The following is a 118,810-nucleotide window of genomic DNA, read 5'->3' as shown; positions in this document are numbered from 1 at the left end:
CTTGATTTATATCGAAGCAACTAGGTTTCTGAAAGTTCAGTGACTTCTCCTATGTAACAACAGTTCAAAAGCTCAGAGGCATTGCAAGCATTTCTCGCAGGTGATATAGAAGCGTGATATGGTGTGCGAAAGGTTATATGCCACCCTGTAACTTATAATGAGCTTTGTTCTGTGGTTGTAGTTGATATTCCCTGTATCAACCTCAGTCGTTTTTATTTTTTTTGGTGAAAACCTCGGTCATCTATTAATATAATAACTTTTTGCTGTGAAAAAAAAAACATGTACATCTCACTTTATGTTTTCTTTCTTGTCATATATTATATTAGTCACTTTCTTGTCATTTTTTCTTCTTTTTTCTCTCTATCCACCCCAATCCAATTCAAAATGGGATGGTCGTTTATAACTTTTCTTCTTAAAAGAAATTAAACACATTCTATTGGTCCCTTGTTTTTAAAAAAGCATTTCTTGTTAATGTTTCAAGATACCTTGTTACTAATAGAGATTCATATGCCCAACTTCCTTAGATGATTCATCTTAGTGTTTGGTGGAAGAGCAATAGTGCATAAATTGCACTTAAAAAAAATCAAATGTGAAATATTTGTCCTCAACAAAAAACTATTACAATGGAAGAACTTATAATAATTTGTTTAGTTGATGCAAATCAGTGTTGCATTATGCAAAATTACACATTCTCAAATAAAATTATATGATCATAAGATGTTATTGACTGAATCTTTTCAATTATAGCCTAAAATGAAATAAGTTTTCATACTAAAAAGAATACAAAGAAAGTTATAAGAATAAAAAATAAGTTATATATTATATCAGTAAAATTATAGATCATACATTATTCATTTGATAGAATCTTAATCTTAATAAAAATCTATCACATAAGATAGATAGAGACTTATATTTAAAAAGAAATATAAAGAGATGTATTCTTTTATTCATATAGAAGATATTTATATAAATAATGAAATAAATATAAAATAATACGGAAAAAATTGTTTATAATATTTTTTTTAATTTTTTTATCAATATATTGTTAGAAAACTCAATAATAATAATAATAATAATAATAATAATAATAATAATAATAGTATAAGATTAGTTAACATAATAAAAATGTTCACTTAGGAAAACATACTAAAAAATTATACTACAAATATATATTTGAATTAAATTGTAATGATGACTTTCTTCTATGATCCTGAGTAAAGTATCAAATTAGTCTTTCACTTTTGGAGATATTGTCAATTTGGTCTCTGAGATTTAAAAAATATTAAAATGGTCATCGACTTTAGTCTCTTAACACTGTTAGTAAATGTGTGATGTGACACATTAAGTGTCACCTAGATGTACACGTGGAACTTCCACATCAGTTTCTTCTACTTGTCACGTAAAGAGAGACTAAATTGACATCAAAATGACTAAAATGACATAATTTAGGTAATCATCTTTTTTCCCAAAATGTTAAAACCCTAATTGTATTCTCAATAACCTCTTAAACCAAATCCCTAATGGTATTCTGAATAACCTCTCAAAAGCTTCACATCTCACACTACACCACTATGTTATTCTCAATAACCTCTTAAACCAAAATCCCAAACCCTTCACTTTCAAAAACTACTCCAACAGTATAAACGCAAACAACAACAGGTTTGAATGATATAGTGCCGGTTCAACTACGCTGGTTCAACACGAGAAGATCAAATGCAGTGAAAAACAAAACCCTTACATCTACTGGAAAGCATCGATTGCGTCAATTAACACTGGAGGGTGACGATGATCAACGTGGAACACACATAAACACTGATTGCGTCAATGAACAGTGAAGGGTGACAAAGAACGACAACCACCACCACTGGAAGAGCGATAATCGACGTGGACCTAGCACAAGAACGCTATCCTTTAACCATAGGAGGGAGAAAATGGTGAGAGAAATTTCATCACGTTTTTAATTAGACTGAAAACTATTAGGGATTAATTTGACACTATATACAAAAATTGACTCTTCATTTTTCAATATAACATTTAAAATTACGTCATATTAGTTCTTATGGTGTGACATTGCTTATTTCCCAATTACGTTTACCACGTGTACATTTAGTTAGCACTTAACGTGTCACATCACACATTTACTAACGGTGCTAGGAGATTACCAACAACAAGAACTAATGTAACAAACGGAATATAAAGTCGATGATCCTTTTAATATTTTTTAAATCTCAAAAACCAAATTAACAAAACCTAAAAAATTAAGGACTAATTTAATAGTTTACTCATGATTCGATCTATAAACAATAAACTATTCTTCGTCAAATGCGAGCTGAGCACCTTTATTTGGCTTTACGTATTTATCTCATGATATCATCACAGCTGAACTGCTGAAGTGTCCTTCAGTCATTGCTTGGTGAAGCTTACAAGTTACAACTGCAAGCACCGCTGATGTCATTCACTTCTAGCAGTTTTTGTTTTTGTTGGATCTTCTCAGTGCTGAATTATCGGAAGTACCGATAAGCCAATTTGGTTTTGATCTCTTGTTTTTTTCCAAACCTTTTTATCTCCTAGTACTGTCCAATTTGACATGGAAGATGGAAGATGGTAAGCTGCCTCCTCAAGCGTGTGACTCATAATTAACCTTTTTTATCCATCTATCTATAAATTTGTTTCTTCCTTTCTACGTAATAGTAATTCCATTTTTCACACATTGTTTTAAACAGAAATTATGGTGTGGACAATGAACTCATAGCTCAGGAAGATAATAAATAAGGTGAAGTCACCGACATTACACTATTTAATTAATCACACATTAAACTTATTTAATAAATTACGAATACTTAATCACTTAGTCAAAAGGAGTTGTAATAATGAATTTAGTGGATCAATATTTAAAGATATAATGTCACTTTTTAGTCTATTATATTTCACATTAATTTATTTTAATATATTAAATTTTAAAGATTTTATTTTGAGACGTTGAAGTCAACACATAATCTCGTTGAAGTCACCAAAAATTCTTATATTATTTCTCATCAAACAGTGCGTTACATTGGAAGATAATTCTGGCTGGTCTTATCGGTCAAACCTCATCCAAAATCGGGCATTGTTGGGGTCTTCTTCTTCGCCTTTTATCAACATGCTTTTTTTGGTAGCGGCAATGAGACGACTTTTGTTGTTAGGTGAGACAACAATTCCGGCTGCGTAGTGTAGTTGTGGCAATGATAAAAGTGGGGTGAGACAACAATTTTTTTGGATCAACGGCGAGAGGCGAAACTACAGAAGGAGAATGGACTCTTACCCATTGTGATTAAGAATAATTGGTGAATAAGATTATTATCGTTATTAAAATAACAACAACAACAACAATAATAATAATGGTGATGATGATGATTTGTTATTTATGGTTTCAAATAAATATTTTCTTCATTTACTTAGTAATTTTTATTTTTAAAATAAAAAATAGTGATAATTTTTAGATGTCATTATGTTAACATAACTTTTTTTAAAATTTAAAACATTAACAAACACTAATGTTTCTAATGAAAAATAAAAAATAATTAAAACGATACATTTTGAAAACATAAAGGATTAGAATGAAACTTTTAAAATATGATGATGTAAAACATAATAGATCAAAAGTGACATTAAATCATTTTAAAATTTAAAAATTAACAAATTACTAATATTTCTAATAAAAAATTAAAAAAATGACCAAAATAATATATTTTAAAAACATAAAAATTATAATAATACTTTTAAAACTTAATATATCAAAATAAAACAATTACGATACGTAATGAATAAAAATGACATTAAGCCATATTTAAATGTAACAGTTTTTTAATGCATTTGATAATTGGTTATTTACTAGTATAGAAAATGTGCATATAAGAAGTCACAACACACAAGTGTTGATTAACTTTTTTTTTTCTTCCTATTATCATAAAGTCGGAGTTAGCGAGTGAGGGTCTCACGGATACGATTGATGCATTCCCATTTTTCCTTTTCTGTCCTACATGTACAATGAACGTAATCAATGCGTTAAATTTTTATCAATCTCGAAGATTGATCATGAAAACAAATTAAAAATAAAATAATATAATAAAAAGTAAAGTGTGCAAATATGAAGATGAAAAAAATTAAAAGATTAATGGATTTTGAGAAGAATTAGGATTGAATGGAGATTTCGGATTTTAAAAAAAGTATAATAAATATAAAAGAAAACTATAAAATTACTTTATTCATATGGTAAAATATTAAGATTGAAATGATTGATAAAATGTTAAAATTGAAATGAGTGAAAACATTGTAAATCAACTGACAGAGAAGAATCAGCATTCTAAGTCTTTCTGTTTAATTTTTACAGAAAATCAAAATACAAATTTTAACTATCAATAACCATTATAAATTTCTGATAAATCTTTACCTCGAGGACCTATATCTTCTGTCTTGATTGTTGATTCTTTCTTATAGTCTTTACCCTTTGAATCTTCAATTTTCAGGGCAATGTAGTGTCAACATATAAACAGTCATCGAAATAATGTAGGCATTAACAATATTTTAATTTTATTAAGAAAATGTGGATTTTGTTAGCAAAAAATGATTTTGGTAGATACAAGTATTTTGGGACTTCACTTTGACAAACCAATGGTACATAAATTAATTTAAAGACAAAAGTTAGAACGTAAGGAGATTGTCTTCTCGCTTTACTGATTTGCATTATCTTCCAACAGCATTCCCATATTAGAATCCTCATCTTATCATTTGTACTCTCCCCCACCCACTTAATTTATCGTATCTCTTTGCAGTGAAGTCTGAGCGTTGCACACAAAGATATTTACCAATATAATATAAGGTACTTCTGGTTTTTTAATTTCACATTTTTAACTCTTATGGTAGCTTTCTCTATATCCTGCTCATCAATAAGATATCTGTGACTTTGCTTATGTATGCATATGATCAATAATGTCTTTCATTTTTTAGGAAACGAAAACAAAAGGATACTGTTATTGTCCTGGTCCGTTTCGTGATTATTCTTATCTGAAACTCGTCTGTTTCAAATTTACTGTTCCTCCACTTGTATATAAAATAAGGAGGCTTACGTACTGAACTAAGTGACTGATCTGGCTCAATTCATTTGTTATGTTTTCAGATAATAACATATATATTGCAAAGTGCTAGTGGTTGTGATGATCTCATGTATAATAGTACCTATAATTGAAATTTTGAATATGGAATTCCAGGAAAGGGCAGAATGACTTCTGCGTCATTTACTTTTCCTTCCTTTTTTTTTTCTTCTTCACTTAGTCTACTGTAACTGTAACTCTCTGCAAGTCTGCATGTTCCCACTCACTTCTATGTTCAAATGGGTGTTTCATTGGCAATTGAAAGAGGGAAAAGTGAAAACACTGCAAGTTTTTTTTTTTTTTTTTAACAATAAGGACAACTAAATTTGAACCTAAAACTTGGTGCAATTTACTTAAATTCTGGCCACTAAGTCGATCTCTTGGTGTCTCAATGCATGCAAAATTTTGTTTGAGCTCAAATAGTATCACACATGCTTCACAGGCTGTAATTTGTAAGCAAAGAAAATGGTGAAGATATGTGGAATTGGAGCCGGGTACGTAGGGGGTCCAACAATGGCTGTGATTGCCCTCAAATGCCCCTCAATTGAAGTGGCTGTGGTTGACATCTCTCACTCTCGCATATCAGCTTGGAACAGCAACAAACTCCCCATTTACGAGCCCGGCCTAGAACAAGTGGTGAATCAGTGCAGAGGAAAGAACCTCCTCTTCAGCACCGATGTGGAAAAGCATGTGCATGAGGCAGACATAGTCTTTCTCTCAGTGAACACCCCAACAAAAACCAGAGGGCTTGGAGCCGGCAAGGCCGCGGACTTGACCTATTGGGAGAGTGCAGCTAGGATGATAGCTGATGTTTCAAAGTCTAACAAAATTGTTGTTGAGAAATCCACTGTCCCAGTTAGAACAGCTGAGGCAATTGAGAAAATTCTAACATACAATACTAATAGCAAGGGCATCAAGTATCAAATTCTGTCAAATCCTGAGTTTCTCTCTGAGGGAACAGCTATTCAAGACCTTCTGAACCCTGACCGGGTTCTGATTGGAGGGAATCAATGCCCTGAAGGTTTACAAGCAATTCAAAAACTGAAGGCTATATATGCACATTGGGTGCCTGAAGACAGAATCATAACAACCAATTTGTGGTCTGCAGAACTGTCCAAGTTAGCTGATAATGCCTTTTTGGCACAAAGGATTTCATCTATTAATTCTATGTCTGCCTTATGTGAGGCCACTGGAGCTGAAGTTTCACAAGTTTCTCATGCTCTAAGCAAAAACACCAAAATTGGACCTAAGTTCCTCAATGCTAGTGTTGGTTTTGGTGGCTCTTGTTTTCAAAAGGACATACTCAACTTGGTGTACATATGTGAGAGCAATGGCCTCAATGAAGTGGCTAATTACTGGAAACAAGTGATCAAGATGAATGACTACCAAAAAAATAGGTTTGTGAGGCGGGTCGTGACATCGATGTTCAACACGGTTTCGGGTAAGAAGATTGCAATTCTGGGGTTTGCCTTCAAGAAAGATACTGGTGACACTAGGAAGACTCCTGCAATTGATGTCTGCAAAGGCCTATTGGGAGATAACGCGTGCTTGAGCATCTACGATCCATGTGTTATCGAGGAGCAGATTCAAAAGGATTTGTCAATGGATGGCGTTGAATTTGACCATCCTGTCCACCTGCAGCCAATGAATTCTACTATGGTGAAACAAGTTAGTATTGTTGGGGATGCTTATGAGGCTACTAAAGATGCTCATGGGATATGCATTCTTACAGAGTGGGATGAGTTCAAGAACATTGATTTTCAAAGAGTGTATGACAGCATGCAGAAACCAGCATTTGTGTTTGATGGAAGAAACATATTGAATGCTGAGAAGTTGAGGGAGATTGGATTCATTGTGTACTCAATTGGGAGGCCATTAGAGCAATGGCTAATAAGCATGGCCTAACAGGCTTGAAGATTATGAATTGAGCAGAGCTATCAATTATGTTATCCTTTGTGACATTTCACCACTTGCTATTTTTCATGATTTCAAGCGTTTTTCTGATATGTAATACGGTGAAATGAAATCTGCCTTCTTCTGTGTTGCAAAATAATTCATGTAAGCATTAGGCGGGCTTTAGTTGTTACCTGTTGCTAGCTCCTATACATACTATTCAAATAAAAATGCAGCTGCCTTGAGGCTGTACTGTAGTATTTGAGATAATTAAATAAGATTTTATCCTCTATAATTTTTTGTTTTGGTCTTCTATTTTTTTCTTCTGCGTGTTTATATTTATATTTATATTATTATTATTTTAGTCTCTATTGTTTGGATTTTCCTATGATGCTAATATAGAGGTTAGAAATTAGACTAAATATTGCTCAAATAATAAGAACAAAAATGAAATTTTTTGAATGAGAGAAGTATATCAAAATATAATTTTATAGAAATTAAGACAATGAGGCGAATGAATTACGTCAAGAATTGGAAAAAAAAAATAAAATAGGAACACCATTTTTTTACCCTTATGTTCAGAAACTCTTAACACTTTCTTTATTCTCCCCTTTCTCACACTTTTATCAAATATAATTTTGAAAGTTACCAAGAATATCAGTATGTGCATCTATCGTTTTCCTCTCTTTTTATTCCTTTTATTACAGTAAGTATTTTGTAGACAAATGTTGTAACATGCCACGCCCAAATCCCTCCCGCCAAATACTTTGCCTCCTTATTTGCTTTTAATAATCTTAGTGATTGTTTTGGTGCATCAATATCAATACTAAATAACTACTCTGATGCTTGAAGTGTGTGGCAATCTTGTTCTTTCTAGCAGGTAATTATGGGGCAGAAGAAGCGTCATTCCAACACCCAAAACAAGTGGGATCCAATAATCAGCTTGTTTCGTTTGCAGAATCTGATTTTCCTCAGGATGCTACGCATATATACCTATACCATCAGGTGTGAACACCGAACACCCCCAAAAGAAAAGAAAAGAAAAGTTAAGATTCAACTGTGATTTGAAGATTAAAGAGTATGCTTCTGAAGTCAGCAATCGATTGAACTTTTGAGGCAATACTATACTTGTGATTCAACTCTGTTTTAGCACTCACCCAACTGTGACCAAAAGTTGGTGCTTCAGACTAGTAGAAAATGTCCTATTCTTTTTTTTTTTTTTTAATATTGTATTCGGTTTAGATTGTTAAAAAAGAATTAAAAAATGTTAACTTGCACTGCTTCTTCTTTAATGTATTGCCTCAATATTCGGTTTATAATTTTCCAAGTTCATATTCTTTAATTTTGATATAAAAAAATATAAAAAATTTCTTTAATTTTACTAGGTTTTTGTTGTGGACCTAGGTGTGCAGCTCTAAACCAGCCCATTGGACTGGCCCAATAAATCTGCTCTTTAACCTTGTTAGTCCCAACACACTAATCACGTTTCATATTATATAGCTAGCTGAACATTTGAAAATGACAACTGAGAATAAGTGTATAAATGCATTTATTTATCACAAATGATAAGGTTAATGATTTAAATTCTCCAATGTATGCGTTTATCCCAATATAAGACCAACAAAATACTCCAACATTTCTTTCATTCAATTTAGCTGTAGTTTAGGTGAAAAGTTTTTTTTGGCGAGTCTTTCTGTTTATTCAGCCTATAATAAAACAATTCTTAAGGGCAGAGAATATAGATGTTTAAAATTACTGGAGACAATAGTTGACTTGAATTAACCTTCTAAATACATGCTTACTGGACCTCTTTTTTTCACTCTACGAATGATTTTTAAGACACTTATTGGAATTCCTTAACTTTTTCTCCTTGTTTTACCAATCTTTTTCTTTTTTATGTCCGGGGCAAGTTCATTTGTCTTGTTATTTTTGTAGAAACAAGGCAACTGAGTGTTTGTATTTCCGTCTCGTCCTTTTTGTCTGGCATTCAATGAACTCTGCTTGTATCTTTCTTTTTCTTTTGCTTTGGCTTGATGGGTTTAGTTAATTAAAGCTTTTGAACAATCACCAGATCAAGATTACCTTCTCACACTCTTCTAGTACTGACTAAAACAGAAAACATGCTTTAAAACGCAGTAACTTGATGACAACTCCTCTAAACAAAAGAATGCATGTGATATAAAGTGTCTTTCGGTCAATGAAATATCAGACTTGCCACTTTTCACTTTTGGTGATTTATTTGTAAAATGTTTGAAACCTATGTAGATCACTACGCAAAAATATTGACTAAAGAAAATTAATCCCGATTCATTGCTAAACACATTTACATTAGACTTGTCCAATACATACAATTAATATGTGTTCAAGAGATGTCAACCACTTGCAAAAGATGATAACGAAAGTGCCAAATTGTCGAGTCCTCTTCTGAGCCATCATCTTTGCCTAACAGAATAAACGTTTATGTTTTTACTCTTTATATTTTGAGGGATACAAATATTTGAATATTAAGGCTATCACAGTTATGAGCTTTGAATTGGGATAAAACTGGACCAAACTAGATATAAAGCCGTGCATAACAGATGTGTCAAAAAGTTATAGAAATTGTATAATTTTTACATTCGTAAAGTATCATTTTTTGAAGTATAAAACTATAAGCAATGAAATGGGAAATATATATATACACTTGATATTAGTAATATGTTATTAGTATACTTGTACAATATAATATTATGCTTTTATATGATCATTGTTGTATGACCTTTTTTCCTATAATGTTCATTTATGCTTGAGTATTTTTTATATTTAAGCAGAGAGAAAAAAATATGTTAATGGTATTGGTGTTTTTTTACAACGGCATTGTTTATTTTTATTTTTAAATACATTATAAATAATATGTTGCAAATGAAAACACATTAAATCATTATAAATTTGGTATATCAAACTAAAAAAATATTTAATAAGATTTTTCAAGAATTAAATGAAAAGGATATTCACTTTTAATATTCTTTTTTGTCAATTTATGTAGACTATTAGGTGCTGTAAATTTAACATGCAACTTTTTAGTTAATTGAATTATTAGGTTTCATGAATTATTGCGTTTAGATCGAACCTTGGGGCCAATTACAAAAAGTAAATCTCACACGTATTAGTATACTACCAATTACCAAATACTAATAGAGAAGAGTAATTACTAAAAAAGAGTAAGGTAAATGATCAATCAAATAATGAAAAAATACATTATTAATATAAAATTAAAGTTGAGTGAAAGTTGGAGGTAGAAGTGTTTAATGAATGTAAACTATGACAAAGAAGTTGAATGTTAAGAAGAATTGGCCTTTAAAAAAGAATGTTAAGAAGAATTAGAAAAGCGTAATTTTGGTAGTGAAGTTCGAATGAAGGAGAAGATTTGCACTTAAGTTTTTAATGCTGATAGGTGTTTGAGGAAACAAAAAAAAATGTTGATTAGAAAACAGGTAAAGTCTTTTAAAGAAATAATTTGATGAAAGAAAGGAGATTAAAAGGGAGAAATATATTTGTGGTTCTATTGGTTGCAAAGAGGCTTCCAAGGATTATTTTATCAAATTTATTAAATGGTGTTTAATATAGAGTTTCAAGTCAAAAGATAAGGTGCATACATGTTGGAAATTAGATTTTTATTATTAAGGTTTAAGTGATTTAAATGTAAAGTGAAATATTACATTTTACTAAATGAATCTTAGTTGAACGGATGTATCGAAAGTTATTTTTGTTTCAACTTTCAAAAGAATTTATTTATTATAGTTGGTAACAATTGTTACTATAAATATAAAAGAGATTTAGTGGATAAACAATACAGAGAGAATGTGTGAGAAGAGAAATTGTGAAACAAAATCACTTTATTGAGAGAAAAGTGTATTTGTATGACGGTGTTATCATTTCTTGTAATCATTGAGTGAGATACTTAGGTTTGTAAAGTGATAAATTATTTGGAGATAAGTTACAATCTTATAATCATTTTTGTGATAGAAAAATACCTTTTGAGACGGTTCCGTGGAGATAGGCAAGGAGTGTCGAACCATGTTAAATTCTTATATTTGTTATTGTTTTTTTTTTACGATATAATTTTTGTTGTATTCTCACAATCCTTTATGGGTGTGAGTAATTTTATTTATAAAAACGTTGATTATCCATCACCTAGCCACAAGAATGAATGCATAAGAGAAGAGTAAAAAAGAATGACTTGAGAAAAGAGTTGAGTATTAAGTAATTGAGATATAATATAACACTCATCACAAATGATTGAGGTAAAGAGTTGAGTATTAAGTAATTAAGATATAACCATTATATCCCACTTGCACATTTTAATTTGAAAGGCATACATATTTAGAGAAGATATAAAGTAAATGGAATGTGAGGAATTTAGGCTTGTAGCAGAGTATGGAAAGAAAGCAAGAGCATCACTCATCTATTTCACTGATTTGGAGACAAGAATTCCTAGTGGAACAGTTTGCCCCTAATATGTTCAAATTGTGCAGTTCTTATTGTCATGTGAACTGACTTTGATTAGGCTGAAATTAACTTAGCAGTTAAACCAAATGCACCAAAATACAAAGGTAGAAACGTGATAATGGTGGTTTACTTTACCAAACCTCACTTTTTATACAAAGGACTGGTATATTATTGGTCCCACATTATCACAAAACTTATTTTATTTCTCAGACAAAACTCCCTTTTCTTACATGAAAATTTAATAATTCTTTTTGAGTATCCCCAAAGCATTTCTGGTGATGACTTCCTCCCTAACACATGCACCATTATTACTTGTATGAAGCAACACATGCACCTTAACCTTTTAGCCACACGTTCTAAATATAGTCTGGGAAAAAGGGGAAAAAACAAAAAAAGTAGATAAATGAAGGCTCCTACAAGTCTATTCTTTGGCCATTATCTACTTATTTATTTTTATTTATCTTAGTGAGGGTAATTACTCATTTTTTAACTGAACTTTTCAGAAAAGGAAGTTGAGATATAAGGCTCCAACTGCCACAAAACACTAGCTTGTGAGTTGCGAGTTGTGACTTGAATAAAGCCTATCCTGCTTATAACAAATTAGTATCTGCTACTATCAAATCACCCACCAAAGGAAAAGAAAGTTCCACTTTCTAATCATTTTATAAAATGAATCACACCAATGTTTCAGCCACATCTAAACTGACCAATAAAAAATTGAAACCTTAACAAAGTGGCTAAGACATCTATTACATCTTCAACTAACCTTTGTCTATTTTTTTACACTTCCCCTTCTGATAATTACATGAATAGGGTGTCTGCAAAAAGCAGCTTAAAATCCCTAGTAAATCTTAAAATGGAAAAAATATATAATGATAAAGAAAGCTTCGAAATCACGTGCTTGTTAGCAATTATGTGCATTGAATTCACCTATATATGTAGGCCATTGAGAATCATTTGAGCTATTATTTTGTACATTATCAAACTTCATCAAGAACAGTACATGAATGAAGGTAATTTCTCCAAAAACAACTTTAGGGTGGTTAGAAATTAAGACTAAGTACAAAAGTGAAACTAGATCTATGATTAAAAAAAAGTAGAGCTTGTGGAAGAGTTAAGCAAAACTAAGCTCTGTCTAAACACTAAAGCACATGTATACCTCACCTCAATCATCCGCCACCGACAGTGTTTCTAGGACTTGATCACGGATAGCTAGCATTTCGAATGGTTAGACTACATAAACTTTAAGAAAGGCATCTCACACCACATATGCTACAATATTTAGAGTGGAACACAAGCAGTTATTAGTGATTAGTGACTAGTGACTAGTGAGTGGTCATTTTTTTTCCAATTTAATATTTGTTAATTCTTTTTGGTTTAAAAATATAAATATTTTTCATGGGAGATAATTCTGTTTTTGAGCTGAATAAAACTAATATGAATTACAAAACTCTTGCTTCAAATATTTAAAACACTTACATATTTAGAACTAAAATTGGAAAATATTTGTTAAGCTAGAACAACCCCACGATGTACAGCTTGTGGTTATAATTGTTAATTCTGTTATCACTCTTGCATAGCCAAAAGTCTTCCCCCACAAGTGAAGTTTCTTGGAGGTGCCATTCAGAGATTGACAGATCCCAAATGCTTTAATGCGGGCCAAAAGAGACAAGTCTGCTCTGTGAATTCTCTGCGTTGTACTCTATTATATACTCCAGTTAGTACAGAGAAGTGTTCAACCACTTCTAAGCAAACTATATGCTCGGCTGTATTCTCTCGTTAAATATTAATTTTGGTCCATCTATTTTTCTTCGGTGGACCCAACAATTTTTCCATTTGCGTCGTGAGTTTGTTAGATTTTGATGCTTGAAATTGCATCTAGTACACCAGCTCATGGTACCTCAATATTTAGTACCATTCAATGCAGCGTTACTTTTAACGACTTATGATCTCTAAATTTAAGTTTTCACGTGCATTACCATCATGATGTAAATTCATAGGCTTCCTTTTTTTATAAAAAAAAAAAAAATAATCGAAGTTCAAATGTATGGTCCTTTTTTTCACCACATTACTCAATTTTAATCTATACTTAGTTTAGTTTCTCAGGCAAGTTCAAAGCGTGTACTTTTTTTGTTCTTCAATCTGGCCATCCAAGAGATAATTGAAGTAATTTCATAGTAATATATATATATATATATATATATATATATATATAAAGGCATAGCATATATATTACATATAGGCTCTAAAAGAATGTGGGGAATGCACATCGAGTGAAGGTGTGCTAGCTACTAGGCACACCGCATACATTGTGTGCATGCACATGTTACCTTAATAGAAAATTAATACGGGGGGATTAAAAGTCCAATCATATAGTATTATTTTTTATTATTTGAAACGTCATATTCTAATGCTTAGCATCTCTAATCCTTTTGCACATGAAGCTTCTCTTTGTGGATCATCCATTACAACAACAAAGAGGGGGGAAAACAAACAAATACAGCTAACCACCGTACTAAGTTGCCGGCAAAAAGAGGCACAAATTAAGTGAAGCAATGACAGTGAAGTTGTTTGAGTCATGACTCGTAACATAATCCGTGGCTGCTAATAAGACATTAATGTTATATGGCCACCGAAATGAACGTGGCCGGCTTGATAAAAATGAAAAAAATGCCGGCACTTACTTTGGTCTATGACCCTTAAAAGCTAGCCATGCTGGCCAATCTGTGAGGATATTATAGTCAGCAAGCAATTGAGCACGAACTAATTAAGATCCAATGCACCCTTGTCTTAAAATAACAAGGCACTCACAAGTCACGATGCTAGACAGCTAGTACTACTTGTTTATTCAGGGGTGTATCAATGGATTAACTATGCCTAATCTAATCAGATACCTTAAAGTAATTAACAAATGTTAATCACACATTGTTGCACCTAGTTTTTATGTATATATAATATAATATTTGATCTACCTTCTCCCTATTGGAATGATTAGGTCAGGTACGGTGTGCATGAAATATACATGAAACATGCATAATGTAGGACAGTCCACACACTGCCACATATTTAAGATTCACTTATAGGTCGTTTTTCAGAATAAAATGGATTGGACTTCATTAATTCAATTTTATTAAATATGTAGATATATAGTTTATGCACATTTTTTTTTTTTAAAAAAAGGAATAAATTATACATCTTTTTCTCATATATAGATGCTTAAAATATATTGCCCTTTCCTTTTATTTTAACAATAATTGTACTTCTCTCTCCCTATACCTTGCACTTCAATTCATTTTATTGTCAAAGAATGCATTAATAGTGAGCAATTATGGACGAAATCGCTAAACATATTTTTCTTTTCTCTTTAACTTATACCAGCAACTAATTAATTTAGTATTGTATTATCAATTTCTGGACTTTAATAGATAAAGTGATGCTTTGAACTTACATTATTAGCTTTAAAACTTCACTTGCAATATTCATTTCATCTTCAATTTAGAAATTACTTGGATATGTTTATTCTTCATTTGTATTGAGAACTTCATTCTTAACTCTTTAATTTCAAAAGTGTCACCATATATAAGATTTAAATTTATGCGATGTTTTAATGCCAGTAAATATATTTGACCTAGCTTTCACAGTTTTCACCTACATCATGGGTTCTCCGTTCTACTGTGACGCGTATGAATATAAACTTCTCAATTAACAGAAAGGAGCATCTCGATATCGCATTTGATAAATTCCATCGGTAGCTAGCTACAATTTATTACAGTGGGTGTGATTCTTAGTTGCGACATAATAGAAAATCACGCATCACTTTTTCTTTTTCTTTCGGGGGGTGGGGGTGGGGGTGGGGGTGGGGGCATATCACAAATTTCATCTATTGAAAATATTTCAAATGACAACGACCCAGAAATTTTAAGATTTTAATTGTTTATGTGTAATGTCAATATTGGAGATTGATTCTCTACCAAATTTTTTTTCCCATACCCTATTTAATAGTTTGTACGAATAATATAAAAAGAAACGAAAAATCAAAAACAGGGAAACAGCCAGACCCAACTTGTTTGCATTCAACTTAATTACTAGACCAAATAACTGAATTAGCATTGCTTTACTAATATAAACTCCAAAGAAATAACGTAAAAAAAAAAACTCCAACGAAATAAATGATTTACAATTTTGATCAACACAGATCAAATACCTTTCACAAATCAATGTATTATTCGTTTTAATGGAATTAAATTTAGATCTTTTAAGTAAGGTTTCATATTCGACACTCTACATAAAAATTAATTATTAACAAAATTGATAATATTTCGCACAAGATAAAAATCCAAAAAGTATTTTTATTTCCAAGGGTTAAGAAAACAAAAGAAGGAAATTAAGTAAAAATTTAGAATGATAATATGATACTTTTGGCAACCGGGGTAACCAAAAAATAATAATTTAAAATGGCCTACTGGCATACTGAGAAGGCATAGTGGATAGCCAACACTTCCCCTCTAATGGGTAGCCTAGCTAGAACTCCCAAGTTCTTATTCTCCATCCAATATGCATTTTTAGAGTCCACCTGAGTACCTAACCAATATAAACAATTCCTGCATGTCATGCCAAGAGAATTTAGCTGTATGCGTTGTGGCCCTTGGAGGAAAGATAACATTTACAATACTCTATATTATTATTATCTAGGATACCAAAAGGATATATTAAAACAAAATAAGAGAGATAAAGAGGCAGAGATATTACGGTAAATGTAATTCACTCTTGACACACATTAATGTGCCAATTTTTAGTTGCATTACTTACTAATCCTATGATGAGCTAGTAGTGCCCGGGTTACACGATTTGGTGATGGTATCAAATATTTCAACTATGTCTGCAACAAAAAAAGGCTTAATATTTAAGACAAGGAGCAACCGAACCAAACCGACTAACAAGAATAATAAGAACTTGAAAAAATAAAACAAGCTAACATAAGCAAACCCCACTTGAGAACGACCCACCAATGTTTGGAGGACTTTTGGTAGCTTGACCAAAATGCCCTCAAATTCTCAATCACCGAAGGAGAGAATCAAGAAACAGTGGGCATGGCAGCAGGCTTTGATTGGGATGTGAAGTGAAGCAACTGGATATAGAGAGGGTAAGCATGGGCCCCACTTCAAAACCATTCACTAATAGAAAGTCCAAAGAATAACGGCCGAAGAGTGGAACCTTTCACTTGAAGAGAGTGAGTGGAAGCAAATAGCAATAGCATTTCCTTGCTTAATAGCAAGACAAAGGAAGGAATAGTTGGCCATGCCATGGAGTTAGTTTAAGTAGGTTCCTCAGCTATAGGGATGCTTTCGTGGCAAAATCTTATACCGTTGGATTAGGAGTGGCGTAGTATCCTCAGTTGAGTACACGTGCTGCTATCCTCCCTCTCCTTAGTCTTTATTACCACTCCCTCTTTTTTATCTTTGCTTCCATGCATGGATTTCTCCTCCAAATATAGTCAAGTGGAGAGAAGAGAGAGATTGAGAGAGAAAGAGAGAAAATCAACGCTCACTATAATTCTTTTTTTCTCCTCTCTTGCCTTCTTCATCACCATCGTTAGCAACAAAGGTAACACAACACACCCACAACTCTTCTCCACCTATTCGAGTTTTGATTTTTTTTTCTTCCAAACTCAACTACCCAATAAGCAACTGGTAGCACTGGTAACCAGAGACAACTTTGCTTTGCTTTGCTTTGTTTACTTCACTACTCATTCTCTCTTCTTTTTTCCTCTTTTTGTGCCTTAGATTTGGAGTTTTGTTGAAACTCATACAAGTGTGTACTGTCCTTTCTTTTTTTCTTTCTCTCAGCAGTCAGTGCAAAAAGGTAGCGTGATGCAGCTTTTTCGCAGTTCCACCTCAATAATCTGATCTGGGTCTCGCTAGTTTTACTTTTCTTCTTTCTCTGATTCGCCTAACGAGATCGATGAATTCAGCATTCTTGGAAACTCTCTGATTCACCCTCCAAAGAACAACTCAACAACCCTTTTGTTTTGCTTCTGTTTCTTCTTCTCTGATCCTTATCGAAATTCAATGGAAGGAGATCACCATCGAATTCAAGAATTGAAACACGCGTGCAAGTTCTGCGGCAAGTGCTTCCCCTGTGGCAGATCCTTGGGGGGTCACATGAGGTCTCACATCACCAACTTGTCGTCTGAGATGATGAATGAAAAAAAAGAAAAGCTTTCATCTTCTCTCAACAATGGTGGAGACAAAGATTCTGAAGCTGCTGCTGCAACTAACGCTGCTGCAAGCTATGGTCTCAGAGAGAACCCAAAGAAGACTTGGAGAATCTCAGATTATTCAAGTGAAGACCCTTTGGTGTTTGACAAGTTCTGCAAAGAGTGTGGCAAAGGGTTTCACTCTTGGAAGGCCTTGTTTGGCCACATGAAATGCCATTCAGAGAAAGAGAGAGTTTCCAACAGCTTGGAAGATCAAGATTCTTGGACTAATAGTGCTAAGATGGTTATGGATAGCCAATCTGATAATGAAGCAACTGCTCCAAATAAGAGAAGAAGGTCCAAGAGAAGAACAAGGTACACGGTGGTTGCTTCTTCTGCAGCAGCAGCAACAACTTCTTCTGTTGTGTCTTTTGCGAATCCTTCATCTTCTTCTCTCTCTGAGGTTGAGCAAGAGCAAGAAGAGGTTGCTATGAGCTTGATGATGCTTAGTAGGGATGTGAGTCCTTGGAGTGGTCGTCATTCTGTGGCTGAGTCCTCTGACAATAACTCTGCTTATTTCGAAGCTCGATCTTCGGTTCGAACTAATTTGGTCACCAAATTTGATTGCAGCAACAAGAACTTCCCTCCTAAAACAGCAAAAGTGACCAAGCAAAGTGACAACAAGTGGGAGGTTGGCAATTCGGAAAATCCCAACTCAATCAGGGGGACGAGTTCACAACTTTTGACTACTATTGCTGCTAGTGATAATATTACTACTGAGATTCCTGAAAATGGATTTAGAGTGAACAAAAGTAGAGTTTCCAATAAAGGGTATGAAAGAGCCAAGTCTGAGCTTGAGTATGTGTCTGCATTGGAGGATTCTGAAGGTGAACATGGGAGGAGCAGAGTCAATGGAACAGAATCAGTTTTATCAAAGTCGGTTACTACTACTGGCAATAAGTACAGTTCAATCAAGACAAAGTTTTCTGGTTCTGAAATGAAGTCAAATAAGAACTTGGTGGACAAGGCTTCAGAAGCTGAATCTAGCAAGAACTCTAACAAGAGAGGCAAGTTTGAGTGTACCACTTGCAACAAAATCTTCCACTCATACCAAGCACTTGGAGGCCATAGAGCTAGCCACAAGAAGATCAAAGGATGCTTTGCTTCAACGAATGAGAGCAGTGAGAACAGCATTGAAACTGATCCCTCTCCTGACCCAATAGCAACTGAAAACAAGCTCATGAAGAACAGTGATAGTGAGTATCTGGTGGAACATCAACATGGTGCTAGTCTACATAATGAGGGGGAAACAGTTAATGAGTCCAAGAAGAGCAAGGGACACCATGAGTGCCCAATTTGCTTCAAGGTTTTTCCTTCTGGCCAAGCCTTGGGTGGCCATAAGAGATCTCATATGGTTGGTGGGTCTGAGAGTAGAAACTTTCAAACAATTGTGCCTCAGGAACCAGTGGCAGAAATTAGGGACTTCCTTGATCTTAATCTTCCTGCTTCTACTGAGGAAGAAAGCTATAGCCATGCTGACTCTAACAGTAACAGACCCTGGTGGATAGTAGAAGACAACCACAAACAGGAGGCACTGGTAGGCCTTATCTCATAGCCAAAGGTGACATGGTTTATTATTCCATTCCATCAGTGTTGCAACTTCAGAGTGAAGATTGAAACTGTATAGAAATGTTTCTGCATTCATTCCATTCATTCTTTACAGGATATGTGTCTTCTTCTTCTTCTTCAGAGTATTTCTGTTTTTGTTCAGACTTTTCAACTAGTTCATAATATACTGTTCAGTGTTCTCTTCCTTTTTTTGTTTTTTTTCTTAATTTTCTTTTTCTGGATGCGATATGTTATTACTTATTACTTTGTTCATAGAATTGTTTTCATTTCTGCAAAGTTAAGCTCACTATTTTGGTTCTCTTAGAAAGTCCAGGAATGAATTCTAACTGATGTGTGTGGTACTGTACCACAGATTGGTACTGTTTGTTTTGCCACACTTCCCATCTTGCATTTTAGAAATGTACTACTAAATTATATAATCATAAACTCCAAAGGTGACATGTATGTGGGGTAATTATTTTTCTTTGCATCAAAGAGAAATGAATGAGGTGTTGAAAAACTGGGATAGGTACCCCCAAGTGATTACATATGAAGGGATAGAAAGGTAGATTTTATAATACACATAAAAGAAGACATGTGAGCACAAGGTGGTTGTTTAGTCACCTACCATAAAACCTGACCACCTCATCCATCTATATGTTGTTTCCTTCTCTTTCTTGGCACACAAGTGGTGTGCTAATAAATCCTTCTCACTAATCACTATGTACTCTCTCAGTAGCAAATATCATAATAATTCATCAAGAGAGTGAGGGGGATGGCAGGACCACTACTATGTAACAAACTGAAAATTACAACGGCACAAACTTGACGCAAAGTGTACCTTACTATAAAATTCAACTCAGTGGTTAAACACCACTCTTTCTCTTTTCTATTATAATGACCTCATTTTTTTACATTTTGATCATAGGATGGGTGTAAGATGCATGAATTGGCACCAATTAATATGGATTACCATTTGAAAGAAATGGAGCATTACATTTGTGCCTTTTTTTAATGTGTCACGCGCAAAACTATTTTGTAAACGGCCTTTGTTGGCAACTTGACATAGCGTTTGGTCACTTGCACTTTATGGAGGAAATCCTACGTTTTACTCGGTTTTAGTAGCTGGCAGATGGTTCTGTTTACTGCTTTGTCGACTATTGCAATTGAAAGGAAAGATATGCAATCTGAACAGTGCATATTTGGTTACTAGTTATAGCAACATCAATGAAGAGTTTCTTAAACTAAAAGAACTGTTTTTATTATCTTTTTCACTAGAGCTAATCTAGCTGGCAGATGAGTTGCTTAAATATAAGTACAGTTCTTTTATAAAGAACGATAGCTAATGAATAAATAAATAATTTATTGTTTACAAATTAATATTTTAATGGTAAAATAAAAATTAAGAGCAAATAAAAAAATATAAAAATGTATATTACTTATAAATCACATTTTTGGATTAAAATCTGGATGAGTTGCTTGAATTTAATGTGACAAGGTAAAAACCACTTTTTGCAGTAAAAAAAGAAGTAAAACCACTTTAAAGTCACTTAAAACTTAAAGTGGGCTACTTAATAAACATCACGGAGATGCTCTTGGGAAGCTATTTCTCCCAAAAGAATTCGGTTTTAAATTCGTATTTACTAATTTAAACGGTGCTATATAAATTACACTCTATAAATATACAAAATGCACACTATTTATATCTATAAATGTACGCACTCTGATATCAAAAGTTTTAAATAAATTTACGACTGTAAAATTTATTTTTTATGTATTTACTTTTGTATATATATTAAAATGTTGTTTAAGTAGTATAAACATCAAAATTCAAAACTCTAATTTTTGGATTTGACTAATGTGAAATGAGTAAAGATAAAATATGTAATCTCAATTTTTTTATAATAAAATTAGCAGTTAAATTTCAATACATTCATGATTTCTAATGCTTGTGCACTAAACATCGATCATTAATTTTTTCATCAACGACTAAGATTTCTTGTTTTTTTTTTCATTTCATAAGAGTTGAATCTTTACTTTTCAGCTAGCTTAGCAATAACTAATTTCATTGAAACTTTGTTTACGATTTTATTAATCATTATCCTTGCAATAATGGTTAAAAAGTAATAGAAAGAAAATTACGTAGTAAAATTGTCCAAAAAGTTTTTTAAACATTAAATATTATATGTTTTAATATTTTTTCCAATTTTAAAGCTATATAAATAATTATCATTTAAGGTTTTACACATATACTAAGGTTGTTAAATATTTTCAATTTTAAAAGAAAATGAGTTATTAAATTATATTTCTCTCTCATTTTATTAATATTATATGTGATGTGTTGAATGTTTTTGTATCGGATCGAACCTAATCCATAAGATCGAATTGTAAAAATAATTATCATCCGGACAGATGATCTCAATTTATAATGTATCTCATTGCACTAAATGAAGATATTGAAGATATTATTCACAAGGATAAAGTTGAACAATATTAATTGATATTTTTTGGATTTTAAAATAATTTATAACGAATCAAAATCTGTAAAGTGAATTATTTTGAAAATGAGGGGATAATATCTGAAGAAAGTTAACTTTCACAAAGTAGCTATATTTATAATTGCTAATTCAATTTTCCTAATTATAAATTTTAAGTATACCATAGTTTATGGTATGTGCATATTGACATAATCAAGTCTGAATGAAAGTTTGACAAGAAACTTATACTGTTTTACTATTAAATTCTTATATCCACTTAGCAGCCTTACATCATACCCAAATTGGCCTACGGGGAAAACTTGAGAAGAAATTTGAAAATAAAAAAAGATAAAGGTCTGTTTTGGATCAAGAATGGCTAAAATACTTGGCAGCCCGTCAACTTAGTTTATAGAGTCAATGGGATTTGTTTGGAAGTTTGATTCCTAAAAATATCATTAGTGGTAATATTTAATAATATCATTATGATTTAAGTAGTTCAAGTAATAAAAATGGAGGTTAAGATCAGATGCACTCTTGATCACATGCAGTGTGCCCCATGAGGTATAAATTGAACATGTGGCTATTAGCTTGTGGCTGGTGTCGTGAAATAAACAACAAATGATTAGTTCAGCTTTTATTGGATCTTGAGTTTTCCATTTCTATTAATTTATTAAGGATCAGTTATTGAGGTCAGAAAAATTGAGAGAGAGAGAGAGAGAGAGGTCTGAGCTAATTAAAAATCTAGGAACTGCAATGTTGATTAAAGATATATACTATTATTTAGCTTGCTTGAGGTTGTATTTGTAAGTCTAAACAATGCTGTTTTATTATGTTAACAATGTCATCATTCGCCAATGAAATTATTGTGCATATCCTGAGTAGTTTATTATCCATAATACAATATGTACTACAGAAAACTGCTTACACTTATGTAGAGAATTTTTTTTTGTATAAGAATTTGTCTTTCCTTGGCTGTACCTTGTTAAATCATTATTAAAGCAGCTTATGTAATTGGTTGTTGTAACTTGTAATGCCATTCCCAAAACAAGTTTGACAAAAACAAACCGGGCTTATTGAAAATGTAGCTGATGATGAATTCCATAGCTACGTTCCGGTCAATGTTTGCATGACATCATATCCACACCTAAGACCAAAACAAAATTTCACATTGTGATCGATTTCCCACTCATGATCAAGTACTTATAAAGTATGATTTATAAGTTCATGGACATGGTAACGCGATGCATGCACCAAAGTCCTTCTATTTGCACCACTCTTACCTTTTTTTTAATGGACTCACTTTTCATTCTAATGTAGGAAACAATATTTCCTCGTTTTTCGTTAAGTGAAAAGCAAAGGTGATTTCAGTTATGACTTATGAAGATTTTTTAGTTACACAAATTAATTTCTTATACTCCATTTCCAACATATATCTTAATCTAATTTCTGAAATTCAAAGTAGTGACAATTGGCTATTATATCTAGTAAATGGTTGGGAGATATAATTAATTATCCATTGAATTTTAAATTAAACCAATGAATAAAATCATCCAAAAAATTTACAGTAATACAGTAATTTTTATTGCCATGTGACTCCCATTTCAAGAATTTATATTTTTGTCCAGCTCCATCACATTACACTAATTCCGAGTGGAGGAAACTTTCAGTTAAAAAGAAAAGCAAAATGCAACCAAGCCACTTACTACATGCTTAGCTTAAACCAGATTTAACTCAGGCCCACTTTTTCTGTTTTTTGTAATTTAAGCCCCGCACGAATTCAATGTTTTTTTTGTTGGAGTGGGTTAAGAAATTGGAACTTGAGTGTGTTTTATTTTAGTTGGGTGGTTGTGACTTGGAAAGGAAAAATTTACTCCCAAATTGAACATTCCTTCAATATCTTTCTAATATTTATTTACCTGCAACATCTTTCTTATAAAAAAAAAGTAGTTATAATTTACCTGCAACATCTTTCTACTTATTTTTTTTTTAATTTACAAAATAAAAAAAAATATTTGTTTTATTTTTAAAGCTAGTTTAAACTATTAGTTTTCATGAAATACTACCTTTTCATCAGTGTTTTTCTTATATTATTTAATCGAGTTAGTTCCAATATAAATATGATTAAATTTAATTTTTTCTGATACATGAGGTAAAGCCGAACAAAACTAAAGAGAAGGAAGACCTTTGCACTCTTATATCGAGATAATTCTATGGATATAAAAGCAGCTCCATGCATGGGGGAAAACATCATAAACTCTGTCAACAGTAGAATGAAAATGGGCTAATCTGGCAAGATCATCAGCCACCAAATTGCCCTCTCTAAAAATGTGGTTCCAACAATTAAACATTAATCTTAAATAGAAGAAGCCAGCTAACTGCCTAATCTGCTTAATTAATAAGAGATGCACATGGATGACTTTTCCCACACCCAAACTCCAAAGATGAATGGCAGTTTAGAATCAGATTCAACCACTTTGGTGGACAACATCTCTAACTTTATTTTTTAATTTATTTTCTATTTTTTTAATCAAATTTTAGAACCTTATTTAGACTAATTTTTTTATATTAAAAAAGATTCTCAAGTTAAACAAAAATAATATACAAAGGGGTATAATGGTTGAAGATATTTATAATAAGTTTCATTATAAAATATGTATACTAAACATATATACATGTTTTTTATATAAATTTATATTCATTAACACGTTGAACAATTTTTTTATTAAATATCTCTAATTTAATAAATTAACTTAATACTTCTCGATTGAAAATTAGCTTTGTTCCCTTTAAGTAATTTATACCAATCATTTTTTTTATCAAGTATAACCTTATTGTGAACAAAGAAATTAAGAAATGAATGAGTTTAATTTTAATACATTTTTAATGTAAAAATATTTACACTTTATTTAATTATAAACATTCTAAATATAATTTGTTATTGTAAATTTAAAATATAATTTATATTTTTTTGGTGAATAAAAAAATATAATTTATATATAAAAATAAGAGTAAATTACAATGACCACCCACTTATTTGTTTTGATTACATTGGGCATTTTTTCTTTTTTCAATCCTAAAAAATCATCTTAATTGTTGATTTTTCGTTTTACTAATCATCCTTTTATGTTTTTTAGTTAATTACAATGACCACTCTTGTGGTTTGTTTTTATTACACTTGTCACCTTTCTTTTTTTTCAGTATTACTTTTAACCTCATTGGTTAACTCCATGAAATTTCTATTAGTAAATTTAATAAAAGAAAAAAAAAACATTCATTTATGAAAAAAAAAACAAAGGTAAAAGAAAATGATGTTTAAATAGTGACATGAAAATTTTAATCGGCAACTATTTTAAAACTCAATTACATGCAATTTTTTTAGCTTACTTAATTGAACTTTAAATCTTAATTCAATCGGTTAAAATTTAATATGAATCATTTTATACCCATGTACTTCTTTTCAATCATTTTAATGTGCAATAATTATCGAATTAAAAGGAACAAATAAAGATATTTTAAACAAAAAAATTCATTAAAAATCATTTATTCATCCCGTGTCTTACATTAAAGTTTATCGAGTTTAAAACATCAACGTATGATTTTCATAATAAATAAATAAATAAAGGGTGGTCAGTAAAACAAAAAATCAATAATTATATTTTTTTAAGATTTAAATTAAGTCATGATCATTATTATAATTTCCTCTAAAAGTAAAACCATAAAAAAAAAGTGACGAGAACAAATTACAAAGGTGATTATTATAATTATAAGAAAAATATCAAAGGGTGGCCAATGAATTGAAAAATCGATAATTAGAATATTTTTTTATAAGATTAAAAAAAATAGGAATGTGGAATGTAATAAAAGAAAACCATATATGGTGATGAGTGTAATTTACTCTCAAAATAAATATTGATACTCCACACATTTTAAAATACTAATCAATCAATAATAAGTGATATGCGTGAGGCAAAAAGATATGGAATAAAAGGACGAGAATGACCTTGTTATTGGTTGAGACGGAAATGCAACTCGGAGGCGCGGCAAGGAACCTATAGTCTCTACCACCGTCATTACTATTCCGATCAGTTCTATTCTAAGCTCTCATTTCTACGTCCTACTTTCTGGTAATTACTCAAATTTCCATTTCATTACTGTCTTCAATTTCGAAATTTCCATTTCATTACTCGCATACTCTTTCCATCAATTCCTCTAACCTCCGTTAATCGCTCTCGTTTTATTTTATTTTAGTTTTTTTTTTAATTCACTTTTTAGGAAATTTTGACATGGTTTTGTGAGTTGGTTAGGCTTTCTCTCTCTGTCTCTCTACTGTTATGAAATTTTAACATGGTTTAAAGGTAATTAAAATTAATCAGGTAACGTTCTTCTTCCTATGCGTATGTGTCGAATTTGCTTACATAAATGTCAAATAGCTGCAGAAGTGATAATCATACTCCCTTAAATGCGGAGCAACTTAGTACAAGACGTAGAAGAGAGGTACTCCCTCTTTCTAAACCTAACCATTTCTTGGTTGAATTCCTAATTTTATGAATGTATAATATTACTAGGTCTAACTAAAATGAAGTATTATTTCTATATCAATGTTGTAAGCTTTTCAAATATTCATTGTTTTATCCATGCTGTTTGCGAGCGAAGTTTATGTACCATCCTGTTTTTTAACCAATATATTCTTTGTCTATGATTTGCAGCATAGAAAAGAGAAGGGTGTTTTACAAAGTTCTCAATCCCAAAGCATTCAATCAGTCCAGGTATGTTTGGTGCTACGTTGTTGCAGTTAGTTTGACAGCGGTGATATGAGGTTATGATGTAATGCTTTTTGATTCAACGCAGAGAGCTCTGGCATTAAATTTTAATGCACATACTCTTCCTGTTGAGCTTAAAATTCTAAATAAAGCATGCTTTAATATTTACATCACTCGGATAGACATTGGTGGTTGAAGGGAGAGGAAAGAAAAAGACATGGTAAAGGAACAATACAGAGTGAAGTTGAACCTTGCATAGATTCCTTTGGACTTAGTTCATAAAATCTTGCCACTACTTGTAATGATATAGATAGACACGTTAAATAAGCAAATGACAAAAGTCTTTTTAAATTGAGTTTTAATTAGCAAACACCTGATGGCTGATACAAAAACTTATCTATGATGTAGATGCAGATACTAGAACAACACAAGATGTCATTTTTAGAAGCTCACGCTGAAGATAAGAAACACATTCAGGGGTTGGAAAAAGAGCTGCTGAACTGTTCTCAAGAAATAGGTAGTTTTTTATTTAAATAAAAAAAAAATATGGCATACATGTGAACTTCCTTGGATAAACAACTTTGGTGACAAATGGTTGTCAATGAAAGAGTAGTTTTTCTTTCCCCCCTTCTTACATGTCTTTTTTACCTCAAAAATACTTTAAACACGGATTATTCAATCAATAGGAACGACAAGGTGTGTACGAAGGGTAGGAACGTAGTCAACGTGAGCTGATAACTTGTGCTTACTAGGAATTCCTCGTTGAAAAACCAACAATTGCAATTATCTATTGTAATAGTTGTAACGCTGCACTAAAAATTTAGAGGTTTTTAGCTCTCTCTCACTGGCTTAATTGTTGGTACTTTATACAGATTATCTTCAGGATCAACTCAGTGCAAGCAATACAGAGGTGAACTACCTGGAAGAGCATATTCGCAGCCTTGAATTGAAATTAGAGGGGATGGAAGATTTACAAGAGGAGGTTTTCAGATTAAGGGAGGAGCTGAAAAGATCCAATTCAAAGCATTTTTTCTTGATCCAGGAACTAGATACTAAAGAAATAGAATTAGAGAAGTCAGCTTTGTCCATAGAGAAACTAGAGGAATCATTTTCATCCATAACATTAGAGTCCCAGTTTGAAGTAGAGAGCATGAAGCTTGATATGATGGCCTTGGAACAGAGTCTTTTTGAGGCCAAGAAAATCCAGGATGAAACTCTAGATGAAAATAATAGAATGAGTAGATCAATTGAGGAGCTCCAGGTTGCATTGCAGGATGCCCAAAAAATCATCATCTCCCTAAATGAAGAAAATAGGAAACTTAAAGAGAAGCTTGATATTGCCAACAAAAACTCTAGAATTTCTTCTCAAAAGGATGAATACTGGCTGGAAAACAATGACAGATTGCAACTCGAGACTCAATCTTCCTTGAATGGACGAGGCAACAACTCTACCATACTGGAGGACATACGGTACATTTTTTGAAGTTTTATTTAGATGCTTGACTAATTAATTTTGAAATGTGGCCAGTTACGTATGCTATTTTAATTGTGTATAGTTGCTGAAGGATGAGAGTGTTTTCATTGTGATTTTGTTATCTCTCATTCTCTCGTATCTAACTGGGCTTGACCTTCAATTTGATAGTGGGGGGAGAACCAAGCCACTTAAGTGTTCCACCAAGCATCCCATACTACTTGATGTGGGACTTAGGCACCCCATAATGCCCAAGTCCCTTCATATACTTTCACTAAACTTTCTGGTAATGTTCTCTTAATATTTTCTCAGCACTTATGGAGTACATGGTCCACATGTTGGAAGATTGGCAATGATCCTATATCTAGCTGCAGATTTAAAAGGGAAGATGGAAATGTCACAACAGATCCAAGAATATGAATGTCTTATCAAGAAACTTAAGGTACAACCATTCATCTAAGCGTAATCATTGAAGTGGTCTATGTGAATTTGTTAATGAGAGTTTGTGTGTTATAACTCCATGGTTCAAATCGTTTTTTTAGCTTTAAGATTTATATGGTATTTTGACCTCTACTAGGAAGAATTAAGAGAGGAAAAGTTGAGGGCCAAAGAAGAAGCAGAGGATTTAGTTCAGGAAATGGCAGAGCTGAGATACCAATTTACTAGTTCACTAGAGGAAGAATGTAAGCGCCGTGCTTGCATTGAACATGCATCCTTGCAAAGAATTGCCGAGTTAGAGGCTCAAGTATGAATTTGGAAGTTAAAAAATCTCCTTTTGTTTTCTTTCGCTCTCTCTCTCTCTTATCCCATTAGAGTTCATTTAAAGTGCAACTTGCTTACTTTTTCCTTCTGTTTTTATTCCAGCTTCAAAGAGAGCATAAAAACCCTTAATTGCTGCCAGGCATCTCCCTGAAACAAAGGCTGGCACTGTTCTGAGTTGTCCAGGTTCAGCAGTAGAGAATGAACTCAAAGGTTTGCATTGATGTATCTCAAAAGTTGCCCTCTTAACATAAAAGTAGATTGCTAAACACTTGGGTCATTACAGTGGAACTTTGAATTCAAAATGCATGTGGGATTTCAATTCCCTTGTGTACTGAAGAGAGAGTTTGGTAGTTCTTAGAGTTGCATACTACACAGTATTATGGCCAGAAATCAGTTAAGTTGAGGAATAGTTTTAATGTCTAGTTTTAGGGAGGAAATGAAATAATGGAAAATATGGTTAGAAAAACAGAATAGAATGAAAATGCAATATGTTCCTTCCCTTTGTCTGAGTTGTTAAAAATTGAAGTTTGCTTCATTTTTCAACCATGAAGTATTGAAATTTGCTTCATGCCATTTTATGTAATACCAGTCTTCCTCAGTCCTTTCTGACCCTTGAAGTGTTTCACAAAATTACTTCCACTAATTTGATTTGCCATTGTTTCTCAGGGTTTATAGATCCTTGCAAGAAAATTGTTATATCCTGGACAACAACATTGTATCCCACGTCTTCTTATGCCTTCTATTAAATATGAAAGAATCAAAGTGGGTATCATAGAAGAAAAGGGAACGACTTAACCGAAGTGGCTAAGGATGTCTGGAGTTTTTTTTTTTTTTTTCGTTTGTGTGTTTTGAGGGCATCGAGCGGAGAGGATTGAAATTGTACTTGATCGACCCATGAATGTAAATCGTACACTTTTCCGGTTTGAATTCATTTTTTTAAAATGAATGATTCTTGACAAACACTTATTTTTTAATCATTCTTTAAAGTGCTTGATAAAAGTGATTGATTATTTTATAAAAAAGCAAATACATGTTAAAATAAGATGACTTCAGCAAGTTTTGCTTACTTTTTTCTCTAATTTCACGAGAATTTGATCTAAAGGAGGATTATTTTCTCCTACCAAATTATGCACGTCTCGAAAATGGAGGGGCAGAGTTTATTGAGCGTGATAAAAAAAATAGAAAAATTGGTGACTTCCTGTTGTAACAAAAATAGTCCTAAAAATAAAATGTCAAGTTGATATTCACAGTATATTAAATTAAATCTAAAACAAACAGCACAATGTCTTAAATGAACTTGTATAATAATTACCTACATTTAATTACACATGAAAAAATATTACCAACAAGCTCTTTTAAACACGTTCTTTTATTATTAGTTAAAAAATATAAATTTCTGTGGATTCAACTTAACATTTGTTGAATTTTTATTTTATTTTATAATTTTCACTAAATTTAAACTAATACTAATACATCATGTGTGTTGTGTTAGAGTTAGAGAGAGTATACCAAGAACCCTTCTTAGTTCTTACATTAATTTAATTGGAAGACGAGAATGAGCAAGACGTTCATTTGGCGCCAAGAAGGTGTAGACACTAAAGAATTCAGTTAGAATGTGGTTTAGGGAAGGAATGGGAGCCATTTAGGTTAAGCTTAGACATCCTTGGCAATGAGTTCTCTGTAGGCAGCAACGGGCCAGCTGAATCCCCTGAAGAGGAACGTCGATGATGATCTCTTTCATGGTGGGTTTCTTCTCGTCCCTGATCACAATAAGGTAGCTCCCTCGCCCCAGTGCCTCTGGTCCCCGCTCACGACATGGTTGGCAGTGTGGCGTGAGAAGAGAAGGGAATGTGGTTAACTAAGGTGAAGAGAATAAAGAAGCTGACTTGGATTCTCGTTATTGGTTGTGCCCTAGTCACGCTTTCTCATCTGTTATCCTTCTTTCTTTGGCTTGGATAAGAGAAACTTCGTGGCTTATATATAATTCTGATGAATCTTTATATATTGATTTTTTTTTTTTTTTTTTTTGTTTCTAAATAGCATGCTTAAATATTGCTTCTGTAATGGTGGATCATAATCCGAATTCTGTGCAAAAACTATGGGATTAGACCAGGCAGAATAGTACCAGTTGGCTCTTCAAAACTCCGAAATTCCGCATTTTCTAAATAGCTAAATTAGGTTGTTACGTATATCATAATATATGGCCAAAAGGCATAAAATATATTTGTTAGCCTTTGATCAGTAAACCATATAACTCAAGGAAGAACAATTAAAAACTATTTGCGTGTCCTCCTGTATAATTTAGGCCAAAACTAAAAGTATATGGTTGCCGGACCTTGTTCTACAAATCAAAAGCAACTAAAACAATAACTTCAGCAATAACAAAATAAAGATTTTTGGTAAACCTTATGGGTAAGAAAAACAACAAAAGCTTTCCTTCCAGTACCAAAAAAACTCTCTAAGCACATTCTTGCTTAGGCAAAAAGACTCACAACTGCCATGCACAATGTTTTAAGTGGCAAAACTTTGTAATGATGTACGAAGGCATTATCATAGAACCTCACAAGCTTGTCACAGAGGCAGAATAGCAGACACACAAACACGAGTGACAAACCAGTACTTGTAATTGTTAACTTACCTACAAAGATAGATCAGCAAAAGGAAAACAAAGTTAGTACTCAGAAAACCACATTGGTCACGACATTTGGACACTCATTTAAAGTGAGAATTGAGACAAAATGATGCCACCATTTCAGGGCATTAATTGAAATTCAAAGTTTGTTTTCTTTCACGGTAGAATTGGGGCCAGTAGCCAGTTAACTATATAAATGTAATCATCCCTATCTTAGTCAACTATATAACGTGAGCACTGAGCACATTACAAGTCAATTCAGAAGCACAACTATTTGAATAGACTATTGTTATTATAACAATACATTTAAGGAGGTTTGTGAGCTACATAACCTTCATATAAAAACTTACAAGTTTTCTTTATCAGATTGAAACCTATTTTTCTTAACAGGAAGGGTCCAGCATTTTGCAAAAAAAAAAAAAAAGCTACATGTATGTGAAATCATTAGAAGCATAGAATTCATCTCCTATTCCCCCACCCCCGCTTCTCTTTTTTTATTTTTTATTTTGGATAAAACTGGCAAATGTAGTCCAAACTAACAGTTTAAATTGTGATGGATATTGCCTTGTGCCTATAACACATTTCAAAATAAAATGAAAGAATTTAAAAGTAATTTGAGGCGATTTACAATTTGAAAACTTACAAAAGATGAATGGAAGAAGGACCAGACACAGCAGCAGCTCTCTGTGCCCGATGTGCTTCACATTTATAAAGCTCTTTCATTTCTTTTTTATTGCGACGTGCCTCACGTCGTTCCTCCTTCACAGCAGCCTACAAAACAATGCAACCAGTCCTGTTAATATAGTAGTAGTAGCAGTAGTAATAAAATGTATAAAAGCCAAACATAAGCATGGGTATTATTCTTGGGAAAACAATGGCTGGTAAATCTCACAAAAAAGTTGATAATGATTCCATGCATAGAATAGATGAAACATCATAGACTCAAATTGATAATACAGATACCTTCCGTTCTTTCTTCTCCTCCTTTGACTCAAGGCCATGTTGTTTTCTCTTGTACTGTTCAGTTTTTGCAATGCTCTGGTCTTTAACCTTTTCAGTGGCAGGTTTCCTGCCACCAGGCAAGAAGTCTACAGGGAGTTTCTCTTTGCCTCTAAGGGATATTATTTGACTAGAGGAACTCAAGGCTGCAGACACAGTTTCAGCCAATTTCTTTTTCCTAGCTACTCCAGGTGCTTCAATCTTTCCAGGGTGGTTATCTAGATTTGAGTAAGTCGAAACAATAGTCTCACAATCCCAAACTTCTGATTCATCACTACTTTCTTCTACGAGTACAACATCCTTGTTATCATCTTCAACTTCATACCCCTCAGCATATTCCTTGCAGCGGCGAATCACATCTGCAGCAAAATCCTCTTGTTCCTCATGTGGGGCCTCTTTATTCTTCAATAAATCTGAAGGAACCTTATACTTGCCATCAAGTTCTAGATCATCCATCACATGGTTTTTAAGAGAGTGTTTGAGCTTCTCAGCAAGGGACTCGTCTTCATCAGCTTGATAATTTTCATAATAATCACCACCATCATCATCATCATCAGTTCCATATTCTTGGTGTTCAAGCTATAGCAGAAATATACAGAGAATGATAATCTTAAAGGTTAAAAAGTGCAGATGCATTCAATAATTGTACTCGCAATTACGATAAAGGACATAATTTGGCAAAGGCAACTTCCTCAGATACCAGAAACAGAGGGGCTCAACATGCTTCATCAAATGATATAATTCGTTAAGAGAAAACATAAAAGAACCAAAATATAGACAGTGAGTAAAGTATTATGAATAGCTGAACTCACCAAATCAAATTGCTCATCCAGCAAACGACGAGCCCCTGGCTTCTCACCAACACAGTCCTCTCCTGGTACACCATCTGTCACCCCATCCAAAGGTCCAGAATCATCTGTGACTCTGGAACAGGAAGAGACTTGCAGTGTGTGTGCATTGTTCCCGTTTCTATGTATCGCAGACTCCTCAGAAAAACTCGTTTCATTACATATAGGATCCTTCTCTTCATCTTCTTCATCTTCCTCTTCAAGGAGATTCGCCTGAACAACAAAGTCTTCTTCCAAATCCTCAACATCAGATCCCAACCGTGACAAATCGTCATCATCAAGCAATGCAGCCACTTCAGGATCAACTGCTTTCTGCACCCTTACGCTGGTAGTTTTGGACGCAACACTGTATATAGTGTTCTCCACAGCCTCTCCATCCGCCTCAGAAATTTGCAATCTCGAAGCATCATATGCCTAAACTCACCAACAAAAAAAACGTAATTAATCAATATTCCCACTTCAACACACAACCAAGTTATTCATTTATCCCTTCAATTCATGCTCATATCAACATCATCGAACCTCACAATTCAAAAATCACTAAACTGGAAAACACTGTTCAATAAGAAAAACACCAAAATTCAATTTAAAGAGTAGGGAGCACCTTAACATCGCGAGGGAGGTGTTGAAGCTTGAACTTGGGGTTGTGAAAGAAAGCAGCACCAGCGCCGGTGTTTTTGATTTCCCTCAAGTGATTCAAGTAGTTATAGCCATCATCCGGAAACCCTAGCTCCAGAATCTCCCTCCTCACGCCCTCCGGCAAGGGACCACCGCTAACTCCGCCGCCGCCGTCGTCGTAGTAGTAGTCGTCGGGGGAGTCATCGAAAGCGGAGTCGTCGGCGACGGGGAAGGAAACGGGGTTGTTGTCGACGCGGACGAAGACACGGTCGGATTGGGAGAAGGAAGGGTCGGAGGTGTCGCGAGCGATGAGTTGGAAAGTAGCAGAGTTCTTCTTGTCGATGAACTTCTTCTTCCTCCCTCCCATTGTGCCTTCCAAGGGTTCGACGAAACGAGAAACAAACTGAGTCAGTGAGTGCTTTCGAAACGGTTGCGTTGCGGCAGCGTTTGTTGTGTTTCTCACAGCGATCTACCTATTAATGATAGTAGCGTAGTGTAGTGCCAGCAGAACGATAACGGGAACCCTAGCTTGGGATATTTTGGTAATAAAATAATTACCAGTATAATTTTTCTTTTATTTTCTAATTTGATTGAACTGAAAACTATAATAAAAAAATTAGGTTAATTAAATTTTTATTCCTTCAACTTTTAATCCCTCAAAAAAAATTTCTCAACTTTTAGTTCCTCGTTATTTTTTCTTCACACAAAATAGTCTCTCACGTTAATTGTTTTGGTTTAAATGATGATATGTTAATTTTTTTCTCAACTTTTACTCATTAATTTTTTAATGAATTATAATTTTTTCTTCACACAAAATAGTTTCTGAATGGATAATGATGTCACGTGACATGTCATCTCATTTGTCACATGTCTTAATATTTTAATATTTTTTATAATTAATTATTTTTTTTAAAAATAATATTTATTTTTTAAAAAAATTACAGCATTTGTTTTTTTATAAATAATTAACATAAATGTGTTGCAATTATGACATTCTATTGAATTGGTGAGTGGTTGAAGTTATTAATTATAGAATTTGAAAACCAATAAATTATTTTAAGAATTTTTTATTGTTGGTCCCTAAGGTTCGACCAAATACACTTTTAATGGACAATAATGTGGTCCATGACATGTCAAATGTAAAAATTCTACCGATGCCTTACATTAGTTAGTCACTAATAAAGTAGCAGCATCTCAAAACAATAACATGTCCTCAACATCTGGAACAACCAAATGCTATCAAAATACATTTCAAACGACCTGCAAAAAAAACCCAGATCTAACATATTGTTAATCCTAAAAAAGACTACTTCATCTTCCTCTTCAAGAGTTCATCAAGCTACAGACAATATCAGTGTCCATGTCTTCTCCTGCTACTGAAATAGTGTTGCTACATTGTGCACTTTGTTCAAACAGGTGAGGTTTCTTCAAGGTCTCTTTTTTCTACAAAAACCAACCAAAATCTGTTCAGTTTTTATGTTGTAACACTATGAATCTGGGTTTTATTAAGTGTAAATTAAAGACACAAGAAATCTTACCTTTTTTGTTGTTGCACAGCTCATTTTCTTTGCAATACCATAATTATTTCTAGGTGCAGATGCGGAACCAGTTTTCTTTGAAACAAGGTTTGATTTTTCTGTGTAAAGGGACCATTAAAGACTGAAAACAAAAGTGAAATGCACAATAGTTTCTAACTCAAAATGGTATAGATTTTACCTTGCTTGGATTTGTTTGGCTAGCTCGTTGTGTTCCATTTGGTTCAACTTGAACATGACTTTGTTGTTCTTCATTGGGTGGTCCCTCACCTTCAACACGAGTCTCTATTGGTTTTGGGTGAATGGGGGAATTTTTGCAAGTCCTCTTGTTCTGTCCAAGCTGAGTGGCATCTCCGACATCTTTTGGTTATATTTGTCTGCCTTAGTTTGTGTTGATTATGATCTTCATCATCTTCTCTTGACCTCAGGATCATTAGTCTTAGGCCATTTTTTCCTATCATCGATTGTTGTAATACTATGACTGTAACATAGCTTGTAAGTATCCCTATGGTAATATTTGTCAACAAAGTCTTCAACATAGTCTTCTGCATGCACCCCTTACAATGCCTAAAGCCTCAAGAAGGACCATTTGTCAGCATCTACATTCTTGTATACATCTTTCCTGCAGCCATTATAATTCAGGTTAGCTGTATTTACAAAATGCCCCATATGGATGAAAACAACAATGAACGACATCCCTATATTCAATACATCAAACACAATAATAATGAGATAAAAGTAACCAACCCCGCTTCCACGTAGATACAACAAATTGCAATTAAAATATTCCCCAATAATTCCTTCATTAACAATTATAGAAAACCCTAAAAAAAAAACCCAACCAACAGTAACCAACACTCAACACACATGTATTGTGACCATCGATTCACACTAACAACAAGTCAAGCAAAAAGGATAAAGCAAGATTGGCCTACCTTCACGTGTTCCTTGCGTCGAGCTTCGTTAACACGTTGCATCGTTTCCTTCGAGTGACTGAATATTCGTAGGGACATCAAAATCCCACTCTCTAAAGATTCCCAAGACTCTCCCTCCTTTGGTCTGTGACTATCAATTCGCACCAACATGTCACTAGTTTGAGAAGATTCTTCTCCCTCCTTTTCTCTTTGGGACCACTCACGGACACTATTTTGGTGCTTTCTAAAATAGTAACCCTAATTTCCAACGTGAATATCTTGAAACCCATTCAGTCAATGTTAACTTTCTCACACACAACATGCCTGTTCATAACCAATAGTTTTGAGACACATGGCAAATTAGTCGGCATGCAACGTGGCACTACTTACCCGTCAATGAGTTCAAAAAATGACACATCATCACCTGAGGAAGTTAACGTTGGAAACCATTGGAGTAAAAGTTAAAAAATATATATATTTTGAAGAACAAAAAATTGGATCCATCAAAAGTTAAAGGAGAAAAACTTAATTATTTTAAGAAAATTTTATATAAAAGAAAAAAATACTGGCTAAAAACTAAACAATATGATAAAACTAAAAAGGAGAGGGATCCAAGAAATTTATATAAATAGGCGAGCTATTCTCTTTTTTTTTTTACCAAATATTATCTTATATTTTAAATAGTAATATATTTTTATTATTGGTTAAAATTTATTTAAAATATAAAATTATAAGTAAAAAATATTAAATAATGAGTCTCGTAATATTTTTGTGATATTTAATAAATTTCAATGATTTGTGTTTGGATAATATATATTAAAAAAATAATTTTTTGAGAGAACATTGTTTGAATATTTTCAATAAAAAATGTTTAGCGCGCGCGCGTATGTATATATATATATATATATATATATATATATATATATATATATATATATATATATATATATATATAATTAAAATTTAGCCAATATGTATAACATTCTAACTTTTGAAATAAAAACACATCTCTTATAAAAAAATTAAAATTAGATAAAAAAAATATTTTTTAATATGATTTGTCACACTATTAAAGGTATGAATATCATGATAAATTAGATAAAATGCATTCAAATTCAAAATTAAATCAATATAACAAGACTTTTTAACTATATTTTTTGAATCAACAAATAAAATATAAACGCATGCAGTGTATTAATGTTAGGTTAAATTAGTTAAAATTCATGTAAAATTGATTTTGGTAGAAGTAAAAACTACTTTTATTTACTTCAATTCTATCATAATTTTTTTTTTGCAGTAGACAATTAGAAGATGTCTTATAAAAAATAACAAATAATAAATTAAAAAATTTCTTATATAAATAAAGAGAAAAGTCCAAAATTCGTGAAAAGGGATTAAAACAATTTATTTGTCATCTATATTGTATTTTAACAAATATTAATTTAACATTATTTGTCATCAATATAAATTATTTTTTGTAAATATTTAAATAAAATTTACTAGCATGTATTTTATAAATTAAAAATTATAACATATAAATTTGTAGATTATAAACTTACGACACAAGTTACTAAACTAGTTAAAAAAAATTGTTTAAATTTTAAAATTAAAAAATGAAAATGAATTCACTTAATAAAATAGTTCGTATGATAATTTAAAAATATGTTATCATATTTATTATTGATAAAAAAAATAATTAAGTATTGATTAAAATAAGTAAGGAAATTAAAATTTCTTTTAAATACATGTCTAGTTGTTAATGATTTTAATTTAATGTATCTACTAATAAAATAAAAAATGCACGTGACTACATAAAAAAGAAAATAAATATCAGTCTACCTTTTGAGAATGAGGATTTAAAAAAAAAAACTCAGAGGTGGACAATAATAATTACAATGGCCCTTTCACTTAATTAATTATAACAAAGTTTGTTGAGTTAATGAGTTTTAGTGACATCTTTGGGATGCCTTTTGTTTTTGGACTGACGCATATTTAATCAACCAATACAATAGTCAATGGCCGGCAAATATTTATTATTTGTTCAGAAGTAAAAATAAATAAAAAAACATATTAGTGCAATATCAATAAGAAAGTACCAAAAATATAACATTTAAAATAATTATTAGAAAATCAATAATACGACAATGTAATTTTTTTATAAAAGTAGATTTAAATATACTAATAGTAAAATAAATATACTTTTATACTATGATTTTTTTTAATTTGGAGAGTGAAATTTTTTTCTTTTTCCATTCTCTTGACTAGATTTTCTTAGAATCTAGACATTTTTTTTTATCTTCTCTCTTTAGGAAATACATTTCACAAGCTATTCTTATTACTAGTAAAAAATAAAATGTTCAATCATCTCAGTTTTTTTTTTTTTGTTTTCTAATTACTGTAATTAAAATTTTTGACTGTTTGTCGAGATCTTGACTCTAAAATATTTCACAAGTTTTGATTATTTTGGTACTTAAACACACTTAAAATCATATTTGCCTATTAAAATATGTATTTTGTAGGAATTAAATTTAAGTTTGTTTTCATAAACTGTTATCAATTAAGTTACATGTATCGAGTTCCATTTTTTTTTTATCTTTACTTGTTTATTTTTATTAACCACTCATATTTTTCTTAAAAAATATTATACTACGACTTAAACTAATCATTATAAATTTAAAATATAATATATTTGTTATAATTTTAATTATAATATATTTTAAAATTTTAAAAATAAATATATAAATTATAGTTATATATAAATAAATATTTTTCCTTTGTACAATACAAATTATAAAATACAAATTAAATTCTTATCTCTCAATAACTTGTGTGATGGTAGTATTATATTATTCACTATAAAATAATCTTTCTGTTTAATTTTATAAAAACCACGTTTAAATGTAAGTGAGAATCCCAAAATTTCTTCTTCTACTATTTTTCCTCTTCATTCACATGAAAGGTAGAATCTTTTTTTCCCCTTTTCATTGGAATACTTAGTTGGTGCCCAAAAATTCCAAAAGAAAATACATTTTCCACATAAAGAAGTTGTCAAAGTCCTTTGTTATTTCGGTTTGAAATGGCTCCCACATAGCACAATCTCAAAAGGTGCCCCTCTTGATCCATTCAACGTCTCAATTCAAACGACGCCTATAATAAATAAACAAACAATTAAAATAATAATTAAATTAAATAAACAAACAGAACAAGAGAGAGGGCATCACCAAAGAACACGTTCACTCTCGATTTTGCCTTGCAAACTGCGATTTCTCTGCAGTTTCTTCTACCCTCCAACTCTGACCTTTCTTTACGCGATTTTGGCTTTCATCAACTTCTTATTGAAATCCTTCCTCAGTCTTCTCCCATTTTCCAGAGTTCTTAAAAATTGATGCTTCCTTACAAGTCTTTCTGAGCATTCCGTTTCCTTCCTCCAGGTACCATCTTGCTTTCTCTTTTACAAGTTTCGATTTTGATGATTCCGCTGTTGAGAGAAGCCCTTTAATCCATCTGGGTGTTCCCAGAATTTTGTTTTCTTGTGATTCCCTCTATCATTGGAAATTTTGTGTTTCTTGATCTTTCTACAGGCTTATGAAAAATGCTACTTCATTTTTTATCGGGAATTTTTGTACTTTTTTTTCCTTTTTAGTTTCTTTCAGGGTCCTTGTCATTGGTTGGTGATTCCGTTTTCTTTAAGTTGCTTTACACTTGATCGCTTTTGTCCCTTTTTCTTGGCCCTTTTTATTAACATGTAGTTTTTGTCAATTTATGATGCATATGGTTTTCTTGATAAAATTAATGCTTTTGTGACAAGTGGATTAAGAATTTGATATTTGGGTTTCTTTTGCTTGTTGTGGTACATTTATAGTGACTGAATAGCACTGGCTTGTCTTTGCAGGGAAAAGTTAGCGTGTCTTTAGGTCACAGGATTTTGAGAGATTTACTTTTTAATCTGCCTCTGAATCAATTCTGCAAGAAGATATATAATGTTTGGTTCAAAGAAATCTCCTTTGAAGGTTGCTAAACCTAGCTCCGTTGAGTCTTGGACGAATCCATTTGATTCTAATGATGAGGGAATGGATACCAAAAAGTATAGTTCCTCTAGAAAGACTTCTTCGGAGCGTGCACTTACTACACTGGGAGTTAACACCAACCCCTTTGATGATGGCACTGATGCCAATAAGAAATCTTCATCAACTTTGTATGGCTTTCAATCTGCCAACTGGAACAAGTATAAGAATGATTTCCGTGATTCTGGTGGACTAGAGAATCAATCGGTTCAAGAATTGGAGAGTTATGCTGTTTACAAGGCTGAAGAAACTACAAATTCAGTCACAAATTGTTTGAAGATAGCAGAGAACATAAGAGAGGAGGCTACCCAGACACTAGTCACCCTTCATCAACAGGGTGAACAAATTACCAGGAGTCACCATGTTGCTGCTGACATCGATCATGATCTAACTCGGGTATCAATCTTGTTAATTGATACACTTTTTCAGTGTTCGTATATGGGTGGCTTCTTCATGTTGTTTTACCTTTGTGAAAATATTATGTTGTTTCAAAACATCGTCATTTTGTCATGAAACCCTTTTGAATTCAAATCAGTATTCTGCTCTAAAACTGACTAAATTTGACTATTGCTTCTTCCAGGGAGAAAAGCTCTTGGGAAGCCTTGGTGGCCTCTTCTCCAAAACTTGGAAACCAAAGAAGACACGTGCAATAACCGGCCCTGTTATTGTTGGAGGTTAATATCTTCTCTGCATATGTTTTCTTTTATAATTTTAATTTTTTTGGGTTGTATCATTGGCATAATCTCATGGCAAATAACATCTCTGAAACTATAGTTTTTAACTTAACTGTATGCCTTTGTGTGATCCATATAGCCGATCCCATCTAGTGGGATAAGGCTTTATTGTTGTTGTTATTGTTGTAATGTTGGCATAATGTGTTTCGTGATATGCAGATGATCCAGTCAGGAGAAAGGGTAATCACTTGGAGCAAAGAGAGAAGTTGGGGCTGACTTCTGCACCCAAAGGGCAGTCCAAGCTACGGTCCCCACCTCAAGAACCAACAAATGCATTTGAAAAAGTTGAGGTTCGTATCAACAACTAGTAGGTGAAAGATTAAATTGTTAGTGTGTCATTTACAATACCAGTTTTGTCACAGTGTCTTCCTGATTTTGATGTGATTAATAAGTGCTAGTGACTTTTTACTATAGTTTCATCTCTAATGACCAGATCACTAATTTACAAGGTTGCAACAAACCTGTTTTTATTTACAATCATTAACAATTTTGCAAACTTTATCTTCATCCTTTTCTCACTATCCAGCAGACTCTAGTCATTGTTTTATTATTAATATTGAATTCAGCTACTAAATAAAATGTCCTGAAACAGGTTGAGAAAAATAAGCAAGATGATGCACTATCAGATTTAAGTGATCTGTTGGGAGAGCTTAAAGGCATGGCTGTTGACATGGGATCCGAGATTGAGAGGTTAGTCAATTGCATTGTATTGTAATCATGTTCGTTGCTTCTCTAGTGATTCATGAATACAAGATTTTAATGTACTTATAATTATAAAACAAGGTTTTATAGTTTATCTATAAATTTGAAGGCCATTATTAATAGTTATTTGTGTAAATGTTGCACTTGCAGGCATAACAAAGCCCTGAATCATCTCTATGATGATGTGGATGAGTTGAATTTCCGAGTGATAGGTGCTAACCAACGTGGACGTCGTTTGCTCGGAAAATAAGATTGATTGATTTCATCGTTGTGTTTTTCTCTTTGTATCCATCATCTGGTTTAATGAAGACAATCTTTTCATTTAGTTTACACTTGTGTTGCATTATATATAAAATATGCAACAGATTAAACTTGTCTTGGTGTCATACTACATAATTCAATTTGTTCATTTATCTTGCTGGTTTTATAAGTAGAGCCTCTATCAAGCAAATTGGGTGTCCATCATTGAACTGTATCTCTGTGATTGCGAAAGTGCTGAATGATTAATACACAGTTTAATTTTTATATATTGACGGGATAAAAATTTATAATGTTAAAAATTTTGAGGACGAATTAGAAATACCTTTAGATATGATTTTTTAATGATTATAATGATGATAGAAGTCAACAATTTTATGTATATAGCAATTAACAATTATGTATACGATAATTCATGATTGATAACAAGTTGTATATATATATTGTATTTTTTTTCTTGAAAATAATTGTCACTTGATATTTTTTTTAAAAAAAGGCGTTGCTTATGCCTTTAAAATATTTTATTGATTAAATTAATTATTTGGTCCTTATAATTTCATGATTTTTCTTTTAGTTTCTATAGTTTACATTTTAATTCTCTTTTAGTCCCTAAAGTTTAAAAATGTTCTTTTTAGTCCCTGGAGTTTAAAAGTGTTCTTTTTAGTCTTTGTATTTTAATTCTCTTTTGGTCTCTATAGTTTGAAAGTGATATTTTTAGTTCTTATAATTTGTATTTTAATTATCTTTTAGTTCTTATTATGAAAATAAAATATAAAAATAATTAGTTACAAATTAGTTATAAATTATCAATTATTTTTTATTATAAATTATCTTATCATATATTAGTTACTAATTACTTGTTAATATTTTTGTAGTTAATTATAATTGATAATATTATTCATATTTTGGTGCTAAGGACTAAAATGGAATTAAAATATAAAGTATAGAAACTAAAAAAATCACTTTCAAACTATAGGAACTTAAATAGAATTAAAATACAGATTATAAAGACTAAAAAAATCACTTTCAAAACTATAGGAATTAAAAAAAAATTTAAAATGTAAACTGTAGGGACTAAAAAAACCACTTTCAAACTATAGAGATCAAATGAGTAATTTAACCTATTTTATTTTTAAATTTTGATTCCTTGAGGACAGAATCAATTGAATAAGGTCATTTATAAAAAATATATATATTTTTTCAATACGTATCATTGAGGTTTTTCCACCACAAAAGCGACAATGCAGTAATTATATCACAACCTTGTTTTGGAATGCAAAATTGACTTTATAATGAAATATTTTACATTCAAAAAAAATTAAAATATTTTCAGAGCCATAGCTCATAACATGGTTCTGAAGGGTTTTCTGTGTTTCCAAACAAGCTATCCATTTAAATTAACTAGAAATGAATTATGGAAAACTATAATTTATTAAATGGATTTAGTTAATGAATTGATATAGGGTTCACAGTAATTAACTAGCCTGTAATGATAAATCTTAACTGTTTTGAAGGCATTTGAATCAAGAGAAATGGTAAGGATATATTTTTTAACATACTCTTTTAATATATTATTTTATTATTAGTTGAAATTATTTGAAAAATCCAATCTATTTAATAAATATCACTTATATTTTGTAACTTTTACAAATTTCAGTCAGTAATAAAAGGCACTATACTTTAATTAATGATTAGAAAGTGCTAAATTATATAAATTTAGCTGTAATTCCATCAATATTATTATTATTTCCCAATAAAAATTAACATTTCATTTCAGGATCATTGCCAATTTTATTTACGGGTATAAAAACAATGGAAAAGAAACATCCATTCTGATTAGTAAAACATTACCAGTGATACTGTATTTAAATCATGTATAATAAAATTAAGTGGTTGCAATTTTGCAAGGACTTCAGGAGAAGTTTTAATCATTTGAGCTAACAAAGTATAATCATGCTTCTAGCAAGTGTCTTTCATATTAAATTATTGCAAAGGTGGTCACAACTTTGCTGTGGATACAAATATATTAGCCAATTAAATACAATTTCAATGGCAGAGCTCACATTCCCTTAAGTCCTAATACCTAGTCTACAAGATTCAAGGAGCCTTTCGGTTAAAGTTTTCTGTGTTCAGCACAAGCCGGAGCATCAAAGTTGGGGAATACAATAAAAGCAATGGATAAAGGAGCCAAGTGTATTGGAGAATGTACATTATTGAGTAGTGGATCCAATGTTGGAATTTCTCCATCATTTGTCAACTCTAGAGGAATACCATTCAGCAACATGGTTTGGCTTCTAAGGTAATCATCTTTTGGAGTTAATTGGTACTCCTCCCTGAATGTGACATCTGATCCTTTTGTTCCAATCCAAGAAAATGCCCTCTTGAGATGACTAAAGAATGAGTTTTCTGTATGGATGCTTTTAGCATTTTCATTTCCTCCATTGCTCACAGGCACCCGGTCATGAACCGTGAGTGTGAAATGAGTCTGATTGCTTAAATTGATCAGCAGTAATGTTATACCATCCTGTATAATGAAATTAAAAGAATTATGGCTGTGTATTTAACCATTTTATGGGTGTAATGCTGTTTGTATTTTATCCTCCCATCTTAATGCATATGTAATGACAACATGCATGCACCTAATTCAAAGATACTAATGAATGGATCAGGTGTGAAACTTCCAACATGGCCCAACAAGTATGGTAATATTCAATTCATTGATGTTTAATATCACCTTGGTTCTCTTTTGAATCAAGCTAGAATTCATTCTAGCATAAACATTTTGCCTAATGATTATGCTTATGATCAAATATATATATATATCAAACGTCACTATGTTTATATGGTGTTGTATCAATTTAAAATTTTAGAAGTTGGTAAGCAAACATCAGATACAGAAGAACGAATCTTAAACTAATGTTCCTTTGCTTGGTTTATCTTATAATAAGATGATAGAGCACTTACTCTGCCTTTTGAACAATGGGCATAAGTGCGTAAAGATGGTGAAAAAACATCACTACTAGCTGCAAGAACAGTCTTCCCCATTAGCTGACGCCACAAAAGTGCACTGCTCAAAAACAACACCAGGACCTAGATTAGAAGATATGTTAAGCAATATATTTATAACCCTTTAGAAAAACAAATATTTTCTTTTTCTCTTCATTTTACATTTTTCAATTGACACTTGCCTGTAGTAGTCAGGATTTGGAATGAAAGTAGTGGTATTGAGAAGACCATAGTTTCCTCCAATTAAAGTCTGCCTGCAATAAACCTTAGTGTTGTATCTAGATGCTATTCCAAGTTGATCTAAGTACCTGAAATGTAAGTCACCTAAATTTTAGAACTTATAGATTACTTTTAATGATATTTTTTGTCAAAACAAAATATTATACTTCTTATTTCATCACTTAAAGAGGAATAGAAAATAATGTAAGGAAGAACCAATATTACCAAAAGCTATTCACAAATGTGTTAGAAATTGAACGACCACCACTGTTGAATGCTCCGCCAGCTTCACCTACCCATGCAGAAGACCAAGGGCCATATTTTTGAATGGTTTCTGAAAGATTGCTAAAAATTGATTCTATCTTGCTCAAGTTCTCAGGATCTAGAATCTTCCTATCAAGATGCTCATCACTACCTGTAAAAGAGAAATTAACTTAATACACTAACCAGAAAGGATAGACAACATCATTTTCCCTACAAGTAAACGCAATATATATCAGTTGGCAGTATGTTTCTCAACTTGTGGAAAAGTTAGAAAATTAGAAAGATAATCACAAATTACATAGAGACCAGACAAAACTACTTAAAAAAAATTAGAAAAGTAACCCAAGAAGGATTAGAATACAACACTTTCCATATGACTGCTTTCTTTCACATTCATTATCTAGTTATGTTAGAATGTAAAATATTCTCTAAGATTGACTATAGTAGAAAGAATTAGGTAAGTGACAGGCAAACCTGGGCCCAAATTATACACGTGATGAGTCAGCACATTGACAATGCCTGGACCTGTAACCTGAAGAAGCTTATCAAACCACTCCTTATTATAGAATCCTCCGGGTGCTACAAGGGAAGGTTTGAACGTGGAGTTTTTGTATAATGTGTGTAAAATTTCTTTAAGCTTTATCAAGTCTTTCCCATACTGTGCAGCACCAACACTAGCCCCAATGCCCTTCCCACTCAACTCATTACCTGTGGCAACACAGGCAAGAATAAGATTCAATGAAACAAAATTGAACATAACAAATAGTTTTGTCTTCAATCCTACCAAATTCCCATGAATCAATTTTGTACCCCTTTGAAATAGTGTAACTGATAAAATCTTTGGCATTGGATGGGTCCCAGTCTCCTCCCCAAACAGTATGACTAATCTGATGCCTCCCACGGAGTGCATTCAAACCAAATGTCACAAGGGCCCTGCAAGTGTCAAACTACAACTAAGTTACTCCACAGATAGAATGTCAAGTCACTCATACACACACGCGCGCACTGAAGCAAAAAAACAAAGCAAAACTACTCATTCAAAAGGCATGTGAACAAAACTCAGATCCTTTAAAATGTTCACGAGAGTTTTTATTGTGCAGGTTAATGAAGTGTAACTCTAATTTTAATTGCAGAACACCAAAAGCACTTATAGTACTAAATTTTTATCCTTATGAAAATCTATAGCAAGCAACTCTTTAGCAAATAAATCTATTGCAGACTTACAGTACCCTAGATAAGAGATATAATTCTATTCTTCTCGTTTTTGCTTCAGAAGGAAGGAAAAGGGGTAGGGAGGTGGTGAAGAAAACAACAATCTCAATGCTAAAGTTCTCACCCTGTCTCATCGAAAAAATGATTCAGCTCATCCCACCTTTTCATTTGTAAACATCCCTTTGAAAATCCAAACAATCCACCTTTCATCTTTTGAAATGGATGACAAGGGGACTTCAAACTTCCAACCTCATACAGCACTTGGTCTTGCAAAGAACCTCCAACTCTTATCCTCAAAGGCTTGAGAGCTATCAAGCAAACCATTTATGGAAAGAATGACATCACGCTTGAAGTAAATATTCCAAAAATGATACTATCATTAAAAAATTATGTAGCATTAGGAAGGCGCAAAACAGTAGAATGCCATCAGAGTGACTGATTTTCTACATCATATACAGACCTTGGATTGCCTTGGCAAAGAAAGGATGAGACAAGTCCTGAAAAACCAATCCACATTGAATAATGACTAAAACTGCTTCAAAGCTTTCTAGTGTTCAAAATGAGAGATAGGGGATGGGAAGAGTAATACATATATTCTCTACTTATTTCACGTTGTATACAAATAAGTGCGAAAATACTCACCAAATTTACAGCAGATGAATCCCCCCAGGGGCAATAGTTGTAATCACACTTATCATGAGGCCACCAATCAATAGTAGCACAGATGAAGTTATCATCAGTTTCAGCAATTGCTTGAATTCCATCTACTAGAACTGAACCATGTTCAACATCTTGAGATAAAGTCATTCGAAGAGAAGCCAGAAAGAGAAACAAGCCGAGGTGGATTCCCATGAGTGAATCAATTACAACAGCATCCAAGTCCAATTAACTACAGTAAAAAAAGGAAAAAAAATGTTAGGTTGCATTTGGTCTTTTTCCATTTCATTTCCAGATAATTTGTATCCACTAATAATTATAAAACCATCACCTTGTTTCCATTTCATTTTTTGTTTTCATGATTGGTGAAAGAAATGATAAAAACAAGTGACATTTTTGTAATTATAAGTCAAACAAATACAAACATTCTCTAACTTATAAACAGATCTTTTTTTTTTGTGAACTTACAGACAGATCTTCTGAAACTACATAATTGCAATTTTCTGTATCTAACAGCTGTTTCAAGATAAGCTTTTTAATTGAAGTACTGGAGCCTAATGATTAGCCCGTGGGTAAAACCACAAAAGCAAACAAACAAATCATTCACCAAAAAAAAAAGAGAGAACAATTTTGTGATTCTCCAATATTCATAAAAAAATAGAACCGGTAAAGATGAATTCAAACTTTAGTCAAGAACCACTAATTCGTTTATTTTAAACTATATAGTATATCCAATATTGTTTATTTTATGACTATTCTTATTTTTATAATAACAAGGAAATCGTAAATCACAATGCAGATCTAAGAACTCTTAAGCAATAGCCTATTAGATCTAAATACAACATCACAACATAACAAACAAGAAAAACTGGTTTCCCCAAGGCAAGACGAGCCCAGAAGAAAAAAATCAAACTTGAAGAACACCCAGATAAAAAGAACAGTGGAATATCACAAAACATAAATTACAAGACCAACCTGAACCTTGTTTTCAATGTTTTGAACTTTCAATACACCACAGCCTTTAAGGAGAAAAGTGAAGCTCAAGTGTGAAGCATGAGGCGTGAAAACTGAAAACAGACAATACTAATAGTAATGTGTCATATAACTGCCAAAAAAGGAGCACTTTCCTTGCCTCGTACTGCCCTCGAGAGGAAAGGAAAGGTTTATGATGGCGAAGGTGCCATGAAGAAGGACAACATTGTCGTGATGTTAGTTAGTTGGATAGGTTTGACTCAGATGGGTGGTGGCACAACTCACATGCACTGCAACATTTAATTATTTTTTTAGCTGTAAGGGTTTTATCATGAGGTAATTGTTGCCTCCAAATTTAGGTGTGGTTGTGGTAGAGTGGTTGTTGAAGGTATGCATCGTTTTTGGAAAGCAAACAACTCAGCTAACGGTGCAAGCAACTATCAATTCTTTCCCTCTTCTTTTAATTTGGACTAGGAAAAAAAATGTACAATTATTATATATGTTTTGTGATAGAAAAAAAAATCAAAAAGAAAATTTGTCCATTTGCTGAAATTGCAAGTAGTCTCTAGCTTCTCTAGCTTCTCTGTCTTTGTCTTGACTTTGTGGAAAAGCTATACCTTCTTCCACCACGTCCATATTCCACCACATCCATATTCCACCACATTACATGGGAAGATTTTTATTTTTATTTTTATTTTTATTTTTGTTTTTTATGTTAATTTATTCATTGTTGGCATTTGGTGCCTGGAAGAATTTGAATTTGTAGGATTGGGTTTAATAGCTGGCAATTGACTGAATGCGTATGAGATGGGATTCGTTTTTTGTTTATTTTTCAAAAGTGAATTGAAGTGTCAATTGGATTTAGATTTTTGGTTGAACTTTGTTCAACAAATATGTGGTTATGTTACTGTTGTAATTTCGTGCAATTGAAGAATATGTATGTCATATATTTACAAGTTTAGGTAAACTAATTGTACACTGTAAAAAAAAGGTAAGCTAATTGTAGAAATTAAAAGGCTTAATTATTATTTTGTTATTAAAATTATTTTAAATTGTTTAATTTGGTTCCAAAATTTTAAAAAGTTTAATTTAATCCTTAAATTCTTAAGAATGAATCAATTTGATTTTCAAATTTTTAAAATGTTCAATTTGATTATCAAATTCTTAAAAATGAATAAATTTAATCTCCAAATTTTAAGAACAAATTAAATCATTTAAAATAATTTTTAGAGATAAATTGATTCACTTTTTAAAAACTTAAAGATTAAATTAAACCTTTAAAAATTTAAGGACCATCTTAATTTATTTTTAAGAACTTGAAGATGAAATTAATTTTTTTAAAAATTTAGAAACCAATTGAACAATATGAAAATGAAATAAAATATACATCTTCACACTCTACTTTAATTAAAAAAATGTTAAAAACAATTAAACAAAAAATACTTTCTTTGCTGTTTGTAGGTCTAGAAGCATGTTCTTTCCATGTGTGATCATATTAGTAAACGTTCATATTTAGAACCGAATTAAGGTCAACATCTTTTTCTTTGATTTAGGACGTCATCGTTTGTCTTGTCAATGACAATAAAATATTTAAATCTGTCAAAATTTCAATAAATATAACTTTGTTTGATTTTTATTGTTTGAGTTTTTCTTCTAGCATCCCCAATAATATCAATTAGCACCCTTTTCCTATGTAAATAAGCCTAATTTAAAATATATTTTTTACATTTTGGATTGGATTTTCCACAGTAGATGGTGTTGGTTGATATTATTGGGATGCAGGAGGCTTTAACATTATTGTTTTTGGTTTTAAAGGCCCAAAAATGTCAACTTTATTTTATTTTATTATTTTTTTAATTTGTAGAAATTAAATATGAATATCAAAAAAATTTTAAAAAATTATATATATTATTTAATCAATTGAATTAGATTTTTTAATTTATTTTATTAATTAGTATTTAAACTTTTATCCGTGTAACGAACAAACTGTACATTTAATTTTACATGATTAACTAACGCATTGTAAATATATAATACTAATGAGGTGTGAATATCTATTCCATAGTTTATTAATGATTAACTAACGCATTGTAAATATATAATACTAATGAGATGTGAATATATAATGCTATATTGGATCAATCCTTAATGCTTGGTAGAATCCATTTCTACCATCCATGATGTTTCTTATAGCAAGTGTTGACAATAAGAGAAGATCCACAAGTAGCTTGACACCATTATAATCTTAACGTGAAATTTGGTAAAGAAGATTAACAAAGGAAGAAAGTGAAGCAAAAACATTATAACTCGATCTAACTTGAGGTCTTCTTAGCAGATTCATGCAATTGACCACGCTAACCTACATAGACCTCAACCTATATAGGTGATTCTCAACCCTTTCAAGTTAAAAAGTTAGAAGAAAATATTACAGACATCTTGTCTGTTAGGATTAGGGTGTCTCCCTATTCTATTATTTTTTTTAATCATATAAAAATTTGTATTAAACTATACTAAAAATATAAAAATAGTTTATGTTTGGTCCTGATAAAAACTTTTCAAATTCATGTTTTTTTTTTTTTTATCATCGTTAATATAACCGGAAAAAGAAATCTATTTCAAGGTAAAGTATCTGCAGTGCACCGACCCAAGCAACCAAAGAAAATAAAAAAGGAAAGAGAAAACGCTCTGCAATGCATGCTGTTCTTCAACACAACTCACCTATAAACCTCCTTCCCTCCTTTTCAACTCTTTCTCTTCACTCTTTTTCCAATTTATCTTCAAAACCCTAACCAACACCGTACAATCCCCCCTCTGATTCCACTCTCTGTTTTCTCTTCCTTTCGTCTTTTCACTCTCATTTCTTTCTAGGAATCGCTTTCCCCACACTCTTGTTTAGATACAGTATTTCAGTTTAGCTTTGAAAATAGTTCCCAATCGACACTCCTCGCTGTGCTTCAATGATTCTCGATTTCAATAGTGTCGTATTGTATCATCCCCATGGGAATTTTGATGGAATATTGTTAACTTCTTACACGTGAATCACTTATTGCATTGGTCGTTTCGTGATGGACGATAATGAAGTAGTTGATGATCAGAACTCAGGATGGTTCCAAGTCAAAAAGGTTTTTATTTTTAACTCCGTTGATGTATTCTATTATGACATGACATTTTGATTTGTACTTGATGAAAGAGATGAGAGATACAATTGAACACACGCCAATGAAGGATGTAGAATTAGTTTATAGTTATTTACTAATTCATTCGTTCACAATGTATGGATCAGTCTTTTAGTATCCAAATATTTGCTTTAATCATTAATCCTGGTCTGTAATTTGGTTGTGCTAATTCTTATATATCATATCCTTCTTTGGTTATGTTTGGGCATTGCATTACAGTTTTTTTTTTCTTTTTCTCCGTGGTTTGTTATACAAGTGTTTCTTACATGCTCTAAATTTGCTGTTTTTTTCTTATCTAGAAGCACAGAAATACTTCGAAATTCTCTTTGCAGAGCTGGGTGGGGGGATTGTCGGGGACAAATGCCTCTAACTCTCTTCACACTCAGCACTCCATGACTAAAACTGTTGACAATTCACATAGCCAGCAGAAAACTCATCTTTCAAGGTCAGGGGAGAATTTTTCACAGAACCCTGTCCCTGGGAGTGTTGCGAGTTCTATTTCTGAATCAAATGAAAATGAGGGCACACACTGTCTTAATACTGGTGTAGTTAGACATAATACTGAAAGTCAGAAATCGTCTACATTACTTACTATGGATTCTCAAGGTAAACATGAAGAAGTTAGGAAATTATACCAAACTGTTAAGCCTGACTTAGCCCAGAAAACAAGATGGGGTGATTTAGAGGAGGGAGGCTTGGCACTGCCCCATGAAAACTTGATTGGAGTTGGAATCAAGTTTGGTAGTATTGGAGATTATAGTTTACTTAGCTGTAGAAAGAATGGGAATATTCCCGATCCTTGTGATTCATATCATCCTCAAGAAAAAAACTTGACAACAACTACTATTGATGCAGAGGCTGTTTCTGATCAGATCCCTTCGATGAGATGTGAAGACAACAAGCTTGGGGAGAATGGTAAAGATGTTAAGAACATATCTTTGGAACATTTGAACATTCAAGAAACAAATGGGGAAATAATTGGTCCAGAAGATGATATATTACATTGTGTTAAGAAAAATGATGAAGTGAATAAAACAACGACTAATAGTGCCATTAACAATGATATTTTGTCTTCTAAAGATGCTACAGTGGTTGCAAATCAAGTGCATGTCTCTATCAATGTGTTAAGTGATATAAAAGTTTCTGAAGTGCCAGAACAAAAGGGCAGCTTAAGTGAAGCAGTTACTGCCCAGGGCACTGAGTCACAAGTGCCTGAAATTGTCAATGGTTCTGTGGCTTCTGCTGACGTGGTTAGGGGTCCACAGGATGGTAATGCCGAAAATGTTGTTCCAACCTCTCATAATACGAGTTCTCTTGAAGAAGGTGATTCCAATGAAAGCAAAGAAAGGTTTAGGCAGAGGCTTTGGTGCTTTCTGTTTGAGAATCTTAATAGGTCTGTAGATGAACTTTATCTTCTTTGTGAACTAGAATGTGATTTGGAGCAGATGAAGGAGGCAATTCTTGTTCTTGAGGAGTCTGCATCTGATTTTAGAGAGCTAATAACTAGAGTTGAGGAATTTGAAAAGGTTAAAAAATCTTCTCAAACAATTGATGGAGGTCCTGTTATCTTGAAGAGTGATCACCGTCGGCCACATGCTCTCTCATGGGAGGTATGCTTGATTACATATTGTTGCTATTAGTCTGCTTTCTTCCATGGTTAGGTTGATATTTTGTGGTTCCAAGATACTGCATCGTGAATTTTATATGTTGTGCCTGACAACCGTGGATCATCTTCCAAAGAAAATAAATTTTATTCACTAATAATGAATTTAACTTTTGGTAAGTGATGTATATATTTTTCCCGTGTCTTGTTAAGAAAATGTATATGATAACTTGATAGGTTGTTCAATCCTTAGAATGGATGAACACCAAAGATAATTACACCTGTTACCATTGAATGCAAGGGACAATGTCAGTGTAATTTGCATGTGCATTTATGCAGAGTGGGGAATCATTATTCACTAAATGACATTTTATATACACCGTCTATTTTCATTTCCTTCTTAGGTTTCTTTGATTGAATGTGATTATGTCATAATTTGATACAGAAGTCTTAATATGTATCTGTTACTCTGCATAAATATGCATCAGTTTGGATGATTGTATGTATATCTGGAGTTTCTGCTTTGTCTGATGAGTATAGAGATGTTAGGATCAAATGAACTAAGTGTAAACTTACTCACCTAACACTGCTACAAGATCTCACCCACCATTGGATATTATTTGTGTATTTTACTTTTATAACTTATGCATGATGAATTTCGTGTCATCCCAACTGGATTCACATAACCATCTGGCATTATTAAGCATCATTTTAGTTTAGACTAACGCTCATTGGTTTATCTTTGTGTCTTGGACTTGGAGAAAGATATAAATGAAACATAACATTTAAGCATGCAATCACTTATGGTCTATACCTGTTTGCTTGCTTGATTTCTGATTTTGAAGATGGTGGTGCATAAACTTCACAAATTAGATTATGAGTGTTACTTGTTAGAGATCTGTACGATCTGGTTTTCTTTTGCTTAAGAGGTTTAGATGCTCTTTATTGATTCTAGGTCCGAAGGATGACAACTTCACCGCATAGGGCAGATATACTATCTTCATCTCTTGAGGCTTTTAGAAAGATTCAACAAGAGCGTGCTAGCTTGCAATCAGGTACCACAGAAAATGCCATGTCTAAATGTGTGACTTCTGAATCTATTGGCAATACGAACAAATCGAGGGTCAATGATGGAACAGATGTTGCCAAATATTCGGTGACAAAGTCAAGAAAGCAAGTTGGATCTTCAGATGCGAAGCAAGGGAACCTGAATGGAAAAAAGCGTAATATTGAAGGGGGGAAACCCTTTGACTCAATCACAGGGCAAAATATATGTAACCCACCAGAAAGCATATTAACTTCAGAAGGTAAGTTATCTAAATTATCTCCATTGGAGAATTCTTCTGCTTCTGCCACCACCAAGGGCAAAAGAGATCAACTTGGACTTGGATCTGACAAGACACTTTATAAGAAAGATAAAGCACCAACAGAAGTTGTTAATGAGAAAAACCCCAGATCCACAGATAATCTTAGGAGGCAAATGCCACTGCCTGAAAAAGATAAGGAGAAAAGGAGTTCTGCTCCAGGAAAGTCTTTGAATGCTTGGAAGGAGAAAAGGAACTGGGAGGACATACTTTCATCTCCATTTCGTATCTCTTCCCGCCTGCCATATTCACCAAGCCTGAGCCGAAAAAGTGCTGAACGTGTACGTACTCTGCATGATAAACTAATGTCTCCTGACAAAAAGAAGAAAACAACTTCAGACTTAAAAAGGGAAGCAGAAGAAAAGCATGCTCGTGCTATGAGAATCAGAAGTGAGTTAGAGAATGAGAGAGTCCAAAAGCTTCAACGTACATCACAAAAGTTAAATCGTGTTAACGAATGGCATGCTGATCGTCATATGAAGTTACGAGAGGGCATGTATGCCCGCCATCAACGCAGTGAATCTCGTCATGAAGCTTTTCTAGCTCAAGTGGCGAAGAGAGCTGGTGATGAAAGTAGCAAGGTAAATGAGGTTCGGTTTATTACTTCCTTAAATGAAGAAAATAAGAAATTGATGTTGCGTCAGAAACTTCACGAATCAGAGTTGAGGAGAGCCGAAAAGCTTCAAGTGCTAAAATCTAAGCAAAAGGAGGATTTGGCAAGAGAAGAAGCTGTTCTAGAGCGTCGAAAACTCATTGAGGCTGAAAAGTTACAGCGTCTTGCTGAGATTCAGCGTAGAAAGGAGGAGGCTCAAGTCAGACGGGAAGAGGAAAGAAAAGCATCAAGTGCGGCACGGGAAGCAAGAGCTATTGAACAGCTTCGAAGAAAGGAAGAAAGAGCCAAAGCACAACAAGAGGAAGCTGAACTTTTGGCCCAAAAATTGGCAGAGAGACTTAATGAAAGTGAACAACGCCGTAAGATTTACCTGGAACAAATTCGGGAGAGAGCAAATTTGAGGGATCAATCATCCCCTTTGCTGCGTCGATCAATAAATAAAGAGGGGCAAGGTAGATCTACACCTACAAACAGCAGTGATGATTCTCAAACAAACATTGTTTCTGGCATTGGTTCTAGTCTTGGAATTGGCAATGTCACATTGCAACACTCAATAAAGAGAAGAATTAAGAGAATTCGACAAAGGCTTATGGCTTTAAAGTATGAGTTTCTTGAGCCCCCTCTTGGTGGTGAAAGTGCTAGCCTGGGATATAGAGTAGCAGTGGGTGCTGCTAGGGCAAAAGTTGGCCGGTGGCTTCAAGAACTTCAAAGACTTAGGCAAGCAAGAAAAGAAGGGGCCACAAGTATCGGGCTAATAATTTCTGAAATGATCAAGGTATTATTTTTTTGTTCACTGGAAATTATATCTTTCTCGTAGGGATACTAGTTTTTAACATGTTTCGAAGTTAAGAATTTTGCTCTGTGGGATAAAATTTTGTATTCCTTGATTTTTTGTCCCTGCACTTCCGACTTCTGAATCTAAGTGCTAATTAAAATAGCACTTCTTGGAGTTGGAGAGCTCTTATTTAATTTGTGAATAAATATTTATCTGGAAAAACTAGTGATTCCTGCTGTTGTATTCGTATGAGACTTCGAGTTATTGCTGAGCTTTTCTTTGTCCTTTTCTGGTTGATGCTTGCATATGGTCTTTGTTTTTGTTTTATCAGAAATATAAATCACTAACTTTTATGGACAATCGTCCAACCAATCCTTTTTCCTAACTAGTTGTTTAACCAAAAGTTCCTTTTTCTAAGAATTATTTACAGTGTAAATGTATGCATTTCCCCTTCATAATTTATGGATAGTAGTCTTTTGATTTTTAAATTGCTTTAGTTAATTTTTTAAAGTGCCTGTTTTCCTTTATTTATTAACTTTTGTTTTCTAGTATTTGGAGGGAAAGGATCCTGAGTTACAAGCATCTCGTCAAGCTGGACTACTTGATTTTATTGCTTCCACCTTGCCTGCATCTCACACATCAAAACCTGAAGCTTGCCAGGTTATGTTGCACTTGTTAAAACTTCTGAGAGTTGTGCTATCTACACCTGCAAATAGAAGTTATTTCCTTGCACAGAATCTTTTGCCTCCAATCATCCCAATGCTTTCAGCAGCTCTTGAGAATTATATAAAAATTGCAGCATCTTTAAGTATTCCTGGCAACATCAGTTTGCCACCAAGTAAAGCATCAGTTGAGAACTTTGAATCAATTTCTGAAATATTAAATAATTTTCTGTGGACTGTTACTGCTATTTTTGGTCATATAAACTCGGAAGAAAGACAACTTCAGATGCGAGATGGCTTGTTGGAGTTGCTGATTTCCTATCAAGTGATTCACCGATTAAGAGATCTTTTTGCACTTCATGATAGGCCACAGATGGAAGGGTCTGCATTTCCTGCCCCTATTCTCTTAAGCATACAACTTTTGGTGGTTTTGACCTCCATATCAGGAAGATTGAGTTATATTGGCTGGGGATCTTCCCCTGTGGCAATGGAGCAGGAAATTGTTAGTGAAAGGGCTAAGTTTGCAGATTCTGCACATTTTGTAGTGAATAACTCCTGGGAAAATTACAACCCCTTATCAGTGACCAATGGAAGTTCAGTTGTGCATTTACCTGATGTTCCTGAGGACAGACCATTGGATGAAATGATTAAGGTGAACAAGAGTGATGAATCTATTTCTATTGGGAAAGATTGTGAATTGGAGCATGATAGTTCTGTTAAATTGAAAAATGATGATATGGAAAAGATAGATGATCTAGATGAATCCAAGAAAAATCAGAATGGGGATATTACTAATTTGTCTGTTCTCCAAAAGGATGAGAAACATACAGTGGTAAATATTACAGTACAGAAAAATGAAAGAATTTCAAACTTTGCTCAGCCAATAGTATTTCTTCTTTCAGCTATTTCTGAAACAGGACTTGTCAGTCTCCCTTCTCTTTTGACTGCTGTTCTTCTGCAGGCAAACAATAGATCATCCTCTGAACAGGTAACTTTTCTGCAATCTGCAAATTCATTCACACGTTGTATTTTTTTTTTAAGATCTTTAATGTGAAAACTCAATAGATTTCTGATATTGCCATTAATTAAACAAGTTTTCTTTGTTTTTCTTGGGGCAATTACTCAGAGGTCTATGTTCACAATGCAAGATAGTTGTCATTTATCCACCTAACCATATCACATTAAACCAATGCGTTCTTTGTATTTTTGGGAAAATTTGGTCATTTACTATTTGTTGCATGTCTAATTATTTCCTTCATTTGCTTGTCTTCCTGTGATAAATAAATAAGTAATTATTAATATTTTTCTTGTGTTATATATCTAAGTTGAATAACTTCATTTTCTTCTAGGCTTCATATATCCTTCCATCTAATTTTGAAGAGGTGGCAGCCGGAGTACTGAAGGTGCTGAACAATGTGGCTCTTTTGGATCTTGTATTTTTGCAGCAAATGCTGGTTAGTTTGCTGATTCCCCTTGTAATAATTTCTATTAAAGCAGCTGTATATTAAATTAAGAATGCTTATAGTTTTGATTTTGTATGATTAATGATTATCTTTACTTTCTATCTCTTTTTCCTGGTACTGATTCTTGCTGATATGTTCCTATTTTCCTTATGCTGTTTTACTTCCAGGCTAGGCCAGATCTGAAAATGGAAATTTTCCATTTGATGGGCTTCCTTCTTTCTCATTGTGCCAGCAAGTGGAAAGCTCCTAATGATCAGGTGAATCTCCAACAACTCGAAAAATCTTAAATAATGCTTGATTGATAAAATACTTATCTTGGCCTTGCTAAACCCGGCTTGCCTAACTCTTTAAGACATTCTAAAAGGAAATATCTTTGACCTCACATTAGTGTTGGTGGAGAGTGACAACATGACAAGTATAGCTCATTTCATTTGTGTTCATAAGTGGAAGCTCCCCTAACCAAAATGAGTAAACCATACTAAGCTACAGAGATTCGATAAAACTACACTAGTGTATACTTGGATGAGCTTGGCAAAATTGATTTTGAAGTGATGTTTAAATGTTCTTATTATAAAATCAAGTTAAGAGTAAAACTCAGTATAGTATTTTGATCTAACGTAAAAGCTACTCAAAATTGCTTCAACTTAAAATCAATTTTGAACTCTTCTCCAATGTGAAACTAGACATGCACTAATCCTGACCTGACTAATTCCCCCTTGGTATTTGGATGTGCTTTTAATAGTTTAATCAATGCGTCCGGGATACAATGCCACAATCTGCATTTTTTTTTCAGGTTGGTTCACTTGTGCTTGAATCTCTATCTCTTCTTGGTCACTTTGCATTGTTTCATCCTGGAAATCAAGCTGTCCTTCGATGGGGCAAGAGTCCCACCATCCTCCACAAGGTCTGAAACTAAAATTTAAGAAATTTTGGTTTATTTGTTTTATTTATATAGATAATCTAATATTCATCTGTAAGAGAACAGGTTTGCGATCTGCCATTCGTTTTCTTCAGTGACCCAGAGTTGATGCCAATCTTGGCTGGCACGTTAGTTGCTGTATGCTACGGGTGTGAGCAGAACAAGTTTGTAGTTCAGCAAGAACTGAGTGTTGACATGCTACTTTCCTTGCTAAGGTCTTGCAGAAATGCTGCGCCTGCAACCCAGCTTAATTCCACCTTGGACAATTCCACAACAGACGAATCTGGTGAATGTAATCAATTAGGTACTGAAATTAAAAAGCCTCAAGTGGACTTTCCTGTAAAAAATAGCCGTTCCAATGGCAAAGGCACTCGGGCTTCCTCGGGAAAGAGTGGTGCTTCGGGAAATAACATAAAAAATTGCAGAATAAGAAGCCAACGGGACGGGAAAATAACCAAGAATTCTGAAGAAGTGGCTCCTAAGCACGGCGAGCCTTCAAATTTAATGTTGCACTGTAGATTTCCTCCCAGCTTCATCGATAAAGTAGAGCAGTTTTTTTCAGCGGAAATTGCTAACGGGGTTGATGAACTCTGAGGTTAAACATTGTGAACTCATTTTGATTGGTGGATCTTCACGCGTTAACTGAATATGTTTCTTTATACACACTGCTAATAAAGCCACACGAGCATCCCAAAAGCTGACGTCTCTGAAGATTAACCTGTCCGAGTTTTACACCTATGCTCGTATCAATGCCAAAAATATTTTACTTTCTGCGGAGTAATATATTTCGTAGTTTGAGACTTCGAGTTGAGCATTTTTTTAATATATAAACGATAGAAAAGTGGCTGTTGATAATAGCCACCGTTAATTACCACTGCTGTAATTACAGCCATTGATATGGTTTGGGGTGTAACAACCTCAGCAATCAATTTGTCTTATTGATTTCAAACCTAAATTCTGAATTATCTTTTTATAAAGTGAATTTAACGACGCATTTATGAAAACACTTGCGATAGTTTTTACTATATGAAAAGAAAAATGAGTAAAGGGGTTACGAGCTAGCTTGTTCCATGCAACTTGATTTATTTACAAGGTAATCCGTGTAAACGTGCACTATACCCTTCCATTAGGAGGAAAAAAGGAATAGTTGCAGTTTACGGGCGAAGTTTCTGTTCTGATTTCTGATCATCTACAATACCAAGAAGACTGAAAAGTTGTCTTTATAGCTAGAAAGCAACCATGCAGCTTAAAATGCTAAAAAGTTAGTTGACGATAGAGGTTTTTGTGCATGTGGGTGTAGTTTAAAGAGAGGGTACTTTGCATCCTCTGGAGGCTGCTTGTAAAGCCTATTTTGCTTTGCTTGTCTGCATGCTGCTCTACGCATAAGGCCAGCTCTCTGTTCATCTTTACACAATCAAACGGGTTGGAAACTAGAGAAGTTCAAGACAGAGAAGTCTACACAGATTTCAATTTCAAGGAATGGAAAATAGACTCCACCAAAGAAGGTAACTTGGTTTCCTAACTGCAACTTGTGATGCCATTTGTTGTTCATCTTATTTTCTATTTCTGTATGCTGCAATTTTGTTTAGAACTTTTTCTTACAGCAACTTGGTTGTGAACCGTTTCACTTAGAAAGCATCATTTTTGGTTTCTTGCCAATTATATCACTGACTAATGACCAAAAATTGCTGGTCTCTATTTTAGAGTGTCATTTTCTGATTCACGTCCAACAAAACATCATGGGTCCAGTGGCAGTAGAAATGACAAGGCTTGGAACTGGCTCCCAAGGATAACTTCTCATGATGACTATATAAGAGATGATGAGTACATAACTTCAGTTGCAGCTACAGCATTTGCCATTCATTCTCTAGAAGAAGCGGAGTTACGTGACTTGCCAAAAATGAGAGAGCGTTCCAAATCTTCAAGGTCTCAAACTATGAGAAGAGAAGAGAATGACATACCAAAGCGGCCAAGTTATGGTAATTATAACATTTCCAAAGAACATTTATAATTATATACCCAATAAGTTATGTCTGTGGACTATGGTCAAGTTTCACTACTAGCCGTTATGAAGAAGTGCTATATTATGTGTGCCAGGGGAAACTTCCATGAAAAGGTCATTTGGACAAGAACCTGGGACCAAAGAAAGTGCTTTTCCTGTTAGACGTCCAAGTGGTATATCACCTCCAACTCCAAGGTCTTTATCTCCAGCACTAGGGTATCAGAGGCAGCAGCAAGGGATTCCATTGCAACACAAAAATGCCAAAACCAGACCAGAAACTTGGGAAAAGGCCATGATAAAAATGATTCAAAAGCAGTAATGCTAATTGCTTGTGCAGATTATTCAACATATATTTTTTTTCTGTTAAATGTGAATCTGGATTTAGTTTCCTCTCATCATCATTGTTGGCAAAACTTTTCAGGTATGAGAAAATGAAGTCCAAGATTTTTTCCTGGGAGTTTGTGAAAATGATTCAGGCCAAAGTCCAGGTGGGAGGGGAAGAAGATTTTCCTCAACTTTTGGAGTTTTATTATATTTTAAATTTGTGAACATAATCTCATTGGTGCCATCTACAGAGAGCAATGGAAATGCAAAATTACCAGAATAAGCTAGCAAGGGAAGATAGGGTAGCGCAGGGAGCTGGAGCAGGGTTAGAAGACAGAAGAAGAAAAGAGTCCGAGGCGAGAAAGAAATCAAACAAAAATCGAAAAACAAGCAAGGACCTTGTGGAATGTTTGTGCTTCAATTCTTAATAGGATAGCGTTGCACTCAAGAGTCTGACATGGAAATAAAACAGCTATCAGCTAGTAAATGTAATTCTGTTCAAATTATTTCTTCTACTCACAGCTCAAACTGTTTTTATTGATAAATGATGTCCTATTTAAAATTGTTAGCAATAATAACCATAATTCTAAACAGAGTATGACACACAGATAATAAGGTTTTACAAGTGTGTCTAAGTTCTCAAGAACATGTTTCTATTATTCATATTTGACAGACAAATAGAGTTACATAAGTTTTTTAAAGAAAAAACAGGTTCTGTTGCACTCCGCTCCGCTCCAGGATCTATCCACCCATAGAATGAGCCATGTACAACAGTAATGCTTGCATGATAAACGAAAGATTCACCTGATCAATTAGTTTTCAAGGGCATTGAAGTCATCACGTGCATCATGATATGCTATTTATTTATTCATTTTTGCCACCACTATATATTATATTACCACATTCCTATTATATCATCTTATCTAAGATTTCTTTATACCTGCAAGCATTGTATTCATAATAAAACAACCAAACTGACTGGTTATTCAGAGGACGTTTACGGGAGATCGCACGTATCCGCAGATAATAAAAAAAATCATGCATTATCCATATAAACATTTTATAATTACAATCACAATTTATTTTGTTATTTTAATATTCTCTAGTTCCCATGTAGTGGTATTATTGCTAGCATATTAGCAAATTTTGCTAGTAATAATATCATGGGTGCATTTGACACACAAGGAGAAAGAACTAGAAAGAGGAGCTCCTCAATGATGTGACTTGCAAAGTTCCCATAATATGCCGATTAAGAAATTGAAACAAAATCACAAAAATTACAAATCCCTTGAAATATGTAAATAAGCCTTCTCTTTTAACGAAAATTGCGTTGCATTATCATTATGAGTAAAAGAGAAAGAGGGTCGATGATGATTTTTTTTTTTTGAAAAAATAATAATTGTTTACTTTAAAGTAACTGTATTTGTACATCACTTTGAACAAGTTTTTATACAATGAATAATACAACTTTTTACTTTGATATCAAATTTGAATCTAAAACATTAAGAACACGAATATTGCTTTTCCTGTGAACTCTCTGCACTTTCTTTTTTCTTATAGTTGGATTCTTTTTAAGTTGCAATGAAAATTTGTTTTTTCTTTGTTTCTTTTGATCTTTTTGAATGCGTAGGTCATAGTAATAATAAGTAAGGACAAGACTTAGGTGCTCTTTTATAGGTGTTTTTTGTGTTATAGTCTAATGAAAACATGTAAGTGTAATACATCACCAATGAAGATATAACGTGCCATAACCGTTACACTTGTTTTTATGAAAAAACAACACTAAAGTACCTATCACAAGATAGTTTTGTCCTAATACTCACTTTTACGTTCACTCTACTTTTCAAATATCCCCTCTTCTCTTCTCTTCAACTTCAGTAGAAAGTTTTCTCAGGATTTCAAACCAAACTAGAGAAAGAAAGAGATCCCAGAATCAAGCACAAGGAAGAATCATAAATAAATACACAATGGGCGTGCAAAGTTGTGGCACTCAACACCAACATAATGGTGTTAGCATAAGAGTTATCACATATCCAGATAATTCAAATTCAAAGCAGAAATGTTACATCATTAACGACTAACAGGCTAAAAGCTCAACACACTCCAGTGAAATCTGTCTCATTCTTCAATTCTCAATGGCACCAAAGGAAAACAGTAAAATACAGGAAACACCATTAACAACATTGGCTAAAAAAAATCCAAGCCACAAACAGTTGCAGTTTCACAAAGGCCAAGGCTTAAGACCAAAACTATATAACACAATTATATGTACGTAGAAGTTGAATACACAACAAGGCTTAAGTAACTCAACAAGTTGTGCTTACTTCCGCGGCTGTGGCATCTCTAGGAGAATCAAGAGATATCACAGTTTCAAATGCACCAACTAGAGCCTTGACCTTGCTCTTCCTTAGCTCAGCAAGCATACTTGCGGTCTCTTCAATCACATTATTATACAAACGAGGGTTCTGTTTCTTCCCTTCCACGTTTTGATGCCTCAAAACCACTTTCTCATCAGATCCTGATTTTGAAGCCTCTATCTTGCTTCTATCCCCACCAACCTTTCTCCCAACAATTCTCCTATTACTTTCTTCCACAGTTTGGAGTTTGGCCACAACTTTCTCTGATTTGGTGTTAGAAGCATTTACCTCACCATCACCACCAACTTTATTATCCACAATGGTCTTTTTTCTTGCACTATTTATGTCTCTCCTCATGTCATCGCCAAGAATGCGTGCCGGCCTGAATTTGAGTCTCCTTGGAACGTCGTTGCTCTGAGGCTGAAGTTCAATCACTTTTCCTCTCCTGAAATTCAATTTCCGAGCTGCAAGAACAGATTTATTTGCTGCACCAACTTTTGTGCTTACTTTTGGCCTGATTTTGTACCCCATCTTCACATTCTCACCTTCATGATCATGTCCTCTTTTGTTGGACTTAGAAGCAGCATTATTTTGTTTACGAAGGGAAGAGTTGGAAGTGGAAACATATGATGATACCGATAGCGGTCGTGAAACACTACGCATATTTACCTTCCCTTTGTTCCCAGCCACAGATCCAAGGCCCTTCCTTGAAGATGCAGACAATGCAGACTTGCCAGTTTTCTCATTGGTATGCTTCAAGCTTTTGTTCCCTGATGATGAAGGTGAGGGTGAAGACAACTTACTTGCACCACAAGCCACAGTAGGGTCCTCAGATGAATTTTCTGAGGCTGGCTCTGTGACATGCAAGATATTGTCACTGCTAGCTAGTTCAGGTTTGATTTCAACATTTTCATGAGGTTTCAGAGAGGACTCTCTTGCCATGTTCTTTAAACTCTTGGAGCTTAAGCTTTGAGGTTTCTTGACATTGTGTTTTGGGGACAAGGGAAGACTTGGTGGAGTTGGTTTTTCCTTGCCTCCAGTGAAAGATGTCTTTTTCTGTTTGCTTGAATTGATTTTACTTTCAGTTTCCTTTCTGCTGCTTGAATCAGAAGGACTCTTATTTTTTACCATTTCCCTTTTTGCTTGACTCTTGGAAGATTCCTTCACTGGGAGAGATGGCTCAGACTGTGCTTGCATTAGGTCACTGTTGTTATTTTCCGAGGAAACATGTGTTTCTTCAAAAGGTGGTGAGTTTATCTCTGACGTGACTGTTTTTTTATATGTTACTTGCTTGGTGTCAACAGGAATATTGGCCTTTTCAATTTTTGAAGTTTGAGAAGGCTTTGAACTGCTTTCTGATTTCTCTGTCCCTTCCAAAGAAGTCACATTCTCTTGTGGAACTTTGGTTTTCCTTTCCTTTTTTGTAACCCTTCTCTGTGTTGGACTCCATGGTTTGGCTTCAACTTCATGTGGGATGCCATATTTGCAAAGATCATGGCAGGAACTTTTTCGAGCACTAAGATAACGCGATAGAATCTTTGGTGGAACTTTTGTGATGGTCAATCTCTCATTAGGATTTGCTTTGTCGTCAACAACTTCTGGCTCAATTTTCTCAGACTTTAACTGATTAACAGTACTTTCCTCAGCCATCACTTTGATCAAGGACGAAGCAACAATTTCAGAGACCCCTGCAATAGATAAGAATCCTTTGAGATGTGGAGGGAAGGGGAGTAAATGCTGGTCAAAGCAACATGAAATGTGTACAACTTTTTTCCCCAATCTAGGTTATCTTGACACATACACTACTTGTTCAGCGACATGAAAACATTTCAAAGAGGAGAATTAAACACTTGAATGTGCAAATACCATGCCTAGCATCCAACAAGAATGAGATCCACAGGATAAAGCTTTGAATGAAGGGTTACTAATCATGTAGAATGAATGGACATAATTAAAATCTTTGCAATATGGTGCATTACTTCACACAAGAAAAGAGGTATTACTGTATTAGTAGCTTCCTATCATTAGATTTAGTATAGAAAAACAGGGGCAGATAAACTCTATTATGTTACTAAGATAATGACATTGGTTGGCTCATTTTGTAAAGTGCTCGAGATTGAGTGAATTCATGAAACAAACAATGAAGTGACACACCTTGAAGGATTTGGTCAACAACTTCGATTTTAAAGGGAAGAAAAATCTAGGGGTGCTACAAAAGCAGGACCATAGATCACAAATTGATTCAGATTTCAGACCAAAAGTAAAACAGCATAACAGAACCGTGTGGATAGAGAAAACAAGGAAAACAGAAATTAAATTAGAAACCGAACAAAATTATCTCACAGAGACCCATTAAACCCAATTAATTCTCCCTTAACCGCCATGGTTACGATCTGATCACAGGAATGAATACATTAAACCCAATTAATTCTCCCTTAACAACCATGGTTACGATCTGATCACAGGAATGAATAATATTATAATCCCTTGAAACGTCGGATCCTATATGACATATTCAAGATTTATCATCATCATCATCAGACCACGTATCCTTAACAAGATGGCCTTTGTCATGGATCATCATGGCATTCATTTAACGAGGAAAACAGAAGAAAGAAAAAAATAAAACAGACACCCTAACACAACCATAGGTAAAATTGTGAACAGAAAACAAGTGTCAAAGCATACAAAAGAGGATGCATGGTTGTTGCATTTGCATACCTTGTTTTAATAATCTCTGTGATAATTCTTAAAAGGAAAGCATGCAGGAAAGAACCTAACAAAGGAATAGTTTGAGAAATTCTGAGTCAGGAATGGTTGGATGCAAACTCAAAAGGGGTGGTTTTTTTGTTTTTGTTGTATGAGCTAGGTGGCGTTTCCTGCGAACAAAAGCGCGTTTATTTGTTGCAAGAAAGTAACCTTCCAGAGAGAAAAAGAGAGTCCCACCACAAGGAATAACACTCTGTCAAGCAAACCACCCTAACCATGCAATATCATCATTGCATCGTCACATTGGACCAGCCATGGAAGAAGGCACGTCAACATCCATCACCTTTACACATATCCTTACCCTTTCATTTCTATTCAAAACACTGCATTAAACGCATCCAAGTACATATATTACTCCATCTATATCGTTCATTTATTTATTTATAAATGCCATTAAAGTCATCTTTTGATAACTATTTATGTCCATATAGTTTCGCTCAAATGTTATGATTCATAAACAAGACGTTACAACATTTTTTTTACTTCTTATTTTTCTATATCATTCTATTTGCGTACGTGCAAGTTCTACCCGTACCACTCAATCTCATGCATTGCATATATACACTTTTCTGGTGTTCTTTGTAATGATGGTATATGTGCAGAATAACGTACGTTACTATATTCACAGTAGTTTTTTTTTTTTTTATGACAAATGCAAGCTCTAACATTCAAACCTCACCTAATGATCGACTGATCTACACAAGCGATTTTGTAAATAAATTTATAATATTTGATCAGATCTTAATTGTATTAATATTAAATCTTGCATTATAATTAAAAGCCAACATATTAAATTGTGAACAAGACATGACAACAATTATTTTTAATATTCTGTTAGCTATTTCCCATCATCTATAACATGCAGCGTGTGTTTATTAGTTATATACTCCACTTAGTGTTGTAACGGAAACTATCAAACTTAAGTTAAATTCCATTTTTAGACGTACGAGGTGGAAAGAAAAAATAAAAAGAGAAAAAGTTATAAAAAAAATGATAAATAATGCAATAAAAAACACTGCTCGTAATATATCAAGAATTATAAGCATCTAAGTAAATTATATATTTTAAAAAAAAATTACAATAGTAAAAGTAAATTATTAAATTAAAAAGTAAAAACAATAAAATTACTGTTGATAATATATCAAAAACTAAAAATTATATACAATTACTTTATTTAAATAAAATAATAAATACACAACAGTATCTTTCAATATCGTTATTCGTATCCGTAATCAAATTGCGATAATCTCAAAAAGTTTCTTTAATAATAATAACCTTACTTGTTTATATCCAGGGGCAAATTCAAGGGGAGTAAGTGGGTCTTGGTCCTCCCCTTCTTTAGGGCCCTTCGTGTATACATGGAAAACAAAATTAAAATTTAAAAAATTATAAGAATTTTTTTTTAGTTGATATAATATTATTTTTTTAATAGTAGATCATATATATATGTCTAATTTTATATAAAAAATTAATAATAAGTATTTTTTTAAAATTTATTGTTTATTAAATTTATTAAACAGTAAATATTTAAAATTACAAAGAATGAAGTGATAAATAGAATAGCCTCTGTACTGTCTTGGAGTGGTGTTTTTTACCCTCTTAATCACATTGTGCTTCTGCATGTAAGAAAGGTAAATATTTTACACGCCCTTCAGAGTTCTCTAAAAAAAAAAGAAAGAGCATGACCGGTTGTTCATGTTTCTCTTCTACTTGGAGCACATGTGTTTTATAAGCACACTTTTCCATACACGATTGCAATCTCTGTCTTCTACCACCACGTATATGATTCATCCATCCATCCCTATCAAACCATGATTTCCGAGACAAAGCGGTCGAAGAATGTATGTGTAATTGGAGCTGGACCATCAGGGCTAGTAGCAGCGAGGGAGCTGAGAAGAGAAGGTCACTAGGTGGTTGTGTTGGAGTAGAACCATGATATTGGTGATCAATGGTTATATGACCCAAATGTACAAGAGGAGGATCCTTTGGGAACAAACCCTTGGCTAAAGGTGCATAGCAGCATCTATGAATCTTTAAGGCTCATGTCTTCCAAGAGAGGTCATGGACTTCACTGATTTCCCTTTCTTAGTCAAGAAAGGAAGAGACGCTAGAAGGTTTCCTAGCCATAGAGAGAGAGCTCTTTCTCTACCTTAAGGACTTTTGTGAATGGTTTAAGCTGAGAGACATGATCAAGTTCAACACAAAGGTGTATTATGTGGGACCCTTAAATTATGGAGTCTCTGGTGAGGATTTGAAATGGGTTGTTAGAAGCAAAGAGAAAAAGAATCAGGAGGAGGTTGAACAAGTGTTTGACGCAGTGGTTGTGGCAACTGGCCATTACTCTAAGCCTAGAATATTGCCCTGCATTCAAGGTAAGTGAACGTTCACTTGTCTGTGCATTTTCTCACCAAAAGAAAAGAAAAAGAAATGCACTGATCCCAGGGTCGGCACAAAGGGTGAGTGAGGCCTAAAAGTAAAATTTTTATGAGTAATATTTTACTTTAAATGAGATCAATATTCAGGAGGTTGTTTTTGCTAATATAGGCAGACTTTTTGCTAACATCCGAAACCTTTTTCTAACATACGAGACCTTTTTACTTCTTAAAAAATAATGGTAAATTTTTTTTGTTAGTAAGCTTAAAACTTGAATTTTAGTTTCTTTACTCTTTGATTGATCCTAATTGATCCATATATTTCATGCAAATGAAAAGGATATATATATATATATATATATATATATTTCATTTTCAAGCTCATGTATAGTAAACTAATTTAATTCCCGTGGTTGATGCTCAGGAATGGACACATGGAGAAGAAAACAAATGCACAGTCACATTTAAAGGTCTCCAGAGCCATTCCGCGGGGAGGTATATAAGTGATGGCTATAGATGTTCTGTGGAAGATTAAGAGCGCAAGTTTATATGCATCGTAGCTAAAAAGAGAGAAATGTTGTTTAGCTTTCTTATTTTGAAATGTTGTCCCTTTTTAACATTAAATAAACTCACCTCAAACCTTAATGATTATTAGAAGTTTTTTGCAGATAGTGGTGGTCGTTGGAAATTCTTATATATAGTGGACAAGAAATATCGATGGAGGTTGTGAAATATATTCGCCAGCTTGATTATATATCCTTATATATATGTGTGTGTGATTTAATGGGTTAATTTGAGTAGGACTATTTTTTAGTTGAAGTTTGATCTACACATCAATATTATAATATTACTAATAGTTAATGTGTTTAGCAGCTTACATGTATTCAAGGGAATAATTGGTTTGAAAATTCAATCTTATAGATAAGTTTATTGACGGCACCCGAGCTATAGAAAAAGGAGTATTCTAGACTCTTTTGAAGTTATATAGAGACAGACAAAGGAGTGAAGAAATCAGCATTCTAAAAATAAAAAAGACATGCTTTTGTATGTATGTGTATAGTAACCCACCAATGGCCCTCGCCCTCTAGAAGAGTCATTTTTGCATCCCATCTAATTAGTTGGGTAAGAGAAGTCCAAAGTCTATCCCAGAAAATAGTGAAACTTAAATAATCCGCATTGCGTTTGATCAATAAGACTATTCTGTTAACTGGTAGAAGGAAAAAATTCAACTTTCTATAATTTTATTAGTAGTTGACTTATTTAACTAGCAGTTTATTACATGTATAAAGGGAATGGATTTGAAAATTCAAACAATCAATAGACAATTTATTAACCGCAAGAGCTACGATACTCCAATTTATTATTAGTGAACTTATAAAAAAAAAAAAAAAAGAGGAAATAAAGTAAAAAATAGGAGAGACAAAATTATAATCATTAATAAAAATAAAAACTAAATCCATCATACATAGTGCGACTTTGGCTAGCTAATGGCTACCAAATTAAAATGATAAATATTATTAGTTGGATCTCATCTAATTAAAGTAGCAAGTACAAGTGATTTCCAACCTCATTGTTTAAATATATACTAGTATTTTGCTTTAAGAAAGCAGAGATACATGTCATGAGGGTATACAACCATTGAAGATCAGTGCGCATATCTCTGTAATTTTTTTTATCTGTTTATACTCTGTAACAACAATACATGTCAGGGTAAACAGCACCTGAATTTTATTTATCAAGTCAAGCATGACTTTTATTTGACCTCTTCATCTAGTATGTATCATCCCCACGTCCGGGAAGCTGTGATTAATGCGGTACAACAAAACCGATTAGAATTAGTTAATAAAATTTCGAAGAAAAAGCATGTTAGTACATATAACCTACACTAATAATAATACTGATATAAATAAAACAAAAATATTGAATACAAAAATGACCATTGCAGACACACACGCTCACCTGCTTGAGAAAGAACCCAATTGTAATCCGCACCAACGTGCCAAACAAAATGACCACCCAAATTATTTGTCTTGGCATAAGCAACCTTTGCAGACACACTCTGCACGTCATCATAACCAATCCATGTTGTCCCAGAAGAGCAATAATCAGAGACCACAGTTGAATTGAACGTACACGCTGCTCTATTCTGGCTTACAAACTCCCTTATCTGACTGTACCCCATGGACCCATCACCACCAAAGGCCGAACCATTAGCTCTATCAAACAATCCACGGTTATTAGAATTCAACAAACGCCATGCATAGCCATAAAAGGGCACACCCAGCACCAGTTTACTCGCAGGCATACCGGATCCAATCCAATCTCTGATCCCCATGTCACCACTAACCCGATTAGCTGCTGGATGGTTAAGAGCATATAAAGCAGCTGGTGGTGCTGTGAAATTGGGGTACCAATTTGGTCCATAGAAATCATAAGCCATCACATTCACAAAGTCAAAGGCGTTAATTACATCCTGAATTGTGTAATTCAATGAGTAATAATTGGAAGAGTAAAAAACTGCTCCTACTAAGAGCAAAATTTGCTTCCCTGAGTTTCTAGCCTCGTTGACCAAAGCTGTTCTCCACTCTCTGATGAGGAAACCGTAGTTTGTCATGTCTGTAGAAGTTGATGGATACTCCCAATCCATGTCGAGGCCGTGGAAGTTGTTCGATCGGGCTAGTTGTATCGATGAATCGATGAATGTTTTCCGGCGACCGGCTTGGCTCGCCATGGCGGAGAATGTTGATGGATTGGAAGCACCACCTCCTATGGATAAGAGGGTTTTGACTGAAGGGTTCTTTTTCTGAACGGTTTGGGTGAAGGTTGAGAACTGAGGTGCGTTTGAGGAGGAAATGGTGACTTGGTAAGTAGAGGCGTTCAAGTCGGCGAAGGCACAGAAGAGATGGGTGTAAAGCGTGGAGTTGATGTCTGACACTGCAAAACTGCTGCCGGGGAACCAGTACCCTCCTTTGATTTTTTGTGCAGTGGATACATGGAAATTATGAAAGATGAAAAGGAGAATGGAAATGAGGAATGAAAAACTTTTTGAGTAAGCCATTGGCATTATATATATTGTAGTAAAGAAGATTAATTATGTTTTCTTCTCTGGGTGTGAAGTATTTGGGTGTTCTGGTTAGCCATATTTATAGTTTAATTTTGCATGTTATTAATCAATGCATTCCACACTTGCACCACTTACGTACGCTGCATGCAATTGAAATAAAGTGGCATTTACAGAGAGGTCCAGAAGTTGATCAAACGCTAGCTGTTGGTAGTAGCCAAAGAAAATATAGTTCCAATGATCTTACTATCGATCAGAATACACGTGCAGCTTCAGATTGATACTTTGCAACATTTTTCTTAACCGTGGCATTGAAGTTGCTGACTAAAGAAATGACCTGGAGGATTGGTAAACAGAGAATGGTCCAGATTTTAGGTGTGGGCGTACGTGTCCATGCCAGAAGCCTTAGAACTTGGATGATTATTTTTCTTATCGGTTACTGTAAAATCTTTGACCAAAGATTTACGACAGGAAGAACTTTTAATTTAATATTTCACTTTATGAAATTATATATCTTTTAACATAATTAATCTCAAATACAGTTATAAATGTTGTTAACAATACTTTAAAATTAATTAATGTGTATATTTTAAAAAATGAAATAATTTATTACTTTTAATAGAGTAATAATTTCTTTTATTTGCATTCTTGAAAAAGAGGGAATAAAGAAGAAGACGAAATGTCTGACTCTTTGTTACCTAAAATGAATGTCTTGACTTTTTCATCTGGTATATATGTTATGTATGAGAAGTTGTATTAATTGTATTGTGGCGAATTTTAATTTGACGAGAATAAGTGAGTGGCAGTTGAACGGGATTAAGTTACAAGGAAGAATAATGTACCATTTCTACTTTGGCGTGCTGGGGGATTTGGGTCTATGGGGAGGGAAAAGGCGTGTTTGAAATAATGGCCTTATTTTATACTAGGAGAAAGAGAGGCATTATTATATTCTAATTCTAATACATTAATGTGAGCATTTTAATTTTTTTAATCATTGATATAAAATATTTATCAATTTAAAATGTTTTTTTTTATCTGTAAGAAGTGTAAATATTCTAATTCTAATACATTAATGTATCTTGTTTATTTTTTATTTTTTTAATTACTTCTATCATAGTTACTCTTGTTTTTTTTAATATTTTTATTAACTTTAATCCTTTTTAATTTCCCTCATTAGTGATATGTTTCTTGGTATAATTTTTATTAAGTTATACTTTCTCCTGTCTTAAGTATAAAGAACAAAAATTTATAATTTTTTTTAAAATATAAGCGAATCACAATTATCTTTTTATTTAATAAGAATATCTCAAAAATATTCTTTATTTAATAAGGTCTAAGACTTTTATTTATATTTGATATCAAATTTTAATAAAAAAAATAATTTACAAAAATATTTTTTTAATTAAAAATAACATAATTTAATAAAATTAACTATTTTCCTTAATAAATACATTTTTTCATAACGAAAACAGGAAGGAGTACATGTGAACCAGCATCATAAATATTCTCCATACAAAGAGGCAAAGACATTAACGTATTCTGTTTATTATTTATTTGATTCCAAAAGGTAAATTATAATTAAAGATGCTCTTTCGTTCTTTTTTAATTGTTGGACTTTTTAAAAAAATATATTTATATTTATTTTTTATTTACAAAGTTTAATATTACATTAAATATTCTTTTATCAATTATTTCTCTCGTAATATCTAATTAATTTAAGCATGCATTTTTATTGTAAAGTTGAAAGAAAAGGAAGTAAAATAAGAAATTATATAATTATTTTATTATAATAAAAAAACTATTATATTTCTTGGTTTCTACGTAATAATCTTAAAAGACAATTAAAAATGAACGAAAGTAATAATTCTCTATGACTATATTTTCTACAAAATAAAATAAAAATGGAAAGTGACATAATAGAAAAAATAGAAAACATAAATAATACATCATTCGTCCCTAAAATAAGTATTTTATTTATATAAAAAAAAAGTTGTCTAACATGTGTCATATTAATTTTTCAATGTATCAATTATTTTTTCACTAATTAATACACCTAATAAGTTTATATTTAATTTTTCAATAATACTATTGTCTTTCCTCCATAACTATTAATAAATGTAATTACTTCATAAATTTTCAAAAATGTAACTGCCACAACTACTTTTTTAAAAAATTAAAATTTCAACTAATATATTTAATAAGATTAATTTTGTAAAATTATTATTTATTTAATTAATTTTTTAAAATTATTATTTATTTATTTATGTAAAATAACTTAAAATGACACTAAATAATGTACAATTTTAATAGATAGTTTTGAGAACAGTTGGAGGATATAATAGTCTAATAAAAGAGAAGAACAAAACTATTTATCAAAAAAGATATGTGAAACTTTCATTCCAATATATAAGATATTTTCAATTAATTCATCTCTTTAAGAAAATAATTAATTTAATTAATTATATTAAATTTATCAATAATTTATACTGGTCTTTCAAAATTATTATTTATTTATCCTTCCACATAATTAATTAATATGATTTCTGTTTAATCCTAATAAGAGAGTATGTGACTAATTAAAGGTATTATAAAAAATAAATTAATACACCAAGTAATTAGAAGCGGATATTATAAAAAGGAACAAAAATGCATAAAGAATTATATATATATATATATATATATATATATATATATATATATATATATATATATATATATGAAAGAAGACACTGGTATTACTTTTGTATAATTGTATAGATAAATTTGATTTTTACAAATAAATCAAGATCCTCACTATTATAACACTTACTAAAATTTAAGTTATTTTTTAAGGATTAATATAATATTTTTTTCAGTTCTTCTCCATTTAAGATTTAAATGAAAAAATAAACATTGTTTTAAATTTTGAAAATTGTTTAAATCGTTTTGTTTTTTTCAAATTTTCAATTTCTCCTTTTTTTTACAAACAGTTTCAAAACTTCTCTCTTCATGAAAGGTTTGTCCGTGCCCATGTGTTCGCGCGCCTAGCATTTCTTCTTCCAACATCCTACCCAGTCATTGTGTGAGCCCGAACTCAACCTCTCTCGCTCTTCAATGGCCGCTTCCTCTATTCGAGTCGTCGTCGTCGTCGGTGATGTGGTAAAGTATCTTCTTCCCACTGTCGTTACCGTTCCAATTTACACTTCACTTGTTTGCTAATTTTGGAACGATTCCCGTTATCTAATTTTGGGGGTTTTCTGAAGCATGATTACTGGAACCCTGAACAAGATTCGAAAGCACTCGAGCTCTTGCAGGTACTTTTTCTCCATTCTGCCTATTTCCACTTTTGATGAAAAAGCTTATGCATGTGTTAATTGATTATATTCTGCTGCCAACCCGCGTGCCTTTTGATTCAATCCTCGGTGCGGTAGGGTTGTGTGGTCTATGTTCCCTTTCATATTCCCTAACCCCAAAATGTATACATTGTACGTGTTAACCCTGAATAAAAAAATTATGATAATTATAATAAATGATAGATTTATAGTTCAAATAATAATTTTGGTTACCCCACCAGGGGGGGGGGGGGTGCGGGCGGGGGACTGAGGCTGTTAGTTTTCATGGGGTGGTAGAAAATCTTGCCTTGTTGTGAAATACAAATTCCATTTCTATTACTGCAGAGGAAAATGATTGTTTCTTATATGTCATTACTATTTTGGCCTTGGACCTTTTTTTAGAAATTTTATTATGCTGAGCTGAAGTATTCAGGGATTCTTACTCCCAATTCCCAAACCCCTTAAACACAAATACTTAATAGTAGGTTATGATTAGTGGGGCCAATTATATATTATCCTGCTAAAAAGTAGGTGAATATGTTGCTGGAGTCTACTGGAGATTGCTAAATTGGTTGTATGTAGATAGGCATTTTGGTTAGACATTTGTTAATAAAATGAGAGAAAATTGAGCTACTGGAGCCGGTCACATCTGGTCACCTGCAACTTGAACCATCGACTCTAATACCAATTGTTGGGGAGATTCAAGGGGTACACCATTTGGACCACAAGCCACCACATAAGGAAGCCTGACACCACACTCTAACCCAAAATCTTAAGGTTCAGGTTTATGGGTCTTTTCCTCACTTATATGGTGCTCAACTTTTTCACTTCTACCCGATGTGAGATTTCACCTCACACTTGTAACCCAACAGTGTCGGGTGTCACCGCCGACAAAAACGTCGACGCTCACATTCTCCACACCAAAGGTGGCAACAAGATCCTCGCCACCTTCTGGAAACACCCTTTTGCCAGGTTCACCTTCGTGTACTCTCACGGTAATGCCGCTGACTCGGGTCAGATGCACGACCTCTTCATCGAGCTCAGAGCTCACCTCCATGTCAATATCATGAGGTAAAAACCTTCTCTTTTCTTCTTCTTTTGTCGTCTCCAATTTGTTGTGTTTTTCTTCTCTGTTGCATGTATGGAATCAAAAAGTGTGGCTTTGGACATGCTTGTTTATGTTTCTACTCTCAGGTCCCTGTCTTCAACCTCCACTAAAATATTCTGTTTGTACTATTTGATTAAAAAAAAAGTTGCTACATATTTTATAAAAATCATAATCATGTCTTAAGCTTGCACAAAACTTGTTGGTGTTTAACTTTGTATGCAAACTCATGCATAATAGTAATATATTTGCTTCACTTCCATCTTTCTCTTATTCTTTTGTTCTTTTTTAATGTTTATTTTGCTAGACTTTGCAGCTTATAAGGTATTTAGTTTAGAAATTTTTAGAAGCGTGAACAAAAGCTCTGTCTGAATTTTCTTTGAACTTTGTTTTGTGTATGCAGCTATGACTATTGAGGATATGGAGCATCTACAATTAAGGTATGTCACTCACCTGATTTCCTTTTTTTTCTTGTGCTTTTTTGTTTCATAATGAAATTTTATTTGAACTATGTTTGTGATTATTTCTTTAACTGTGGGAGCCATCTGAGTTCAACATGTATTACGACATACAGGCTTTATATAATTGTTTGAAGAATGAATATGGAGTTAAGCAAGAAGAATTGATTTTTTATGGCCGATCGATTGGAAGTGGACCCACACTACACTTGGCTTCTAAGTTGCAGAAGTTGAGAGGTGTTGTTCTTCACAGTGCCATCCTTTCAGGGATAAGGGTCTTGTACCCTGTCAAGATGACATTTTGGTTTGACATTTTCAAAGTAAGTTTTGCTTGGAGAGTTCTTCATGATTTTTACACTGCCGTACTCTTTGGTGCTGAACTTTGTAGTAACAAAAATTCCCTTTTACCATTTCAGAATATAGACAAAATTCGACTTGCCAACTGTACGGTGTTTGTTATACGTGTTAGTATATATTTCCATTTCTGTTTTAATCAACTTCTGCACTTCTGTTTCTTTTTGTGCTTAAAATTGATAAACAACTTCTTTGTTGATCTTCTGTCCTGAAGTGATTGTCTTTCTTGTTTTCCTAGCTCTGGCAATGAGTTGTTATAGAGGCTTGGTTGAGCCCTGAATTAAAATAAAAAGATTGATAGTGCAGATTATTAAGTTAATTCATCATTTAGTTGAAACACTAGTTTTAAAAAAAGATTGCATGTGTTCAATAATCTGAATGTTTGATTGCATATGTAACAAAACGCAAAGTGTCAAAAGTGCTTAAAGATTCTGCTGTCTTCAGCCTTAACACTAGGTTATATTAGGAGGCTGATTTTGTTGGACTTCAATTTTTTTTTTCTCCCACTACAACATGCCATATAAATAAAGAAGTCTGTGTTTAGGAAGCCTGATGGTGTTTTCATCTATGATGGATAATTTTCCTATTATCAACAAGTATTAGAATAATTTTGACACATATTGCTGTTGCTTACTTAATAGAGGGCGAGCCCTGGTGCAGCGGTAAAGTTGTGCCTTGGTGACTTGTTGGTCATGGGTTCGAATCCGGAAACAGCCTCTTTGCATATGCAAGGGTAAGGTTGCGTACAATATCCCTCCCTCATACCTTCGCATAGCGAAGAGCCTCTGGGCAATGGGGTACGCTAGTTTATTGCTGTTGCTTACTTGCATCATACTTTCCTTCTGTTTGAAGAAAGTCTTAAAGATTATGTTACCTCGATGGTAAAATTCTGACTCAGTTTCTTAAAAGCAATAAAGCAGACAAATTATTGATGCAAAGTGCAATAGGTTTTGGAGTAAAAACTGAAACAAAACTGCAGACAGCAGTTGATATCATTTCCAATTTTCATTGTATTACTCTGTTTTTTGCATGCTACTTCAAGTTACAGAGCAACCTGCACTTTGAATACAGATATAAAATGTGTATATGCTGTGCACGCTCAGTGGAAGGTTGATAACTTGATATTCTGATTACATCGTATGATAAGGCTAGTAGGCTACTAAGTATTGTCAGTATTTATTGAATTATCATATTTGTATCTGTGTAAGCATAGGTATATGAAATGTGCCTTTTCCAAATTATTCTTCCTTTATGTTTTTGAGCTATTTTATTTCTTGAGTATGCCATTATGTTGGTATAGAACGTGGAAGTAGCCTGCACTTATTTTCCTAATGAGGAATATTACAAAGATGTTTAACAAATATTTGGTATTTATCTGTTTCTACATATCCCCTTTTTATTAATAATATTGATAGAACAGGTAACCTAACTTTTGTGGCGCTTAATAACAGATAAAGACAATGGTAGAATGTTTAATTGTATGCATATATTTTTTTTCGGTTTGCAAACCTTGTTGGTTAATGTTTGTCTAATATTCGGTGAAAGATGCTTTTTCCATGCTACTATTGAAGATACTACCTCGTGACCAACCAAAATTTATATATATATATCGTCTCCTAAAGGATTTGGAGCCACATAATGGAAGGAATACTAATTTTTTTTTTATATTCATATATCAAGCCAACAACATAAATATTACAATGATTTTCAGAGCATCAATACATCTTTACATTTCTCATGGTTGTTGTTTGTTAACCTGTGACCTCATTCATTGAAGCAGGCCAAGCAACATATAGCATAGTAGTCATCATTGTAAATGGAGCCAATTTTGAAGGAGAAAATTAAATATTCTTTAGAACACATGATGATTTTCTGCAACTTCTATGTTACTTAGTGTTCATTAATTCAGTTTTCCAGAAGTCCATAATCCATACAAAACAGCTTAGCTGGCATGGTTATTTGTCATCTAGTAACATGTCGTCTTTTTTATGAATTAATATGATTCATAATTTTGTCTGTCTGCCAATGGGACTGACTATGTGCAGGGAACAAACGATGATATTGTTGATTTGATCTCATGGCAAGCGATTGTGGGAACTCTCTGAGGAAAAATGTGATCCCTTGTGGGTTAAGGGTGGGGGTCATTGCAACCTTGAAACATTCCTGGAGTACATTAAGTACTTGCCCAAGTTCATTAATGCAATGGAGAAAGTTTCGATTCTCGTTAGGAAAGTTTCAACTCATATTTTGGATAAAAGCTCATTTCTTGTAATTTTTGTTCCAATCATAATTTAGAAGTTCTCAACTAAAGAAATGAAAAATAATTATTATAGTTTATTGCTAAAATTAACTTGTCTATTACTAACAAATGATTGTTAAAATGTTTTTTTTTGTCCGCTTTTCCTAAACACGTTTGTTTCTATCATCGTCATCTCCAAATATACCCGTTAGTCGTTACCAAATGTGCATATTATTGGCGCGTGCATGCGGAGACTCATGGTTTTTCGAAGCTGATTTTCGAGACTGATTCAAAGACCTTGAGTCTTTTAGTGTGATTCATATTGACAGATACGCGAATGGAGTTGCAGACTGTTTTGCAAAGTTTGTTGTTTCTTTGTTTTATGCTGATATTTCCTTTTACTTATGTTCCTCTTTTTGCTTATGATGCTTTGATGCATCATGTTTACGAGCATGTTTGATCTATCATTCAACTTGATGTATGTATACGAATTCTACGACAAAATTCAACAGTTCAACAAAAACTGAACTAAAAAAACAGGATGTAAATATTTTTGCAAAAGTCTTTTTGCTACCAAAATACATTCGCAATGATAAACCAAACATGCACATAAGTTATATGGTTGGGCCGTTGGGGCCTTAATCTAGTTTTTCTTGTTTTGGGATGCTTTTCCCACTCCAATTCAAAGCTAAAATTAACTTTTATATATAAATTAAAAATCATCATTTATGCAAGTTAATTGAAAAAAGATTCTATAAATTAATTTATACATAAGTTAATTTTAATTTATGAAAAAATTCATTATATTTTTTTTTATCCTTGAAGTATTTCTGAAAAAATTGATTCAAACATATCCTAAATTATGTCCATACATGTGAGACTACACCCCCAGTGTAAGGATTTAGATCCTTTAAGGTGAGAAAGAGAAAATAATTAATTTTTTAACATGTAAATGATTTATTGAGCAGGTATCATAATATTAATTATAATTTTCTGTTAATTGGTTGAAATTATTTATTTTATTTTTTAAAATAATTTGTTTACTTTAGAGAAGCCTAATTCCTAATGTATGGAGAGAAATCCTTATAATCCAAAGAATAAGAATATAGTCGTGAAGGAAAAAAAAAGTGATATCTTTAATGAGATAAGTAAAATCTCTTATTCCTTGATTGTGAATAAATTCGTTCAATTAAGATTCTTTGGTACAAAGTTCAATTAAGATTTAATTTAAGCGTTATATATAATAAAAAAAATCAAGATTTAAGTGTCTTTCAGAATATGAACCACAATAAAATTCATGAAATAATACAGTATCTCAATTATCAATACATGTCAACAAATAATAAAAATAGAAATATGTTAAAACGAATGTAGTAACATTTCCCATTCTCAGTATTTCATATCCGTCTCACTCCCAAGTCCTAAAGGTGCATATCCGACATGCATAATGGTAATGTTTTTCTTAACGTCTAGCATGTAGAAAAGTCAAAATAATGTTAGTGCTCCCCAGCATTTGGAATTCGCTTAGATATCCTTTTCATTTCTGTAAATTAGTGTTTCTTTTCGTTAATATAATTTTTTATTTTTTTTATTTTAGTTATTACAAAATATATTTATTTTATTTTCCGTTCTTAAAATATTTTAGATAATATTTTGAACAGTAAAAAAATGTTTCGATCTGTGAAAAAAATTATTTAAACCACTTTAAAAACAAAAAAAAAAACATACTCATAAACTCATTTTGTAAGGATTAAAACAAAAAAAATTGCAAAAAGAAAATAAAAAAATACTAAATTATAAAAACGAAAATTATATTTAAACTTTTAAATTATTTTGGTGGTGCAATGTCTAATATATCATGGGACATCAAAAGGAGAGAATAGAATATATATATATATATATATATATATATATATATATATATATATATATATATATATATATATATATAACTCGTGTTTGTCTTAATTATGCTTCTGTCCATTTCTAATGTTCATTATTGATTTTTAACCCGGCATTTAAGAATACTAATCATAAGACATTAAACTTTTAATACAATATTAATTATTATCTTTTTTATTATCTCTTATATTTATCTATTTTTTAAGTATTATACATATTTATCATAAATGAGAAGGAAATAATAATGTATGTTATATTAAAAAGTTAAAAATATAAAAAAAAAAATATAATTATATTTTTTTACTTGTATACTCTCTTCCAAGATGGACAGATAAAAAGAAATAAAGATAAATATATTTAAAGATTTAGTTAATGAAAATTTAATATTAAGATAGAAGTGAAAATATGAGTTTATTACTTGTGAGATATAAATTTGCTTGAACTATTTAAAAAAATAGAAATCATATTTTAGGGATTGAGTGTGTGAGGGAGAGGAGCAATTTGACTATTGAGGAACTAAGCAAGGTCAGAGGCAACATGATAGTAAGTGGCAAATAGTGGTTTGTGCCCCCCACCAAAGTGCATTTGGATAGAGGTCTTGTCTGCACCTCTGGCTTGTTCCTAATCCCCTTCCCAACCAATCATAATTCGTAACGTCATGGGGGTCTCGGATTCCCCACCTTCCTCTGCTTCTTAGGACGGGCAAATGTACCTCTTGATTCCTATCCTTTCTTTTTTATTCACAAATAAAAATGCCTCAATTCCACATCACAATCCCTTTTGTTTTCTTTCTTTCTCATGCAAAACTTATTGCCTCACTTAACTGTTTAGCTCTTGTTTTTAAAGTGGTACGTCCAAAAATTATCATTATCCACCCAATTTTGAGCTAAATTTGGGTGGTAGAGCGAGAGAAATTGAAAGAAAACAAAATAAACAATGAAATTAAATAATAAATGTGATAATTGATTTGATAAAAAGGGGGGAGGGGGGAGGGGGGAATATATATATGATAACATGAGATGGAAGAGAAAGTAAGAACATTTTTATAATAACCCTAACGTTAAAATTACACTTCAAACATACACACACACGAAAAAATAGATATCATCATTGGATGCACTGTACAGCATTGAATGAAAGGAATATCTTCTTGTATTCTTTGTCCTTGTAGTTAAGCAAGTCACACAAAGTTGCTATTGCCTATTATGATTGTAGGGTTGATATTACTTGTTTTATTTATATTTCAATTTTTAAAAAATGGCACGTGGATGAAAAAGAAATATTCTTTTTCTTTCTTAATTGTTACCTTCTTTTATAAGCTACTTCTAATTGGAATATAGGAATGGAAACAAGTAATTTAATCTATAAATTGAATCTAAGAATGTTGGGATCTTTAGAGTTTAGATGATGTTCCTGATCAAATAAGAAGTTTGCCTAGCATTTGCATGATAGTAATCTTATCTGTTTATTATTTTCTTTCATCTTATCTACCCTAAACTTTTGTCTTAAAAAGTTTGGGTGCCATGCTATAGCTTTGAGAAGTGATTCCTTGATTGACATAGGTCCTCAATCATTCAGTATTTGACCACTTACCACAGGATGAGTCTCCCAACAGTGTACCACTGCCACCTTTCATGGTCGACCATGATAACCTTTTTCATTTTCTTGCTAAAATTAATGTTTTAGCGGGAGTATCACGGTAGTATGGTACAACTAAGACTACAAAATGCCCTAATTGAGGAAAGTTGTTTGCACTGCATATATAGCTTGACTTTTGTGGTACCTAGATTTCAATCTTTCTTTTTTGACTGTCTAATATATAATAGGGGTTTATTCACGCACATGTATCACTTAATAACTTCTTGCAAAATACAAATTTAACATGTCTAATTATTAAATTTTGTGATATTATTTCTGATCATCATATACTAAATTTTGAATAAATTAAATTCATAAATGTGTAAACAGTTTTTATAATTTCAACCATATGGTCCTGATTTTTTAAATTAAAAAAAATATGTCTTGATAAAAAAAAATATGAAAAAGTGTCTTAATTTTTTTTAATATTTAGATAGAATTTGTTTCTTAAAAAAATATAAAAATATTTTTTTTGTGAGTAAAAACAGTTTAAATAAAAAACTATTTATTTTATTTAAAAAAACATTTTTTAACAAATAAATTAAAATAAACGGATCATGTATCAATCACAAGATTTACTAATTTCTTTTCATTTATTTTGAAGACGCAAAAAGAAAAGGGGCCCACAAACGCTTCAATTAGAAGTGGAAACGTAGTGAGAGGTGTTAAGGAAGATCCATTATTCCGATTTTGAGAGAGAAAGACAAATATATTGTACAGGATTTTTCTATCTCTTACACTGTTTTGATGCAGGTGATCGAAAATGAAAAAGAAAAAACAAAATTATGTAATAACAATATAAAATAATTATAAATAATTATTCAATCATAAATTATTATATAATATATTTATTAATTTTTATAATAATTATTTTAAAAGTCATATATAAATGGAGATTTATGAAAAATAATATTTATTTCATTTATTTTCAACTGTAAAGACTACTTTTTATATTTATGAACATAGCTATATTTTTTTAGAAGCTTAAAATAAGTTTTTGATCTTTTTAAAAAAAATAGTATTTTTTTTAAAAAAAAAGTCTGATGACCATTTGAAAAGTGAAAGCATCTCCTAAATAAAAAATCTATATAAAAAATGAAAACAAAGTAACTTCTTCTAAGTTCTAAAGCAAAGAAGTATGTTCTGTTTTTGTTTTGATCCAAATTTAGTAGGCGAGAGATGCAGTGACGGTGGACAGTGGTGACTCAAGCACCAACGAAAACGACACAATGTTAAAGTTAAGAATAAAAGAAAAAAAGTTCCTCCTAGGCCACGGGCCATCCTGGAGCGTTATTCGCACGCACATCTTCCCCCAAAGTTACCCATAGCTTTGTCAACTGTTTATTTGATGTACCAAAAAAACTAGTTGCTCCTTCTCGTAATAGAATGATTCTCTTAAATAAAGTTTTTGGAAGAAAAATAAAATAAATATAATTTCTTAGAATTATTTTTTTTACAAAAATAAAAAATACTATATTAGAAGAATTAAAAAATATTTAATTCTTTATTAATTTGTGTTTGCAAATCAATATGATATACTCGTAGAAGGATAATATGACAATGTAAAAAATATATTTTTATATATCAAATAAGAAAAAATAAATAATATACAACAATTTTGTACTATTATCTAATTATAACTTATAAAATATGATAAGTTTGTTAATATTAATAATAATTACAAATTTAAAAGTTATAATAAGAAATTAACGTGCATATATATGATCATTAAACTCATCAAATAATTAATAAGTAAAATTTTTTGACAATATTTTAAACAAAAAATATTATAAAAAATAATTAAATTTATTATCCATTCATGTAATTTGGTATTTTTTTCATTTTAATTATTGTAAAATATGTTTATTTTGTTTTATTTTTTGTTTTAAAGCATTTTTTGAATAATAAAAAAATATTTTAAACAGTGAAATAATATTACCTAAAATACTTTAAGGAGAAAAGGTAAAATAAATATATTTTGTAATAACTAAAATGAAAAATATTTAAGCCAAAAAAATTGATTGAGAATGGATGATTGCTTATATCAAATGTTGGATTTGATTGGTTATATACGCACTATTCAAATCAAAAACTTGGAAACTGATGGGCAATGGCAATGGGGATTGTATTGAATTTCAGCTTTATGCATGAGCGATGCCGTACCAAACTACCAATGAATCTTATAGAAGGTTTTATTGAAAAAATAAAAAGGATAAGCTAGGTGCATTATTGTCTTCAGCGTTCACAGCAGCTAATTAACAACTAATTAAAGATAAAGGCTAATTATGTTCTGTTGGAAGAAAAAGTTAACGACAGATAGAGAGCAATGCCATTGTCAGCAGACAAAGAGAAAGATACTGTCACTGAAAAAAAAAAATTGAGGACATGACATTATTTTGGTCTATGTATGAGTCTGTAAATCTAAATATGGCAACACAATTTAATGTAAAAAGCAATCTCAAACATAATCATATTTGAAGTTGACCATAATGATTTGGTGTGAAAACATTGGTAATTATATGCAATTAACGTCTCAATTAGTCTGAAAGCAGCATCTTAACTTGAAAAACACATTTATCATAACGAGAGATATGATTAAAATTCTGTGCATGATTGTTAATTAATTAGGAAGTATTTGTCAGTATAGAGAATAAAGGATGTTTTAATATTTTTTTTTAAATGATATAAAAATATTTTTTTATCATAAGAGAAAAAAATTAGTTTTCATATATTAATCATAAATGTTTGTTAGTATAAAGAATATATTAATCACAAATTATTTTAAAAAGATAATGACTAATTATATTTTATAATATTTCCCAAAGTTTTTATTTTTAATAATTTTACTACAAATATAGTTAATTAAAAATGAAATATTATCTTAGTAGGAAAATTCACATTTTTTTATTTAAAATGCGAGCATTTAATGTAATTATATTAATTATTTAATTTAATGAGTTTAATTTTATAATAGCGTAATTCGGTAAGTCCACAGAATTTGAAAACTGATGATGCAAGTAAATATTGGATCATTAGAAAATAATGAAAACTTTAATTGATCATTACATAAGAAATTAATTACCTTCAATGCATGTGTTTTTTTATTGGTTGATCTATATGTTGAAAGGAAAATATTTATATTGTGTGGGTTTAAAGTTTTTGATAAATGTTAGTCACTATTTTTAATGGAGATTATTTCGTACTAGTACCATGATCATTAAAAAAAATTAATTATTTGTAGTTTTTAATAGGAGTATATCAAAACACAACATGATTTTATTTCTCCTCACTAGAATATAAATTGAGAAAATATAAGATTATCTCAATGATTGAGAAAGAAACTTGTAAAGAGAAAAGTGAAAAAGAGGATATGAGTTCAAATCTCTTTCCCTTACACTTCTCATAAAACTAACAAATTAACATGGGTTGATAAAAAAAGGAAAGACATTTTTTGTCTTTGCAATTTAATGGGTTTTTTTTTTTCATTTTTACTCTTTCAATTTTTTTTCATCTTAGTATTTGAAAAATGTGATTGTTTTGTTTTTTTCTTAAAGTGTTTTAGATAACATTTTTTTCACCATTTAATGTACTTTTTATTGTTTTATCTAAAATACTTTAAGGCCAAAAAATAAAATAAATATATTTTATAAGTACTAAAATGATTTTCTTTAGGAAGAAAATGAAAAAAAAATTAAATTGTAAGAAAAAATATTTAAACCTAAAAAAAAGTAAAAGATAAGGTGATAGTCATCTTCTCTTCAGACATACTCTATTGGTTGAAGAAGATCACTCATCATTATTTTTAGTATAATACATCATTGATTGCATAAATATTGCATAATAATTTCTAATCAATTACTTTCTCTATCTTTAATTATAAAATTATTTTAAAAAATATTTTTTATAAGATTATTCTCTAATTTTAGATATATTAATTATTTTTTCTTATTTAGCCTTACTTAATTATTATCTCTCTAAACATTAATGAAAAGTAATCATAATTCTGAAATAATAATATAATTAATTAACTAATTGAATGTGATTAATTACTTACTTTTTTTAAAGAACGCGAATTAATTGTAAATGTTTTATAATTAGAGATAAAAAAAAAGTATTATGAACTCAAATTTTTATCCAAATTTATAAATCCGTGATAACTCAACGCCATCTAAATCTTAGAAATTTTGGTATTTTGTTTTAGAGTATTGAAATCTAGAATTTTGATTGAAGATTAAAAATAAAGTTTGCCCAACATACATACGGTTATTATGTAAATAAAATCCATCTAACTCATGCTTGTATTTAACCTTAATAATACTAAAACAATATAATTTTTTTTCTGATCATAATATTGATATTAAGTAAACTTATAAAAAAAATAATGACTAATTCTCGTTGAGATTAAAAGCGTACATAAGATAATTATTTTCTTTCTAATTTGATATATTTTATATTTAAGTCAAATTCAAATTCTAAATCAATTGATTAAATAACATAAATTATTATTGCTAAAAACATCATTTATGTATGGGAAATGTCGAGTAAAACCTCATTTTGGGCATGTATGAAGTTAAAAAAGGAGAGAGAAAAAGAAAATAGTAAATATAATAAGTGATGTAGTAATAAGTAGGGAAATAAATGGAAAAGAATGTGGTTTAATGAATATAATTACCTACCCAAATTAGGTCGTTTTAACATATTTTACACACGAAGATATCATATCAGTCAATCTCCTAGACTTAGGTGGTTTTGTTGAATATAAAAAGGGTAAGCCAGGTGCATTATTGTATTTGTATTCAGCATTCACACAGGCAATTAACAAATAATTAAAGACAAAGACTAACTCTGTTGTGTTGGAAGAAAAAATTGAACGACAGAGAGAAGATCAATGCCATTGGCCGCAGACAGAGAAAAAGACACTTTCACTGAAATTATAAAAGAATAAAGATTTGTGTTTTGTATTTTTATGTTAAATCCCTCATTGTTTTTTGGCAGTCACTATCATAGTTCAATTTGTGGTGTTAGTTTTGTTTTGTTACCCTTCCTCTCCAGCCTTTTCTTGAGTTTCTCTCTCTCTCTCCTTTTTAATTTTAAATAATTTGTTTGTCTGTTGCGTGAAAGAGGCCCTGAAAACAAGATTTCTGTAGTCAAGTTTGGAGCTTTTTGCTCTGTGATTGGTGTGTTCTCCAAACAATGCATAATTCTTCATCTGGGTACTTGGTTCTGGTTTAATATGGGGGTGGAAGACCGTTTTCCGGTGGGTATGCGTGTACTTGCCGTTGACGACGACGAAACGTGCCTCTCAGTGTTGGAGAACCTGCTTCGCAAATGCCAGTATAATGGTTAGTCACTTTTCCATTTTAATTCACTCAATTCGATTCTACATTGGTTTTACTTGTCATCTAGTGGTCATGAATTGTTGCATGATTTGTTTTCTTGTTATTCTCTTCCCATGTGAAGTTTTAGACACATGGATACTTTGTGGTTGGCAATTTTCATTGTTATTCAAAATTTCTTTCTTTGCAAGTCGGATGTTCTTTCTTTATTCTCCCAAAAATGAAATTTTTTTCTCTTACAATACTGAAGATTTTTTTAAAAATGTTTTTATTGTGTTGCTACATTACTTTTATAACTAAGAATCCTGCCATAATTCTGATTAAGCGTCTGACAATTACACTCCTTTGTCTTATCTCACATCTGATTTATATGTTTGTTTGTTGCAGTTACTACAACTAATCAGGCAATTAAGGCGCTAGACATGTTGAGGAAAAACAGAAACAAGTTTGACCTTGTTATTAGTGATGTGAATATGCCAGACATGGATGGGTTTAAGCTGCTTGAGCTAGTGGAACTTGAAATGGACCTACCAGTTATCAGTAAGCTCAAACACTTCTGTCTTGACATTCAATCAACTTGAGGTTTATTCTCTTATTCCGAGATTGTTGGTATTTAACCAAAGAAATCTTTCCAAATTCCATTTGATTGTTTTTTGTTCTTTTCAAGTCTAGAGAGAAATTCACGGGTCTCAGAAACATGTGCCATCTCACAGTAATGATATGGACTTAAACTCTTGCGTTTTGTGTCTGTGTGTGTGATCTAGTGTTGTCAGGATACGGTGATAAAGAGCGGGTCATGAGAGGTGTTATACACGGCGCTTGTGACTACTTAACGAAACCGGTTCGAATTGAAGAGTTACAGAACATATGGCAACATGTAGTGCGAAGGAGGATTGATAGCAAGGATAAGAATAAGACTGCAAGTGAGGGAAAAGCCTGCAGTATGGCTGGTAAGCTTGCAAATGAGGAGAAAGCCTGCTATATGGCTGGGGAATGTAGTCAAGCCATGGCATCAAAAAGTAATGCCGACCAGAATATAAAACTGGGTCAAAAAAGGAAGGAACAAAGCGAGGATGAGGAAGAGGAAGAATATGATCAAGAAAATGAAGAACCCTCAAATCAGAAGAAGCCTCGTTTAGTTTGGGATGCCGAGTTGCATAGGAAATTTCTTGCTGCGATTAATCATCTGGGAATTGACAGTGAGTTTGTGATAAAGAATATCTACTTTTCTAATTTTGCTTGACTTGAGAACATGGAATTATAATGTATGTTTATTTGGCACCTTAATGTGGATTTTGTAGCTCCTAACGTGAGGTTTCAACTGTTATTGCAGAGGCTTTCCCCAAGAGAATACTGGACCTGATGAATGTTGAAGGACTTACACGAGAAAACATAGCAAGCCATCTGCAGGTATAAACTCTAACTTTCCAATTTATCATATGCCCCTTTGGTTTCAATTCCGGGGCCTATTGAAGGGCGTAATTTGCATTTTGAACTGGACAAATAATTGGAGTGAGAATGTTTTAGATCTGATAACTCATTAAAAGTTTAACAATGGTAATTTATGATATATAAGTGTGCATAATGAACAACAATTTTGTTCTAGATATAAGCTTATGCAGTCATTTTGTATTGCAGAAATACAGACTCGGTCTCAAAAAATCCACTCAACAGCCTAGCATGGTTGCTACGTTGGGTAATAGTGATCCTTACCAGCAGATGGATTCAATAGAAGGCTTTCGCACTTTGTCGGGATCAGGAGGAATGATAAGCACCACACTACCATCATATGCATCTGGTGGACTGTTTTGTAGGCTGAACTCCCCATCTGGCTTGAGAGGAATTAACTCTTCTCTTCTTGTTCAGCCTGTTCATTCTCAAAACATTGATAGCAGGTCCATAAAAACACTTGGAAACATGCAGCTATCCATGTTTTCTGCAAATCAAACCTCAAGTTTATTACAGGGCATTCCAACATCAATCGATGGTAACCAATTTCAGCAGAATAATTGTTCAATTGGTATTAGGAAGTTGAGTCCACTTGATGATTTATCAAGTGGATTTAAAGTTTCCTCTGGTTTCTCAAACAGTAGAGCTACTGTTAGAAATCCAAATAATTCTCTACATGGTCTCTCAAATAATCATTTACTTTTACAAGGAAATTCCCCACCAACACATAATTCTGGAGCATTCGGAAATCACTCTTCTCTTGGAGCTGCTTCGGTGAAAACACAATCCTTTGACCCTGGCATCTGTGAGTTGGGTTATAATCGGTGTAATAAAAGCTGGCAGGGAACAACTCAGATATCTAAGTTTCCTGCCAATACTTCTGCAGTCAGTAACAATGATCAGCTGGCTCAAAATAACTTGAACTTTTCCTCATCCACTTTTTGCAGTGGGAACAGCCCAGTTGATTTTTCTTCCACTAGTGTTGTTGCTCCTCCCTTGGAGGATGCTAGAGGTAAGCTACGATGTCAAGAAGGCTTACTTGAGAATATCTTACTGACATCATGTTACACCCAGCATCAGAGCTGGGAAGCAGATAACCGGGGTTGCAACAAAGAAATGAGTCAAACTTTCAACACCATAAAGTCTGTCTCTCCTAATGGAGACACTAGTTCCTTAGGACATAGTTTAGACCAAAACAATACAGTTAGCAGCAAGAGAATTGATGTATCTTTGGTTAATCCATCAGTCACGCAGTCTAGTGAAGATGAGAAATTCTATTCGATGGAGTCAATTGATGGCTGCATTTTGCAGAGCATGGAGTCCCAAGAAGATCTCATGCAGAATACTTTTGAGTCGTTGGATGACATAATGAGTGAAATAACCAAACAGGTATGATCAAATATTGTTCTTGTAATTATGTTCAGTTTAGCCATGATATCCTCAGGTTTCAACTCCTTAACAGATTATATATTTTTGTTTGTGCTGTGAGTGTGGAGGGCTATACTTACGATGTTTTCATAATTCAGTTCCATTTTTGGCCCAAATTAAAGCATTCAACGGTTGTTCTATTTGCATCATTTCATGAAAAATGCTATGATGCAGGAGCAAAATGCCATTATGTTGATGGATGGAGAAATGGAGTTTGATGCTTACCATGTTGGATCATGCATTTGATTACTTCTGATTCGCCACGAGCATGAAAATCGCTAAAGTTACTACTCTCCTGTCCTGGAGTCTTTCATCGTGCAGTATCGCATTGATGTAATTTCTGTTTCACTAATAGTGTGTGCTACTTGTACAGTAGTAATTGCATCAAATTCTCCACTCTCTTGATGATCTTTTTATATAAATAAAACAACGAGTTAACTTCTTAGTATTGGGTTCACTTGCGATTATTTGAAAGAACGGAATTTACTTTACGCTTGTTTTTTTTACAATGAAAATGTGGTACTTTTTCACTTATGCCAAATTCAACAAAATCTCTTCATGAATGTTTAATAACATGAGAGTTAGAATTAAATTCGAATAAAATTCTACTCTCGTAATCTGTTTTATGATCTCAGTGAGAAACGAATCAATTGGTCACTAAGTCAGTGAATAAAATTCTCAAGCTACCCATTGTTATCTGGTAAAAAAAAAAGCACAAGTAATTAAAACTATACGCAGTTATCTTATTTGGCAGTTGTCAGACTTGGGCCTGAGAATGGAAACTGTCATTTACAAGTGTGTGGCTCTGCCGTGCAACCATTCTAAAATTTGCCGAACTGGAACATAACTTCAAGCAGAAGATATCATTGATTCTCGCTTTTAGCCATCTAAATATAACTTAAGTGAAACACTGTACTTTTCAAACTCGGGTAATCATTTTTTTCGAGTAATGGTAATTGCGTACGACTACTTCTGCATATGTCACGAAATAACATTGTGCCCCATCACTATTTCTTCAGAATGATCCAAATTATTCACGTGGACACATTATTACATGATATAATTTTCCGTTTAATTTTGTTTACTGGCGATTACTTTCTACCTTCGTTCCCTGAAGGTTTCTATAAGAAATGCAGCATGCCACTTTTCTAGTATTTGATTTTGTTTCATAAAGGCCTTCAACTAATGGAAACTACTCGATTATTTATATCTTGATATGGGAATTGCACGTGCCTTGACAGAGATTGTGAAAGGTAGGCTGGTAAGAACATCATTAACATCACATCCAAATTGGACTTAGATTCTCTCCAGCTGGTTGCACCATCCTTGAGAGAGTGAGAGAGTTTCACTTTCACTCACTTATCTCATATTTAGTGAAGGATGATACAGCTGCAGAAAAGAGTCTTGACTCTTGAGGGATAAATTAGGTACACAAGAATGCCATTATAAAACGTTCACAACTCTTGAGGGAAATATTTCAGAAATGAAATGTCAATGTCTTGTATCTTGTTTTAGTGCTTTACAGACCTAGAGAACACCCTCACCCACGCCCCAAAAAAAGACCCTCTTCTAAGAGGAGCCTTACACAAGAAGGAACAAAATCCTTAATAGAAGACATCAATGGTTGTGTATAAGGAATTGGCTGTTCCTGAATGTTGCTTAATGAGAGCAATCAGAGTCCTTCACACGAAGTCTATCATTTTTATAAGATTTGGATGAGCTTGATGTTGATTAACATATTATGATGTGGAATCATATCCAATAGTTAGAGGTAAGAACTAAGAAGTGAGTTTGTGTATTTCACTAATATTTTATGTTACACTTGGATTTTATTGCTATCATGGAGATGCGGTTGATAATTGATATGATTGCCAAATTTAACATTACTGGTTCAATCATGAGGCAGTGAACCTCCAAATGTTCAGGTAAGCTAGAAGGAGGTGGGGGCATTTGTAGAAATTTCATTAAGTAACAACTGGTGCATCCTTTTACAACATTAGATTCATGTGGGACAGTAAAATGGATTTAATTCCCCATGTGTTTCACTCCAGTTTTCACAATTATTTTTCCCCATATTCAATTCCCAATATCCAACCTCTTTACATGCAGCTACAATTGGTATAAATAAACTCATTCAACGAGAACACACTCAAAATGAACTTCAATGTCCAGAATGATTCCCAGCACTCCAATCACCATAGTGTGTGCGCATAATAACCAATAAATAGTGAAATAGCATGATTCAAAGGGAACAGATTTTCCAGCATTCCCAATTCCTAGGCACCATTCTACATTTTTTTTTCTTCACAAGAAAACACATGATAATAATAATAATCTACACATCCATAGACAAATAAGGAAACAAAGAACAACTGAAATGCAATAAAGAAAACACATAAACAAGGCTACACACCTATTGGTATCTATTGCGCAACACCTTGTTGTTCTTCAAGGTTCTTAATATGCGCCTTGAGAACCGTAACAAGTTCCCTAGCAGGAGACTGAAGAGTGCCAACAAGAGCGGAAGCAGGGCTCTTCAAAGCCCCCAAAAGGGTGGCGTAAATCTCAGCGCGCGTGGGCAAGGATTCGAGGTTCTTAACCTCATCGGGGCCGTAAAACTTGCCTTCGAAAACGGCGCCGGTGAAGTCGTTGTCCTCGAGCTTCTTCTCCTTCTGGAAGTTCCTGTAGGGCTTGATGGCGGAAGGGATCTCCTCGGTGTGGACGAAGAGCCACACGTTCATGCCCTTCATGCAGGGCTTCAGCGTCTCCCAGGGCGTGCCTTCCACGGCCTTGTAAACGAGCGTGTTCTTCGCCACGATCAGTTTCGTTGTTTCTGGGAGCGTCTTTCGAAGCTCCTGGAACTGCTTCACCGTGAAGCCCTTGTAGTTGATGCCGGCGAGGAGGTAACAGTTCTCGAGCTGCTCCCGCACAGTCTCCACCGTTGCCTCTTTCTTTGTGCGGGGAATTGCGGCGCGGATGGTGGGGAGGCGCGGCGGGGGGCGGTGGGCTGGGCTGCGGGAGGGAATGGTGAATGGATTGGTGGGCCGGGTCAGGAGTTGGGCTTGGGCTTGGGCTTTTGTTGAGGGAAGGGCGAAGCTCATTGCGGAGGCCGTGGCTTCCATGGTCGGAATTAGGGGAAAGAGAGAGTAAAGATGGATGAAAGTGTGGAGTGTTTGGCTTATCTTATCGCTTCCATCATCTTGTGATTGTAGTCTCATACCCGAGTTTCAGTTTTCGGGCACCCGTACCCGAGGTCTTTAACCAATCACGATTCAACATTTGGCTTATTTCTTCTCTTTCACCCATTCTTACCTCTTTCCATGCCTCCAATGCCATGTTTTATCTACATTTTTTTGTTGTTTTAGTAAGCATAAATTATTGTGTTTTTCATACTCAAGGACTGAAGTACAATTTTTAGTTTTTTTAAAGACTAAATTATCATCCATTTATATATTTACATTTACGATTTCACTAGCAAATTTATCTTGCATTTTTAATATATATAAATTCAAATAATTAATTTTGAACGAAAGTATTCTTAAGAGATATTCATCAACATAAATAATTTTTAAGAATTTTTCTTCAGCCAGAGCACTTGAAATGTGAACCTATACATGTTAACTCGCACATTAAACGAGTTGATCCATAATTTAATAGGTTTGGTCAGTTATTAGTATATCAAGCCGTTTAATTATTAATATTTTTTAAAATTAAATAATTAATTTTTATTAAATAATTATATATTTTCATTTGATATTATTTATATCATCATGCATATTTATGTGGCCTAATAAAAAAATATGACTAACAATTTTCTATATAATTTTAGAGGGGAAATGCATCCGTATATTGTTCATAATATTAACGTGTCAAAATTTTTAACATGAAATTATTTGTATCATTCATATTTAGAATTCAAATTATCCTGTTATTGCAAATAGTAAGTACGTACCAATTGTTTAAAATATTTTTCAGATGTTTTTAATTTCTTTTCTAACTAGCACAATACAGCCAACTTCCCTTAGCCCATTTATTTTGGGCCAGTTCGGTCTGACCTACTTACTTGTGGGCCTATGCAAACCAGACTCGCTCTTTTATACTCAGCTCTATAAATTAAAAAGAGCAAATAAATGCGATTTGAATTTTGAATCGACTTGGAAGTGGACTGAACTTTTAAATAAGTCATTGATAAATGTTTTTATATTTTTTTCATACTAAATTAAAGTATTTTTTTTACTCCTTTTCCATCTTTAAATTTTACTTCTTTTTCATAGGAATATATATTTAAAAAAAAAAAGTACCGCCACAACATATAATCACAAATTATTCCAAATATAAATTTTAAGAATTTTTTTTTTTAAATGCAACAAATTTTTCATAAATGATAATTTTTTGTAGGATGATAATGTAAAATTATTTTGAAATGTTGGTATATAATTATTTTTTCTATTTTTCTTAGTACACCCTTGAATATTACGAGTTAAAACTTATAAAATAGAATAATTTTTATAGATTTTGAATTAATAATAAAAATATATATTTAAAAAGTGTTATTATTCTTTAACAAGTAAGATGAAGGAAGTACTAGAAAGTAGAGACAACATTCTGCGGGTAGCAATAGCATGAATGAAATTGATTGTCCACGTGTAAGGCCAAAGCTTGGCCACGCCTACAAAATCCGAGTCCAACGTTAAAGCCAGCCTAAGCTTGAACCCTCGTTGTAGAGCAAACAAACCGAAACACATTCACCACGATGGCGACCAAAGCGATGGAGGTGGTGAAGGGTCTGGACGTGAAACGGTACATGGGTCGGTGGTACGAGATTGCGTGTTTCCCGTCGAGGTTTCAGCCCAGTGACGGCGTCAACACCAGAGCCACCTACGCTCTCAGAGATGACGGCACCGTCAACGTTCTCAATGAGACTTGGAGTGGCGGCAAAAGAAGCTTCATTGAGGGCACTGCTTATAAGGCCGATCCCAACAGTGACGAGGCCAAGTTGAAGGTCAGGTTCTGGGTGCCTCCGTTCTTACCCCTTTTTCCCGTTACTGGGGATTACTGGGTTTTGTACATTGACCAAGATTATCAGTTTGCTCTTATTGGCCAACCTAGCAGGAACTATCTTTGGGTATGCCTATATCTTCTCCTTTTTTCTTAAATATGATCATTTCTCTTTCGTTCCAAAATGTATGAACAAAAATTATGAGAAATTGTGGATTGTAGCACAATTACGGTTGCAGACACCCCAAAATCCTTGATGTTGCGGCCAAAATTGCAATCAAAAACCAATTTTTAAAAACCTGCGTATAGATATTGATATATAGATGAAACAAGTATGGTGTATGGAATGCTTGGTATAACCATGTTCCAAAAACATGTGGTCTGGAGTTTTGATCCCAAGAATTAGTCCTTTGTTAAAATGATAAAAGATGATTTAGTATGTAAGTGCTCTACATATAGAGCTTATTTCTAACAAGCTAATATTACTCTTAACATCCTTGACTCGGATGGAATTAGGTTGTGTCAAAAAAAAAATAAAGATATATAGATGAAACAAGTATGTTGTTTGGCTTGTGAATGTCTTGTTTGTGATTTGCTCATTTCCTATCATAATTTGGGGTCATTATGGTCCCTAGATATTGTCCAGGAAGAACCATATGGATGATGAAACCTACAATGAGCTTGTTCAGAGAGCTAAGGATGAGGGATATGATGTGAGCAAACTCCACAAGACTCCACAGAGTGATTCTCCACCGGAGGAAGAAGGTCCTCAGGACACCAAAGGCGTTTGGTGGATCAAGTCCCTTCTGGGGAAATAGGTGTGGCTGAAGGTGAAGGAGTGTTTCATATCGTTAATAAAACTGATGAATCGGAGCAATTTAGATTGGATCTCTGTATTTTTACATATGTTGGGTTGTTGTGTAGATAGACTAAGGTGGTGCGATATCCTTTGTAAAGTTTGGTGCTCTGATTGTGTTTGTTCTCAGTTGTTTTGGTATGAAACCAATGTTTGAATACTTTACAGCGATTTCTTTTTGGCGTTTACTTTTTCTTTGTTGAATTCTCTATGAGGTTTTTGCGATTTATCCTCTGACACACATTTTGGTGTGGCAAAGTGGAAATTGTTAATGATCAATAGTTGATAAACAAGTACTGACAGTGAAGTAAATACGCATAGGGATGTCTTGAATGCTATCTTAAACTATAAAATATACCATTAAGTTTAAGAGGAAGTTTTATTGCCTAAATATAAAGACTTATAATGTTATATATCTTTTACAGTAAAAAGTTAACAAGAAAAATAAGTTTGATGTTAAACAGATGAGAGTGTAGGATGTAGGATGTGTAGAAAATACAGGATCAGAAGTTACTGAATTAAAGAAATAATTGGGGTAGCATTCTTGCAGTAAAAATGCTAAAATCTATCTGTGGGTATGAATGCAAGAGGCCTGTAAAATTCCTAGTAATGAAAAGTTGAACAAATAAGGAAAATTGTAAACCTTCCAAGTTCCACCCAAGGGGGAGGAAAAAGATAGGGGGGAAAATGATAAAAAGAATGTGATAAATGCATAAGAGATGTAATCAAGAATGAGAAAGATTAAAAAAATGAAGATAGAATATATATATATATATATATATAATCTAAATAAATAACGGATAATGCAATTCTATCATGGAGAATTGGAGATGGAATGAATTACAATGTAAATTTAACAATTACAGAAAGCAAACAATGGAGAGTGACGTAAACACGATAAACTATTTGCAGTGATGTAGACAGTAGACAGAATAAACTATTCCCTCCTAACCAACATCCTTAACATCGGATCAGTTGCCACCGGTGTAAACTGATGATCTCTTTTCAGATTTAAAATCAATTCTGTACTTCTTTTTTCATTGAAAAATACAAAATTACATCTATCTTTCTTGTATATTTTTTACTTTGTTAATTTTAATGAAACTATGAAAGTTTATATTGGGGGGTGTATGTCTTGGACATGAAAATATGTAATGTATATTAACTTTATAAGAATAACAGGTGTCTAACGCATAAGAACAATATATAAACTAAGAGAAGTAATTAATTTTGAAGAGAACTATCGATTTAGCAACCACTAAATGATGGCTATCAAAATACAGAATGTTGAATTCATAAAAATAACCTCAAGTACAAGAATGAAATAAAAATCTATGGCATGATAGTTGCTTGAATTACAAGAATAGCCAGAGGCCAAAGGTTTAATGGCTGAAAAACGAAAACATGAAGAAACACTTCATCATATGTGAAAAGAATAAAGGAATTCAGGAGAAACACTCCATCATATGTGTGCCCATGGTTCGTAGAACTCTGAAAGTTATACTCCAATGCAATGAAAAAAGCCCACCAACTCACATATAGCATGGATAAATCAGAACTACAAAATTAGATTGAATAAACAACAAATAGTCAAACATAAGTTTGGGTAAATTTTGAAATTACAGCAACTGATTTTATGTCCATTTAAAACGTAGGATATTACCATCTCGCTAAAATGGAGTTGGATCCTCTTGTGCAGAAGTCTCTGCATCTTTCTCTAACTTTTTTTTATAATATCTTTATAACTTTTCTTGACATTGGCCCTGAGGAGTGCATGCGTTTTTGGGAAACACCAAGCTGAAACTGACTCAACGAAAATAATAAAATTAATAGTAATATGTGACACTTTAATTTTAGGAAAATTATTTAGAGAACTAATTTAATAATACCTTAATTTTTAGAAGATCAAATTGAAAATTTAATCTAAAAATTATATGCAACAGCATCCTGTTCCCTTATGACCAGTCTGATGTTCGCTTAAAAATATAAAAAGATGAGTTAATTGAAGAACTTTTTCATAATTTCATAATTTTATGAGTGTAAAAAATTAAATAAATTACGTGTAACGGTGTAATAAAGAGCTGTAATAAACGGAACCGTACTTGGAGTTATCAGTGCTGTCGAAATGAATAAATGGCGTGGCCTAGAGTTAAATCCATGCCACAAATATGGTCTTGCATCCAACGACTAAAAACACAATCAACTATAGAAAGTTTGTTTTACGTAACAAACAAAACAAAGAGTAACCAAAAACAGCAAATAATGGTTAGATTCCAAAAATGACAATGTTATTGGTTATCATTTGAAAGGAAATCCTGACCAACTATTTATGCATGAAAAATGTGTGGAAATAGATAGAATTTTTTTTATTTGAGTCAATCTCACTCACCAATTTGTTTCCTTCTTTTCCATTACATTCCCTTGAGGGTTTTACTCAGAAAAACTCACAGGGAATGCCTGTTTCATCCATCCAATAGATCACGATATGAACATCAGTGTATGGGTATGCATGTGATGTTCAATAACTTCTTTTTTTTGTTTCCAGTTTCCTTTGTGATGTTTGTGGTTTTGGCATCAATCAAGTTTAAACTAAATTATCAACAACCTCTTTGTCTGTGAACCCAATATATTCTTCTGATTGACCTAAGAAAATTTTGTAGATGAGATTGAATAATGAGAATAAAGTCATATTATTGCAATAGCTATGCACCATCCTAAAGGAAAATATCAAGAAGAAAAAGGGATTAAACAAGTCTTTGAAAACCATTGTATATCATCTCAAGAAAACGGCACGTATGAATTTTAATGCAAAATGAACGTTAAAAGGCTTGGCTTGATAACTAGACGAAGTTGCATTTCAATTCCTAACTATAAAGCCTTTGTAACTCTAATTGCTTATTTTGATTGACATTGACTCGTTGAGTTTGAAATGTGACAGGAAAAGAACAAAATGTTCAGAAGCTTGTTTCTGATTCCCTTGTTGCTTCATACAATATTGGCCAAAAAAACTGCACTTCCAAATCTTCCAACACCTCAAGTCCCTCCCCAGCAATGGTCAACATTAAGTGGTTGGTATCCATAAGGACTTTTTGTTTCTCTAATTAATTGCTTCCATATGGAGAAGTTTCCTCCGTTTTTTATTGGTAAATGTTAATCGTTAAATTACTAGTTTATGTTAGCGACAGATTTGAATTCACTGCCTATCTCTCCCTCCCTTCACTTTATACCGCCAAGTCAACCTTATATCTTTCAATTTTCCTCATTCTTCTGTTAATGTATTCGATGTTGCGATTCTTAATCTTGAAGGCAATGAGCCTCTTGTAATAGCCCGTGGTGGTTTTTCGGGACTATTCCCAGAAGGCTCTCCTGATGCAATTGGGCTAGCACAAGGCATAAGCGTTTTCTTGTGCAATCTTCAGTTGACAAAAGATGGCGGTGCCTTTTGTGTCACGGGGACTACGCTTGACAATACAACAATTATATCTTTGGTGGATCCTAAGGAGAAAACCTACAATGTTGATGGGAAGGACGTGCAAGGACACTTTTCTTTTGATTACACAGGTCTTCTGATTGAGCAGAATGTATCAAGTGAGTATCAATCTACATTTTTCTTCAATGCTTTTGTGCTTAGGAAACCTTGTCATAAGAACATTATCAGCTGAAACATGAGTCGTGCCACTAAGTTGTGAATAACAGAATAATTGAATGGATATAAATTGTAGACTGCAATAGGAGCCATTCTGTGTGACAAAATAATAGAAAAAAATATTGTTAGGACTTAGGATTGTTAATGCATATGAATAGACTTATTCATAATACTTAGCAGGTAACAGATTATATCAGATGAACTACAACACTCAGAACTAGTTAGGGTCACAAGTGCCATACATATCCACAAGTATGACCCAGTTTGAGCTTTGAACTTGAAGGTTTACTCTTTGCTATGTATTCTGCAGTGACTCAGGCCATATATTCTCGACCCAATTTTTACGATGGTGCTTCTCCGGTTCTTAATCTTGATGCTCTACTAAGCGGAAAATCGCCCCCAAGGACCTGGTTGAATGTTCAGGTTCTCTCTCTCTCTCTCTCTCTCTGAATGCAGGATCTCCTGTGAAAATTGATAATCCATAAGCACCATGGGGCATTCCTTAATTTTTTTTACTGATTTATTATATACTAATTGTGAGTTTTGTTACAGAATGCAGCACTATACATCGAAAACGGAGTACAGGTGGTAGACATTGTTTTAGAATTATTGAAAGTTTATCAAATAGAGTTTGTTTCATCTTCAGATATTGGTTTCTTGAAGAGTATCAGTGGGAAATCAAACAAGGCAACTAAGGTCGTCTTTAAACTTCTTAACAATAATAAGGTTGAACCCTCAACCAAGAAGCCATATGGAAGTATTGTGAAGGATCTTGTCACAATCAAGTCGTTTGCATCAGGAATAATGGTCCCAAAAGAATACATATGGCCAGTTAAACCAGACAAATATCTAGGACTTCCCACAACACTTGTGGCTGATGCCCATAAATCAGGACTAGAAGTTTATGCTTCTGGTTTTGCTAATGACTTCTTTACTAGTTATAGTTATGACTACGACCCTGTTGCCGAGTACCTTCAATTTGTAGACAGAGGTGATTCTGTTGATGGTGTTGTCACTGATTTCCCAGCAACAGCATCAAATGCCATCGGTTAGATGACAAATCTTCAACCTAAATTCACAATCTTTTCTTAACTAGCAAATCCCCTCTTCAACTTTTCTCACAGCTAATTTTGTTTTGCAGCTTGCTTTGCACACAACAATACTTTGCCTAAAAAAGGTATATTACTAATCTTAAGATGTTCTCAATCATAACCATAGATAAGACATGGAAAACAAATCGATGACAAATCTATAACCTCGTATATTTGTTTTTGTAGCACCAACTTTGATCATAAGCAACAATGGAGCAAGTGGAGTTTATCCAGGCAGCAGTGATCTTGCATATCAGAAAGCAATAGATGATGGCGCTGACATTATAGATTGCTCGGTTCAAATGACAAAAGATGGAATTGCCTTCTGCTCAGAATCCACAGACCTAACATCAGATACCACTGCAATGCCTAAATTCATGTCTCGATCTTCCAGTGTCCCAGAAATTCAACCAAAAAGTGGAATTTTCTCCTTTGATCTTACATGGAAAGAGATTCAGACATTAAAACGTAAATACTGCTATCTATAGAAGTTGAAGAGTTCAAGTTTAGATTCAGCCTTTAAGATTTCCATAATGAACTTAAGTATAAATTTCTTGTTTCAGCTCAAATGGTTAGTAAAAGCAGCGATTTCCTAAGAAACCCCGCAAACAAGACCAGCGGTAAAATTGTCACCCTCTCGGAATTTTTGGAGTTAGCCAAGGCTAAGGCAGTTCCTGGCATTTTGGTCAACATACAAGTGAGCAACATTCGTAACTTCCCTATAATGCTTCTGCTGTTAGCAACACACTCTTTCAAAACATAATCTCTACTATTAGTTAAACTTTATAAAATCACAATTTTTTGTTAGATTTTTTTTCCTAATTTTAATAAATTTCAACCAATAGTAAAGTGTGTTATAGTATTCCTCAAACTTCTATTAGAAAAAATTGCTATTATTGCTAACTCTATTTTTCTCACAGAATGCCCCCTACCTTGCATCCAAAAAGGGTCTTGACATTGTAGATGCTGTCAGCATTGCTTTGATCAATGCCACCTTTGACAAGCAAACCAAACAACAAGTTCTGATTCAATCAGATGACAGCTCGGTCCTATCCAGGTTTAAAGACATCCCATCTTACAAAAGGGTTATGTTATTGATTGATAAAATGGGCGATGTACCAAAACAATCAGCAGAAGAAATAAAGAAGCATGCGGATGCAGTGAATCTTCCAAAAACCTCAATTCTCAAAATATCTAATGCCATCTTAGTAGGAATGACATCTATTGTTCAAGAGTTGAAAGATGCAAACCTCACAGTATTCGTCCATAGTCTTAAAAACGAATACACAACCCTGGCATTTGACTATTGGTCTGATCCTAATGTCGAGATTGCAACTTACATCCAAATTGCCAAGGTTGATGGAATCGTGACCGATTTTCCAGCCACTGCTAGTAGATTCATGAGTGAGTTATTCCAATCTCAATGTCTTTTTCTTGATCTTACCAAACTATAATTTTAGTTACAGGTTTAATCTCTTCTACTAACAAAATCTAACAATTAACATTTGCAGATAAAAATAAATAAATTTGTAAGCAAAAGTTGAAACTTGATCTAACTTTTTATAAATTGCAGGGAGTCCATGTAGCATTCCAACCAATGATCCTTCTATCTTACCAGCTAAGCCTGGTGATCTATTGAACACTATTCCAACTGAAATTCAGCCACCAGCACTGGCTCCACTTCCTCCTCTTGAGGTTGCAAACGTTGTTGACCCACCTCTTCCCGCTGTGACTAAAAGTTCTAAAAATTCCACTGTAGCTGAGCCTGCTGATGCTGGTGCTACACCTGCCTCCCCTCCTCTCCCTTCAGGTGCCAGGGCAAATGTTGCTAGCAGTGGCCTTTCTATAATAACTATTTTGGTGTTTGCTATGCTCTTCGCTGCTCATCAATGATTATTGTGATTAACCCCTAGCACAATCTATAGATCGCTAATTTTCCTCTAACTAACATCGTCTTGTATTTCAATTTATATTTATAGATTATAGAATGCACACATTTCTTCTCAGAAAATATTGGGGTTTTCATTAGGCAAAGTTTCCTTGCCACTGGTTGCGTTTGGATTATTTGTCATTTGTGCTTTAAAAGCACATTCGATGCCTAACTCCACAATTGTATTCAGGACTTAAAAATTCGGGGATAAATTATTGAAATGGGTTTTTTTTTTTAAAGAAATTTACCATAATATTTTTAAAAAAAATTATCAAAATGGGTAAATGATACTTTGATATACAATTTCACAATGAAGAAATCGTATATCAAAGTAGGATTTCCCTTTTAATTTATGAAGGTAATAACAATCTTGTGGCCTATAAGGGATTCCAGTCAACTTCTTAGACAAAGACAATAACATGCTAAACCATCTCAACAACGTGAAAAAAATTCCAATATTTTACATTAGCCAGCCAAAACTTATGTTGAAATACACGATTTCTTAAATAAATTTTTAAAAAATGAAATCATGTTGAAATGCACAATTTCTTAAATAATTTAAAACTGTACGATTTAAAACTGTACGATTTCAACATTTATTAATAAAAAATAACCAAAATCATATGATAATATACAATTTTGATATAAAATTTCTCAACAAAAAAAACAAAATCGTGCATTAAAGTTCAATTTCTCTAAAATAAAATCATACTTCAAAAACACAGTTTACTTATTTTCATAAAATTTTTAAAATTCACCCGATATGATAATTTTTTAAAAAATTACACCAAATAGGTGCAATAGCCAAAATTCAGCGTCTGACAAGTGACAACTAAATTTGAACCACTGAATTTATTGGAATGAACATTTATTAATCATAATGGTGGCTTAGCAAAAAGCCCCAGGCTTAAAATACTTGACGTTTCTGAACTCCAAAAGTACACGAATGAGTAAGACGATATAAATTCGGACTCTTGATTCTTTTAAGACAAAATCCGGACTCTACTTGAATCTTTATTACCGAGTCAAACAACAGGTCCATAGTTATTTAATTTCATTCTAAAAGACCATACTAACAAATTTTAAAAATAAATTGGAAAAACATTGATTTTAAACTGATCCCGATTTTGAAACTAATCCAAACAAATTCAGTTTGAAATGGAAGGTCAACGGTGATTTACTTTAACAAATTCAATTTGCTGAGTGAAACCATCCAAACATAAAGTACTCTCACAATCACATGGGTTTCTTAAAATTGGAAAAACATAAATGCATTGCAGTAAGTCTTCATTACTTGCCTCAAGACTCGAAACCAAACCGTTGACCATTATACAGAAAATCAGAAAAATAAACTCTGATAAAGATTATAAAATGGCAAATAGGTAATAGTACAAAAATCATTCTCCCAGTTCTATAAATCGCTTAACACACGATAACTAGTGTTAACACATGACTCAAGTTCATCACCAAAAGCAGAACATTACTACCGAATTTCAGAGCATTTACGCACCAGTCCTTAATGAAGCTAATCCTGCCATAAGAGCTGCTTGCATGACACAATATTTCAACATCAACAAACATCAGAAATTAGAAAAAATAAGTAACAACAGACATTCATTACTTTCACGGGAAGAAAATAAAGCTTTCTAGGCTGAAACAAACAGTAAACTAAACATGCAGAACAAATCAACGCTAGGTTCGTCAGACGATGTATGGAATGAGAGAGGGAAGAGAGTAACGATGGGATCGGAAAATATCATTTCCCTTCTCTCACTCCATACATCTCTGTCAAACATTGCGTTAAGATAACGTCAGCGAAGGAGAGATCTTCAGTTAGGGATTTGGTGAGGCTCAGATCTGGCACAGCAATGAGATCGGTCGTTAAAAAACAACACCGCCATGGATGGCTGCAACGAAATCAAAAAACCGATAACGTTGCCGCGCCACCGGCGAGGATGTTTGACGGCGACGGATCCATCGGGTCCACACTCCGAAACCGTCTTCACAGCCTCTTAGGGTTAGGAAAGTGAGAGACAGATAAGAGAGCGAGTGAAGGACCCCAGAGGTCGCATAAAAAGAAAAAGAAAGAAACATATCATAGCAAGAAGCATGGCATAGCGAGTGAGTGAGTGAGCGAGAGAGAGAGAGAGATAGAGAGAGACAGAGTAGTATATTCATTCATTCATTCATTCATTTGGAAGCAATGATGGAAGTGCAGGAAACAATAGCCATGAGATTAGGGTTCTTTGAAGCATCAACCAGAGATCTGAGATCTCGTTCAGAAAGGGAGTGTGGCGGCTGCAGAAACCCTAATCTATTTTAGCTTCGATAGTGGTTAAAGTTATATAGCAGAGAGTTTTTCCTCTTTTCCAATTCTACCCTGTTCTCAGTCTCCATGCGGTTGCAGGGCTCGGGATAAATGCTGGTAGGGTGTTCGTGGTATCATACGTTACGGTTTTGTATTAAAATTAATTTGAATCAATAAAAAAAATTAATTGCTGATCTAGTTTCACCTTAACTTATTTATGAAATTCAAATCAAACTAAATCCATTTTTTTTAGTTTGATTGGGTTTGACTTGCCATTTTAAAATTCTATTATAAACTAGTAAAAAAATGTTATTAATTATATAAAACTTGAATGATAATTAATTTAACAATTAATGGTATAAAGGAATAATAAAAGTTAAATAATAGTTAAATAATAATTAGTTAACTTAAGAGTAATCATTTAATATAAAAATAAAAATAACACATGATACTTATTTTTAAGTTCTAACAACTGAAGTTAAAAAAACAACAAAATAATATTTATAATGCTTATTTTTCAATCATGGAAAATTATAAAGTAGATATCTAACGATAAAACATTAATTGCAACAATAGTTCATAGGAATGTCGAGGTGTAATTTAGTTTTGTTCAATTTTCAAACCACAAGTTGAGTTGAACGGCACGATTTAAAAAATAAGAAAACTAAATACAATAACCATTGAATTTTTGGATTGATTTTCGATTATACATTTGGTTTGGTTTCATTTTCAACACTCCTAAATGCTACTATATTTTACTCATTCAACAATGGATTGGGCTTTTCAATCCAGGGTTAATAAAAGCTCTTACTATCAACAAAGCCGATGCTTTCTACACTTCTTTTAAGCTTCTATATAGTATCCAAATCATAATATAATTTTACATTCCATAATAGGTGAAGAAGCCAATGGGAGGTACAAGATCAACAAACCCTACTGTAGTAAAAGTCATGGTTGATGATGAAAGGAATTTTTTATCCATAAGAATCAAATACAATACCAAAAAATTAGCATCTTTTACATTTTCACTGCACTTGTTCCACCAATTATCTTCATAGGAAATTCTTTGGTGTGAGTGTCCTTCTAATTTGCAAACTAATATTTTTCCATAACTACTCTTTTACTGATTTGATGTCCTATGCTTTATTTTGTGATTAATTCTGAACATCAGACCTCACCAAAGTGGATGCATGCCTCTTCTTCCACAAACAACTCCGAAGAGGTCGTGCCCTCCTCGCTCGCATCCTTGTAACTGGTTCCATATCCTCCACTCAACTCGCCAACACCCTCATTAACCTCTACGCCAAATGCAGCCACTTCTCAAAAGCCAACCTCGTATTCGACACCATCAACAACAAGGACGTTGTCTCATGGAGCTGTCTCATCAACGCATTCTCTCAACAACAGAGCCACACTCCCTCTCTTCATGTCATGCACCTCTTCTGTCAATTGACGATAGCCCACAAAAATGTTGTCCCCAACACCCACACCTTTGTTGGTTTCTTCACCGCCATCACCCTCTTTGACGCCCAGGCCCTTGCCATCAAAATCGCTTGCTCCCACGACGTCTTCGCTGCGAGCTCTCTTCTCAACATGTATTGCAAAACGGGCTTCGTCTCCGAGGCGCATGAGCTGTTTGACGAAATGCCTGAGAGGAATGTTGTTTCTTGGGCTACCATGATTTTTGGATATGCTTCTCAGGAGCTCACTGATGAGGCTTTGGAGCTCTTTGAACTCGTGTCATGGAAAAGAGGGCAAAAATGAAAATGAGTTTGTGTTCACTAGTGTTCTTTGTGGCTTGACATGTCACGTGCTTGTGGACACTGTAAGGCAGGCTCATTCTCTTGCCATGAAAAACGGGTTGGTTTGCTTTGTCTTTGTGGCGAATGCTCTTGTGACAATGTATGTGAAATGTGGGAGCTTGGAGGATTCGCTTAGTACTTTTGAGTTGTCGGGGAATAAGAATTTGATCACGTGTCGGCTATGGTTACTGGTTTTGCACAGAGTGGGGATTCTGATAAGGCTTTGAAGCTGTTTTATGATATGCATTACTCTGGAGAGTTGCCTTGTGAGTTTACTCTTGTTGGGGTCATCAATGCTTGTAGTGATACTTGTGCTATTGTGGAAGGGAGACAAATGCATGCGTATTCCTTGAAGCTGGGATATGAATCGCAGTTGTATGTTTTGTCGGCTTTGGTTGACATGTATTTGAAATGTGGTGGCTTAGGGGATGCTCGAAGGGTTTTAAGTATATTCAACAACCTGATGTTGTTCTTTGGACTTCAATCATAATGGGGTATGTACAAAATAGGGATTATGAAGGTGCTTTGAATTTGTATGGCAAAATGCAGTTGGGGGGAGTTATCCCCAATGATTTAACTATGGCAAGTGTCCTTAAGGCTTGTTCCAGCCTCGCAGCTTCAGATCAGGGAAAGCAAATGCATGCTCGGATTATTAAGAGTAATTTCAGCTTGGAAATTCCGATTGGAAGTGCTCTTTCTGCCATGTATGCAAAGTGTGGAAGTTTGGATGATGGGTACCGCATCTTTTGAAGGATGCCTGCCGGAGATGTAATTTCGTGGAATGCGATGATATCTGGATTTTCTCAAAAATGGTCAGGGTAGTGAAGCCTTGGAGTTGTTTGAGAAGATGTGCTTGGAGGGAACGGAGCCTGATAATGTCATGTTTGTGAATCTTCTCTCTGCTTGTAGTCATATGGGACTGGTGGACAGAGGGTAGGTTTATTTTAAGAGGATGTTTGATGAATTTAGCATTGCTCCAACTGTTGAGCATTATGCTTGCATGGTTGATATCTTGAGCCGTGCTGGTAAACTCCACGAAGTAAAAGAGTTCATTGAATCAGCATTGAGCCGTGCTCGACGTTACATTATTTCATTCAATGCAAGCACCACGCTTGTAGTTGAGGGCATGGAATTCGTAAAGTGTGAGGTCGGGGGACAGAGCTTCATGCTTCATCAGATACGGGAGATGATTGGGATGACAGTGGCAATCATGAGAAATTGTGTACTGGATAAAGCTTTGCAGCAGTGAGTACAACTTCTATTGTTTATTATGACAAGTTTCTATTTAAAATGCAGTGCGATTCTCATTGGATGCAATTTTTTATTTTTTATTTTCACTTTTGTTTTCCTAAATGCCAGGGATGTTAACATTAATTTGCCTACTGCCCCTGAGGTTGGATTATATTTGGATGAGTGCTTCTTTACTTCATATAACCAGAAGTGGAAAGATCATGAAGAGTTATCCATGAAAGCATACGAGAAAGAAGCTGAGTTCAAAATGAAGTACATATATTCTCATATTGCTTCCACAGAACAGAAGGAAGGAACTGTCGTTCCTTGGTTGCATTCTTTGAACCATAGAAATTATCCAGACCTGCGTGTTATCAATGGGGAAGCCATCCCCGATAACAAGAGTGCTGATCCCGAAGAAGCCATCACTCATAACAAGAGTGCTGATCCCGAAGAAGCCATCACCGATAACAAGGGTGCTGATCTCGAAGAACCCATCACCAATAACAAGAGTGCTGATCCTGAAGTTGTGACTCAGTGGAACCGTGTTCCAGTTGTTCAATATGAACTCTTTTCTTTCTAATTGATTTGTGCCTCACTTTTCACTACTTCTGATTGATTACTATTTGCCTAGCACCCCTGCTTCGCAACATATACATACAATCAATATACAAAAGATGTGATCTGTTTGTGTCCAACACTCACTCGGTAAAGAAATAAAAATTTGCCCACAAGCAGAGTTGTGAAAATTTGTTGTGTTTTATATGATGGAAACAACATTCCAAGAAAATTTTATTTTGTTTCCCTTTCTTAAAACTATCATTTTTCATATATACACATGACATGACATGACCACTTCATCACACAGGCTCATCCAACACATGAAGTCAAAATGTTGTTCATTGAAAGGATAACAAGGAAACAACCAAGTACTATATTTAGTTTAAATGGTAAATTAAATTAGGAAGAATTTGGAATAACTTATTACATGAGAATTTATGCCATATATAATATATTTAAAGCATGAAACCCATTGGAATAAGCTAAAAATAGTTTATTTTAATAAACTACAATAAGCTGCTTATTTAACAAGCTAAAAAGAATTTATAGTACTCCTAAATTATTCTCATAAGCTTAAATAAGCTCTCTAATCTCTTCCAAACGCCCTCAAAATTCATCAACTACAAAGGGTAATGCTAGTGCAACACTCTATGGAGTATGGACTATGGACATCGCTGACCTACTCATACATGAGGAACAAAACTAATTACCCTGAATGTGAATGTCACATGTTCAAACCTTCAGCCCCCGACTCTTAGACGATATCACTCACTTAAACAGTGTCTATATCATAATGCAAAAGCTGTTTGTAATCAGAATTATAGGAGAGCAATGAGTACAATTTCTAAAATCTACCTATTGCCAAATAAATATATGTTATTAACAAAACTCCTTCCAAAGCATGATTAATGATAATAATCTGATGATGAAACCAGTAAATCCATCACAGGAAAAGTCAATCACTTATATAACCACAAAGGCACAAACTAAAATTCAGTACATTGGACAACAATAAAACAGTAGAGACGCCTGAATCAGTTTCTTCCAAGAGGAAGAGACCTACAACTATATGTTTCTTTGAAGTCAGACTTCCTCGAGGAAGTGAAAATGGAAGCATACACATCCTTAGTAGCATTCGCCGGGGCCAAATCAACAGCCTTGAAACGCTTGGCAGCAGCAGCACCACCACCACCACCATTACCATTCAAAGCAACATTACCAACCTTCCCATTTCGTTCCACCTTAGCCGAAGCCTTCTCCACACCCTTAACATCAACACCATGCTTAGTACCACTCAACCTAGTCCCTTCCAAGCTCACACCATCACCATTATTATGCTTAACCTTCTTACTCTTCTTCTCCCTAATCTTAGGCTTCTCCTCCTCCATCCTCTCCCGCAAAATTACAACCTCCTCATCACTTCCATTGAGCACAATCTTATCCAAGTCAGCATACTCCTTGTGACAAACCAAACACGAAGAGGACTTAACCTCCCTCAGAGCCTTGGCACTCAAAACATGCCCACAATTCCTCAGCGCGAAAAACCTATACTTTCCGTTAAATTCAAGCCCTGCAATGGGGCACTGAAACTTTGCCCCATCCTCCGCTCCAGGAATCGCAGAAAGCTGAACATTAATCATATCTTTCAAACCCTTGATGTGCCCAAATTCCTTGGGAAGCTTCTTCCCTAACAACGCTTCCACCAGAGATTCCTTGTTGAAGATATTCCCCAATTTATCGATCACGCAGGGCTCTCTCAAGGGTTCGTTGGAGAGGGCGCAGTTGTGCCACTTGGAGAGGCGCTGTTCGTTGGGGTCCACCTTGTCGGGCTTCTTGTCGGCGTACATGTTGAGGTAGCAGTCACGGGACTCGGCGCCTGTGGCACCGCCGTCTCCGCCACCACCAGGGAGGCGGGAGCGGAGGGAGAGGGTGGAGAGAGGGGGGAATTGCGAGAGAGGGGTTTTGTCGGGGAGGGGCTTGCCATTGAAGGTGAAGTAGAAGGATCGGTGTGATTGAGGAAAGAGAGAGTGTTTGAGATCGGAAAGGGTTTCGTGTTTGGTTGTGGGTTGAAGGGAAATTCCGAGGTCCGGTGACTGCACCAGGATTTGGAGCGATTTTGGATTCATCTGAAAAGATTTTCTAGGGTTTGTGATGTGGAATTGGAGATTGAGGGAGTATGCTCGATTCAGCTGGAAACCCTAGGAGATATATGATCTCTGCCGGAAACCAACTTTGACGACGGATTTCGGTGAGAATTGGAGGAGGTAACCCGATATCATATAGTGATTTTTATACTTTTATCATTTTAGTTTATTAGCCATTTATCTTTTAAATAGCTAACGTGTTTTTCGATCAGAAAAAAAAAAAGAAGAAGAAAGAAACTAACGTGTTTTTTATTTTTAAATTAGCAAATTCAAATTTTTATTTATTTATGTATGAGAGATAACATAGTGGGAATGGTCTCTAAAACAATGATAAAATCACTATGTCCAAGAAAACAATTAGCAAATTCTATGAATTACTATTATTTGTATTTTTACTTATTTATTTATTTTTTATTATTTATAATTTATTTAAAAAATACTAAAATAATATTTAATTTTTTAAAACTTAATAAACTTAACCTAATGTAACTCATTAATAATCATCTTAGTTTGATTCAAATTTGATAATAAAAAAAATACAAACTTAAAAGTACATTAGAAGTTATAATAAAAATATATTATTAATACTAATAGTTTAAATTTCATATTTTTCATTCTTGAAATATTATGATAAATGTAGTAGTATTCATACAATTTTATATGATAAATTAGTACATATATCCCGTACCGCCCACAAGACAAATTATGTGTGGAAGAGTAATATTTTTTTACTATTTTAAAAAAATTGAATAGAATAATAAGACATAAATATATTTTGCAAAAAAATATTTTAACTTTCATTGATCACGCTATTACTAACTAATTATATTTAATTTATTATTTTAGTTAGCATAAAAATATCATAACATTGCAATGATTATCAAGGTCACAATATATGAACTCGAGTCTATATTGGTGAACAAAGTGTTACCGGTTAGTAGAGTTGGTCAGTTGGATATGTGTATTTGGACCCGTAGACCATATTGGTGAAGAAAATGTCGTTGATAAGTAAAGTGTCAAACCTGATTAAAAATCTAATTAAAAAATTATTTCAAAGATTTAATAAAAATTCCAAATCACTCAGAAACTAAAGAAGTAATTTAATGTTTGAAATTTGACTTATATTCACGTCATGTGTGAGTTGCGTGAAAATTTCCTTTAGAAATAATTTTGTTTAAGATGAATAAAGTTAGGGATTTAGGGTTTTGGTTTGAGTCAAAAAAGAATGAAAAAAACAAAAAAAAATAGTAAAATAAGATAGTATTCACAATTTTACATTCTATTTTAATTCGATTTTTTTTTTATTTTAATTCATTTTCTTTTCATTTTTTTTCTATTCTACCAAATTGACCCTTATTAGGCTGTCTAATCTTTGAGTTGGTATTTGGGCTTTATGGAATGTTGAACCAAGTGAGTTGTGTGAAAATTTCCTTTTGAAATAACTTTGCCCAAGATGAGTAAAGTTAGGCCGTCTATTGTTCGAGTTTGTAATTGGGCTTTATGGAATGTTGAACCAAACTTGAGCATTTTTGGCATTAAAACTGAATACTTTTTCGGGAGCTACTATTGACACTATCAGATTACTGTTTAAACTATCCATGTGGATGAATTTTCATGTTATTCCAAAATTAATCTTTCCATTTCCATGGAAATACAATTCCATTGTAGACTTATACAACTTGAACCGTGTTCCATTGCATAAATGAGAGTGAAAAATAAGACAATGAAAATACCATTTCACTTATACAACAAAATTGTATTATTATTATTATTATTATTATTATAACACAATCCTATTATACAAGCATACAATGAAATCATATTTTTGTTAGATAAATTATTTATACAACCATTTAATCCATTTAAAAAATTAAATTTAACTTTAAATTATAATTAAGGAACCAATTATGCAATGAAGAAAAAAATTTGAATCAGACAACTTTTCTTCTAAACATTGATTTAATTCATGGTGCCTTATCTCTTCCCCCAATTCATGAAAGAAAAGGACCACACAGCTAACCTAAAGGCTTATCTTTTAGAATCTGCTAAGCTTATAAGCCATCACTCTTGTTCTAGTGTAATATTTTTTCAACTGAGACTTGGACACCTCGCATGTGCTATTCCAACATATTCATTGAGCTCCAATTCCAAATTTGTCAAGATTGTCATATAAATGGTCCTTCTCTGAACACATTTTTTTATGATAGTGAAATATATTCAAGTCTATGAATTTTATTCAATCATCGTGTGGTGTATAAGAGTGCACTGTTAATATTTCTGATGAATTTTTTATGTTAAATTTCAACATCTGTTTTGAATGCTACATCAGAATTTCACTACCTAAAAGGGTTGTTGAGCTAGGCCAGCTTGGTTGAATAAGACCAAAACATGTACTCCCAGTACATCATATCCTTGATCAATGATCAATTTCATGGTGGTGGGCCATGCAATTTTATTTGGAAATAAAGCAATGTCAATGTGGTCCATACTCTCTTTTTTTGGAAGAATTATAAGTTCATCCTCAAATGGCAATAATGCAATACATGAAAATGGTCCTCACTCCTTAGCCATTAATCACCCAGCAATAGGGTTAGATTTGCTATGAACCACGCATTCAGTGATAAAACTAGTGGCTCTTGCTACATCTGATAAGAGGGTAGAGCTCATCTCTATCAAGTATCCACCACCCGATATCCCCAACAACCCCTTCTTTTCTTGTCAGGTTGTGTGTGGTGTTGAATTAAATCACACCTTGGCATGTCTTACTTTCTAAAGTATAAGAAAATATACTTGGAAATTAATTCAATGATAACCTATTAACCTTACCTGTACCTTTATCTTACTCATTAATTGTCTCAATGCTAACCTTACCTCTACCCTTTTGTTTTTTGTTTGTTAAAACTTAAAAGTGGTAGAATGAAGAGATACCTCTAATACCAACGGGCAGATTCATCCAGAGGATTATTGCACTTGATCGCAAACAATTTTACTTAGAGAAGAAAATTGCATGGCATAAGTCACAACTACTGAATTAGCCCTTAGGCATAAGCGAATCTCACTGAGAAAGATTGTCCATCAAGCGGGATTTTAATGAGATTAGGGGAAATCAAATTCACATTCATAAAGAAAATGAGAATTAACTCTGAATATTTGACTACTTAATTATGCGAACCCATGTTGGCCTAGCTCTCCCTATAAAGCTTTAATTGCAACCAAAATATTTTTGGTTGAAGCTGTCCCAACCATGCTATGGAATTAGAAATTACCGTACTTGAACTGGATAAGACACAAATTGTTACAACTGCTATCTAATTAAGAAACCACTAATTGGTTGTAACTTGTAAATAGGTCTTCAAAATTAAATACGTACTATCATGAAGTTTCTCGTTGAACGATACACAGCTTGTGTTGTTGACAAAAGGTACATTTCAGCAGAGGACTTAAATTATCGTAAAACTGAAAAAAAAGTAAACACAAATTAAGTCGCCCTTCATATTACATCTGATTGTTTAATTTTCTTGAACGTGCTAAATACAATGAAAATTTATCATCATTTAACCTTATCAAATAACATCGTATGATTTATGTAGTCGACTTTATCTCATGAGATAAGAGTATGTTGTTGTTTGTTTTGTATAAGTTTTACAGGTTTGGGAGATGATTTCCATCACTTGATTAATCATTAGTTGGCAGTTGGGTGTTCGCATTCACAGGCCAACTTGGAAGTTACATTTAATTGATATGTTTCACACGTGTAAATACCTGTTAGTTAGAAAGTTCCAATTTTAGTCGCCCGATTAATCCCATGTGTAATTAATTTTTTAAGAAAATTTTCCTTCGCTTAGATTAGTCAATGTCCTAGTTTATCTCCTAGGTTTTAGCTCTCATGACTCTATTGTATTATAACCTCTGTACTGTAACAGTTCTGAATCAATGAAATTACCTTCATTCGAGCATTTGTTTAATTTTTCCTTTTAACATGTTGTATTCATGGACATCATGCATCGGCTTCAAAAGTGGGAATAGTTTAGGTGGTCTCAATAAGGTGCCAACAAAGAAGCGAGATAAATTTGTCCGGAGGTTATTATTTATCCCTACACAACATATAAACTGCATGCGATGCACATTGGACAATCGATGTTCTGCAGTAAAAGGTGTCTTTTTTGGGTTTGCTTTATTCATTGTTCACAATTATGCAACTTATTACATTCCATATTGTTTTTCATCATTAATGCTGTGTTCAGAACACTTAATTAAACTTTCAGAAATGTCGATGATTTTTTGAATATAAGTATTTACTACTCATATTATGTTTACTAGATTCAAATGTAAGAAAAATGACATTAACGAGCTGACTGTAGATTTAGTCAAAGTTTGGATCCAAGTTATTTGCTTCACCTCTTTTGACGGAACACGAGAACCTGACATCCCAATGTGTCGGATGTTGTTTTCATTTGGACAAAACCCTCCGAAACTTTGTCTGGTTGTAGGTCATTGATTAAACCAAATGAGAATGGTAGGAATTTAGTTTAGGGTATTAGTCACGTGCGAGATTGGACAATACTTTAAACTTGTAAAAAATTACCACTAAGATAACTTGAACTAGCTAGCCTTTTAGATTATGTAGTGCTTCAGCCTAGCAATTGGTCTTAATGATAGCTAGAGTGAAAGCATTAAAAGTGCTTCAGGAACTGACTAAGATCGACTTAATGATAGAAATCTGAGTAGTTTACCCAAGATTTTAAGACGGAGTGTTTAAGGTTTCAAGCTTTATAGGTTTCCACAATCGCATTAGTTATATGTTTGGCCCCTTAATTGAATAATTGTGGCTTAAAATACATTTCGTAGGGATATTGTGCGGCTTGATGTGATTTTGGCTTAAAATTAGTTTGAACAATTAGATTATTTATAAAATCCAAATTAAATTAAACCAATCTTTTGCAATTTGATTAGGTTTAATTTTTACAGTTTGAAAATTTCACTAGTAAATATTAAAAAAATACTTAAAAAACACAAAGAGGTCCATGTCGGAGACAGCATAACCACAAACACAAAGAGGGTCACAGGTAGAGCAATTTTAGACTTTTAGTTATAGGATTTCAGTGTTTCATGAGAGAGGAGAGATTGAGTGTTAACTATTAAGCGTTTTAGCCTTTGTGTACGATTGTATGTAAGTGTTGCTGACTTGTCCTTTCACATAAACTTAAATTACATTTAGTACACTTATACGAGTTCTATATTAAATTAAACTAATGAGTACGATTTAGTTTGATTTAATTCGGTTTCTAGGTGTCAAACTGAAAATTGAACTGAACCGCATTGATTGTAAAAACAAAAATCAAATCAAATCAAACTAATGTCCTTTGATTTTTATGCAATTTGTGATTTTTTGAATCAATTTTCAATTTTATGCTAAGTTTGATTCGATTTTGAAGACTCCTATTTGCAATGATACAGTGGGTAAGCTGCACCTTATTTTGACTTTTCTTCCCCAACTACGTAGTATATTATACATTAGCATCTTGAATAGTGTTAGATCCTTTAAAATCTTATTATATAAATTCATTAAAATTTAAATTAATCATAAAAATCTTATAAAAATTATGATAAATCATAAAAATTTTACATAATTTTTAAAAATTTATAAGAATCTTTTATGTTAAAATAATCTTTTAAAATTCTAATCTAATACATTTCCTAATAATTTTTTTGACTAAAATACAATTTGTATCCCTTATTTTTCAAATATGTGTTTTTAGTCCTCCTATTTTTTAATTGAGACATTTCATTCTCACTCCTAAAAATTTTTCAATTTTAGTTTCTCATATTTTAATTGAGATATTTTATTTTACATTCTAAAAAAATCAATAATTCTAATTCTTATAACCAATTTTAAACATTAATATATATAATTTATAAACGTTGACGGACAACTTACACATCACCAATATTTTTTTAAAATTATTTAATTACTAACAAACTTAACTTATTAAAAAACAAATTAAAAAAATATAGAATTAATAAATCTGAAATTGACCAAGAAAAATTTTAAAAATAAAAAATAAAATATTTCAATTAAAAATAAATAAACTAAAATTACGTATTTTAAAAAAATAAAAACAAAAATTACATTTTAATCTTTTTTTTTTATCATAGTCAATCCTATACTGATCTTCCGTGCAGACATCCTCAACTTCCTTTATCATCTGTTTGAGTCTTTGAGAAATTAATAATGATATTTTTTTTCATTATATATGCAGCATTGATTGTTTCCGCTTTTTTTTTTATATACTAACTTTACACCTTTATCTATTCCTCTCTTTCTTACTCGTCGTATGTTCGTCCTAATTTTGACTATTTGACCATTGCTTATATAAAACGAATATTGTGACATTTTAACTAGAAGCTCCAATAACTCGCCGTTTAATTAGCACCACGTAAACTAAACAAAAGATAAACTCAAATATCAACCACCCGTGCTTTTTCTTGCACAAATAGCTAGCATTCACAAATCTTGATGTGAATTTACCAAACTCCAGTAGCATTTACCAATCTTCACAAACGTTGATCAATAATTCAATATTCCAGTAGCTTTTTCATTAATACTTATCCTAATAATGATTTTTTATTTTATTTTATACGATTTTTGCTAGAGAAATAATGTACAGAGAATTACTACTAAAGAGGATCCAAATTCTGATGTAAGATGGTATGTGCCATGAATATATGAAACATTATATAAACATTTTTCTGTATAGATTAAATTAGATTGAAGGAATTTAAAGGGGTAAATGTATAGAACATATGAAAAAGAAAAGTGTCTCCACCATTAATTGAATTAAAGTATTTCGTAAATTGATCGTGAATACATTCTTACTTTACATTTTTACCTCTTTTTTATAATCAGAATAATATTCGATTGCTTTCTTCGAATATTATTATTGTCCGATTCTTTCTGCGGCAGTAACACTTATCTTACTCTCATAATCATACCCACCCATCACACCTCTGTTTCTTATCTGCGTCTCTCTCTTCCTCCAAGAAAAAAGGAGGATAACTAAAATTTGATTTTAACTTTTTTTCCATGACTACATGATGATATCCTAATTACGATTACATCATATGACAAGTTTGAAGATAGAAAGG

At 33.0% G+C, this 118,810-nt stretch overlaps 17 protein-coding genes, 2 long non-coding RNA genes, 1 other non-coding gene and 2 pseudogenes across 42 annotated transcripts in view; 13 read left to right on the top strand and 9 right to left on the bottom strand.

Moving 5' to 3' along the window:
* Nucleotides 1–4,684: 4,684 nt before the first annotated feature.
* On the top strand, nucleotides 4,685–7,314 carry LOC100794368 (UDP-glucose 6-dehydrogenase 1). Its single transcript, XM_003549512.5, has 2 exons — nucleotides 4,685–4,858; nucleotides 5,572–7,314. The coding sequence occupies exon 2, from the start codon at nucleotides 5,595–5,597 to the stop codon at nucleotides 7,032–7,034; it is 1,440 nt and encodes a 479-aa protein (XP_003549560.1). The 5' UTR covers nucleotides 4,685–4,858; nucleotides 5,572–5,594; the 3' UTR covers nucleotides 7,035–7,314.
* Nucleotides 7,315–16,613: 9,299 nt separating this feature from the next.
* ZAT4 (zinc finger protein ZAT4) lies at nucleotides 16,614–19,575 on the top strand. 3 transcript variants are annotated; one of them, NM_001317662.2, is made up of 2 exons: nucleotides 16,614–17,114; nucleotides 17,357–19,575. In NM_001317662.2, exon 2 carries the CDS (start codon nucleotides 17,579–17,581, stop codon nucleotides 19,319–19,321), a length of 1,743 nt encoding a protein of 580 aa, NP_001304591.2. In that variant the 5' UTR covers nucleotides 16,614–17,114; nucleotides 17,357–17,578; the 3' UTR covers nucleotides 19,322–19,575. The 3 variants fall into 3 exon arrangements, with proteins under 3 accessions (NP_001304591.2, XP_006600570.1, XP_014624884.1); XM_006600507.4 differs by having other exon boundaries at nucleotides 16,964–17,114; nucleotides 17,360–19,518; XM_014769398.3 differs by having other exon boundaries at nucleotides 16,967–17,209; nucleotides 17,357–19,518.
* A 6,175-nt stretch (nucleotides 19,576–25,750) lies between these two features.
* LOC100805706 (tropomyosin) lies at nucleotides 25,751–29,711 on the top strand. Of its 15 annotated transcripts, XR_005889286.1 has the most exons (10): nucleotides 25,754–25,915; nucleotides 26,064–26,146; nucleotides 26,222–26,285; nucleotides 26,498–26,557; nucleotides 26,960–27,068; nucleotides 27,424–28,021; nucleotides 28,335–28,464; nucleotides 28,600–28,767; nucleotides 28,887–28,994; nucleotides 29,451–29,711. XR_005889286.1 is itself a non-coding variant. In XM_014769843.3 (8 exons), the coding sequence occupies exons 2-7, from the start codon at nucleotides 26,211–26,213 to the stop codon at nucleotides 28,771–28,773; spliced, it is 1,146 nt and encodes a 381-aa protein (XP_014625329.1). In that variant the 5' UTR covers nucleotides 25,751–25,915; nucleotides 26,165–26,210; the 3' UTR covers nucleotides 28,774–28,781; nucleotides 28,887–29,711. The 15 variants fall into 15 exon arrangements, 4 of the variants coding, with proteins under 4 accessions (XP_014625329.1, XP_006600564.1, XP_040867026.1 ...); XR_005889285.1 differs by lacking the exon at nucleotides 26,064–26,146 and having other exon boundaries at nucleotides 25,751–25,915; nucleotides 26,165–26,285; nucleotides 28,600–28,781; XR_003265126.2 differs by lacking the exon at nucleotides 26,064–26,146 and having other exon boundaries at nucleotides 25,752–25,915; nucleotides 26,165–26,285; nucleotides 26,966–27,068.
* Nucleotides 29,712–31,053: 1,342 nt separating this feature from the next.
* LOC100793853 (protein LTV1 homolog) lies at nucleotides 31,054–34,398 on the bottom strand. The gene is made up of 5 exons (XM_003549511.5): nucleotides 33,868–34,398; nucleotides 33,228–33,677; nucleotides 32,380–32,994; nucleotides 32,060–32,187; nucleotides 31,054–31,422 (listed from the first exon to the last, which is right to left on the bottom strand). Exons 1-5 carry the CDS (start codon nucleotides 34,246–34,248, stop codon nucleotides 31,419–31,421), a joined length of 1,578 nt encoding a protein of 525 aa, XP_003549559.1. The 5' UTR covers nucleotides 34,249–34,398; the 3' UTR covers nucleotides 31,054–31,418.
* Nucleotides 34,399–34,966: 568 nt separating this feature from the next.
* Nucleotides 34,967–36,596, bottom strand: LOC102665861 (uncharacterized). The gene is made up of 4 exons (XR_419021.4): nucleotides 36,352–36,596; nucleotides 35,598–36,038; nucleotides 35,420–35,517; nucleotides 34,967–35,324 (listed from the first exon to the last, which is right to left on the bottom strand). It is a non-coding gene; the product is annotated as an uncharacterized lncRNA (long non-coding RNA).
* Nucleotides 36,597–39,512: 2,916 nt separating this feature from the next.
* Nucleotides 39,513–42,467, top strand: LOC100793323 (SNAP25 homologous protein SNAP33-like). Its single transcript, NM_001414740.1, has 6 exons — nucleotides 39,513–39,761; nucleotides 40,223–40,790; nucleotides 40,975–41,068; nucleotides 41,288–41,418; nucleotides 41,721–41,818; nucleotides 41,981–42,467. Exons 2-6 carry the CDS (start codon nucleotides 40,311–40,313, stop codon nucleotides 42,078–42,080), a joined length of 903 nt encoding a protein of 300 aa, NP_001401669.1. The 5' UTR covers nucleotides 39,513–39,761; nucleotides 40,223–40,310; the 3' UTR covers nucleotides 42,081–42,467.
* Nucleotides 42,468–44,036: 1,569 nt separating this feature from the next.
* On the bottom strand, nucleotides 44,037–48,853 carry LOC100792792 (heparanase-like protein 1). 3 transcript variants are annotated; one of them, XM_003549509.5, is made up of 10 exons: nucleotides 48,422–48,853; nucleotides 47,432–47,678; nucleotides 47,250–47,286; nucleotides 46,914–47,097; nucleotides 46,362–46,510; nucleotides 46,052–46,285; nucleotides 45,539–45,728; nucleotides 45,277–45,402; nucleotides 45,053–45,155; nucleotides 44,037–44,612 (listed from the first exon to the last, which is right to left on the bottom strand). In XM_003549509.5, exons 2-10 carry the CDS (start codon nucleotides 47,639–47,641, stop codon nucleotides 44,202–44,204), a joined length of 1,644 nt encoding a protein of 547 aa, XP_003549557.1. In that variant the 5' UTR covers nucleotides 47,642–47,678; nucleotides 48,422–48,853; the 3' UTR covers nucleotides 44,037–44,201. The 3 variants fall into 3 exon arrangements, with proteins under 3 accessions (XP_003549557.1, XP_006600561.1, XP_006600562.1); XM_006600498.4 differs by having other exon boundaries at nucleotides 48,428–48,853; XM_006600499.4 differs by lacking the exon at nucleotides 48,422–48,853 and having other exon boundaries at nucleotides 46,914–47,162; nucleotides 47,432–47,519.
* A 2,189-nt stretch (nucleotides 48,854–51,042) lies between these two features.
* Nucleotides 51,043–61,822, top strand: LOC100792269 (uncharacterized). The gene is made up of 12 exons (XM_003549508.5): nucleotides 51,043–51,540; nucleotides 51,894–53,204; nucleotides 54,153–55,949; nucleotides 56,499–57,599; nucleotides 57,961–58,065; nucleotides 58,242–58,331; nucleotides 58,868–58,978; nucleotides 59,060–60,498; nucleotides 60,698–60,972; nucleotides 61,091–61,310; nucleotides 61,417–61,483; nucleotides 61,571–61,822. Exons 1-8 carry the CDS (start codon nucleotides 51,484–51,486, stop codon nucleotides 59,585–59,587), a joined length of 5,100 nt encoding a protein of 1,699 aa, XP_003549556.2. The 5' UTR covers nucleotides 51,043–51,483; the 3' UTR covers nucleotides 59,588–60,498; nucleotides 60,698–60,972; nucleotides 61,091–61,310; nucleotides 61,417–61,483; nucleotides 61,571–61,822.
* On the top strand, nucleotides 60,473–62,074 carry LOC102665290 (uncharacterized). The gene is made up of 6 exons (XM_014769510.1): nucleotides 60,473–60,498; nucleotides 60,698–60,972; nucleotides 61,091–61,310; nucleotides 61,417–61,483; nucleotides 61,571–61,644; nucleotides 61,993–62,074. Exons 1-6 carry the CDS (start codon nucleotides 60,473–60,475, stop codon nucleotides 62,072–62,074), a joined length of 744 nt encoding a protein of 247 aa, XP_014624996.1.
* A 1,347-nt stretch (nucleotides 62,075–63,421) lies between these two features.
* On the bottom strand, nucleotides 63,422–66,635 carry LOC102665166 (uncharacterized). The gene is made up of 2 exons (XM_006600496.4): nucleotides 66,398–66,635; nucleotides 63,422–65,364 (listed from the first exon to the last, which is right to left on the bottom strand). Exon 2 carries the CDS (start codon nucleotides 65,324–65,326, stop codon nucleotides 63,626–63,628), a length of 1,701 nt encoding a protein of 566 aa, XP_006600559.1. The 5' UTR covers nucleotides 65,327–65,364; nucleotides 66,398–66,635; the 3' UTR covers nucleotides 63,422–63,625.
* A 1,621-nt stretch (nucleotides 66,636–68,256) lies between these two features.
* Nucleotides 68,257–69,609, top strand: LOC100804636 (flavin-containing monooxygenase FMO GS-OX-like 9; annotated as a pseudogene).
* Nucleotides 69,610–70,372: 763 nt separating this feature from the next.
* LOC100804105 (class V chitinase) lies at nucleotides 70,373–72,149 on the bottom strand. Its single transcript, XM_003550647.5, has 2 exons — nucleotides 70,777–72,149; nucleotides 70,373–70,617 (listed from the first exon to the last, which is right to left on the bottom strand). The coding sequence occupies exons 1-2, from the start codon at nucleotides 71,879–71,881 to the stop codon at nucleotides 70,598–70,600; spliced, it is 1,125 nt and encodes a 374-aa protein (XP_003550695.2). The 5' UTR covers nucleotides 71,882–72,149; the 3' UTR covers nucleotides 70,373–70,597.
* Nucleotides 72,150–74,854: 2,705 nt separating this feature from the next.
* On the top strand, nucleotides 74,855–79,514 carry LOC100803574 (uncharacterized). 3 transcript variants are annotated; one of them, XR_005889282.1, is made up of 6 exons: nucleotides 74,855–75,016; nucleotides 75,121–75,171; nucleotides 75,772–76,260; nucleotides 76,698–76,734; nucleotides 76,869–77,072; nucleotides 77,169–79,514. It is a non-coding gene; the product is annotated as an uncharacterized lncRNA (long non-coding RNA). The 3 variants fall into 3 exon arrangements; XR_005889283.1 differs by having other exon boundaries at nucleotides 79,152–79,436; XR_005889281.1 differs by having other exon boundaries at nucleotides 76,869–79,454.
* An 8,192-nt stretch (nucleotides 79,515–87,706) lies between these two features.
* LOC100803040 (two-component response regulator ARR10) lies at nucleotides 87,707–91,543 on the top strand. 2 transcript variants are annotated; one of them, XM_006600495.4, is made up of 7 exons: nucleotides 87,707–88,227; nucleotides 88,609–88,761; nucleotides 88,986–89,420; nucleotides 89,555–89,631; nucleotides 89,860–90,208; nucleotides 90,380–91,059; nucleotides 91,273–91,543. In XM_006600495.4, exons 1-7 carry the CDS (start codon nucleotides 88,119–88,121, stop codon nucleotides 91,342–91,344), a joined length of 1,875 nt encoding a protein of 624 aa, XP_006600558.1. In that variant the 5' UTR covers nucleotides 87,707–88,118; the 3' UTR covers nucleotides 91,345–91,543. The 2 variants fall into 2 exon arrangements, with proteins under 2 accessions (XP_006600558.1, XP_006600557.1); XM_006600494.4 differs by having other exon boundaries at nucleotides 89,860–91,059.
* A 1,710-nt stretch (nucleotides 91,544–93,253) lies between these two features.
* On the bottom strand, nucleotides 93,254–94,321 carry LOC100791748 (50S ribosomal protein L10, chloroplastic). Its single transcript, XM_003549507.5, has one exon. The coding sequence runs from the start codon at nucleotides 94,314–94,316 to the stop codon at nucleotides 93,522–93,524; it is 795 nt and encodes a 264-aa protein (XP_003549555.4). The 5' UTR covers nucleotides 94,317–94,321; the 3' UTR covers nucleotides 93,254–93,521.
* A 1,494-nt stretch (nucleotides 94,322–95,815) lies between these two features.
* On the top strand, nucleotides 95,816–97,140 carry LOC100500030 (temperature-induced lipocalin-like). Its single transcript, NM_001248916.3, has 2 exons — nucleotides 95,816–96,223; nucleotides 96,732–97,140. Exons 1-2 carry the CDS (start codon nucleotides 95,852–95,854, stop codon nucleotides 96,912–96,914), a joined length of 555 nt encoding a protein of 184 aa, NP_001235845.2. The 5' UTR covers nucleotides 95,816–95,851; the 3' UTR covers nucleotides 96,915–97,140.
* Nucleotides 97,141–99,231: 2,091 nt separating this feature from the next.
* LOC100802517 (glycerophosphodiester phosphodiesterase GDPDL6) lies at nucleotides 99,232–103,785 on the top strand. 2 transcript variants are annotated; one of them, XM_006600493.3, is made up of 10 exons: nucleotides 99,237–99,455; nucleotides 99,891–100,020; nucleotides 100,259–100,540; nucleotides 100,909–101,021; nucleotides 101,151–101,646; nucleotides 101,740–101,775; nucleotides 101,876–102,157; nucleotides 102,253–102,386; nucleotides 102,610–103,093; nucleotides 103,263–103,785. In XM_006600493.3, the coding sequence occupies exons 1-10, from the start codon at nucleotides 99,438–99,440 to the stop codon at nucleotides 103,580–103,582; spliced, it is 2,295 nt and encodes a 764-aa protein (XP_006600556.2). In that variant the 5' UTR covers nucleotides 99,237–99,437; the 3' UTR covers nucleotides 103,583–103,785. The 2 variants fall into 2 exon arrangements, with proteins under 2 accessions (XP_040867025.1, XP_006600556.2); XM_041011091.1 differs by lacking the exon at nucleotides 101,740–101,775 and having other exon boundaries at nucleotides 99,232–99,455; nucleotides 101,876–102,166; nucleotides 102,214–102,386.
* Nucleotides 103,786–104,913: 1,128 nt separating this feature from the next.
* LOC100790683 (uncharacterized) lies at nucleotides 104,914–105,935 on the bottom strand. The gene has a single exon (NM_001254149.2). The coding sequence runs from the start codon at nucleotides 105,795–105,797 to the stop codon at nucleotides 105,501–105,503; it is 297 nt and encodes a 98-aa protein (NP_001241078.1). The 5' UTR covers nucleotides 105,798–105,935; the 3' UTR covers nucleotides 104,914–105,500.
* MIR1507B (microRNA MIR1507b) lies at nucleotides 105,316–105,413 on the bottom strand. The gene has a single exon (NR_048647.1). It is a non-coding gene; the product is annotated as a microRNA MIR1507b (primary transcript).
* Nucleotides 105,936–106,835: 900 nt separating the features above from the next.
* LOC100801992 (pentatricopeptide repeat-containing protein At2g33680-like) lies at nucleotides 106,836–109,693 on the top strand (annotated as a pseudogene).
* Nucleotides 109,694–110,463: 770 nt separating this feature from the next.
* LOC100790159 (replication termination factor 2) lies at nucleotides 110,464–111,869 on the bottom strand. The gene has a single exon (XM_006600492.4). It carries the CDS (start codon nucleotides 111,644–111,646, stop codon nucleotides 110,555–110,557), a length of 1,092 nt encoding a protein of 363 aa, XP_006600555.1. The 5' UTR covers nucleotides 111,647–111,869; the 3' UTR covers nucleotides 110,464–110,554.
* Nucleotides 111,870–118,802: 6,933 nt separating this feature from the next.
* Nucleotides 118,803–118,810, top strand: part of ALDH11A2 (aldehyde dehydrogenase 11A2) — a 4,466-nt gene continuing 4,458 nt past the window's right edge. The window contains exon 1 of the mRNA XM_003549502.4: nucleotides 118,803–118,810. This exon is cut by the window's right edge and continues 395 nt beyond it. The gene's annotated coding sequence lies outside the window, so the exon portion shown is untranslated.

The sequence above is a fragment of the Glycine max genome, chromosome 17 (genome assembly GCF_000004515.6).
Source record: "Glycine max cultivar Williams 82 chromosome 17, Glycine_max_v4.0, whole genome shotgun sequence".
Taxonomy (NCBI): Eukaryota; Viridiplantae; Streptophyta; class Magnoliopsida; order Fabales; family Fabaceae; genus Glycine; species Glycine max.
Note: the sequence above shows the minus strand (reverse complement) of the source record. Positions and strands in the feature narration are given on the sequence as shown.

Excerpts from the sequence above, each read along its gene's own strand:
- LOC100790159 (XM_006600492.4), bottom strand. The coding sequence starts at position 111,646 with ATGAATCCAAAATCGCTCCAAATCCTGGTGCAGTCACCGGACCTCGGA.
- LOC100792792 (XM_003549509.5), bottom strand. The coding sequence starts at position 47,641 with ATGGGAATCCACCTCGGCTTGTTTCTCTTTCTGGCTTCTCTTCGAATG. Across the intron at positions 45,729-46,051 it reads CGTGTATAATTTGGGCCCAG|GTAGTGATGAGCATCTTGAT; the intron begins GTTTGCCTGTCA and ends TCTCTTTTACAG. Across the intron at positions 45,156-45,276 it reads CCAAATCCTGACTACTACAG|TGCACTTTTGTGGCGTCAGC; the intron begins GCAAGTGTCAAT and ends GTTTTTGAGCAG.
- LOC100805706 (XM_006600501.4), top strand. The coding sequence starts at position 26,211 with ATGTCAAATAGCTGCAGAAGTGATAATCATACTCCCTTAAATGCGGAG. Across the intron at positions 27,069-27,423 it reads GAACTGTTCTCAAGAAATAG|ATTATCTTCAGGATCAACTC; the intron begins GTAGTTTTTTAT and ends TACTTTATACAG. Across the intron at positions 28,465-28,599 it reads GTCTTATCAAGAAACTTAAG|GAAGAATTAAGAGAGGAAAA; the intron begins GTACAACCATTC and ends GACCTCTACTAG.
- LOC100790683 (NM_001254149.2), bottom strand. The coding sequence starts at position 105,797 with ATGAATATACTACTCTGTCTCTCTCTATCTCTCTCTCTCTCTCGCTCA.
- ZAT4 (NM_001317662.2), top strand. The coding sequence starts at position 17,579 with ATGGAAGGAGATCACCATCGAATTCAAGAATTGAAACACGCGTGCAAG.
- LOC102665166 (XM_006600496.4), bottom strand. The coding sequence starts at position 65,326 with ATGGCTGAGGAAAGTACTGTTAATCAGTTAAAGTCTGAGAAAATTGAG.
- LOC100794368 (XM_003549512.5), top strand. The coding sequence starts at position 5,595 with ATGGTGAAGATATGTGGAATTGGAGCCGGGTACGTAGGGGGTCCAACA.
- LOC100802517 (XM_041011091.1), top strand. Across the intron at positions 100,021-100,258 it reads GCAATGGTCAACATTAAGTG|GCAATGAGCCTCTTGTAATA; the intron begins GTTGGTATCCAT and ends TTAATCTTGAAG. Across the intron at positions 102,167-102,213 it reads GACATTAAAACGTAAATACT|ATTTCCATAATGAACTTAAG; the intron begins GCTATCTATAGA and ends TCAGCCTTTAAG.
- LOC100793853 (XM_003549511.5), bottom strand. The coding sequence starts at position 34,248 with ATGGGAGGGAGGAAGAAGAAGTTCATCGACAAGAAGAACTCTGCTACT. Across the intron at positions 32,995-33,227 it reads TGGATGAGCAATTTGATTTG|CTTGAACACCAAGAATATGG; the intron begins GTGAGTTCAGCT and ends TTTCTGCTATAG. Across the intron at positions 32,188-32,379 it reads AGGAGAAGAAAGAACGGAAG|GCTGCTGTGAAGGAGGAACG; the intron begins GTATCTGTATTA and ends ATTGTTTTGTAG.
- LOC100804105 (XM_003550647.5), bottom strand. The coding sequence starts at position 71,881 with ATGCCAATGGCTTACTCAAAAAGTTTTTCATTCCTCATTTCCATTCTC. Across the intron at positions 70,618-70,776 it reads TTGGGTTCTTTCTCAAGCAG|CTTCCCGGACGTGGGGATGA; the intron begins GTGAGCGTGTGT and ends CATTAATCACAG.
- LOC100793323 (NM_001414740.1), top strand. The coding sequence starts at position 40,311 with ATGTTTGGTTCAAAGAAATCTCCTTTGAAGGTTGCTAAACCTAGCTCC. Across the intron at positions 40,791-40,974 it reads TCGATCATGATCTAACTCGG|GGAGAAAAGCTCTTGGGAAG; the intron begins GTATCAATCTTG and ends TGCTTCTTCCAG. Across the intron at positions 41,419-41,720 it reads ATGCATTTGAAAAAGTTGAG|GTTGAGAAAAATAAGCAAGA; the intron begins GTTCGTATCAAC and ends GTCCTGAAACAG.
- LOC100792269 (XM_003549508.5), top strand. The coding sequence starts at position 51,484 with ATGGACGATAATGAAGTAGTTGATGATCAGAACTCAGGATGGTTCCAA. Across the intron at positions 58,066-58,241 it reads TATTTTTGCAGCAAATGCTG|GCTAGGCCAGATCTGAAAAT; the intron begins GTTAGTTTGCTG and ends TTTTACTTCCAG. Across the intron at positions 58,332-58,867 it reads GGAAAGCTCCTAATGATCAG|GTTGGTTCACTTGTGCTTGA; the intron begins GTGAATCTCCAA and ends TTTTTTTTTCAG.
- LOC102665290 (XM_014769510.1), top strand. The coding sequence starts at position 60,473 with ATGGAAAATAGACTCCACCAAAGAAG. Across the intron at positions 61,311-61,416 it reads ATAAAAATGATTCAAAAGCA|GTATGAGAAAATGAAGTCCA; the intron begins GTAATGCTAATT and ends AAAACTTTTCAG. Across the intron at positions 61,484-61,570 it reads TGATTCAGGCCAAAGTCCAG|AGAGCAATGGAAATGCAAAA; the intron begins GTGGGAGGGGAA and ends TGCCATCTACAG.
- LOC100803040 (XM_006600494.4), top strand. The coding sequence starts at position 88,119 with ATGGGGGTGGAAGACCGTTTTCCGGTGGGTATGCGTGTACTTGCCGTT. Across the intron at positions 88,228-88,608 it reads TCGCAAATGCCAGTATAATG|TTACTACAACTAATCAGGCA; the intron begins GTTAGTCACTTT and ends TGTTTGTTGCAG. Across the intron at positions 89,632-89,859 it reads ACATAGCAAGCCATCTGCAG|AAATACAGACTCGGTCTCAA; the intron begins GTATAAACTCTA and ends TTTGTATTGCAG.
- LOC100500030 (NM_001248916.3), top strand. The coding sequence starts at position 95,852 with ATGGCGACCAAAGCGATGGAGGTGGTGAAGGGTCTGGACGTGAAACGG. Across the intron at positions 96,224-96,731 it reads CTAGCAGGAACTATCTTTGG|ATATTGTCCAGGAAGAACCA; the intron begins GTATGCCTATAT and ends TATGGTCCCTAG.
- LOC100791748 (XM_003549507.5), bottom strand. The coding sequence starts at position 94,316 with ATGAGACTACAATCACAAGATGATGGAAGCGATAAGATAAGCCAAACA.